Source organism: Peromyscus californicus, unplaced genomic scaffold, assembly GCF_007827085.1.
Source record: "Peromyscus californicus insignis strain IS unplaced genomic scaffold, ASM782708v3 Scaffold_20__1_contigs__length_68692818, whole genome shotgun sequence".
NCBI classification, from domain to species: domain Eukaryota; kingdom Metazoa; phylum Chordata; class Mammalia; order Rodentia; family Cricetidae; genus Peromyscus; species Peromyscus californicus.
Genome location: NW_026294503.1, coordinates 43,251,158 through 43,389,319, shown reverse-complemented (window position 1 = coordinate 43,389,319; position 138,162 = coordinate 43,251,158). Strand labels below are relative to the sequence as shown.

Below are 138,162 nucleotides of genomic sequence, written 5' to 3'. Positions count from 1 at the left end.
GAAACTGTGAACCAGCCCCAATGAAATATTTTCCTTTATAGGAGTTGCCATGATCATGGTGTCTCTTCACAGCAATAGAAACCCTAACTAAACCAGGCGGTGGTGGCGCTCGCCTTTAATCCCAGCACTTGGGAGGCAGAGCCAGGTGGATCTCTGTGAGTTGGAGGCTAGCCTGGTCTACAGAGTGAGATCCAGGACAGGCACCAAAACTACACAAAGAAACCCTGTCTCGAAAAAACAAAACAAACAAACAAACAAAAAAGAAATCCTAACTAAGACACTAACGCTGCAACCCTTTAATACAGTTCCTCATGTTGTGGTGATCCCCCCCAAACATAAACTTATTTCCTTACTACTTCATAACTGTAATTTCGCTACTGTAATGAATCATAATGCAAACATCTGTGTTTCCTGACGGTCTTAGGTGACCCCCGTGAAAGGGTGGTTTGATCCTGTCACGACCCACAGGTTGAGAAGCGCTGCCCTAGATGATTCCTATCCAGTCAGGCTGACAGTAAAGCAGGACCGCCACAACACATGGACTCTGGCCTCACCTGCAGGCTCTGCAGATGCCTCCAGAACCCCGGTGGCGGCGGCAAGCTTTCCTTTCTCACAAAGCTCCTTGCCGGGGCAGCTGTCTTTCCACCCTGGGATCTCAGCCCAAGCTGTTCCTCCTTATGCAGAACTTGGGAAGCTCCTGCCCCCAACACCTCTGAGCTCCAGTCTCCTGCCTCCCCCTGCCTCAGTCATTATGGCTGCTTGGAGCTCAGCATTTATGAAGAAGGCTTTGCCCGGGGCGGCGGGGGCGGCGGGGGCGGCAGGGGAGGGGGGTCTCCTTGACTGGAAGGGACCAGGCTGTCTTGCTCTATGTTTAACACTAAGGCCCTAGCTAGTGCTGGGCACCTAGACACACTGAATGGTGTGATTTATGCACATGAGGGAATGGATAAAAGATTATACTTAAATGAGAGAGAGAAAGAGAGAGAGGACCAGTCATGCCCATAACCTGCTGAAGCAGCCTTCCCACTGCCCACAAAGGGGCAGCCATGCATGTGAGCTATCTTGTCTGTGCCAGCCGAGACCCTTCCTCCCCGCCCCCAACTGTCCCATCTCCTAGCATGTGAAAGGGAAGAGCTGCCTGGGTGAGTCCTGAAACGGTGAGGCATGTTGGAGTAGCATGTTGGCCTCTGTATGCACCTGGGTCTAGAGAGCCCTAGCTAACTGCTTTTTTGATCTCCGCCTCCCCACCCCCATCTGGCTCTACCCAGGCTTCATGGGGTGTCAGGAGAGGGCCTAGTGGGCCCTGTGGAGGGAGAGGCAGAGCTGGGAGATGTCCTGTAAAGACCCTGAGGAAGACAAAAGGGGCCACTAGGCATAGAGTAATACTGACTTTTATTCACTTCCTGTGTCCCCCCAAACCTGGCTATGCTAAGCCTGGACGCACAGAGAAGGCTGAGGGCCAGCCCTTGATCACCAGGGGCTGGGAGGTCAGAGAGAGAGAGACAGACACGTGACTACCCCTGTCCTTGTGGTTTGATCCATACCTCGGAGTCTTCTGTACAGAAATGAAGAGCTCTGGTCTGAGGGTGGGTACAACATGGGTTGGTACATATACCCTTAAGTCCATATAACCTGACCTTGTGGAAAGACAGCCATAAATCAGGGGCAGAAGAAAGAGAAACAAAAACATGTTTTCAGAGAAACTGGGAGACACCCATCACCCCAAACACTGGTGGGCAAGCCTCAGGAGGATTGCGAAGGGCAGGCCTCAGGGCCTGGTTGCAGATAAAAATGATGCGAAGCAACCCACCTCCCGGGACAGCAGGGAGACGACTACTGGATCAAACACTGTAGGCTGTATCAGTGACTGTGGTGCTGTGGGACTGAAAAAATGGGTGGCTGAGGAGCCTGAGGAAGAAGCAGTTGGTCTTCTGAGTCCTCACCCTGTGCCTTGCAGCCACCCACCCTTGACCTTGGCAGAGAAAATTCCACCAGGGAGCTCTGGCCCCAAGGAGGGCCTGCTGCAGGCAAGCCAGGGTGAGGGCCCACAATGGGTTTGGGAGGTGTGGGTTTGATTTTACTTAGCAAAAAAAAAAAAAAAAAAAAAAGATACCAGAGATACACAATTGAAAGATTCATTTTGGCTCCTGGTTTCAAAGGCTTCGGTTGGTAGTTGAGCGACTTCTCCCTTTTAGGCCCACAGCGAGGCTGGAGCATCATGGAGGAGGGACTTGGTAGAGGGCACCTTGCTCATCTCAGCAGTCAGCAAGCGAAGAGAGAAACAGTAAGGGGCCAGGACCGAGAAAGATGCACCCCTCTGAAACACGGTCTCAGAGACACACTTCCTCCAATGAGGCCCCACCTTCCACAATACCACTCCCCAATAGTCCCTCTGAAAGTAGATTAATCCATCTCAGTGGATTAAACCAGTGGTGAAGTCAGGGCCTCCATCATCTAGCCGTTTCCAGAAATGGCCACAGACACCCAGGGTGTTCTTTACTAATTTCCCAGGTGCCTCTCGAGTCAATCACGTCGACAACCAAGATGAACCTCTTCAATCCCATCTCCTGTCAGTTTGACGCCCTGACACACTTCCTTAGACCACATGTAATCGCCAAATGAAGACAGTTGCGACCCGATCATTCGACGCCACACAGCTGCGCTGCGCATACCCGGCACCGCGCTGAGACTAGCTCCAAAAGCCTCAACAGCTTCGGCATTGATCAAAAGCTCAAACTGAAGCAGAGAGCCAAGAAAGGTTTACAAAATTAAACAACAACAACAAAACCCAACTGAAAGGGCCAAGCAGATGCCACAACAGGCTGCTCAGTCTTCTTTCAGAGCTCAGGCCTCAATTTCAGTGTCCTGAGACCTGAGCAAGCAGTTTCTGGGACGGCCATGAACAAAAGACATAGTCCTTGCAGTAGCTCCCTTTCTGCACGTACCCTGACTGCTCAAGGTTCAGCCAGTTGTTTACTGTCTGGGACCCCTCACCAACTTAGAGCTATGTTCATGGGTCAGTGTAAACGTGCAAGGCCAGCCAGCCCCCATGGCAGCTCAAGGACAGAGCCTGGGCCACTGAGTCAGCCCCCACAGTCAGTATGTGCAAGGCCAGCCAGGCCCCATGACAGCTCAAGGACAAAGCCTGGGACTTGTCCAGGCCTGCCCCAAAATGATAACTGTTACCCCCAACCAGTAAATTCAAAGGTTACACACTCTCACCCAATCATATGATGCAAGGGCTTGTACCACCCTGCTTTCGGTTTTTCCTTTAAAAACCCCTCACCCTGAGAGCTCAGGACCATCCTCCTCCACCCACTATGTCCAGTGTTAGACGTGGACCAAGCCCGGGCTTGTTTGTTATCAATAAACCCCTGTGTGTTTTGCATCAGATATTGGCTCTGTGGTGGTCTTGCTCTGGGGTCTCATGACATGGGTACAACACAACCAACCAAACAAACAAACAATCAAAACAAAACAACAACCACAAAACCCCCCAAAACAAAACAAAAAAGCCCGTCACACAGTAAGCACAACCATTCTTTCAGAACGAACAGGAGAATAGAAAGGAGAGGGGAAGGCCAAGGACCCAACAGGAAGGACTTCAAATCCTGTAGATCCATGTTTTGCATCCATGGCACATGATGCCATGGTGTGAACCTCCTGGTGTGTACCCCCACCACTCTGGCTTTGATGGCTGCAGTGCACATGGTCTCCTTCCTGGGTTGGCTCTGCTCACTGCCCGTGGTTTTCCTTGACAGCTGCTCCGTGTCTCTGGCATCTCCAGCTCGCCATGATCTCTACTGCATCTTCGGTGTTCTCCTCGGTTTCACACATTGCCCTTTGGAGGACTGACCCCGCCACACCCCACCTGGCCTCTAGGGCTTTCCTGTGAAATCTGGGTGGCTGCCTCCACGATCTTACAGCTCTTCCACTCTACACGCCTGCAAACCCAGGGTCAGATGAACGGCACAAGGTCTGCGATCATCTCAAGCAATAGCTGGTCCTCTACGGACCTCGGCTGTGGCAGCCTCTGAGGGCCTGGGCAGATGAACCTGGTGAAATGAATCCTGGGAAAGTCTTTTAATGAGTTCTTTAACAGCCTGGACTCTGCCAGTGGGTGAGGTTCCGACCAACTCTTGTGATGGTCTCAAGGCATTTTCCCTACTGTTCGGATACAAGGTATTGGCTTCCTTTCTGGTGTGGTCATTCTTGGTTTTTGTTTGGTTGGGTGGTTTTGGTTTTTTGAGGCAGGTTCTCCCTGTGTGGACCTGGTTGGCCTGGAACTCTCCTTGTAGACTAGGTTGGCCTTGAACTCACAGAGATCCCCTGCCTGTGCCTCTAGTTCCTTTTTTTTTTAATGGTGTGAACCTCTTTAGCAATCTATTCCTCACTTAGATCCAACTTTACCCACTCCTTTACTGAGCAAGCTGCACGTTTTTCAAATCCTTTCTCTCCCACTCCTTGCCACCAACATGGCTGAAAGCAGCTGGCAATAACCATGCTGTAGTCTAAATGCTGAAATTCCTTAAAATCTCCTCTGTCAGATTAATTAGTCCATTACCTTTAAGCTCAGCCTCACAAAGTCTCAGGGCATGGGAGAAGCAGGGGCAACTCCTCTGACCTAAGGAAGCATGAGTGATGTGTGGTTCAGTTCACAGTACTGCTCATGTTTCCATCTGAAATTTAACGGGCACTGGCTCTGTCTGCATCTGTCTTAGTCAGGGTTTCTATTGTTGTGATGAAACACCATGACCAAAACAACTTGGGGAGGAAAGGGTTTATTCTCTCACAACTCCATATAACATCCTTATTGCATTCTGGTTTTCTGAGGTTCAACCAGAATGGCCCACCGAGCTCTTGCTCATAGCATTTCGGGTCTCCACCAGCCCACGTCTCCAAGTTTTTTTCAAATTCCTCCCACAAACTAGTTCCGAAGCCTTCCAGACCATATGGGCAAGAATTGTCACAGAAATTATCTCTCTTCTCAGCACCAACCTTTCTGTGGGACCTTTTGTGGTAGCAATGAGATGTCTGAAGTCAATAGCCCAGGGTCTGAATGGTGTATTTTGACTTGCGGTTCCAGGGGTTTCAACCCGTAATCAGCTGCCTCCATTGCTTTTAGACCCGTGGGCACGGAGAAAAGGGCACAGTGGAGGAAAGCTGCTCACCTCCTAATAGCCAGAGAGGAAGAGGAACTAAGGGGAAAGGCCACACAAAAAACATATATGTACTGTGCACTGGGAATGGGTGCAGTGCAGGAACCAGGGACCACGGAGAGGTGGTGTCCATGAGCCAAGCCAAAGCAATGGTCAGCCTCCAATGCAACACCCACCCCTGCAGTCCGTGAATGTAAGGCATGAACTGTTCCCGGCATGCACACCTTCCAGAGCTACACTCCTCCTAAGTGAGAGAATGAATCGCCAGAGAGAAAGCCAGGGACGCCAGAATGCAGACAGAACCCGGGGAAAAGCTGCCGCAACCCAATCTCTGATGAAGACATGGTCCCAGGGTGTCAGCCCAGGGGACAGCTATCACCGAGGAGAGCATCTCGGTGGTCTCTAAGAAAATTCTCACTGGAGCTGGACACTGTGGGTTCCGATGCAGGGCTTTTGGGGCATGGTAGGGTCATGTGGAAATGCTGAGCCCCAGAATAACAAGGTTTTTGTTTTGGAGTAAGCGAGTGAAAGCGCGAAGAACGCTGAGAGGGTGGGAAGAATGAGAACAGGAAATCAAGATTTCTGCTGCACAGGGGCCTGGAGAGATGGCTCAGTGGTTAAGAGCAATGGCTGCTCTACCAGAGGACTGGGGTTTGGTTCCCAACACACACACATACACACACACACACACACACACACACACACACACACACACACACACACGGTGGCTAACAACCATCTGGTGCTCTCTTCTGACCCCCTTTGGTATCAGTCATGCACAGTCACATTCAGGCACAAACTCATATGCAAAAAGTACACTAAAAAAAAAAAATCTCTGTTGTGTGGGGTGACCCACACTTAGGAGCCCCAAACTTGGAAGGTTGGGGCAGGAGGATGCAACATTAATTTGGGCTCCATAGTAAGACCCTATCTCAAAACCACAACGTGTGTGTTGGTGGGGAGGGGTTGGAGAGAGAGAGATCGATGCTTCAGGAGTGTGGTATTTAAACACAACTAAAGGTCAGTGCTGCCTCTGAGACGTCCTGGGGAGGGGAAAAGGGCCACTGGAGGATGGCTGTATTTTATCATTTAAAACCTTTTAGCACAACAGGACTCAGAAACATGTTTGCAAATAACGCTTGAAGAACACAAGAGCAAATCAGAAATGAAAAATAATTGCATTATAGACGAAAAGGAGGCCCAGGGGAGGAAGCGTGCCTCAGAGCAGGCAATGTCTGAGCCTGCTGGAAGGGAAGGGAAGGGAAGGGGAGACAGGGGAGCAGCCTGGGCAAAGGGCCCAGGGCCCTCCTGAGGTTCAGGCGGCACTGATGGTGTGCTGGTAAGAAGAGGAGGGGTAAAGTGGAAGTGTAGGTCGGTAGAGGCAGGTTAACACTAAACACGGTCGCAGGGGCTTGTTCAGTGAGTGACAGGTGGCCCCGAGAGTCTTGAGGAGTCAGACTGTGACTCAGCATTTTAATAGATTCCCGGTTCCTCTTGAGCAGGTTGATTCCGCTCAGCTGTCTAAGGGTCTTTGGGCACGCCAAGAATGAAATGGACACAGGACAGATTCATGGGAGAAAGGCATGTGAGTGGTATTAATAGGCACGGTATGGGAGCGCCCCCCATCTCACTTCCCTCACGGGCAACGGAGTACAAGTGCTCACGGGCTGGGTAGAGAGCGTGGCAGCTGTCTCGTGGGAAGGTGAGGGTTAAATAGAAGGCGTGCTCTGCAGACCCTCCCCTCCCCAGCCCTGCCTGGTAACCAGCTGGTTCCCATCCTCCTGGTGCTGGGAGGCGCCTCTCGTGGCCTTCAGCCCCTGCTTTCAAAGGGAGAAGGGAAGAAGGTCACGGTGTCCTTGATTCTCAAGTACCTTTAGTTAGGAGTCAACGTGAAAAAGCAACACCGGGGTGGGGGGTGGGGGGGAGCTGGTGAGGAGGATGCCGAAGAGTCAGCCAGGTGTGAGAGAGAGAGACAGACAGACAGACAGACAGACAGGAGAGAGAAAAGAGGAGAGGAGGAGGTGAGAAGAGAGGAGAGAGAGGAGATATGCAGAGAGAGACAGAAAGAGAGACAGAGAGAGAAGGAAGAGAGAGATAGAGAGGGGGAGAGACAAAGAGAGGAGAGAAAGAGACAGAAAGAGACAGAGGAGAGAGAGACAGAGAGAGAGGAGAAAGAGAAGAAGAGAGAGAGGAAAGAGAGAGGGGGAGAGAGAAAGAGGAGGAGAGGAGAGGAGAGGAAGAGAGAGAGAGAAGGAGGAGAGAAAGCTCAAAGCTGAAGAGATGAAGCTAGTGCGAGGCTATCCCATGAGCCTCTCCTCCGTTTCCGGCCAGCCAGGGTCAGATCCCCTGCAGCCAGGAGGTGAGGTGGCCTCCACTGCTGCAGAACACTGATGTTCCAAGAGGGGTTTTGCAGTCATGTGGCTGGGGACAGAGCTGGGACTGGAACCCCTCTGTCCAGTGTCCTCAGGTCCCCCCTCCATGCAGGAACTCAGAAGTCAGAAGTGAGTGATGCCCAGGAACTGCCACAGGCTTGGGGGGCGGGGAGTGGCTCAGCCTGTTACCTGCATAACCCCGGGACACGGGAGCTGAAGATGAATCTCAGGGGTGGTTGGTCACATATTTGAGGTCACACAGCCAGTACATAGGCAAAGCTGAGGAGGAGCCAGCAGGGGGTGTCAAACCCAAAGACACCCTTGATGGGGACATTAGTGAGAAAGTTCCAGAGAAGGGGCCAGGAAGGCATCTCGTCTTTTAGAAGACTGGCCTGTTTCAGTAGCTAGGTAACTCCTTGGGTCCATGGCCAGCTCCTGTCTAGGCACCTGTTGGGGAGGAGAGGGGAGGATTTTCTCTGACACCCAGGGAGGGGAGGAGCCTGGATCTGGGCTCTTGCCTGATGGCGGAGGCACTGTTGCTGGCCATGGAGCCCTCTAGTGTGAGGGGGGAGACACCACCACGGTTTTTGCCAAGGCCAAGAGCACGTGGGTGTCCGGCACTGTCGTCTCTATGGGAAAGCCGGCCAGGTACCTAGACAGCCTGACAACCCTGGGTGTCAGGTCCAGCCTGGGATCAGGGATTTGGGATTTGAGCCACCGGCTTCTAGAACCTCAACCCTATAGAGCAAGACTATCCCTCTGGAGTCCCTCTGGGGTCCCTGTGGGGTCCCAGTGTTCCCTGCTCCCAGAACTCTAGGCATGGACTTGTACTTTCCTCTCTCTCCTAGCTCATCAGCGAAAGGGCTCAACAGAAGCCCCAGGTCACTTTTACTGGCAGACGTCTCCTAGAGAAGAGTTGACCCCAGTCTTCTATGTAGGACACCTTTTACCCCCTCTCTTGCTTCCAATGTACCCTCAGGAAACAGGTACCCCTTCTTATCTTTCTGCTACACACTATCCATTCATCTCCCCATCCACCCACCCATGAACTCTGTGAGTGCATCCATCCATCCATCCATCCAACCATCTAACCATCCATCCACCCATCCATCCATCCACCCATCCACCCATCCATCCATCCATCCATCCATCCATCCATCCATCCATCTATCCATTCTTGTACCCACCCACCATCTATCTATCCATCCATTCTTGTATCCACCCATCATCTATCCATCCACCCATCTATCCTTGTATCCACCTATCATCTATCCATTCATGCCTCCATACATGCATCCATCCATTCATCCACGTGTCCATGAATGCATACATGCATCCATCTTCCATCTTCTTTCACCAGTCATGGGATGAATGCCTACTGTGCACCAGGCTGGTGCCAGTCCAGGGTCACCTTGAAGACATGGCTAGAGTTTGCCCTGGGGGGAACTGACAGCCCAATACAGAAAACATTCATGCCCCATCCCCAGAAGAGTCATCATGAAGTACATCACGGCTGTGAGGACAGACTTTGGAAATCCGAGGAGTGAGATTCCCTGTCCTGGGTGAGAACTGTCAACCTGATGATCATTTGTCCCACACATGGGAATAGGGTAAAACCAGTATTTCAGCTGCTGGTGCAGCCTGTGTGAAGACCCTGAGGTTCCTGACTGGCCTCCTGCTCCCATCCTTGCCCTGGATATGACTCAGTGCAGCAGTGAATGAACTGTGGAAATCTAAATCAAGGCACAGACCCTCTCTTCCATTCTCAGAAGCTCCTGGCTCATCGAGTTTGAGAGGACAGATCCCAAGCTGACCGACCGTAAGTACCCCAAGGTTTGGCTGTGACTGCCCTGCCTAGATCCTTGCTTGGTGAAAAGCCAGCTCCTCACCCACCCTCATCGTTCCTAGTCCCATCTCTGCCCTGTTTCCTTAGTTCCAGCCAAGGTTGGAAAGTTGAACTTAATCTTTAGTGATGGGGTGTGGACTGTCTGCTCAGGGCTAGCCTCATCCCTTTCCTCCTTAGAGACCGGAACAAAACTGGAGGCAACAAGGTCTGAGGATGAATGGACAAGTGAATGAATGAATGAATGAAGTTGATGAGCTCAGTTTAGGGAGCCAAAGGGAAGTTGCAGGTAGCAGGCAGCAGGCGGAGTAGGCTGTGGGTGACTGTACTGAAGAGTCACAGAGGACTGTGAACAGAGAAAGACAACCCTGGACTCTGAGGACACATGCAGAGCTGTTCAGAGCTCGCGTCCACTTTAGACCAGCATTGGCCACAGATAGTCACTGTTTACTACTGGGGTCTGTCCAGCTCACCAGTCAAGAGTGAATGGCTTATGTAGGTGGGCACCTGTGACCAATCTGATGTTGGGGACCACCACTCTTATGCCTCAGCAAAGCCAAGTATTCCCCTCCCAGGGAGCTCGTTAGTTGGTGTGTTATGAACAATGGCCTTCAAGTGTGGTTGTTACATTTCAAATTGTATCAGTTTGAAGAGGGGGAATTTGTTTTCTCACCGTGTATCTTTGACTTTGGGCTCTTGGTTCTCAAAAGCCAAAATACCTACTTCCTATCCCATCTCTGGGCTCCTCTGTCCAGATCCAACTGACCCCCAGATCACAGTCCCTATCTGCCTTCTTCCGGACCTGTCTCCCTGCCCTTGGGATTCTCAACGGGAGAGATGTGGGTTCGGAGCCTACATCTCGGTGCCCATCCTGCCTTCTCCCTCCTCATCCCGCTGCGCAGCCCCCTTCCTCACGGAGAAGTACGTCCTGGGGTTCTGGGGCTATCCTGCCTCTGGCAGCCAGCTCCCCGTCTCCGCTGCTCCCCTCTTTTGTTCAAGTCCCTGCGGGAGCCAAGGCCAGCGTGGGTGGCTGAAATCTCCTCGGTAACGGGATCTGCCTCTCCCTCTCCCGGCCTCCGCCCCTAACCTGCTGCCCCTCAGTCTGGTACCTACTGTCCGGCCCTCAGCCCCTCCTCCTGGCCCCTCCCGCACCCTCCTGCTCCCCCCCTCTGCTGGCTCTCCATGTCACCATCTGTGGCACAATCCTTCTCTGTCACTGTCCCTACCACCCCCTCTTTCTCCTTCCTCCTGCCTCCCTCTGTCCCTGCCTTTCTCTGCATCTCTCCCTGTTCCTCCGTCGGTCCGTTCTCTTCTCTCCTCTCTCCTCCTCTGTCCCTGCTCCTCGCCAGGCATCTCTCCTCACTCCCCCTCATTCTGCCTTTCCACCCACACGCTGTCTCCTCTCCCTCTCCTCTCTCTCCACCTCCGACCCCCCTCCTTTCCTTATTTCCTATTGGCTTCTTATGTCCCCTGCTCTCTTCACATTCCCATCACCTTGGGAAGTGACTCCTGCCACCCCCCACTGGGTGCTGTCTGAAGACCCCATTCTGTGTCCTGCATCCTCCACAGAGTCCTGGAGATGGGGGATGACAGACAAGGTGCAGGTGAGAAGTCAGGCTGGGGACCAGCTGGGAGGGACAATGTGGGCTGACGTGGTCGCCGAGGGCCTAGGAAGGGCCTGAGCCCACGAGCGCTGGAGGTGTGGGCACCGTATGGGACCCCAGCTGGTTGTACTCTAGTGGTGCCTGGCTGCAGGATGTTACCCGGCCTCGTGACTACAAAAGGGAGCTCTTGCCCTGTGGGCAGGCAGGTAAGGAGGCTGGGCTCAAGGAGATCTTGGAGGGTGGGATACCTGAGCGCTTTCTCTGACCAAGTTGAATTTAGGGCTGAGTCTAGGGCTAGCAGAGTAGAGAGATCCAAACAGCAATGAGGGAGGCTTTTTGGTGAGCTCGGTGTGGGTGTAAGGTAGGAAGGGCTATTAATCTCGGCAACTTGTGCCATCATTCCAGAATCTTGGAGCCTCCATACAGCAGAATGTCAGAACCGGACCAAACCAGATGCACGCTGCTGTCTGGGCCTGCTTGGTGGCACTCGTGAGTGCCCCTTCCTGCTGGGAGTGGAGCATCTGCCATGCAGCAACCCTGCGAGGTGGGTATGCATGTCTCCATTGGAGGAGGAGACTAGAACCAGAGAGAAGGGACTTATCCAAGGTCACAGAGTAGTTTGCCATCAGCAGAACCCAAGTCCCCTGCTCAGGGCTTGAGGGGGTGCTCCTGGGAGTTAGGCCCCCAGCCTAGGGCTTCTGTCAGTCACCGTTAACTCACAAAACCCCAGCCTCTTTGGAGGAAGGGCCAGGGGTGCAGAGGACAGGCAGATGGCAGAGCCAGCCAGGGGTCCTCAGCTTGCATTGACTTTTGACAACTCCCAGCCGGAGGACTTTAAGGTCCAGTAGACAGAATCTGTTTTGAATCTGTTTTCTCACTCACCATTTGGGTAACCTTGCAGAAGCCGCTACATCTCTCTGAGGTTCAACTTCTTCCCTCATCCCTCCTTTCTGGGCTCTGCTAGGGTCTCGGGGTGTGAATTTAAAGCCTCGGCCCAGGAACGTCCTTGCACTTTGGAGTTCTACGTTCTAACAGGCTTGTTTCTGTTAGTACTTACTGAGTTCTGGGTGCTAGGCTAGGTGTTGAGCGAAAGCACTTTGGAGGGAGTGGGCGTTGAATGAGAGGGAAATGAGAGCAATGGGGGCGTCTTGCATGCCCGAGGGGCCATCCTTAGTTGCTGTGGGGCTTGGGAGCGGTAACTCACCCTCTCTGTGTGTCTCTCCCCTCCTGAACAGTCCCCTGAGGAGATTCCACCCCCAGCTTTCAGGCAAGCTTGTGCCAAAGATAAACCAGACAGGGAGGCAAAGTCCCTCCCTCCCTTCCAAGGAGGAATTAGATCAGGCACAGGATTCCAGATCCTTAAAGAAAAGACGGCATTGAAATTGCAGGTCTGTCTTCCCCGGGTGAAAAGATGTGATTTCCGTGTTCTGGCACCTGCCTGGCCTGTCAGCTCTGACAGCAAGGAGGGTGTCTTGGAGGGAGGCCAGGGTACCAGGAGGTGATGCTCCACCCCTGAGTCTAAGGAGGGTCTGGCTGGGTAGCTGTGTTCCTGTGTGTGTGTGTGTGTGTGTGTGTGTGTGTGTGTGTGTGTGTGTGTGTGCTCGCGTGTGTGGGGCTGGAGGGGCCATGCTTGGAGCACACCCTGGGCTTCCCCGAGGGCATCCGTGCTGGAAGTCTGGAAATGAGGTCTGCCTGGATCTCAGCAATTCTCTGTGCCTGGCGCTCTCCTTTCTCCTGCAGTCCTGAGTGTCTTTGATTGGCCAGTCTGCGGGAAAGCTAGAAAAAGGCACTGTGTAAAGCAGGTAGGCAGGGTGGCCGGGTGACAGAGAGTGCCCCACCTCCACCCTGGGAGCAAAAGTGTAAGGTCCTAGAACTCACAGTTCCTGGCCTGGGATGGTCGACTCCAGCTGTCTGGAGCTGCGACATTCTCTGATTAAAAGTCACAGGGCCTGAAAACCTGACTCTGGGATCCACGGCTATGTCCCAAGAATTTAAATTGCCATCTCTAGGCTCCTGTGGGTCTGAGGCTTTGGGCCCATGGTCCAGAGTTCAAGAGCACAGACACCAGCCAGGCAAGCTCTGCCTAGGCCAGCAGGATAGTGAGACCAGCACCGTACCGTAGGGGCCTGTGCTAGCCTAGCCTCAGTCTGCCAGCCTGTAAAATAGGGTGACAGGTCACAGGTACTCCTATACATGCTCCTTCCTGGTTGTGGCTCCCCTTAGCTCCTCCTGGCCAGTTGGTGAGGACAGCAGGAACACTTTGTGTTCTGGCACAGTTCTGAGACACCAGCTTTTCCTGAAGTCTTCTGGGGTCTGGGCTCAGCAAGGAACAGCCAGCTCTGTGAAGACATTTCAGGATCCCACAGCTCACTGCCCAGATTCATCAGACCCAGCTCAAGAGAGCTGAGGATGTAGCAGGTTGAGAACCAGTTGGGGGCTCCCTCCCAGCCAGGAGCTTGGAGGCTGCGGAAAGCCTAGCCAATCGGGAGTGTGGCAGAGAAGAGCCTTGGCACTCTGCCAGGGATCCTTTGCCATCCTTGGCATCACCATCCTGGCACTTGGTGCTGTTGTATGCTCCCTACTCAGGAGCATGCTGGGAGATGGGGGCTTCCCCTTCCCAGGAGCCTGCTACTTCCAGAGCCTCATCGGGATACCCGAAGCACTCTCAGTTTCTAGAGGAGGGGTCCAGACCAGGGGAGGTGGCAACACAGATCTGAGAAGGATAGCTTCTTAGCTTAGAGACTTCCCCTTCACTCCGCTCTGCAGGGTAGAGTTGGAAGCACTCAGGATCCAGGATCCAAGGGAACTGGTAGGGGCAGGCAGAAAGGTCCATGGGCTGGAAAAAGATGGGGCAGAGGGTCAGGCTCATGGGAGGGGCTGCCCTTAGCCTCTTACCCGGGAGTTCCAGAAGCAACAACCTGCTGAGCAGGCCTGAGGGGTTCCCTTCCTCCAGTCCCCACTCTGCAGCCCACTCCTTCACAAGGCTGCCCACTCTGGGCTCCTCTGACTCATCTGATGCCTCACTCATTGGTGCAGGATGTGATGGAGTGAAGGGAGAGCTGGGGGGACAGTGGAAAACGGTCCAGGGTTGCATGAATCTCAGTGATGCAGGAGAGCTGAGTCCAGCAGGGGAGCCCAGCAGAGTCCTCAAAGCCCAGGCACAGAGTCGGGATAAAAGGACCTCACCAAGTGCCAGGGAATGTCTGTTCCTGCCAGCTGGTGCCCCCTCCTGCTCAGCCCAGGACCCATAGCCCTGCAGCTGGGGGAATGTAGCTTCCAGATGCCTTGGAGACTTCTCATCACCTGTTTGTCTGGACGGAGAAGGGGTCCAGGCACCCATTCTTACATTTACAGTCATCCCTCCAGGCAGGGCTTTAGGTAGAGGACCCCATGTGATGGCCGGGGTTAGAGAGGTGCTGACGACTTCCAGGAGAGGAGACACCATCAGCTCATTGCCATCCTGTTTGGAATTAGAGATCTGAGGAAAGCTTTGGGCTCTGCTAGAAACGACACACCTATTTATTTTATCTGGAGTTGGGAGGACTTGAAGTCTCGTCTGAGAAATAGGAATAGCATCCCTCACCTTACTGGTCTGTGCAGAGCACAAGATGCTCCTCCAGCTCTGAGCTGTCACATAGTAGGTCTCCAAATTCAAGGTAGCAGTGGTCGAGTGGCACAGAGGAAGGATTCTCTGACACAACTAAGCTGTGTTCTCCCTCCCCCCTCCCGTAGGCCAGGAGTAATTGATTGCTGACCGGCCTCTCATTGGCCATGGCCACGGCTGCCTATTCTTCATCAGTGCCCACAACCTTGGACCCTGGGAACACATCCTCAGCCTGGCCCCTGGACGCTACCCTGGGGAACGCATCTGCCGGTGAGAGTCTGGCAGGCCTGGCTGTCAGCGGCATCTTGATCTCTCTGGTGTACCTGGTGGTGTGCGTGGTGGGTCTGCTGGGCAACTCGCTGGTGATCTACGTGGTCCTGCGGCACACAACCAGTCCATCAGTGACCAGTGTCTATATCCTCAACCTGGCCCTGGCTGATGAGCTCTTCATGCTAGGGCTGCCCTTCCTGGCTGCGCAGAATGCACTGTCCTACTGGCCCTTTGGCTCGCTCATGTGCCGTCTGGTCATGGCCGTGGATGGCATCAACCAGTTCACCAGCATCTTCTGCCTCACCGTCATGAGCGTGGACCGCTACCTGGCCGTGGTGCACCCCACACGCTCGGCCCGCTGGCGCACGGCACCCGTGGCCCGCACAGTCAGTGCGGCCGTCTGGGTGGCCTCGGCTGTGGTGGTGCTGCCTGTGGTCGTCTTCTCAGGAGTGCCCCGGGGCATGAGCACATGCCACATGCAATGGCCAGAGCCAGCGGCTGCTTGGCGAGCAGCCTTCATCATCTACACGGCTGCACTGGGCTTCTTTGGGCCCCTGCTGGTCATCTGCCTATGTTACCTGCTCATTGTGGTGAAGGTGCGGTCGACCACGCGGCGCGTGCGCGCGCCATCTTGCCAGTGGGTGCAGGCACCTTCTTGCCAGCGGCGGCGGCGTTCTGAGCGCCGGGTCACGCGCATGGTGGTGGCTGTGGTGGCGCTCTTCGTCCTCTGCTGGATGCCCTTCTATTTGCTCAACATCATCAACGTGGTGTGCCCGCTGCCCGAGGAGCCCGCCTTCTTCGGCCTCTACTTCCTGGTGGTGGCACTGCCCTACGCCAACAGCTGTGCCAACCCCATCCTCTACGGCTTCCTCTCCTACCGCTTCAAGCAGGGCTTCCGCAGGGTCCTGCTGAGACCGTCCCGTCGTGTACGGAGCCAGGAGCCAGGGTCCGGCCCTCCAGAGAAGACTGAGGAGGAGGAGGAGGAGGAAGAAGAGGAAGAGGAGAGACGAGAGGAGGAGGAGAGGAGGGCTCAGAGAAGGAAGGAGATGAACGGAAGGGTCAGTCAGATCGCACAGCCTGGCACCAGTGGACAGGAGCCCAGCACAGGATCTGCCAAGGAGCAGCAGCTTCTACCCCAGGAGGCGGCAGCTGGGGACAAGCCTAGCACCCTGAGCCACCTGTAAGGACTTCAAAGGACCAGCAATGGCCCAGAGAAAGGCAGAGGCTGTGCCCGGCCTAGGGACCTGAGTACCAGCTACATGCAGTGATCTGAGCAAGCAGCAGCTTACGCGACTTCATTGACACCACTGTCCTGGCCATCCTTGGGCCACCGAGGTTCAGGATCCAATGACAGAATGTTCAGGGGCCTAGGTTCTGCCCCTCTGTGCTGGGGCCTGCTGTGTGCCCGTTGGCAGGTCCTCTGCCCTCTCTGGGCCTTGCTTTCTTCTTTTGACTCAGGGATGGGTACAATGAGGCCCCAATGGGCCCTGTCATAAGAGGGGTCTGGAGGGTGTCGTTACTGGGGGGACTCTCCCGAGCCCAAGTTAAGGTGATGTGGGCAGGCTGACCAAGAAACAAGGTATCTTGGGTGTCGGTCTGTATCTTGGCCCTCAGGGAGATACAGCAGGGCTTGGAGAATCAGGGACGCAGGTGAGCCGGGGGCTTGGCTGAAGCCCAGAGGAAGTGTAAGACGGTAGGGTGGGATGCCACTGCTTAGGACCCAGCTCAGCCCTTGCCATGCTGCTGTGTGGCCTCGGCCACTCTGTTCCTGCCTAGGCTTCCTACCTCTCCTGCTGGACAGCCCAATGTCCTGTAGGCCCTCATCCCAGTGTCTCAGTGCTGGGTCTCCTGTGCTCCTGGACATGAGGGGAGGATGTTTTCAGAAGGCAGACGAAGCCAAGCTTCAGGGGTTCTCACTATTTGGACCCCTCTGGGGCCTACATCTGACGTATGCTTCTAATTTTGTATTCCTTTTCTCGGGGAGGGACCACATGCCACACAGGCTCAGGCCACCCACAGCCTGACTCACCCTATTTAGGTCAGGTACCTTGTCCCCAGGGCAGAGTCTGTGGCAGCCTGAGGGGATGAGAGAGAGGAGGAGGATGGCCAAGATGAAGGAGAGGGAACAGAGGCAGTAAGAAGGGGAGGGGAGAGGAGGGAGGAGGGAACAGAACTGTGCTGTGGTCTTGAACCAACCTTCGCCCCTTGGGCTAAGCTCAGTCGCAGCATTTGATGGTCTGCGGAGCTGAGGAGAGGGGCCACAGTAGAGATCCTGGGAGTGGGCCTGGCTCCTCAGGACACTAGGGAGGGGTGGTAAGCCCTTGGTGGGGGTCAGAGCTCCCCATCCTCTGTGTTCCCAGGGCTCCAGACAATATAAAGAGGCTAACAGGCTGTCATGGGCAGTAAGTAGCAACTGCCCCAGGCTGAGCCAGGGCTCTACCCTGCCCCCCTCCCAGAGATGGCCCTTTTGGTCCCAACAAAGCTGGCCTTGGAGAGGTTGGAGCTTCTGCCTCAACCCCCACCCTACTCTGCAAAGGTAGGGTCCTCAGGGAACCCACAAATCCAGAAGCTGGGAAACCTGCATCTTCTATTCACCTCAAGCCGCTTGGCCAGGCCCTCCCCCGCTGGGTCTCAGTATCCTCACCATGGTGTGGATGTGGTTCCCTAGCTTGCCAGGAATCCAGGAGGAAACTGAGTCATGCTGGCTAAGTCACTGCTCACCACGATGGAGCTACTTACGGGATACAAAGTGGAGGTACCCCCAACTCAGGCTCAGCCCACATCCTGCCTGTGAGTGATCTCTGTGGCAGCTACTGGGGTGAAGGTATTCGTGAGAAACGGGATGCAGGAGGTCAGAGGCCAAGGGTCAGAGAGCATGCAGGCCACCCTGTGAGGAGGAAGTTTACAAACTCAGGCATGTGGGGAGCATGAGGCCCAGCCCTGAGGTTCCTCTGAGGAGGAGCTTGGGCAGAAGTGAGCAGTCTAACCTTCCTGGGTGGGGCAGGGGAGCTGTGCCTTGCAAAAGGAGTTGGGTGGCCAACTGGGAAATCTTTGCTGCTTCTGACCCTAGCTCCTGTCAATAAAGATAGTGACTGGGCCATTTCCTCTGTACGTCCTGATGGGTGAGTGTGCAGATCGTGTGGCTTCTTTTCATTTGGCTTCATAGTCCTTCCAGGGTCATATAGATGCCCTTAAGAGTTTGAGCCTTGAAGAGCAGCACCGGAAACAACAGACACTTATTATTATCCAAACAGCAAATCTCAAAGCAGAAAGGTGATTGACTACAACTAAGTCACATGACGGTCTCCTGGGCCAATCCACAAAGACAAGGCTGTGGGGGTGATGACTGGTCAATGTCTACCTTTCCAGCCAGACAGAAGTGAGGCAGTGTGATGGACAATATAATCTGGCCAGTGGGGTAGTGGGAGGGGCAGGGTGGTGAGGGGAAGGGCCAGACAGCAGCATAGGCTGAGTGTGCATAGGCTTTCTGTGGCTACTATGTCTAGGTACAATAACACAGGAGTGTGTGTGTGTGTGTAGCTTTGTTCAGCGCATGGCTTTGTTCAGTGTATGGCCATAAACATGTGTCCAAAGTGTTCTCAGGCAGGTATGTGCAGGTACAAGCAATGGGCCAGCCAGTGCCTGGGCGTTACCTGGAAGTGTCCATATGGGCCGGGGTTTCTCTGCTGCTCCCATGACTCTGAACTTAGCGACATTGGGAGCCACTGCTGGGGCATGCTGAAGTCCATGTGCATGTGTCTATATGCATCTGAAAACAGGGCCGGCGTGATGCAGCTGTATCTCCAGGGCCTGCCTGGCAGGGCAGCTATGGCCCTTCCCATGAGTCTCTGGAATGAAGACGTGAACAGGGCCACTGGGGCCACAGTCACACAGGAGGAGCCTGCTTTGGAGCTGTGATTGGGAATAAATAAGGGTGTGAGGGGCAGGCAAGGGAAACCGAAGGAGCTTGCTTTGGGGTTTGGGGACTGGAATCTATGATTTAGTCCTGAGCAGAGAAAGAAAGGCAGTGACCATCAAGCCTGCCTCTGTCCTCCTCTTCGGCAATGGAAGTTACTGACTTACCTTGATCTTGTCGCTCAGAAGTGGTTGCCAGGCAACAGCCCATGGCCACCAGCTTCTGGATGGGGACTTTGTGCATCAGCAACAGCATGATGGGAGAAGAGCTTGGAGTCTGCAGAGCCTGAGGCTGGGGAGGACAAGGCTACCGATTGTTGGGACCCCCTCTTTACCCGCAGATGATGTAGGCCACTGCCCCAAAGGGAGATGACAACTGGGCTCCATAGATCCTCAGGAGTAGAAAAGTCTTGAGTAGAGGGACCCCAGGCTGTGTTGCAAGGGAACTCTTAGAGGTGAGCAAAGTGTGGTCTTGACAAAGTCTCAGGGCTCTTCCTGCTACTGGTAACCCTCAGGCTCTCGTGGAGTCCATTATAAAGCTGTGGGGAGAATGTATGACCTAAAAGTCATGAGAGGGTCTGGAGAGGTGGAGAGAGGTTAAAAAGAGTGCATGCTTCTTTTCCAGAGGACTGGAACCCACTACTGGGCTGTCATGGAGAGAAGGAGGCTAGGGTACATGGGCATGGCTCCTGCATCTGGATGTTCCCAGGTGGCCACTTGTGAATCGCTACCCTTTGGGTACCGTGAGGAAGGAGAGTATATGTGTGTGCTGGGAGAGCATAGTGGGTATGCACAGAGGGAGGTGTTGGAGGCTGAGTGTGCCAGACAGAGGGGCTGGTGTGTGTTGAGGCTCCACAGTTAGGCATTGCAGCCAGCAAAATCATGGGAGGAAAGAGTAGGGGTGAAGTCCCATGATGAGGCAGAGGCTGTAAAGGCATGGTGTCCTGGAGAGTTAGCTCCTGGGAGACGGGGGTGGGGGTGGGGTGGTGGGGTGGGGTGGGTGGGAGGGGGTGGGTGGGACTGGAGTATGCCCTTCCCAGTCCCTGTATGGAAATCTTAACCTGTTTCTTTTGGAAAGAAGGTCGTTATAGACGGAAGTGGGGAGGGAAGTCGTGCTCAATACAATGTGTGTCCCCAGGAAAAGAGCTTTGAACGCACACATCCACAAGAACAGCTCAGAAGTAAAGGTCAGGGTGATAGGGTGGGGTGGCACACACCTGTGACCCCAGCATTTGGGAAGCTGAGCATTACCCTGAGTTCAAGGCCAGGTTGTACCACATAGGGAGCCCCTGTCTTAAAAACCCAGCCTCCCACAAAGACCAGAGGGATACTTCTCCAAGCCCAGGGATATTGAAAGTGCCACCAAACTCCCCAAAGCCAGGAGGAGGCTTGGAACAGACTCATATTCCTCCGAAGAGATACCAGGCTGATGACTTGGTCCTGGGTCATAATAAACTTGTATGTGTGCATCTCCGTGTGTGTGTGCACGCGCATGTGCATGAGTGCACACATGTGTGTAGGCCAAAGGCTATGTTGGGTGTCTTCCCAATCTCTCCAAGTTTATCTTTTGAGACAGGATCTCTCCCTGTCCAGTGTTAGGGCTACAGGGATGTGTGACCATGAGCTGCTTTTTAACCAGGGATCCGAACTCAGGTCCTCACCGTGGTGAAGGGGGCTCTTTACCAGCTAAGCCATCTCTTTAGCCCTCGTTTTCTCTTTTTCAAGGTGAAGCCTCCCTTTGTAGCGCAGGCTGGCCTGGACCGCGTGGCCATCCTGCCTCAGTCTCCCAAGAGCCGGGATAACAGGCAGGCACTGCCACCTCTGCCAACACAATAACCTTTTGTTCCTGTCGCCCCCAGCTGTGGCACTTGCTAAGACCACTGCCCATTTGCCATATGGTGTTAGTGGCCTCTCCCCTCCCGGGGGCCCAACAAGATCTGCCAAGCCAACCTGCTCATCCTTCATGCAACACGTGGTGAGCGGGCACTGTTAACTGCCAAAGACTCAGCCCAGAGGCCAGATGGTTTGTCTAGGAGCCAAGGCGGAGACAGCAGAGTGCCAGTGTGTAGACACTGTGGACTCAGACTGCCTGTGCTTAAGGCCCAGCTCATCCGTTCACTCGCCATCTGACCTGGAGCCAGTGAATGAGCCTCTCCCGGCCTCAGTTTCTTCTCCACTGGGCGAAGGAGTTGCTTAGGTCGTTGAACGAGTTAAAGTTCGCAGAGCTTAGGCCAGTGCCTGGCGCCCACAGGTACTGCACAAGCGTTTTCAGAAGTATTTCCGTCCACAGGACAGATGGGCAAGACCTTCTGGTGAGGTCCGGGATGTTACAGTTGTTGCCCAATATCATGACCAGGAAGAAGACCAAGAACAGGGCCATTCTCCTGCCTCAGCCTCCCCAGTGCTAAGTGGATAAAGTGATGCTAGGGGTTGGGGTGCTCTGAGACTACCTTGTGCCAGCTTCCTGGTAGCACACCATACCCCTGGGAAGTATATATATCGCAAAGGAGATACCCAGGCCACACAGGCCCAGCACCCCAAACCCTGCAGCATTGGGCAGGCACTCCAGAGTGCTGTGGTGTGGGGGGTGAATCGGGGATGCACATGTGTACAGTTTTTCTTTCTCACTGGCTCCAGAGAGCGCCTCATTCTCCCTAGGGATCCAGGTACCTGGGATCCTGGCCACATCCTCTGCTACTGTCTTGTTGCAGGTGGGGAAACTGAGGCCTGGGGTGGGGGGGCAGGCTGTTTCAAAGCTTTGCAGAGAAGGGACAGAATGTCCTCTTTCAGTCCGGCTGCATTAATGGCCAGGAAATGTGTCAATATTTGCTCAAGAGAACTGCCGCCTCACCGCCCTTGGTCAACACCTCGGGAGCTGGCTTGGTTTCTCCATCTGTGAGACTATGGTTGGGTCTGAGCTCTGCTAGCCCTCCACCAGGGAGGTCTCTGTAGGCTCTGGCTGCAATAAATGGGCAAACACAACGATTTACATGTGGCTTGTAAGTGGCAGGGGTGTTCTTGGCCACACACAATCAAGGGAACTCCAGATCCTAGCTCAGAGTGCCTCGGGCCTGGGCGGAGCCTCAGTTCCCTCATTCCTGAAGTGCACCCCACAATCCCATCTTACAGGACTGTCACAGGACTGCAAGGTGACCCGATGACTCCCGCTCAGGTCAGCCCAGTGCTCCCTGTGTCCGCCAGGGGGCGCCGCTGGACCTCAGAGCACCGCTCCTCCTCTTCGCTCAGATTCGGCTTTATTCGGCCACTGTCGGATTCCACCCGGCTGTACCCGACTCTGTTCGTTTTGGTTCGGTAATAATCGACTCTGTTCGGCTCTACTCGGCCGTACTCGGCTGGATTCAGCTTTGCTAGGCTTTGTTCGGTAGGACGGGGCTCTGTTCGGCTCTTTTCGGACATGTTCGGCTCCTCTCCGGTCTAGGCTTCCGCGTTGTGGGCCTTGAACTCTTCCTGTCTCTCTTGGCTGGGCCTGGAGGGTCTAGCCTGGGTCGCTCAATAGAGCGGGACTCAGTAAAGCCAATTTGGAGCTGTCCTCACGGGACTGTAGGTCAGAGGGACCCTGCCCACTTTCTGGGGTGCTGAGGTTTGGAAGAATAAACGCGGCTCTCCAGCCAGGCTGGACTGGCGGGGTGCTGGGTGCCGAGCCGCAGGCTGGCTCTCTCCAGGAGGTGGCGCCCTCCTCTCCATTAGTTCAGACGTTAACTTGGCAGTGACCTTGAACTACAACTATGAATTAGCATTCACGATTCACGCAGCTGACTTCTGGCGTCACCAAGTCACTGCCCTGGCTCCTGGAAGTCAGAAAGGGCGGGAGTGAGCGGAGAAACAGACTCATACCGTGGGACTCCGGCCTTGGTGACATAGTTCGGGCTTTCTGTGTCTGGGTACATATTTGCTGATAGAGGTTTATGAAACAGTATGGAGGGCATCATGGGCCCTGGGGGTACCTACTGGCAGGTGTGCTGACAAAAATGAGTGCACGCCGCAGCATACGGGGCTTAACCGAAGTAGCCAGGAGGAAGCACCCTTTGGCTGCCTGTTCCCAGACACTCATACAGTCCCGGAGTCAAGACAGTCTTGACTCAGAGACAGCGCCAGGCAGTGGTGGCACACGCCTTTAATCTCAGCCCTCGGGAGGCAGAGTCAGGCGGAGTGAGTTCGAGGCCAGCCTGGGCTACACGGTGAAACCCCCGTCTGGAAAAACAAAACACTCAGAGAAGTAAGGACACTTACCCAGGGTCACACAGTTGGAAGAAGAACATGCAACAGAGCCATAATCCAAGTCTGTCTGTCTGTCTACGCCAGGACTGGAGCTCTGTCTCAAATCTGCCTGACCTGGCCTGGGACATCCTCATGGCTGAGGTCAGTGGCTTGGAGCCTCTTGGACTGTTAAGGTGGAGTGAGCAGCCTGGGCCTGCAAGTGGGGTGCCGAGCGTAGTGGGGTGCACAGTACTAGGCACACAGCTGGCCTCCAAACACAACCGTGCCTGTCACCTTTTTCCTGCTTCTCCCTATTCCATCCATCTTTTCTTTCATCCGTTTTTTTTTTTTTTTTTTTTCTTCCAGCTTTCTGCACCAGAGACCGGAGACTGCCTGGTGCTGTCCCCACCCCCAGGGCTGCTGACTCAGCCCTTTGCTCTGGTGGCTGCAGCTTGAAGCTGGTAGCCTCTTTGTAGGCCTGGCTCAGTGCCCCAGGAATGCTGCTCAGGCAGGCAGGGCCACACAGAGGCCATGCCAGTGTGGGCCTGGTGGTGGTCCCTATATGGCCATCGTCCCTCTGCCTGCTTTCTGCTGCGCCCCACTGGTACTCCTGACTGGACCTGAGGACTTCAAGTCATTTTGGGAGGCAGCACCGGACCAGAAGAGTCTGGCGTCCTCCCAACTTGGACTCCACTCTGCTATGTGACTTTGTACCGAAGTCTTGATCTGCCTGGACCACAACGTCCCTGATTAAGGGGTGGGATTAGATCATCTCTGAGGCTCTTTCCAGGACTGATATGCTGTTGGATTGTCTGCTTCAACACACAGAGACAGCCCTGTCAAGGACCCAAAACATGAGGGCTGATGTATGTACTCTTAGCTGTTAGTGGGGCCCGGAAGTCCCAGTCCTAAATCTGCCCCATAAGTGGTGGGCTAGAGAGTAATGTCTCTGCCAAGACCCTCTAGCTGCTAACTTGCTTCCTCTCCCTGGGCTGGAAAGAGGCTTGGGAGAAACAGTGGGTCTAAATACTTCGAGAGAGTGAAGCCTAGCTCAATCAGGAGATACTCAGTAAAACTAAAATGGGAAGGTAGCCAAGGGTGAGGGACATTTGACATCAGATCCACAGGGTCTCTGGTCCCAGGAAGCCAGGGCTAGGAGCCATGTCTGTGGCCCTTGCTAAAAAATATCCCCTAGCCTGCCGCGGAGGAAACTGAGGCAAGACCCGGGGCACACAGGCTGCTCCCCCATGAACTTCTTGGAGGTTACCTCTTTGAGGGAGCTAGCTGGCTTTAGGAGACAAGAGATTGAATTAATAAAGGCAGGATTCCAGGTGGAGGAGCGGGGGATGAGCCACGCTTGGTCTAGCACTTATGTGCTTGGAGGCAGGATCCCAGACCACCTAGGGTAGGAGGGGCAGTGCTTGGCCATGTTGTTGGCTACTGGGTGTTAGGACAACCAGGGTTTATGCCTATGGAGGATGGGTACCAGTGCCCTCACGCCACCCTGTCTCTGTAGCTCTTGGCAGATGGCTCTTGGGCTCCGACTAGACCCGGGCTGTGGGAGTTCCCAGCGCTGCCTCCCTTTTCCTGAGCAATGGAGAGCCCTGCCCCTCCACCCCCCCCCCCCCCCACCCCGCTCTCGCTGCCTCTGATTTCCACACCAAGTATTTCTAAGTCCTTGACCCTCTTCCGTCCCTCTAAACTCTCAGGGCCTTTGACTCAAACAGGGTACCATGGCTGGGGCTGGGCCACAGATGCCCAAGGAAGTTTAAAGATCCAAACGTCTCCCAGCATCTCTGAGGGGCAGAGCCCCAGGCTGGAGGGGCGGGAGCAGGAGGTAGGGAATGGGAAGCCAGCTCAGCGTGCTCCCTCCTCCCTCCCTCCGTCCCTCCGCCCTCCCAGCTCAGTCGTAGGCCTTGGGGGTCGGGCCAGCAACAAGCTATTATCACAGACATGGGCCAAGGAGCCAGAGGCCGCCCGGGGTCTGTGAGTTGAGCTTGAGGCTGCAGGACCAGGGTGAGTGGCTGGAGGCCTCTCTGCTTCTGTCTGGGCTGGGGGCTGGAGTCAGAGTCTGGGGTTCCTGTGTTCCCCTCTTTCTGGCGGGCACATAGCTCTTTCCCTCTGGCCTAGCCAGCTCCTTGAGGATCTCTTCGTCTCTTCCACCCTACACTTCTGGCTACTCTGCACCGCTCCTGGCTTTTATCTGCCCGCTACAGTGACTCCCCCTCCCCTAGCCACTTAGCCCAGCCTGCCCACCTGGATGATGACAGTGATCGGGTCTCCACCACCCCCAAGAGTCTCTGGCTTTTTAGCAGAGGTGGTGGGGGACCCTCAAGACTACTCTAGGGTTGGTGTGATCCCCCCACACTTAGTCCTACCTGCCCCCTCCCAGGAGCCAGCCAGGGATCCTAGCTGTGGTTAGGGCCGCTTCCAGCCTCTTCCAGGGAGACAGCCCTGCTTCCTGCTTCCTGTCCTTAAGCCTCCCCCCTCCCCCTTTTCTGTGTCTGAGCCTTTGACTCCCCAGGGGCCAGACCAATAGGAAACAGAAATGTCTCCAAACCATGCTGACCCTCTGGGGAGACGTACTGTGCCTTGTCAAGCCATAGACACCAGGATGAGGTCTCTACCAGGCGGAGGAAGGACTCTTTGAAGTACATGACAAGCTAGGCAGCTTCACTGCCTGTTAAATCATCCGTGTAACCTGGCAAGGAAGACATGTTGGCATCTTGTGTGAACGGGGGTGGGGGGTGGGGGGGTGGGGGTGGTGGAAGCAGGAAGACCAGAAGGGCTAAGCCACAAGCCTAGGTCACACCGGTTTGTGTTATTCAGATGGCCCCACAGGGTGGGACACATCTCTGGCCAGAATAAAGCGGGGGTGGGGGTGGGGGGTCGCTGCAACCTGGAGCTGAGGAAACAGGGGTGACTGGTCTCTGACGGGTTTGTCTGCCTGGTGGAGCAGAACCAGCAAGACCCAGCAGTGTGGACAGGATCATTCCAGACCCGGGATGTCTCTGGAGATGCCTCCTGTCATCACCCTGGCCCCTGGGGAGATGACCCAAGAGCGCTGCCCCTTTAACACTTAGCCCCTCTTCGTAGCCTTTCTAGAAGTAATCATTTTACCTTCTCAGCCCGTATTAACCACAGAAAAATATTTTTAAATTGTACTGCATGTTAAGGAGGCACAAAAAGGAAATAAACAAAGAGACGCCAGAGGTGTAAAAACCAGTCTGGTTTCAATAGCTGTTTCTGATCTGTGATAATCGGGTGGCGCCAGGCCCCGAGCATGTCACCACCTCAAAGGCCCGCTGCGGGCTTCCTGCCCACCCGTCCAGGTTCCTTCTCTAGTGTCCGGCCTACTTCCGGCTCCACTCTGAAAACTCTGGACCCCTTCATGTTCCAGGCCCAAGATGGAACCTCACTAATTCTGATCCCTCTGAACTGCCAGGGCTTTTGGCCCTCCCCTCCCCCAATTTCAATTTACCACCTTAGTGGCCGATTGGTAGGCCTGTCATGATTGACACGACCATCTCCCAATGGGTAAAGGGGGGTTGTTGAGGATACAAAGATACCAGGAGGGTGAGCCCTGTTAAGCTGCGTATCCTCAACCTTGTGTCATTCCAAAGGGGACATCTGGTTTCCTGACTTGTTCTTCAAGAGGGGGACCTCCCGCTTCTGCACAGAAGAGGCCTGTGGGGTCCAATACCTTGGTCCTCAGGGACCCCAGTTCCTGCCTATGGAGCCTGTAGGTGGTGGTGGGAGCCATGGCCTTTAGAGATGAGGGAGCCAAAGAAACACTCTCCATCTCCTTGGTTAGCCCCGTGGACATCTGGCATCTTCTTGGGTGGCTCAGGAAAGATCTGGGAGCCTGGTGTGTGCCATCTGAGGGTCTCCACAGGGGTTTCATTCCCAGGCCATGTGGCAGTGGCCACAATAGACAGGAGGCTCAGTGGCTGGTCTAGTGCCCTCAGACTCGCTTCCCAGGTGGCCCCAGACTTGCCTGGTACAGGGGTCCTACCCGCTCCCCTTAGTAACACTGGGTCTGCCCTGGCTACCGGAGATAGTGTTGTCCCTGAGTGTTGACATGCCAGATATGCTGAGTCGAATGTGTCTCTCCGTCCAGGTCATCATGGGAACAGACAGCCTGGGTTCCCTCTGGGCGGTACTCCTGCTTCCTCTGGTGTTTGGAGTCCTCACAGAGGAGCCCACCTTTCAGGAATCTGTGGCCCCCCATCTCACCAAAGGCTGTCAACGATGCTGTGACCCCGAGGAACCACTGTCCTCTGCTGACACTGTCCGTGCCCCTGTTTCCCCCTCCTTCCGCTATGTCTTGCCCGAGGTCAGGCCCTACATCAATATTACCATCCTGAAGGGTGAGTTATCACACTGGGCAGGTCGTGGGCAGAATTGGTATGGGATAGGGAGGGAGGGAAAGAGGGAGGGACAGAAGAAAGCAGGACAGGCCTTGCCTAGGCCCTGCCTGCCTTCGGTCTACATACACATAGCACCTGGAATGTGCAAGGACCGTTCTGAGTTCAGGGTGAATGAAGAGGTGGTGGGCAGATGCTGTGCAATGAACAGACTCCCCAAGCTGATGAAGCAGGTAGTGAGAAAGGCCCTGGGGTCCAAAATGTGGGCAGAGGGTGTTGAAGTGTGGGGCACAGGCAGCAGAGCGGGCATGGCAGGTCCACTGGGCTCCTGGGAAGGGGAAGGGCAAGCCTACGCTCACAGGGCAAGGGGCTTCTCAGTAGGGGTGTGAAAGGAGATGGCATGGAAAGATGTGGGCCCAGGGGTCACCAGCCACCACCAGGATATAAGTTTCTCTCCACGGGAAAAGGGGGGTTGAGCAGAGAGAGGACCGGGCCGCCATAAGTGTCATGTGGGGCACATGGCAGGGACAGAAGTGGAAGTTCAAAGTCCTGGGGGAGCTCTATGGCTGGAGGTGGGGGTACTGGAGGTGGGGTGCTGGAGGTGGGGGTGCTCTATGGCTGGAGGTGGGGTGCTGGAGGTGGGGTGCTGGAGGTGGGGTGCTGGAGGTGGGGTGCTGGAGGTGGGGTGCTGGAGGTGGGGTGCTTGAGGTGGGGTTCTGGAGGTGGGGTGCTGGAGGTGGGGGTGGCAGCTCCCTAATATATAGCCTCAGATGTAAGGGACTTAGTTCCACCACAGTGATGGGACCCATGACTGCCATGGCCACACCACTGATGTCCACCATTGCTCACCATGCCCCCACCCAATGTGAGGAGATGATTGTGGGTCATTCCTCCCACCGTGTAGATAGGGAAGTTTAGTGTCCAACAGGGACTCTCCTGGAGTCACTTCGATATCAGGGACAGAGCAGGGCACTCCCCTCTGACTCCTGCTCATTTTAATTGCCTGGGGGAGGTCACTTCCTGGGCTCCCTGCCTCATAGCCACACTCGGTTCAACTTCAGGCAGCTTAGCCTCTGGAGGTGGAGGAGCCCCGGGCCCGGTGACCCTTTGCTGTGGCTGCCCATCTGAAGCCCTGTGTTGCCCTTGGGCAGGCTTCCAGAAGTGGACAGTTCTGTGTAGCACCAGGCTGCCTGGGTAGCATCTGAAGCCCTATGTCTAAGCCTTGTGGGTCAGGCTGGCCTCTTTCTAGACTTCTTGCTGGCTTATGTGTTGAAGGAAAACAGTCCCTCCTCAGAGCCACCTTGGCCTCACGCTGGGTAGAGCAGGTGCTCAAATGCTCTGTACTCAGTGAGGTGCTTTTGCTGGGAGGTGGCATCTGTGGAGCCAGCCCACAGCCGCGAACACCCCCCACTCCATGTTCCTTTGGTCTGCCTTCAAGGACCTGTGCCTTTCTTTCCCTCTCTACCCTCGACTGATTTCACCACCACCCTGGTCAAGGGGCCTCACCAGGAAAATATGCAGTCAGGTCTCTTCAGTACACGCCAGGCGTTTTGGGGTGGGGGTGGGGTGTCTTGTCTATGCTCAGATTCAGCCTGGAGCCAGGGCTGGAAAAAAGAGACTGGGTCACCATTGCCCGGGAGGGTGGAGATGGTCTGGGCCATGCTGAGTGGATGTCCCGCCCTCTCTCTGCCGAGTGAGGACTCATGTGCACCTGCGAAGTGGGTATTGCCCTTTTAAGGTGCACCCCAGACACCCAAGACCCCCAAATCTGCAGGCCACGGCAAAGGCAGTTTTCTTCTCTAACTGGAGGTGTAAAGCGTGTCTTACCTTGCCCGACCTCCCCCCTGGCCTCAGCAGAGCAGCCTCCTGGAAACCTGTCATGTCTCCCTTGCCAGGAGGGGACCCAGGCTGAGCTGGACAGAACACAGTCTGGGTCTTAGGAGACGTTTGCGGTGATAAATGCTGGGCGTGTAGTAGGCGCCCAGGAAACACCAGCTTCATTTCTGGACCCAGGCTAAAGCAGCGGCTTCCAAAAATGAGTGCTTAGCATAGGCCAGGATGCCTGCCCTAACCTCTCCCCTTCATGTCCTCACAGGTGACAAAGGGGACAGAGGTCCTTCCGGAGCACCAGGGAAGCCAGGCAAGGATGGTCCCCGAGGGGACCGCGGCTCTCAGGGCGTCAAAGGTGACAAGGGGCAGGCAGGCAGCCCTGGCAGCCCCTGCCAGATGCACTACTCGGCCTTCTCTGTGGGTCGCAAGACAGCCTTACACAGCAGTGAGGACTTCCTCCCTCTGCGGTTCGACAGGGTCTTCGTGAACACAGACGGCCACTTCGACATGACCACCGGCCGCTTCGCGGCCCCCCGGCGCGGCCTCTACTTCTTCAGCCTCAACGTGCACAGCTGGAACTACAAGGAGACCTACGTGCACATCGTCCACAACGAGCAGGCGGCCGTGATCCTCTACGCGCAGCCCAGCGAGCGCAGCATCATGCAGAGCCAGAGTGTGATGTTGCCGCTGGAGCCTGGCGACCACGTGTGGGTGCGGCTCTTCAAGCGGGAGCGGGAGAACGCCATCTACAGCGATGACGTGGACACCTACATCACCTTCAGCGGCCACCTGATCAAGGCAGAGGACTGAGCTTCCCTGGCTGGTTTCGCAGCTGGGCAGCTTGGGCGAGGGCTGGTGGCTAGGGCGGGTCCTGTAGGTAGGTTCCCCGGGACTGGATCTGCCGCTCTTCATGGCTTAGGATTGTCACTTGCAGTCTGTCTCCATCCCCTCCCCGCTTGGCTTCATTTTCAGAGACTTTTGGGCTTACGTATTCCAGAACGTCCTCAGCCTCTAGGGAGGCTTTCCTCACACATCACTGTGCTGTTCACCCCTGGGGGACTTTGTTGTATGGTAGATTCTGGCTTGGCATTTGGGGGTGTGCCCAGGAGTCTGCATTTCTAGCAATTTCCTCAGTAATGCTAATGCTATTGGTCTATGGACCACACTTGAGGAGTTGGGCTCTCTAGAATGTTCCCAGAATTCTAGGGGTTTCCTAAACATTCTGGAATTGCCCCCCCCAAACTCCAGTATTCTTCCTGTATCCTCAGGTTTTCTCCTCACCCTGGGCCTACCCCCATACTGCTCTTTCCACCCCTCCCCCACGCGCCTTTCTAGCCACTGCTCACTTACGCATCATTCATCAAATGCTGAACGCTCACTTGGTCCCAGGGCTGAGGAAAACCTAGACTAATCAGACCTAGGTCCTGTCTCTCCCCTGGTGAATGCCCAGTAGCCTGGACAGGGGTTGGAGTATGCCCAAGTGGGTCCAAAGTCTTGAGCGCACGTACTGGGTGCTCCTCTAGACTAGGTGCTCCTCTAGACTGGGTGCTTAGGCACTGTGGGCCATTCTTCACTGCTCCGTGGTGGCACAGGGTGCTGGAGGTGGGCGTGATGTTCCTTTCCCATTCTCTACCTTCTTGCCCGGTGCCCAGCATTAAAGCAAACCGTAGGTATAGCCTTGGCTGGGAAGAGACCCAGGGATTTGGAGGCACCTGGGGTAAAAGGCTCCTGGAAGTGAATTGGAGCCCATTCTCCCTGACCTTTGAAGACTCCTCCTACCTTCTTTTTCTCATTCCCCAGGACATTAGCCAAGGTCAGGCCACGCACTAGGTGCTCTCTGACCCTCCTGGACCCTCAAAAGCCCAGTGTCACACAGGGCTTACGAAGGTGCTAAGGACACCCGGGAGGTGGCTCCCATTTCACGGCTTCACCTGCCTGGATTACCCTTGCAGACATCACGGCGGTGAGCCAGGCAGGACAGAGGTGGCAGGTTTCAGCCCAAAGCAGGTCTAGGGACTGAAGCCGGTGACATTCAGGTTATCTGGGGGCCCTTTCTGAGCCACGCTGCCAAGACAGGCCCTGGGGAAGGTCATGGAGAAGCAGGGACACCGAGAGCCCCATGCCTTTCCCAGCGTGCACGGCCCGGTGGCCCTCCAACCTTCCCTCTTCCACTGCAAGGCTGCCCAAGCTTCTCAGGGGAAGGTGGCCTCCGTCCATTGGTGCTTCTGCAGACCCAGGGCAGGGCTGGCCCTGGGCGGGCATCTCTGGTGCTTACAGCCAAGGGAGCCATGGCAGGGTGACAGAGGCAAGGCCTGCCATGTGCTGTGAAGGCTGATTCCACAAAACCACCCTCAGCCCGACTGTCCTTGCCGGCTTGGCCAGTGTGAATAAAAATACTGGATTCTCTTGGCAAGTCAGCCTGGTGCTTTTTGCTCTCTGCCCTTCTTCTGCCTTGGGAGGTAGCCAGTCTGGCCCTGGTGGGGGCAGATATAGGGTTCCACAGAAACAAAGCCTTGCCTGTGTGTTCTCTGCCTGCAAAGAAATCAGCTCTAGCCAGTTGCTCACACAGCCGGGGTCCTGGAGTTGGAACCCGCTGAGAATCAGCTGGGATCCCGGTAAGTCCCCACATCTCTGAGCCTCAACATCACTGCCTGCAAAGTGGAGGTAACAATGGCTTACCTCACAGGTGGCTTCAGGATTAGAGGGCATGTTGCCTGGCAGGTGCCATGTTCCTTCTCGGACAACGTCTGTTGGTCATCTGCAGTGTGGCTCCCTGTAGCAGAAGCACAATGATTATTTCCTTAGAGACCATCCCCGAAACTCATGTTCCAGCCGGGAACTCCCAAGGGCCACACCAATTTATTAGCTACTGTCTTGTTACGGGGACAAAAGCAACCCAGGAAGGAAGGGTTCATTGTGGCTTGAGGGTACAGTCTACCGTGGCATGGATGACATGACAGCCAGAGTGTGAGGCAGCTGGTCCCATTGCAACTGCAGTCAGGAAGCAGAGAGAGACAGGGCCTGGTGCTCAGCTTGCACTCTTCCTTATAGTCAGTCCCGGTCCCCAACCACAGAATAATGCCACCCACAGGTAAGGGACATCACCCCACCTTAACTGGCCTAGTCTAGAAACAACTTCAGAGGCATGCCCAGACTTAGGTGTTTCGAGATCCTGTTGTGTCGATAATATTCACCACATGCCAACCACAGTTCCTCACTTGTGTGAGGGACCTCCGAGTCCCGCACCTCTGTCTCATGCTTATGAAGAAAACCGCTGGAAAAACTCATCCTGCCTCGTGGAGGATATTCTGTTGGGGGCGGTCATATTGACTAGCACGGTCCCTTGCCTATACTGTTAAAGTGACCCTGGCCTCCCCTCTCCTTGCCTGTTGCTGCGGGTGGAATTTGTGCCCTGCTCTGTGTAACCATCACTGTTTGGTGACTCAGTGTACCTTGTGGAAGATTCATATTGCAAAGAACAAACCATATGCACCTGCTTGGGATCCAAGCCCACTCGGTGGCAGAGTGGACTCTGTGTCCTTGGGGCCCGTGAGGCTCTGAAGGGAGGCCTCCCGTTATACCTGCCTGCTTCCCAGTGATCTGCAAAGAGCTGACCTCACAGTGTGCTCTGGCCAAGCTCTAGTCTGCTTAATATGCTCTAACACGAAGAAGACCCGGATCTGCTGCCTTGTGTGTCGGCAGGATTTGTGATCTGCTGACCAAAGCCCTGGAAACTTGGTGCCAGGCACCTGCAGAATTTGCACACTGAAGCCAAAGCCACAGACATTCCCAGCTGGTGCTAGACCAGCACCCCACCTCACCCGCCTGTCCCACTAGCATACACACTTCCAGCCTCGGTTCAGAGGTAGCCATGAGACTGTCTTGGACAGCGTTAGCATTCTGTGGCATAGTCCCAGGAGGCCCTAGACCTTGGTAATAGAGAATCTCTCAACCGGGTAGGCCTGGTGGGGTTTAGGCAGGGACTCCACAAAATTGGAGGCTGCCCAAGCCAGGGCTGCGGGAGAGATCTGTGTAAATAAAGGCAGAGAGATCTGGGTGTGGTGGTGCATGCCTTTAACCCCAGCACTTGGCAGAGGTATCTGTGGTTGGAAGCCAGCCTGGTCTATATAGATAGAGTGTTTCAGGCTAGCCAGGGCTACATAGGCACTGTCACAATGAAGCAAAATAAAAACAGAGAGAGACAGAGAATCGGACGGGATTGACACAAGAGAAGTGCCGAGTGTGAAGCTTGGCCTGGAGTTGACCTTGGTGCTGGGCCTTTAGGAGGCAGCCCACTGGGGCCAGGTGGTACAGAGAGATCCCCACCAGAGGGAGGAGGCCTGCACTGTGGTCCAGGATGGATGTGAGCCCCAGAAATTGGGAGAATGCTAAATGCCATGAGGAGAGCAAGTTCCCACAGCACTTTGAAGGAAGTGGGAAGTTTGGAAGCAGAGAGCAGGAACAGTCAGGTACCCAGCCCAGACAAAGCCCCCTGTCCACCAGGCTCCCCAATTCCTAAAGACTTTTGTCTAAGAGACCTGGTGGCTTTCTGCCTTGGCTTTGAGCAGGGCAGTCTTTTGTTGGGGTGAAGGGATGGAGGATGCTGGGTAATTTGTTTAACCTTTTTAGACCCCACATTGTCTAACATCTGGTCCCAAATCTTCTTGCCCTACTGAGGTCTTTGACTAATCAAGGTACACATGGGAATGGCAGCAGAAACCCACTTCAGAACTTATGAGGGTATACGATGGGGAAACCATGAAGTGAGGGCTTATTGTTCCAGAAAATACAAAGCACCTGTGAATAGCTTCCAGGAAGTGGTGGGCATGGGGTACCAGCTCCTGTGGGCTCTGGATCCAGGCCAGGGGCTCTAAGGCGCCTGCTTCCCCTTTAGATCCACCCTGTCAGAGCACATCACCTCAGTGTTCCCTGTCATGAGGCCTGGGCTGGTTCTCTCCCCGCTCTGACTGAAGAGCATCTGCCTGTTGGATGAATGACTTTGTTGGGTCTGCTCCTCCTGACCGGCCCGCAGGCCCCTCACTGTGAGTCCCATGCTGCCACGTATACAGCTGCCGGGCAGGGAGAGCCAAAAACCCTCACCAGGAACGGAAGCAGATGGGGAGGACATTAAGGGTGGGGCACTCGGAGGCAGCCAGAGAGGAAAGAGGGATTCCAGGACACTAGTCAAGAGTTCACAGGGTTGGGCAGGCTGGCCTCTGAGCCCAGGAGGACCGGAGACTGGAGAGGCCCCAGGGCGGCAGGAAGGCCTTAGGTGAAGACCACAGCCACATTGAGGAAGCAGTTGACCCTCAGGCGGGTCAGAGGCAGGATGAGGTGGGGACAGATGTAGGTCCCTGTGTTCCCGCAGGTGGCTGACTTCTTCCCAGGGACGGCTTGTCAGTCCAAGGGAAGAGCTGACACCTTGGATCCTGACATCGATGTAACAGGGTTTGTGTTCTCGGAAGGGCAGACACCTTGAATCCTGACATCGATGGAACAGGGTTTGCATTCTCGGAAGGGCTAACCTCCATTTTTAGGACAGCTTTCATCGCTGAAATTGAAGAAGGGCGATGTCGTCCGTGTTGACCTCCTGGCTTCCCACCGCCTCTCCCTGGCCCCTCAAGAAGCAGCTGTAGGGTCCCATTGCCACCCACTAGATCTGTCCACGCATTGCTCAGTGTCCAGCTGATAATAGCTCCAGGCTGCAGTCACCTCCTTTCCCTACCATACAGCCGGTTTCTGGTCGTCATCTCTCAAGAGACACCTAGGTCTTGTTTGTACCACACCGTATCCTTGGAGGGCAGTCTGAACCAGGCCTTCCCAGCCTGGTCCACTGTGCTGCCATTATTTTCCTAGGTTTCCAGTCACCTCCTTGGGGGCTTGTTCAAGAGCGATATTGCCTCTTAATCTCAGAAGTCAGGTGTGTGTGTGTGTGTGTGTGTGTGTGTGTGTGTGTGTGTGTGTGCGCACGCGTGCTCCATGACCCCCCACCAGGCTCAGCCTGGCCAGAGAGGACAAAATCACTTGCGCAGAAGCCCCCACTGACGTGCCCTGCTTCCCCTCTGCCCCACCTCAGGGCATTGAGACTCACTGGAGTGTGTGTTTTGTGTGTGGGGGGCACTGTAAGGGTGATCACTGTGTCTTCCCCCAAGCCTTGGGCTCTGCTTGGGTTAAAATCTGAGCATGCACAAAGACCTCCCTTTCCCCTCTGTTTTTTGCTGCATACCCCTGCATTTGTTGGGGGTGCAAGGAAGGCACAAAGCAGAGAAAACAAAAATAACTTTGAGTTAAGGGACAGGGTGGCTGGCTCCATGGCCACTCTGAGGGCCAAGGACCATCTCCCGTGTGCCTGGCATGACAACTTTTGGCGTCTCATCCAGGCATGACAAGGGCCAGCGCAAGAGGTGCCGGGTCGGCAGCAGCTCCTCGCTTGCCATTGGCTAGAAATGGTCACATGACTTAATCCAACCACAAGGAAAGAGACTAGGATTATAGAGGCACAATTTACCCCTGAGCCCCAAGGGGCTAGGCTGGACATCCCCAACAAAATCAGAGACTCACCAAGGGGTGGAGACCTGAGAGAAGCCACCAGAGTCTAGCTTCAGCAGTAGCGCGGTTCCAGCCTCAGAGCTCCTGACCCTTCCCAGCAATGAATGCTAAGCGGGGATGGAATTAGCCCACCCACCCCCAACACACACACCTCTGGTTAAGATGAAGTTACCGAGGCTCTGCCAGGGTTTAAATCTGAGCACTTGGTAGCATCTCCTTAGCTCTCTGTGCCTCAGTTTCCCCATCTGCACAACAGGCTCTACCCAAGAAACTGTCGCAGTGTGGCAGCACGGAGCCTGGGGAGGCCCTCTGTGGAGCCTTATTCTGAGTCAGATGCGTCATTGTGGCCATTTTACAGAGGAAGCCACTGTGAAGCCACAGACTGGTCCGTGCCCTCCTCCAGAAACATGCTGTCCCCTGAGTTTGCAGTCACGTCTACCCATGTCAGAGGGTCCCACCGTGATGTCACAGGGGCTGGCAGTGTGCAAAACCCAATGCATTTCCTTTGGTGGCCTGTGGTCTGCAGCAGGGGGATACTATGTGGGTCCTCACAACATCCTTCGTGGGTAAACAAGGGGTAAGAGTAGAAGCCAGTGTGGAGGGCAGGCTAGCAGGAGCAAGGAGCTCACAGAGCTCAAGGCAGGCAAGGGAAACAGCAGATTACTTCCAGGGCATTCAGGGTCAAGACAGGAGGGGAGGAGTTGTAAGGACCCTGTGGGGGGAAGAAGTATGGTTGGCACTGTTAGGGTTTGAATCTGAACTGCCCCCCACCACAGGTTTAAGTTTTATAAGCATGTTCCCCAGAACGTGATGCTGTTCTTTGAGGCTGTGGGGCCCCTAGGATGGGCAGAAGTGGGTCATTGAGGGTGGGCTTTTGAAGGCGATGTAAGACCTGTGTTTCTGATCATGTTCTCTGCTTTCCTGGTCTTCTGCCAGCACCCCTGCCGCTATGACCTGAGGCCCTTCCCCCCGGCCGGCTTCCCCTCCATGACCTGAGCCCCTATACCATGGCTTTCCACCATGATGGAACAAAGCCCTCTGCAACCATCACCTAAAAGAAGCCCCCCCTTTCTTTAAATTGCATCAACGGTGCCCACACACAGCAGCACCCGGGCACACACCTTCCGCTGGGCAGTGTCAGAGGAATTATGGGTCGCTGGGAAGAGGCACAGGGCTGGGCTTCTCCCTGGGGCTCTCAGCCAAGCATCCAGGATCTGAGCTGTCTTTCCTCAGAGGACAGCTGGATGATGTGACTAGCAGGGAGCAGGGTAAGGCTGGTGGTTCTAACGGAGACCTCGAGGCTAACAGGACCAGCTGGATCCTGCTCCTGGCACCTAGCAGTCTGAGTGCAAGGACTGATGGAGCTGTGGACAGGAAGCTGTGGACATGCAAAGGCCCTGGGGCTGCCTCGTAGGCCCCCATTTGCAACAACTTTTTTTTTCCTCCTCTTGAGCTAATGGGAGTTGACTGCTGTCACTCACAGCTGAAATAACCTTAATAATACACTGTAGTCCCTGTCACCCCTCTCCCCCAGTGGTTAGCCACATACCCTACATGAGGCATTAAAGGGACAATAGGTCATTTCAGTTCTGCTGCCATTAGCCAGGAATCTCCCAGAAGAGACTTTGAGCATCCCAAAATACCTGGGACAGGTCAGACCCTATTGAGAGCTTCAGGTCCAGAGGAAGGTGCTGGGACTGTGAAATAAGTTTGCGTGACGTACGAGGGTAGGTCGTTAAAGGTGGGAGCAACCAACCGTCCCCTGTGTATTTGGGTCTTGAGGATGAGCAGGAATTTTCCGGAAGGAAAGGTAGGAAGCAGGTTCCAGTAGCATTCCGTTCTGTATGATTAGTCTAAAAAGTCCTGTCAGTGCGTTTGAGGGCCCCTTTTGTGGGACTCAAAGACTAGTGTGGGCGGCAGGGTGGGCTAGGACACAGGAGGCCCACACAGAGAGCTAGAAATGGGTTTGTGCATTCAGGAGGCACCCGACACCTTCATCCTTTCTCCTGTCCTGCCGGGGCCCCTCCTGCCCTCCCACATCCCCCTCACTGTTCCACTAAGTCACCCGTGTTCTCTGTTTCCCCACGGCGTAGATCTTCTCGGCCTCCCTTAAAAAATCCATCTGGGGGGCTGGAGAGATGGCTCAGAGGTTAAGAGCACTGCTTGCTCTTCCAAAGGTCCTGAGTTCAATTCCCAGCAACCACATGGTGGCTCACAACCACCTGTCATGAGATCTGGTGCCCTCTTCTGGCCTGCAGGGATATGTGCAGATGGAAAACTATACATAATAAATAAATAAATCTTAAAAAAAAAAAATCCATCTGGTGTCTGCCTTCCTTCCTCATCGCTACCAGACCATATGCCCTGCAAAGGCAGGCGCTTGTTTGGCCCATGGTCCCCTCCTTCCTTCCCCTTTCTTCCTCTTTTTCCTTTCATGGGCCCGGGGATCGAACTCAGGACCTCAGGCACGCTAGTTTTAACCATCAACTTGTCAACAGCCTAGAATGACCTGAGAAATAGCCTCAGTGGAGGAATTGTCTAGATCAGGTTGGCCCATGGGCATGTCTCTGGGGGGGGGACCATCTTGACAGTTGAGGTGGGAAGAGCCACCCTGAGTGTGGGCAGCACCATTGCATGGGCTGTGCCCTGAAGCATGTAAGGGTGAAGGAACTGAGCTGAGCATAAGCAGTGGCAGGCAAACAGGTAGCGTGTGCCGTCAGACATTTCTCTCTGCTCTTGGCCGTGGCTGTGACGTGACGGCAGCTTCGAGTTCTGCCTTGGTGTTCCTGGACGATGGACTGTAACCCGGAACTGTGAGCCAAATAAACAACCCTTTTCTCTTCCAAGTTGCTATTGTTGTTGGGGTGTCTCATCACAGCAACAGAAATGAAATTAGACCCCGAGGCAAGCACTCTACCACTGAGCTACGACCCAGCCTTGTTCGCTCTGTAGCTTTAGCCTGCCTTAGTAGCCATTTATCAGCCACCTTTGTGTCTAACCTAATGCCCTTGTAACTATCAGGCAAAGCTTAGAATGTATTAGCTTTAAAAGACCACTGGCTTCCACCAACCCCAAAGCTAAGAATGCCATCTGATGGCATTTAAAGCCTCTAATACAGCGGCCACCCCGACCCCCTTTGCTGTAACCTGCCGTCCTGATGGCCCCAATCGGGACACGTTCTGAGTGCCTTGATTGATGACTTTCCTTTATTCTGTGGCTATAAAAGTTCATGTACCCAAATGGAACATGTAATTTGGGACAAAATGACTCAATGTCCTGGGGCTCTGTCCATTCATACTTGGTTCAGAATATACTCTCTTTTCTTCCCTTTGAGGTGGGAACTGTTTTTGCTTAACATTAGTAAAAAATACTTGCTGAACGACCCAGGAGGAGTCCTAGGATTGGGGAGGGAAAGAGAAGGAAGTGCACATAATCCATCCCAGCTGCAGAAAGCCCCTGAGGTCATATACATACAAGTAACATTATATGGACTAAGCAGGTTGTATTTATGTATTTCGGAGTGTGTGTGTGTGTGTGTGTGTGTGTGTGTGTGTGTGTGTGTGTGCATGTGTGTGTGTGTGTGTGTGTGTAAAACAATAAAGAAAACCCGGCAATAGCCATCCAGCCCACATGCTTGGCTTCTGACCCACAGGAAGGAGTTTCTAGAACTCTTCAGGACTTCCTTGGATGTGGCATGTCCCTGTGATTACTTCCTCTTTAAGGAGACCAGCAGTGAAGCCTGAAAAGCCACAGGCATCTACGCAGAGGATCAGGGGGTGTGGTCCAGCCTGCAGTGGGGGGTGGGAAGCGTCACATCAGCAGTGACCCCTTGAATGAGAAGACTGTTGTTTGTTTTTGCTCTTTTGGGGGGCCTACCACCCAGCTCCCAAGTAAATCACACATAATTAAGAGTAAGGCTTATTCTTAATTAAGAATGCCTGGCTTTAGTTTGTCTTGTTTCTTGCCAGCCTCCCTTAACTTTAACTCATCTGTTTTTTTGCCTTTGGGCTTTTACCTTTCTCTAATTTTGTATACCTTTCTTTCTTACTCCGTTGCTGGTTGTGTAGCTGGGTGACTGGCCTCCTTATTTTGCTCCTAGAGCTCTCCTCTCCCAGATTTCTCCTTCCATTTACTACCTCTGCCGGCCAGCCCCACCTATCCTTTCTCCTGTCTCGGTATTGACTGTTCAGCTCTTTATTAGACCATCAGGTGTTTTAGACAGGCACAGTAACACAGCTTCACAGAGTTAAACAAATGCAGCATAAACAAAAGTAACACACCTTAAAATAATATTCCCCAACAGAAGACCACCCTCAGAGTGAACCAGACGTGACCCTCAGAGTAGCTACACCCATGAAGTCTCATCAACTTGGCTGCTTAAACGTGACTTGAACAAAGACACACCAGTGGACATGCTGACATGAAAAGGGAAAGGCTGGTGGGGCCTCAACCCTGGACAAAGAACTATGGGCACCTAGGCAATGCTGAGAGAGAGAGAGAAATGGTCTTCTCCAGTTGTTTATCCAACACCAGGTGGTCAGCCTGCAGAGCCTGTACATATAGGTTACATTATATGGACTAAGCAGATTGTGTTTAGGAGTGTGTGTGTGTGTGTGTGTGTGTGTGTGTGTGTGTGTGTAACAACAATTAAAAAGAGACCATGAATTTGAGAAGGAGCAAGGTGGGGGTCCATGGAAGGGTGTGGAGGGGGGAAAGGGAAGGCGAGAAATCAATGCAATTATAATTTCAAAAAATAGATTATTGTTTTAAAAACCCCAAACTTGTTTTCTTTTTAATGGCTCTGATCTTCTTAACCAGCACCCCTTCCTTCTCTGAACTTTAAATGCCTCCTTTTCTGACCAGATGGTTTGTTTTTTTTTTTAAATCTTTCCACTCTGCTCTTTGCCCCCAGGTTGCTGACATTAAAGCTGGCTAAAACGAGCCATCAATATCTGCACCACAGTCCAAATGTGCTGCAAGCCACAGGAAAATGTAATGGAATCCAGCTACTATCACAAAAGCTACTACTTGACTTTTCCAAAGGTCAAGCCATGGCTTAAGAAGTCTTGGTGAGATATATATATATATATATATTAGCTGGTTCCTACAATGATTTTCTTGTATGCTGTGTACTTCCAAGAACTCCTAACAGTGTGTTTATCTAAAATACCTATCAAGCATCCAAGGCCAAAGGATCTCCTAAACTAAGGTAACATCCTTATGGAAACAATACCTGTCTCCTAGGTCAGGCAGGTAGCTTTATTTCTTGGGCAAGCTGAGACCCCCCTTCCTTATACAGCCTTACTAACATTATAGACTCCTAACTTATTGCCTAATCACTTCTAGGAATGTAGACTGAGCACATAAATCCCCTTCTTGGTATACTAACCGATATTAGCACTCAGCTGACCTCCTCCTTTAACCACTCCCTTTTCGGGTTGTAAAAGAAAGCCTGACGGTCACTGCCTGAGGAAAATCCTTACCTGCCTTTATGATCCTGTAGGAATTCAAGTCTGGTGACCTGGCTGGAGGGGGAGAATTGCTATTGCTTGGGTTTATAACTAAATACCCTAGAGAACTTGAGGACAGAGAACTGAGAGGGATAAGGAGGATTTTGACTAGAGAACTTGAGGATGAGATGGAAGATGAGGAAGAGTCAGATGGGGAAGAATGAGATGATAAGAACCTAAATGAGGCAGAATTAAGATGAGAGAATTAAGATAGAACTTAGAGGGGACAGTAGATAAATATAGAGAGAAATCAGGCCAGAAAGGAGCTAGGCACGAGAACAGAACTGAAGCTGTGTAGATAGGATTTTACCCCAGAGGAATAAAGTAGATGGACTAAGAGCTCGGTGTCCTTAGGTTCATGTCCCGAAAATAATTCTTGCCGTTCATAGCTTCTCTTCTGGGCCCCTGGGAAGAATATTATTAAGGCTGGTCCTTTAATAATATTCAAGACCAGGCGCCCAATGTGGGGCTTGAACCCATGACCCTGAGATTAAGAATCTCACGCTCTACCGACTGAGCTAGCCTGGCATTCAAGTTTTCCTAGTGGTAGCTTCTGTGATAGCAGCTGGATTCCACTACATTTTCCTGTGGCTTGCAGCATGAATGCCCACCACCTTGAATGCCCTCCACCAAATTAACCAACCCGTTAGTTGCTTTTCAGTTCAGCTCCACTTTGGGAATCAGGACACGGTGAACATGTGGACGAGAATTCTTTCTCGCTGTGACATGAATAGCTGCAGTCCATTTCCCAACAGAGCTCACATCACGGACAGTCAGCACTGTCCATGCTCCTGCCTGCGTTCTGAGCTCCCATCGGGACTCCCCACGACACTCTTCTTACAATGGCTCCAGACTTTACAGTTCACTTCTCCAGACTCTTCCCATCTCTTCCTGCAAACCAGTCAGTCCCAGAGGCTCAAGAACCACACAGTCAAGTCTGGTCACAGCATCAGCGCTTTCTGGTGTCAACCTTCTGTGTTAGTTCCTTGTTCGTTTCTGTAACAGAACATACCTGACCGGACAACTTAAAGGAAAGAAATGATTTATTTTAGCTCATGAGGGTTTTTTTTTGGGGGGGGGAGAAGGTGGGTAGAGGAGGGGCTATGGGGGGGGGTGGGAATCAATGCTGGTTGCTTGGCTCCATGTCCTTAAGCAAGACATCATGGCAGCAGGCGGATATGTCTAAGCTTCTTTACCTCTGATGGAGATGGGGAGAGGGGTAAGAGTGAGAGAGACAGAGGAGAGAGGAGAGAAGGGAAAGACAGAGACAGACAGGAGGGCCTGGGACTCCAAGGACCCTAACCCACCCACCCCACCCACCTACTTCCTCCAGCTAGGCCCCGCCTCCTACAGTTTCCAGATCCCCAGCCAGAGGACAGAGCAGCCAACACATGGGGACGTTTCCTACTGTGCTTCACCTTATCCTAAAAGGTTAAGAGGTGACAGGGTCACAGAGATGTCTCCCGTTTACTGACGGGCCTTCTGTGGCTGGCCTTTGTGTGCAGGCTGCTCCATCCCTGTACAAAAGGCCCGTGAGGCAGGGATCATCCCCAGGTTTCAGATACGGAAACGGAGTCTCAGCGAGGCAACAGAGTTTACCAAAGCTCACGCAGCTAGGAGACGGCCAAGTTGGGGTTGGAGTCCACGTCAGCCGTCTTTGCCTGTCGCACTGAATCAAGGAACCGGGGTCACCGGGGTCATGGGGTCACTGGGGTCACCAGGGTCACTTCCAGAAGCCTGGCCTGTTTGCTCCAGCTCAGCTGGGCTCCGGTATATTTTTTCCGTCTTTGCATACATTTCAAACCAGGCATGCTCCAGGTTATGGCGACCACATTTTTCTAAGGACCAAACTGTATATTTGGCCTAAAAAAAAAGATTTTTTTTTCCTGTTAGTTTAGCTTATTTAAAGTCTTGAGAGGTTTAGAGTGAAGTCATATGGACTTAATACTTCTTGCTACTAGGACTGTCACAAAAATCTAGGCCAAGGGATGTCGCATTGACGATGCACTCATTATAATCTCCGTATGTGTTCTTCCCCCGTCGCTAAGAGAACTCCTTGGTTAGGCAGAATGCACATCTGTCATACTCTGGCCCTTCCACAGCACTCAGCATGGAGCAGCCAGAGGGACCGGCAGGTTCAACCTGGGATGAGGGCGGGATGAAGAGGTAGATGCCTCTTCAGCTTACACGGAGGGCGTCCGTTCATCTGTCCACTCACCGACCCGTCTGTCCATCCATCCGTCAGTCCATCCTTCTATCCACCTAGGTATCTGTCCATCCACCCACCTACCTACTCATCCACCTACCCACATACTCATCTGTCCATCTGTCCCCCTGCCCGTCTTTCTGTCTGTCCGTCTATCCCTCTTTCTTTTTATCTTCCTTCCTTCCTCCTGCCCATCCATTCTTTCAGCTGGGACAGTCTGAGCACCTGCGTAGAGCCACACCTGGTTTTCAGTACTTGAAAGCTGTGTGATCCATAGAGCTTATGGACTTGAGACACCACAGTCAAGAAGACAGGGCAGACCTGCCCACCAGTACCCCATCAACTAGGTGCTGGAGTAGACAGCGTGTGAAACCAATCGGGGAGCTGCTGGTGTTAATAGGGTTGGGAGATCTCAGGGCTGGGGTGGGGGTGGCTGCAGGAGTAGACAGGGAGGTTTGACGGGCAGGGTATTTGGAAGGTCAGAGGTCGCACCTTGCTCTACTGGGTCAACTAAAAATGATGGCTGCCCTTTCTGGGCCCAGGCCTCTTATGATCTAGCCCATGACATTTCCCACAGACTTGCTGGTCTTTGTGTTCTGGTCACTTTCCTCTTGTAAATTGGTGCTGCTTGGAAACCAGGGTGGAGCCCACACTGCCCTCTGGTGGCAACTACTGGTACCACCCTGTCTGTGCTTCATACTAGGTTTCTCTTGAAGGAGTTATTGAGTGTCTTTAGTGTCCAAAGTCCTCAGGCAGAAGTGTCACAGGTGTGCATTTGGGGTGGGAAGGGATAGCAGAATTAGAGGCCGTGTGTTAGCCTCACCGCCCAGGCGGGAAGCACAGGCTCTGTGTATAACACACAAGCCCACGGCGTGTGCCTGGGACACACGGCTGTGAATGGGTGTGTAAACCACAGCCTTCCTCCCAGCTGGAGCAGTCAGGAATCAAGAGACACTTTCCAGTTCAGAATAGAGGAGGGTCGGGTGCTGGAGAGATGGCTCAGTGGTTAGAGCACTTACTGCTCTTCCAGAGGTCCTGAGTTCAATTCCCAGCACCCACATGGTGGCTCACAACCATCTGTAGTGAGATTCTGGCCTGCAGGCATACATGCAGACAGAGCACTGTATACATAATAAATCTTAAAAAAAAAAAAAAGAATAGAGGAGGGTCCTTCAGCGGCAGTGGAAGCATTCCAAGAATCCAGGACTCCAAGAATCTGAGAGTGTGGGGGCCGTCTGCCATCCACAGCAGTCCTCAGAAGGTTGGGTATATGTAGGTGACCCATTTGTGCGAAAGAGGCCCTCATCCTTCTGTACACAAAGAACACACACACACACACACACACACACACACACACACACACACACACACACACACGGTGTCATGACCTCCCCACCACTGGGGGAAGTGTGGTGTTGGATCAGGGCTGGACTTGGAAAGCAAGGGAACTCTAAGCATCAGGGTTAGCCAGACTGGCTTGCCTGCTGTACCACTCTGCCTCTCCCCTGCAGGCTGGTCTCCCGCCTGCTGTACCACTCTGCCTCTCCCCTGCAGGCTGGTCTCCCGCCTGCTGTACCACTCTGCCTCTCCCCTGCAGGCTGGTCTCCCGCCTGCTGTACCACTCTGCCTCTTCCCTGCAGGCTGGTCTCCCTGACTCTCCATCATCCAGGCCCCCTCCTAGGGGGACATGCAAACTCCCAAGTATGGTCATCAGTTGAGGTGTCTGTTGTCTGTCCCCACAAGTGGACTCAGGACTCCTAGATGGCGTGGTGGACTGGTATTTCTGTGACCACCTATACTAACAGTCCAAGAGCTTAATGAATGGTTCCTCACTGACTTGAGGTAGGCTTTCCTTTAGTGCTCAGGAAAAATATAATTCAGTATGGCAATTCAATATTAGGACAATATCTCTTACACACCAAGAGGCGGGAAATCTTGCCGGACCTCACAACTAGCGGTGACAATACATCTTACAGTCACTTAAGATGCTAGACCTGTTGTTAAACCTGTCTCTAAGAGGACTAAGTAACAGCCAACCTTCACTGCCTCGGATTTCTTGTGGAATCAACTTTTAGAACCTAAGCTAATGCATAGCTGTGACCTGAAGTTATGTACTCGTCCCAGAACAATGCATGGGTATCATTTGCTGACAGCAGTAAGTACAGAGATCGAAAGCAACCTTCTACAATCCACCATCAAGGCTGAAAGCCTCCGTTTATGGATCTTGGTTGGCAAACAGTGGTGTTTGCTGTAGTGTTTTGTTGTCTGTGTCCGTTGGAGCCCGTGACTTAAGGCCTTGCTGTAAAACTGTCAAAGATTTCTGTCAAGTGTCCCATTCCTTCCCCACATGGTGTTTTCTGTGCAGTTCAGTAAATCCAGAGCAAAGCCCTTTGTGGGGGACATACACACACACAGAGACACACACAGACAGAACACATGGAAGACACAGTCACACATGACAGACACACAGACACAGGCACAGGAACAAACAGATTCACGAGACAGCCTTCAGGCAGGCACAGGTTCAGACTCAGACAACAGACAGACAGGATGGAAGACACAGGAAGCATGCAGCAGAGAGTTCAATCTGGACTCGCTCTTGGTTCATCGACTGCAAGGCCAGGTGCATTTCTTTCTCTTTAATGTGATGCGTTCTTTGGTAACGCAGAGTTAATCACTAATGCCTGTGATCTGTGCAATCAGACTCTCACTTGGTAAGCAGGGGCCAGAGAAATAGTGGGAAGGCCACAGCGAGGCTTGCAAGGCCAGGGCTGCACAGCCTGGCCAGACCCAGCAGGGCCAGTGGTACCTCAAACATCCATTGGCTTTCTCCTTCCAAAGGTGTAGTGGCCAAGCAGAGAAGAATGCGTGTCCCAACGCCAGACAGCCCTAGTTCTAATCCCAGCCCTGACACTTCCCACCTATGGGGCTTTAGGCTAGTCATTTAACATCTCTGTGCCTCAATTCCCTCATCCAAGGAGCAGCATGAGAAGCCCTATCTGTGAGGGTGTTGTCAGTACTAAATGGCTGTATTTCTGTGTACATATGGATCTCACTAAATAATAGATTCTGACCCAGTAGGTCTGGGTGGGGTCTGAGATTCTGACACACTCTAGGCATGAACACTTGCCACAGCAAGGAATAAATGTCAAGGGTAGAGGAAGCATTAGTTGCTTTTACCCAGGGAGGCTATGGCTTCTAGAATGTTCTGCCTGGGGACATTCTGCCTTCTATCCCAGTGCTCTGCTTGGTTCAGCAATACTGCTGTCTCTTGTGTCTTGGGGTGACTGCTATGAGACCCTGGGTTAGTCTATGCTCTAGGCCTGAGGAGGGGCAGGCACTGGGCAGGAGAGCTGAAAGAGACCCAGGAAGAGGGCCTGATGGTGTGGACCCACAAAACACCTCCTCAAGTGACCATGCTAGCTTGGTGAGCCTTCACAGCCCAAACCACAGATCTCCCAGCCTCTCCACCCCCGCCCACTCCCCTGCCCCTTGCACCTGCCGCCCCCTGCTTCCTGCAAGAAAGGTGCAGGTGGCTTCAGCCAGGCTGCCAGGCTGAAACCACAGGCCCGAAGCCTCGGCCACATCCTCCCCAACAGAGCGGCCACGGCCAGTTTACTCTGTCCCCTCTTCTGGCCTCTGAGCACGGGCCAGACCCAGCTTAGTCTCTGACCGCTGACTTTTATAAGATAGAGGAGCTGCAGGTGCCGAAAGAGCACCCTATACTGGAGCGTGGGGGGGGGGGGGCTCTGTGCATTTCAGCTCTATGCATGGGAGCTACATCTCCTTCCACACACAGCCTTGTCTACAACATGGCCGATAATCCCGGGTTGTTGCCGGTATCCCTGGGAGAAAAACCCGAGGCTGGGGGTCCAGGGCTCCTGGCTCATACTGCTTCACGGCAATTGAGCTCAGTGGGAGTCATTTCTCCAGGATCACCCCCAGCACCGTGAATGAGCTGGTTGCAGCAATCTTGATGAACAAGAACGAGAATGACAAGTAGCCTGGGGCCTAGCTGGCCCTCTTTGCTCTGGCAGGTCCTGGAGGTCAGTCAAGGTCATGGGTTCCTGGGGTTAAGCCCCACATACCAGTGGAGGGTGAGCTTCTATACAGCCCTGATGCTTGGCTTTTCCCTAAGTCAGGGTTCAGGGAGTGGGGTGCGAAGCACACGGAGTCCCTCCCAGTGTCTGAGAAGAGCCCCAGCTCCCTTGAGGGTTGTACGAAGCCTAGGGTGGACTTGCCAATCAGAGGGCGCCTTTCCCGGAGAAGGATTCAGGATAAGCCAACCTGAACTGGCCTCCTCTAAGGGCTCATGGCGCTCTGGCCTCTGCCAGTGGCCATTTCTCTTTGGGAATCCTTCCTGCATTTTGGGATCCGTGGGGGAGCTGGTTGAGGAAGTTCTCCTGCCCCACCCGGGAGGTGACAAGGGATTAAGTCACACTTAGCCAGTGTGACTCTGGGATGTAGGCCAGGAAACAGGTTTTGGTGTGTGTGGCTCTCCCAGGGTTTCTTCAGCTCTGCTGAGTCTGTCTTCTGAGGTCTGGATCGCTTGTCCTCCTGGGTACCACTCTGCATCCTGCTGCTTTGTTCTGTTTCACTCATATCAGCCACAACCGTCCTCGGGGTCTGCAGCTTCTCAACGTGATTGTTCTGGGGAAGGGACGGGAGCTTAGTGAGAGGAGGGACCTGGGCCTAGTGGGAGGAGGGACCTGAGGGACATAGGCCTAGTGGGATGAGGGTCCTGGGCCTAGTGGGATGAGGGACATGGGCCTAGTGGGATGAGGGACATGGGCCTAGTGGGATGAGGGACATGGGCCTAGTGGGATGAGGGACCTGGGCCTAGTGGGATGAGGGACATGGGCCTAGTGGGATGAGGGACCTGAGGGACCTGGGCCTAGTGGGATGAGGGACATGGGCCTAGTGGGATGAGGAACCTGGGCCTAGTGGGATGAGGGGCCTGGGCCTAGTGGGATGAGGAACCTGGGCCTAGTGGGATGAGGGACATGGGCCTAGTGGGATGAGGAACCTGGGCCTAGTGGGATGAGGGACCTGGGCCTAGTGGGATGAGGGACCTGGGCCTAGTAGGATGAGGGACCTGGGCCTAGTGGGATGAGGGACATGGGCCTAGTGGGATGAGCGACCTGGGCCTAGTGGGATGAGGGACATGGGCCTAGTGGGATGAGGGACCTGGGCCTAGTGGGATGAGGGACATGGGCCTAGTGGGATGAGGGACCTGGGCCTAGTGGGATGAGGGACATGGACCTAGTGGGATGAGGGACATGGGCCTAGTGGGATGAGGGACATGGGCCTAGTGGGATGAGGAACCTGGGCCTAGTGAGATGAGACCCTGAGGGACCTGGGCCTAGTGGGATGAGGGACCTAGGCCTAGTCAGTTGGTGGCCCGGCTGGGACCCAGCTCTGACCTGTACCAGTGGTGGGGCCAAAGAAGCAGGGAGGATACTGGGAGGGGGCTCTCTTATCTAGCCTGCCTGCGTTGGGTCGGAAGTGTTGGTGGTTCCGCCTCTGGGCAGAGTGAGGAGAAAATGGGATATGTAGAGATGTGGAGTCAGCCAGTGAGACGGTTCTGACCCTCATGGTCCCCAGCACCCCTCAGCACGCTGACTTGTGGCATAGTCTAGAGTAGACGCATTGTATGGAGGTGAGGAATGTGCCCCGTACCCCCAGGAAGGAGGGTTGAGTCAACAGTCTGTGAGAGAACAGCCTTGTCCTTCCGTGTACTACGTGCCTCTCAGGATGCCTTTCAGTCACTCTGAAAGCGAAACCAGCCACCCACCAGACACAGGCCCTGCTCCCTCTGAGAGCTCTGTGGCCTGTCTCTATTAGCCAGTTGCCCAGGACTGGGAGGACTAACCCCCTAGGTGTGCAGGGGACTCACAGGTGGTCTGACAGGAAGACCCTAGCCAGGAGCATAGGGGCCCCTTCTTTTGTCACCGGCCCTGCTGGGGAGCCAAGCAGAATGGAGTTGGTACCTTAGGCACCTTTGGGCGGGTACCGGGGCATGCCACATGATGATGCCAACCTGACTCTAAGACCCTGGGAGAGAGAAAGCTGGAGGTGGGCATGCTCCTGGCTGCCCCTTCATGGGACACCGACCTTACCTTCACCACAACCCTTCAATCTGTGCTCAGTGGGTGCTCCCTCAGCTTGGCAGAGGTACCTACCCCAGTCAAGAACTCCAGGTGCACAGCATAGAAGTCCACTCAGCTTCTGCCAGCAGCAAAAGAGAGACCAGAGGTCTCTGGGATTGGGGCTCAAAGGCTCAGAGAAGCAGCATGTGAGGAGGACCTGCTGCAAACACCCTCACCAGCCAGCCTTTGGGCTTCCCTTCCCTTCCCCACATCGCTTCCAAACAGAGATCTGTGATTGGAGAAGTTTGGTCACAGGTCACCCCCGCCCCCCAAGTCAGGCTTAGAACTGAACTTTCTGGAACACTTACTCCCTTTTAATGAAAGTGTTGCCTGGTTCTAGAATCAAAGATGAGGCTAAAGCCGGGTGTGGTGGTGTATGCAGTTAATCCCAGCACTCAGGAGGCAGAGGCAGGTGGGTCTCTGTGAGTTCGAGGCCAGCCTGGTCTACAAAGCGAATGCTATCCAGGACAGCTGAGGCTACAAAGAGAAACCCTTTCTCAAAAAAAAAAAAAAAAAAAAAGAAAAAGAAAAAAGAGGCTAATACAGATTCTTAAACTAAATTGTTGTGACGTCTTGGATCCATTAATCATAGTCATAAACAAGCTTGTGAGGTAAACATCAGCCAGGGGTTAGGAGTCTGGCTTGATAAGCTGTCCTGGTGGCACACACATCCCAGCACTCAGGAGGCAGAACCAGGTGGATCTCTGTGAGTTCAAGGCCAGCCCGGTTTACACAGTGAGATACTGTCGGGGGCGGGGGGGGGGGGGGGGGGAGGAGAGGAGGAGGGGAGGGGAGGGGAGGAGAGAGTCTGGCTTGGGCTGCCACGATGGCTCAATGGGTAGGAGGGCTTGCCACCAAACTGGACAAGCTGAATTTATCTCAGAGACCTGTGCGGTGGAAGGCGAGAAATGACTCTCACAAGTTGTCCTCTGACCTCTACACGTGTGCTGTGACACCCCCATGCTCGCCTCTCAGAATAAATAAATAAATGCACATAGACACACACACAAAGAGTCTGAGCTCTTCCATGACATGACCGAGTTCGAATCTCAGCTTTAACACTTTGGAATTGTGATTGGGGCAAGTGTTTCTAGGCCCAGTTTCCTCTCAGGCAAGATTAGGATAATTGTCCCTAAGTACTGGGGTGCTGAGAGGATTAAATGATACCACACGCACTAAGCCCTTAGATTAGGGCTGTGGACAATAGTCAGTGCCGATGGCTGGCTGAGGAAATCGTTTTAATTCCTTAGCAGTCATCTTGAAGGGTGCCTCGTGTGAGCCACCAGGGATGGTAGAGGGGGCTGGAGGCAGGCAGGCAGCTGACAAGAGAAAGCTGTGTCCTGGGCTGTGTCGCCGACTCTCCTTGCTGCGGCAGTTGGGATAGCTGTCAGCTCTGATCTCCTTTAGGATCTGCTCTGAAAAGTCCCTAGTTCCATACCCCTTGTCCCCTGAAGGCCCTGAAGCGCTGACCTGGGATTGATACACTCTATTAGCCGGCCATTTGTTACTGTAACAAATACCAACACAGTCAAGTTATAGAGAGGAAAGGTTCCTTTTGGCTCACGGTTTTGAAGGTTCCAGTCCATGAAGGCTTCTGGGTTGGGTTTAGATGAGTCTGCCTGAGGAGGCAGAAGGAAGCATTTAAGGAAAGCTATAAGAAGAAGCTGTGAACCCTTGTGCAAGCTGGTGTGACCGTCCTATGGCCTCTTCTCCCTGCCATACTCTCCCTGCCTGAGAACGCCAGGGGCTAACAGGCCATGGACGGGTCACATGTCTTACACTTAGGGTGTGAGCTCTTCCGGATGAAGACGAAGGTGAAAAGGCATGATGGCCATTCTTTATTAAGAGGAACAAGCAGTGCCGGGTGTGACAGCCCACACCTGTGATCCTAGTCCTGGGAGATCAGGTTTAAGGCCAGCCTGGGATACAGGAGGTTTTTGTCTCCCTCATCCCCTGCCCACTATCCCTCCCCCTAATAAAAAAACAAGAAAAAAAAGGGGGGGGGAGTGACTGGGGATGTTGCTCAGTTGGGAAAGTGCATGCCTAGATGCACAAAATCCTGGGTTCTGTTCCTATCGCTGCGTAAGTCGAGTGTGGGGGTGCATGCCTGCGATCCCAGCACTCGAGAGGTAGAGACAAAGAGTATCTGGAGTTCAAGACCATTCTCTGTGGCGTGGCAAGTTCAACCTCAGCTCGAATGAAAGGAAGATTACAGATACCCAGGGGAGAGGGTGTTATAGGGAGGGAGAGCTGGGGTATTTAGCAAGCCACAAGGAAACTGGAAGTTCTGCAGGGCTCACACTTAGTAACTGTCCCCGCTAAGACTGGTGTGGGGAGGAAGCTGTACAGCAGCTCTTAGATGTCATTACTGAGTGCCAACTACCCAACAGGTGAGGTGTTAATTCCTTGGGAGAGGAACCTCAGGTGTTTTGTCTCTAGAGAGGGCAGGGATGGAATGTTCTCTGATTGGCAAGCCTGGTTACCTAGCTGCAAGAGAGGCTGGAAAATGAAACTGTGGCTTCTGGGTGGGGGGGGTCTGCTCTGGTTTGCTTTCTGTTGTTATAACATTCTGACCAAAAGCAAGTTGGGGAGGAAGTTGCTTTATTTGGCTTATATTTCCAGGTCACAATCCATCATTGAGAAAAGTCAGGGAAAGAACCCAGAGCCTACACCACAGAAGAGGACTGCTTTCTGGCTCACCACCAAGCTTATGATGAGATAGCTTTCTTGTACAGCTTAGACCCAGGAGAGTAGGGATGGTGCCATCCACAGTGGGCTGGGACTTCCTATATGATCATCAGTCAAGATAATTCCTCTCAGATATGGCCACAGGCAATTTGATCTGGGCAGTTGAGGCTCACTCTTCCAGGGTCCATCAAATTGACACTAAGATCTCACCAGCATAGGGCCTAAGACTCCTAAAGAAGGAGACACCCCCAACCCAGGAGATACCCCAACCCAGGAGACACCCCAACCCAGGGAAGGTTTACAAAGTTGTCAAGTGAAGTATGATGACGCCAGATAAAAGCTGGGGGACAGCAGCTGAGAAGAAAGATCCTCACTAGAGGGTCCCATGCCATCTCCTCCTTCCCTTAGAGTGCACCCACCTTACACAGCAGTGGCACCCAGAAGTGAATTCTCTGTGGTGGGTGAGCTGACAGTGGTTGATGGCGCATTTAAGTTAGAACCAAAGGCTAATCTTTTTTTTGGGGGGGGGATTTCAAACTCTTAAATCCCAATTTCCAAGCTGGGGTGGCGGCTCAACCTGCGGTCCCATCACATGGGAGGCTGAGACAGCAGGGTTGCTCCAAATTCGAGATGAGCCTCGGCTACAGAGTGGGACCTTGCTTCAAGCACTCCCCGGTTAAATATATAAAAAGACCTCACTTTCAGCTGTTCCTGCAAATTCCGAGTTTGCTGGCGGTATTGACCCAGTATTCCCACCAGCATGCCACATTCCTCACCCACCCCCACCTCCGTCCGAAGGAGCTTCAGTCCTACCCCCTCCAACTACAGCTGGGGACCCTGTCTAGGCCCGCCAGGAGAGAAGTCAGGTTGCTTCCCTCTCATGGGGCCCAAGGCTTTGCTTGTCCCTCAACGTCACCTCCACTGTGTCCCCTACACCTGCTCAGAGCAAGAATCTTCCATCTTGACTGGGACGCCTCAGTCCTGAAGCTGTCACTCCTCTGTTTCCCTCAGGCAACCCCTGTCATTGCGACCATCCAGGAACTAGGGCACCTGGACTCATAGCCCTACTGTCAGCCGGTAAGGGAGTCACCCTTTTTCTGTCTGTGAACCCGGAGAGTCCTTGATATTGGGAGGCCCAGAGGCTGGGGTCACATTTTAGCTAATTGCTGTTTGTCCCACAAGTGCCGCTAGGTTTATCAGGTGCTTACACTGAAGCTGGGTGGCCCTTGGTGTGTCCCCACATACCTGCAAGAGCCCCCTGTCTGGTTACTACGTGGGCCCCGTGAGGAAACACTGCTTGGGAGCTTAGCCAGGGCAGGCGGTCCCACACCCCACACTTTCTGTGAACCCTCATCAGCGGCTCAGTGCCTTCTGGGGACTTTGTACCAGTCCAGAGTTTCTGCCCCGTCTCCCCATAGGCCCAGCTTATCCCTGTGAGTCTGGGGAGTTTATCTGGATACCTCGTTGATATCTGATACTCTGTTGATATCTGGATACCCCAATAATATCTGGTACCTCATTGATATCCGCTACCCCCTTGATATCTGGATGCCCTGTTGATTTCTGGTCCTCCGTTGTGCATATGGCCAGAGCTGGAGAGACACTGCCTCTCTCCTCTCAGTCTGCTATTTAGTTTCTTGAAGTAGTGCTGAGGTAGATTTGACTGGGTAGCAGAGGCAGGGCCAGTGGAGGATTACCCTGCTCTCTGTATATGTTGTAGGGCCAGGTCCAGCCTTGTTTTTGCCCACTGCCCCACATAGCATCTTTGCTGCTGAGGGCACAAAGGGTCCCTTGTTCTTTGGAGTCTCTAGACACCAGCTCCTGGAGCCACACCTCACAGGGTTGTGGGAGGGGGGCGCATCCTTCCAAGGTTGATTTCTAACCTTGATGTGTGCTTCTCCTAAGCAGACATGTGGGCTGCCGTGGAGACAGCTAAGCAAAGCCTTCTCAAACGAACATTTAAATGTTCAGTTCGTTAATAAAAACACTAAGACAACCCCAAACAAAACAGCAGGGAAGCAGGGCTTCTAGGAAGAGTTTCTCACAGGTGCTCTGCGAACATCACACATCCTTTCCTTGAGGTGACACCTAGCTTGTCTTCTGAGAAAGATCAGAGATCTTGGCGAAATCTGTTTTCAAAAAGAGCAAACAGAATATTTGAGAAAAGAGCAAACAGAGACTCTTGCCCTACGTGTTTCCCATGGGGGAAAGGGCAGGGAGTGGGCATGGCACAGTCTTCCTGGCTGTCCCTAAGGGGACATTCTGGCAAGGCAGTCAGGAGACCCAGCTAGGTCACCTTGCCACTGACCACACTGTAATTATGGACAAAATGCTTTGTTCCTGGGCTCTGAGCACAGTGGGAAAGATGGCCAGGGCTCCTCTGGGGCCACATGACTTGTGGTATGCTCAAGGTTGTGGGACAAGGTTAGAGAGATCGTGGTGGATGGGAGGCCACACAAAGGGGACCTCACTTTAAGTTGGGGTTTTAGTTCTAGTTTATTTTCAGAAGGAGATACTGAGTTCCAACGAGACAGGGCTCCTAGCTGCCCTCCCTGGAAGCGATGGTGGATATGATAGTTCAAACCTATCCTAGACACCGACTAGCTTACCCACTTGGAGCTGCCCAGTGCCAGCACCCACTAGCTCACAGCGTGTACGCGCATGCATGTGCACATGCACACATGCATCGTGCGCACGCACACACATACACACACGTGTGTGTGTCTTGGGATTGTCCCAGGTCAGGGAATAGGGGCGCCTTCCTATTCTTTCCAGCCACGCTTCTTTCTTTTTTCCGTGTTACCAGTCTCCCGTGGATGCCCATTTCACTACCTCTGGTCTCGTGGTGTCACGACCACACTGCCAAGCTTCACACGTGTCCCGTGTGGATCCCTGTTGGAGGCATGTTCGGCATGATTTCTGGGCCACATCTGGAGATGGCAACACACGTCAGATTGCCTGCCGGAGAGGTGGGGCTACTTGAAGCACACCACACACACACACAAGGATGTGACTTACGCTTAGAACCACCTTGGGCAGCAAACTTCTTGAGACTTCAAGTCTGGATGGTTCCCAGCATCATCTGTGTTTTGCCTCCCTCTCAGGGGCCGCTTAAGGTGGGGGACCCCTTCATTCTGAGACATGCGTGTTGAGTCTCTCACTGTGCTGTCACCATAGAAGGGTACTTAAACCGTGGTCAGCTGGCCACGGCACCTTGTGCAATCTGTGTGGCATAGGCGGTCTACCATCAATGGAAAGGCCATCACAACTGTATCTGAAATTGCCAGGGGTTTTAGAAATTCCAAACCGTCTGTCCTTCTCTTCTCCTTCCTCCTCCCTTCCCTAGAAACGCTCTTGCGAAGGTCAGGTCGTTTTCAGGCTTTACCAGTCTGGATGAATCCCACAGCCCACACAGCAGAGTTGTGATCTGGGATACTGGCCCTAGCATCTATCTGAAATCCGGACTGGCTTCAGCCCCGGAGCTGAGTTGGTCTAAGAAGGAGTGGGATGGGGACGAGGTGGTCAGCTCTGTCCCTGTCTTAGCCCTGGGCCTGGTAACCCTCTCAGGTCCAAGATGGTCGCAGAGAGAATCTAGATGTGACCTGTGTGGAACTGTGTCGGATGCTGTTGATGCTGTCAGAGGTGATGCTGGGATGGCCGGGGAAGCATGTGGCTCCCAGAGCATCACGGGAGAATGCACATCTGTAGATAAGGGGACCAGGGAGGAGATGAGGACTATGGCAATGTGGACATGATGAGGGGATGAGAAAGGAGCCATAGAGGATGGCACCTCCCAGCTCTAGCACTGGCAGATGGGGTGTCCCTAGTGAAGAGTAGGTGTTGGTCGAGCGCCCCAGTCACTAGCCACTAGACTGTTCCCTGTCCTTACCTTAGTTGGGTCCCTCTGAGGTTCCTTTCATCAGTTGGGAGGAACAGCCCTCAGTCCTGTAGAGGCGGTACTTGGAGTCAATACCTGGTAAGCTCTTGGCCAGTGACAAGACTGATGCCATGGGGGTGGGGCTTTCTCTTCAGCTCCCTAACTGAATAGCAGTTCTTAGCATTAGGGAGGGAGTGGTCTCTAGGTGGGTCAGAGTGTCCAGGTTGAGCAGGGAGAAGTGAGGCCGGGGGTGGGGTGGGGTGGGGTGGGGTGGTGATGACTCAGTAGTAGATGCTGGGATCTTCACAGTGGTAGAGGATGGATTGTGGCAGAGTTAGAAATGGCGCCCCGAGTCTACTGTCCCAGCCCTCTGTTTAGAGCTGTGAACTTCCCCAATTGCTGCTGGGCTGTCGTGGGACCTAGAGATGGCCAGTGGGATGCTAACAGTAGCCAGGACAGACTGGGCAGAGCGCTTGCTGTGCAAGCCTGAGGACCTGGGTTCGATCCCAGATCTGGGAGGCAAAGACAGAAGGATCTCAGGGACTCACTGGTGAGCCCCTGTAGTAAACTGGTGAGCTCCAGGTTCAGGGAGACTCTTCCGTCAAAGCAAGATAGAGGGCTGGGAGGTGTCTAAATGAGTAAGATCACTTACTGCACACACAGGAAGGGCTGAGTTCTAACCCCCAGAAACCACATAAAAAGTTGGACCTGGCTTGCACACACGATTGCAATCCCTGGTAGGGAGATCACTGGGGCTCGCTGGATGCCGACTTGGCTCCAGGTCCAATGAGAGACTCTGTCTTAAGGGGAGAAATCAGAGAGTAATAAGTAGGGAACCTGACATTTTTTTCTCTGCATGCTTGCACAGTGTACCCCCAAACCTGTGCATGCGCACACGCATACCCTACACATGTGCACACACCGAATGAAAAAAGAAATAGCCAGACGATTTTAGGGAGGGGTCCTAAAAGGCTAGAGACATGCAATTTGCTTCTTTCTCTGCCTTCTAGCTGCAGGAATGAGGGTGTGATGGGTGGCACCCCAACAGCTCTTTTGGTCTGTGAGGAGGCAGCAGGGTGGTTGTTGAGGATGTCGTAGGAAGAAGACCCTCTTGGCTCTGGATCCTTAGCGTACCAAGCCACCTGCCGGCCTGGACTGCCACCTCTGGCCCTCGTTTCACAATTGTGAGAGAAATAAGTCCTGTCTTCTTTTAAGCTGGCATTTTCGTCTTTCCTGTTGACGCAGGCAGCTGAACTGGGACACTGCTGCCGGCGGGAAGGGGTGGGAGGCGGCCTGCAAGGCCTGGCTTGGAACAGGTCAGTGATGATGAGATGGAGGAGCGAGAGTGGTACTGATGCAGGGGGAGGGGCAGGGGCTCGTGAGGAGGAGCTGGTACAGAAGCCCGGGGGCTGGAGCACAGACCCTGGTGGCGCCCAAAAGCTTGAATGATGAGGAATGTCGGAGCCTGTCTTAGCCAGGGTTTCTCTTGCTCTGGTGGAACCCCAGGACCAGGAGCTGATGGAGAGGCCAGGGAGGGGGGCTGCTTACTGGCTTGCTCCCCATGGCTTGCTCAGCCTGCTTTCTTGTAGAACCCAGGACCACCAGCCCGGGGATGGGACCACCCACAGTGGACTGGGTCCTTCCCAGTCCTTTCCCATCAGTACTAATTAAGAAAATGCTTTACAGGCTTGCCTACAGCCCGATCTTACGGAGGTGTTTTCTCAGCTGAGGCTCCCTCCTCTCAGATGACTTTGGCTTGTGTCGAGTTGACATAAAACTATCCACGACAGAGTCACAAACCGAGATTCCGGGGTTCAGAGGAGAGGGGCAGCTGAGGGAGGTACCGTCTGGCTTGGTCCCCAACAGGGGCAATGCTATGGTGATAAAGGAGAAAGTTACAGCTGAGAAGGGACACCGGGGCCAGGAAACCCAAACGCAGACACCTCGCAGCCCCTGTGGAAATGGGGTCCTTGGGTGGGGCTGGCTGCAGTAGCAGGTGAGCTATGAGCTCTCTGTGGAAGAAGATGCAGGGAAGTTTTTTTTTTTTTTCAGTGGAACCCCACGAGGTTGCGGAAGGAAACAGGAGTCTAAAGGGTCTAGGAGCAGCACCAGTGGGGACCAGGGCGTGGATGCTGGGAGGAAAGATAGCCTAGGGAGGGGGCTTGTCCAAACACAGTAATTCCCAGCAAGAGCTCTAGGTGACTAGGTGGTTACTGTCAGACCTCTGACATCTGAGAAATTTCTGGATTCTTCCTCACAACACCCTGGGGGGAAATGCTGGTGTCTCCAAGACAACAGGCCAGGGCCCTAAGGGGACTCGACTATCTTCTGCTAGGACGGTCTGTGAACACTGGAGTCTTGCCTGTGACATGGTGTGTGTCTGAGCTCTGAACTTGAAAGTCACAAAGCCTGAACAGGACGGCCAGCTGATACCCAGAAGGAGCGCCCGAGCTGGAGGACGCTGGGCTGGGAGGTTCCTTGAGACCCGAAGGCCTGGTGACTCCTGTGGACTTTCAGGCTAAGCTTCCAAGCTTGGACTGTGTGACAGGTAGTCTGGAAACTCTGGGGAGAGAGGGGTGAAATGACCTGATGAGGGCTGAAGAAAGATCATCATGGCTGCCCATTCTGGTCACTGAAAAGGAAACGGAGGCCGGGCAGGAAGCTCTTGTGGCCCCAGGGATGGGAGGGGAGCCGGTACAGTCCCCGGCACCTGGATGGTGCCTAGGCCTTTGGATCCTGCTAGGTCTGGTGCCCTGAGCGGCTGCGCAGAGGAGGGTGAAGGTGGAGTTGGTGCCTCACTTGCCTTACAGACCAGAAACGCCAGCAAGGAAGAGGGAGTTGGGAGATGGGGAGGGAGAGAGAGAGAGAGAGAGACTGAGAAAAGAGAGATTGGGGAGAGAGACAGGACGTTGAGAAAGGGTGGATAGAAAAACAGACACAGATGGATTAAAAGTAGGGTTTTTAGGGCCTAGTTGTAGACAAAACCATTCATCTCCCACCCCACTGGCCACACTGGGTCCTAGGCTCCACTTCCTCACAAGGGTGTCTGGGAAATGGAGTCTATCGCATGGAGGAGACCCCACAGGGTCCCGGCGAGCGTGAGCCCACCTTTCCCCTCATCCCTCTGCATGTCCCTCCTGTGTCTCATAGACCAGAGGCTCTGAGTAGAGGGTGAGTTTGTGGTTACGTCAGCCCTGGTCTGGATTGACAGGGCCTTTGAGGCATTTTGGATGCTTAGGGTTTGCTGACTGAAGGGAGGGGTGAGGGAAAGGTGGAGGAGAAGAGGCCTGTGCGAGGCGTTTACCCACCAACCCCACAGTTCCCCCAGAGTTTTCTTGAGTGCAAGCAGCAGGAAATATTAGATAGAAGGATTTAGAGTGTGGAGATAAACATAGAAAATACAGGATAGCCTCGAGAAGGCCTGGAATCTATTCCAATGTGCCCCGACTGTCTCTGCCCTAAGATATTTATAGAAATGCCAAGGGGTGGAGCAAAGAGCTCCCCCCAGCACAGCCAAGTGCAGACCGTCTCAGACACCTGCACTCTGGCTTGTGGTCCTGATCATCCTCACTATGCGGACCTGCTGGGTAAAGCCACGAGGAACCTGAAAATGGGCTCCCACAGGCCTGGACAGAGCCAGCTAGGCCAGTCATTACCACAGACAGAGCTATGATGACATTGGGTCATTTAAAACTGGGTCTGTGGTTTCTGATTTTTTGCCCAGGGATAGTTATTTCTTTAAATTTTCTTAACTGATTCTGTTTATCTGGAGGGAGGAGCCAAGTCCAAGGTTTGTGAGCAAAGGAAGCACCCTTCCTCTCCCGTCTCTGCTAGGAGAGTCAGTCATCATGGCATCCTAAGAAGCTTCTAGAAGTATTCTCTGCTTAGGAAACCTGGCCTGTCATTTTCCCTGTCACTGGGGTTATGTTTCTTACTCTCTTCTGCGCAGAACTTTTGGGGAGGAGGGAAGTGGGATGAGAGAGAATCCTCAGCCATTTTCTGTGGCTATAATTATGACAGAGAACTGAAGCTTGCTGGGCTCACAGCTGTGGGTGTTCCAGACAGTGGCAGTGGGTAAGGCCTCCCGGCTGCATCTGGGCACATGGAAGGCATCACATGACTGGACAGAGCGGCGCACTGGCTCTTGTCTCTCTTCCACAGCACGTCACTCTGGCCATCATGTGGAACCACCTTCATGACCCCACCCCACCCTAAAGGCCTCCGAAGTTTCTGTCTCCACAGACAATCAATTGTATGAATTTGGGGGGGGGTGTTGAATGTCTAATTTATGAGCATTTGGGGTGCATTCACACCCCACCAGGGAGAACTGGCTTTTACTTCACGCCTTCATGTAGTTCCTGAATGTATTCCCGTGTGCCACTCCTCACCACACGCCCAGGCAGAAACCGATAAAGCTCTATTATAGTTTGGATATGAGATGCACCCAGAAAGCTCTTGTGCGGAAAGTCTGGTACCCTGATGTTGCTATTAGAAAGGTATGGGATCCTGAGGATGCAATCTTTGGGCTATTCCATGGATGAGTTTACAGTTGGATGGGCTGTTAGGAGGTGGGAAGCAGTTGGAGGAAGCAGGTCCCTGGGAACATGCCTTGGGCAGATGTGTCTTGTCCTCGGAGGCCCATTTCCCTTCTTTCCCTTCTTCCTGGTTGACAAGTTGGAGCAGCTTCCTCCACCCTTCCAGAAAGGTGTTTCACTTGTGACAGCTTCTAAAACCCCGGCAGCCAGCCGACCAGGGACTGAACCCGAGAGCCAAAAGCAATCTTTCCTCCATTAAGTTGACTTTGCCCAGGGATTTTTGTTATCTCGGTGGAACTAAAATAGCATCTCATTTCACAGATGTGGGAACTGAAGCTCAGAGAAGCCAGATCACACCGCCAGGGCAACTCTCCCCAACAATGCCACCCCATGTATCTCTTTCTCTGGATCAGTTCTGGGCTCCGCAGGAGGGTCTTGTACTCGATTCTCTTTTCAGGGTCTTTGATTTCACTTTTTGGCATCTGTGGAGGGAGCCATCTGCCAGGCTGTCCTTCCAAATTTTCCTATCCACTCCCGCCGCATGAATGTTTCCTGGGAAAGATGCAAATAAAAATCTGCTCCCCACACCCTGACAGGGCACCAATGACAGACCAGAGGAACAGCCACACCCAAGTCCAGCTTAGTGAACTAATGTTTGTTAGGCGTATTTATGGAGCATGGGTGATCTGAAAGCAACTGTATCACTGGGAGGTCTCAACCTAGCGTGGACGATAACATCCCTGTAGCTGCTAGATGGAGTCCCTTCTTCCATTAACCCTTTACGCTTTATAGCATGTAGCACCCCTGAGTCCAATTATATATTGTATATATGTAGTGATATATATATATATATATATATATAGCCGGCAGGGGAGGAGGCTGGCCCTCAGGTGAGGGTCTGAGGACACTCTCTTTCCCTTCTGTGAGGGGATGAATGTCAGCAGCTCTGACCTTGAAGTAGTCACAGCTGCACTGATGAACTTGACAATGTCTGTTCAGAGAACAGAATTCTGCAACGCTTCCCTTCTTTTGACAAGCAGCAGCAACTTGTGTGATTTCCCCAAGCAGGGCATTAAAGCAGGATGAAAGGAGAAAGAAACGGAATGCAGCCTGGGGGGGGGGGGGCAGTGTCCCTGGGCAATGGACTCCTCCAGTCCATGGTCCCATGATATTACATGTAAATAGTCATTCATTTAAGGAGAAATTAATGACTTCTCATCATTAAAAATAAAAGCTGCCAGGCGGTGGTGGCGCACGCCTTTAATCCCAGCACTCGGAAGGCAGAGGTAGGCGGATCTCTGTGAGTTCGAGGCCAGCCTGGTCTACAGAGCGAGGTCCGGGACAGGCTCCAAAGCTACACAGAGAAACCCTGTCTCGAAAATAAATAAATAAATAAATAAATAAATAAATAAATAAATAAATAAGCCATGAAATGAATCCCACCCCACCCCCATCTCACCAAGAGAGGAAGAATTAGAACCTATGATTTTGAAGAGAAGGTTCTAGAAGGTCCAATCAGTGGCCCATCAAATTGCTTGTCAAGCCCCACAAACCAGTCACCCCTGAATGCTAGCCTGAGTAAAGGGCATCTCAGAAGGCTGAGATAAAGGGGGGGTGTGTGTGTCAATGGGATAGGTATGTAGTGGGAGCCAGGATGGGAATCGGCTAAGGGGACACCTTAGAGGGATGTGTTTGTGGGTGGCTTGGGTGTTAGGGCGTGTGTATGTGTGAGTGTGTGTGTGACTAGAAGACAACAAGGCTTGGGTGGCACGTGTGAGAAGCAGTGGGGGTAGTGTGGGCAAAGGAGGGCCTGCCCCCTCAGGTCCTGCGTGTCGCTGGGTCCCTGTGCCATGACTACTGTGTGTGAGTGTGCCACCACATGCGGTGGCTGCTCCTGGGCGTAGGAGGAGATCTTATCAGCGCTAGGTGTGTGTGGAGTTTCAGGCTACCTCATCACCCCCCATCTCTCCACCTCCCATCGGGCCTTGCCCCTCATCCTCTGTACAGGAAGTGGGCTCGCCCTGGGTTTCAGTCTGTTGCTGGCCTAGCTGCTGTCTGCTACCTAAGCTGCTGAGCAGGAGATGGCCGAGGACCCAGTCTCCAGTAGACCTGCAGGGAGCATACCACCGCAACTCCATGTCGCAGCGAGGTGATGTCCCTGTGTTGTCCCTTGGGAGCTCAGGGTACCCCCACCACCTCTTGCTGGTCATCCCAAGGGACAGGGGGGGCTGGGAAGACAATCATCTCTGACTCAGTTCCCCCCTGGAGTTTCTATGTGGGCTTTGGATCCCCTGGGGATAGGGTAGCTTGGCTGTTATGGTTTCTCCTTTAAGAATAAGCTCCTTCCAATGTCAAGCCACAGTGGCTTCTTCCCAGTTCATACTATGGGGGGCTGTGAGCCACCTTGCCATGAAGGCCTTCTCTGGGCTCTGGGCCCTGCGTGGTGATGTCTTAGCCCAGAGGGCTAGAGGAGGAGGTGGAAAGCTAGACTCAGAGGCAACGTAGTGTGTATGGGACATGGCTGCTTCCTGTGCAGTGGGTCTCTGCCTGAGGAGTACTCCTTAGGCGGTGAAGGAAGGAGAGAGGGGAGGGGATCTTCTCCGGGACCTGGCTGTGAGCCGGCAATGCTGACTGACAGGTATCTGAGGGCCCTAGGCTGGAGGCCAGAGGTAGAGCTCTAGCTTAGATGTGTCTCTCCGTTTACGGAGTGGCTGAGAGGTGTCAGGAGTGTGTCTGGGCACTGGGTTCCGTCTCGGAGGCTGCCTGAGGTAGGAGCTTCCCACGGGAAGCTGTACTTCAGGGCCAAGGTGGGTGGCTGAGGGAGGCCGAGCTACCTTTGAAGGTTCCCTTGCTTCCACACACTCTTCCAGGAGATGCCCTCAGTTGAGCAGCAAAAGGTGAGTGGCGTGTGTGTGTGTGTGTGTGTGTGTGTGTGTGTGTGTATGTCTTTGGGGAGGTGGGCAGAGAAAGGACATCTGAGGTCAAAGGTCAGCAGGTCAGATAGACAGCCCCCTGCTTGTCATCCTCCCTCAGCTGACCCTGGACCCCACAGACCCGTGGAGCCTCAGACTGCCTCAGGCTGAGACTCGCTCCTTCTGTCCTGGGAAACAGGATGGTTTATGCCCACGTAGAAAGAGCCATCGCAGAACCTGCTCTTGTGCCGTGAGACCACGCCGTGACATGTGGGGGTCAGTCCAGGGCAGGAAGCATGACGGTCAGTCACCACTGACCCTGCTCCGCTGTCGTCACTGCACTGGAAATCAGGTGACCCAGTTAGAACAGCCTGGGTCTGTGGGATGACAGGCCCTGTTGAGGCCTCAGTGGAGACATATGAGTCAGGGGTGGGAACGTCTGGTAGTTGTGAAGGGCATGCGTGGGTGTGCCTCAAGGGGACAGTGCCTGGGACGCTGAGGTCTTGAGCTGCGCTTGCGCCGCCCGAGGCTGGCCTCACGGTGTGTGGTTTTGAGTGGCTTCCTTAGTCTCCCAGAGACTAACATTGTCCATGATGGGGGGATGCTCCTGCGCCCCTTCAGTCGGGGCTGGGAAGCAGGCTTGAGAGCTTTATCCAAGGCCTGCTGTGCTTTGGGCTGGCGCTTGTGGTCTGGCCCCGACCTTCCTATGGTTTTGCCTCTTGCATCCCCTTATCCTCTCCCCCGGGGTTATGTCCCAGGTCTCTCGCAGCTTGAGGCTGCTCCGAGATGCTGGGCCTAACCTGGGTGACTCCCTCATCAAAGCCTATAAGTACTTCAGCTCATGCTGGGCCCCTGAGGGGCTGTGGGGGGGCCCCTCACTTAGATTCTTCAGGGACCTGTAAGGGCTCCCTCCTGACCCAAGCACCTGCAGGGACCTGATTCTTCAGGACAGGGAGGTCCTGGGTGGAACCCCAGCTCTGCAGACTTGACCCTGGGAGCCTTGGTCTCCCGGTCTGTGTAGCAAGGACACAGAACAGCTGCTGAGCTGTTGGGCAGAAGAGAGTGGCCAGAAGCCTGACGGCCCTGGTACACAGCCTGAGCAGAGCTCACTGAATATCGCTGGCAAGCACTGTCACCAGCCCACTCAGCATCACTCACTGTCCTGCAGACCCCCGAACGCACGGGATTCCTTCAGTGCATGGCATTTATTGAACACCTCCCGTGTAACAAGCTCAGCGGTGTGGAGTGGGCACTCTGCCTTGCCAGTCGGGCAACTGTCACGCCGGAGGGGCGGACAGCAATCCAAGGCAGGACATCCTTCCTTCACGGGGGACCCAGGGTGAGCGTGCCACAGAACTAGGAGAGAGGGGAATTTGAAATGGACCTTAAAGGATGGCAGGAGCCTCGGGGGCAGCGGGGGAGGGGGGGGGGGAAGGCGACTCCAGAGAGGCTCTTAGAGGACCAGACCAGAGCCACCAGCTTGTGTGGACTGCAAGAGCCACCCTAGGGCAGGGCTCAACCTTGCTTTGCAGGCTCTCCAGGGCTGAAGTGGTGGCTCTTGGTGACCCTGTGGAGTCTCCTCTTCTGAGCCTACACTTCAGCTTTTACCCCATCATTTCAGTTCACTCCAGGAAAGGCGAGGGTAGAGCATCCTGGGTACCGCTGGAAGCCCATGGCTGGCCAGCAGCTGTCCGCTATGTGATAGGTACTGTACTGGTAATCAAAGACTCAGGAATGAATGAAATCCAGATGTGCCTTGTCCTCATGGACTCTCTGTGACTCATGTGCACGGGTATGCAAGTGTGTGTGTGTGTGTGTGTGTGTGTGTGTGTGTGTGTGTGTGTGAGTGTGTGTGTATGTGTGAGTGTGTGCATGTGTGCATGTGTGTGTGTATGTGTGAGTGTGTGCATGTGTGTGAGTGTGTGTGTATGTGTGAGTGTGTATGTGTGTGAGTGTGTGCATGTGTGTAAGTATGAAAACAAATGGATAAACATGGTATTCCCCTTGTTTTCTACTTCAGTTTTTACAGTTTTAGTTATCTCCATCAACCACGGTTGGAAAATATTAAACAGAAAATTCCAGAACTAAGCAACTCAGGCATTTTAAATTGAACGCCGTTTTAAGTCATGTGCTAAAGCCTTGAGCTATCCTTCTCGATCCTGCATGGGGCTTGAAGCGAGTCCTTTGCCCAGAGTATCCATGATGTAGATGCTTCCCACCCACCAGTCAGCGAGCGGATTCGATTGTCCAATCACCCGTGCAGAGCTCACGGTGCTCTGATGAGTGCCCTGTCACCTCACCTGGTTATGCAGAGTGGGCACCTGTCGGAAGATACTTGGAGTGGGAGAGACCTAATTCACACCATGCTCAGGAGTGCTGGTGGCTGTCTCTTGGAATCTTCTTGTATTGCTAGTACTGTCTTCATGTCTCATGATGGTTTTTTGTTGTTGTTGTTGTTGTTGTTGTTTTTTGTTTTTCAAGACAGGGTTTCTCTGTGTAGCTTTGCGCCTTTCCTGGAACTCACTTTGTAGACCAGGCTAACCTCGAACTCACAGAGATCCGCCTGCCTCTGCCTCCCAAGTGCTGGGATTAAAGGCGTGCGCCACCACCGCCCGGCTGGGCTTTTAATTTATAGGAAAAACATAGTATGTGTAAGGACTGGTTTGGTCGCATGTCTTAGGCATGGAGGTCTTAGGACATAGTCTCTAGGGGACACATTTACTGACCGCTGTACAAAAACAAACAGACGGTGCTGATGCAAAATGGAGTGAAGTATGGTAAGGAGGTGACACCTGATTAGGATCCGGAAGGAAGGGAGTGAGCTCCTGTGGGACAGAGGGCCTGGGGCTGGGCTGCACTGGCTCCGGCTGGGGGGAGAGCCGAGCAGGGTGGGGCTCCTGACTTGTTCTCACTTGGCTCTCTGCTCTCCTCCACTTAGGGCTTGTGTCTTCAGCTCTGCCGCTTGGATATGATGGCTGCCGCAGCTCTGTCCTGGTGTCTGGGCCTCTCCGTCATCCTCCTGTGCCCGGCTACACCTTGGGCGTCTGCAGAGGTGAAGGGTGAGGACCCAGCATTTTGATGATGTCTGTGCTCTCCCTGGTGGGAGGCCGCATCCCAGCCTCCTGCTGCAGAGAGGAGAGTCATCCACGGCAGGGGTCGTGGGAAGAGAGATGAGGTGATGGGACCAGAGGGCAGATGCTCACCTCCCTGTGGCCTGCACAGGCTTCTCCCAGGGACAAGTAGGGGCTGCCGATTGCCCCTGCTTGGCCATGGACAGGCTGGGGTCCCTTCTAATTCTGAAGCTCAGTTTCCTTCCTTTGAAAGGGGTCTGAGTTGGGGCGGGGGTGACAGGTGGCTCAGTGAGTGAATGCCCATCATGCAAGCATGAGAACTTGGGTCCACGTTCCCAATACTCACATAAAAACTATTCAGGAATGGGCTGGCAAGGTTGCTCAGTGGTCAGCATGCATGCCCCACACACCTGACAATCTGAGTTCAGTCCCCCAGATCCCATGGTGGAAGGAGACAGTCAATTCCCAAAAGTTGTCCTCTGGCCTCTATACATATGCCATGGCATCTGTGCTATGTGCACCTGCATGCATGTACCCCCCCCCCCTCAACACACACGAAAAAATCAGGCACTTGCAATCCCAGTGATGGATGAGGTAGAGACAGGAGGATCCCTGGGTCTTGCTCACCAGCCAGTCTAGCTGAATTGTCAAGCCAAGGTCTCAGTGAAAGAGCCTATCAAAACTCCAAGGTGGATAGTGCCTGAGGTTGTTCTCTGGCTTACACACACACACACACACACACACACACACACACACACACACACACACACACACACACGACAATGAAATGAACTTGAATCCTTTTTCTGCCTATCTGAGTCACCTACCCCCTCCTCTGGCAGGCACAGGGTGCCAGGAGCAGGGTAGTGAACATGCCCAGAGGCCATGTGTGTGTCCTGCAGGCAGTCACTCAGTCACTCACACCCTACTTTGCCCACAGACTGTCCCCATCTTAAATGCTTCTACAACTCAAGAGCCAATGTCTCCTGCGTGTGGAGCCGGGAAGAGGCCCTTCAGGTCACCTCCTGCCACATCCAAGCCAAGTCGAGCTTCCGGTGAGTGTGGCCTGGTCACAGAGCAGAACCTCAAGTCTGCGGGAACTCTAATCGGAATCCTGAACCTGAGATTCACAACAGTTGGCTCCAGGCTCAGCCACTCAGTCATTGGGGCTCCTGAAAGTGGGTGGGATCCAGGCTCTAGCTGAGAGTTTCAGAGGTCCTGGGCTGGGTAGTTTGGGGACAGTCATTGTGAGCCTCTGATGCCAAGGCTGTCAGAGGCAAGCAGGGTGGGTACTTGGTGCTTCCTACATTTTTTGAGCAATCTGGTGTTTTGGGAGCGCCCTCAGGCAGCTGTGGGGTCAGGGACCATTGCCTGGGATGCTGTCCTGTGGGGACAGGAAACATCTGGGGGCCACAGGCTTCTTTAAGCTTAATTTAGCTGCATGGAGCTTGGGGGGCTCTTGGAGTGGGGGTGAGGGCTGAGTTGATTTGTGTTCCTTGGTCACCTTGGCTGCTGGGAGGCCAGGCTGGGGGCTGGGATGGTGAGGGCCTAAAAAGGTATTCTAGAGGGGAAGGACCCTGGGAGCATGGGAGGCAGCCGGCTCCTCGCCCACTGTCCTGCTGTCCCTAGCACGGGGGGTTGGGGAAGTGAGAAGGGTCTCTGGGTAGTTCTGTAGTCCTGCCTTGCTTTCTAAGGTGTCCTTTTCTGTTCTGCAAGGTCCTGGAATAAAACCTGTGAGCTATTTCCTGTGGGGCAGGGATCCTGGGCCTGCAACCTGATCCTTGGGAACCTAGATGTGAGTAGCATGGGTGTTGGTGTGTGTGTGTGTGTGTGTGTGTGTGTGTGTGTGTGTGTGTGTGTGTGTGTATACACGTGTGTAGTCAAGTCCTTCCAGCTGTGGGCTGGGGCCTCAGGGTGGTTCTGGACCTCTGCAAGCATCAGCCTGGTGATGTAGAGCAGGTGATGTAGATGCTTGGGCTGAGAGTGAAGGACAGAAGGTGGGATGTTGGCCTGCACCCTTGCTGCCCCTGCCCAGACTCTTGGCCTCTCACTGTCTGCTGTGAGTCGTGACACCCTTTTGCATCCCAGTACAATGACAACCATACCAGACTCTGGCTGAGGTCTCAGCATCGAGGCTGTAGGGGGAGAGTGGCATGCTAGAGTTGGGCATCCCTGCCCTGGTACTGCCTCACGACAGCTCAGTGACTCTGCAGCCTCAGTGTCTCAGTTTCCCCTCCTGTAAAATAGAAAAGAAAATGGAAGCTCCCTCGAAGGGCCATTGTGGCACAGAGCAGATACTGAGAGTCGTAAATAGACCCCCATGACTTTTGTCTCCTTACCAAGGTAGAATCTAAGGCTGAGAGATGCGGTGTCTGCTGGAGGTCACCCAGCCACAAGCAGCCGAGCTGGGATTGACCCCAGGCCTGTGGGCTCCTGGTGGCTTTTCGATATCGCCCATCTGCCTCTTGTAGGACCCGAGTCCAGACCATGCGGATGTAACTTAAAAGTTTCCTCAGACCCTCTGAGGAAAGGGCCAAGGCAGGGGTAGGGGTTTGCCCTGGGAAGCCCGGGCTGTGTTGTCCAGCCTTTGGCAGGTTCCACACGTTCTCAAAGAACGGGAAAGGGAGGATGGCACACAGCACAGCTGGTGAATCTCCAGCTGTGCCAACATGGGGGCTCTGCAGGGACCGCCTTCCATCCTTTATTTCCTAACTGTGTGACCTTAGGCCAGTCCCCAGTCCTCTCGGTAGTTCAGTCTCCTGGACTAATGAATGGGAATGGGGATAGTATGTGTCTGTCTTAGAGAGTGGTAAGAGAATTCAACGAGGTAATTTATGCGAAGAAGAGGGGGCAGAAGTCCCCAGCAGCTTGGTACTGGCAATTTCTTCAGGACAACCACAGAAATAGTAACCAAGTCGTGCTATTATTAAGTGGGTAAGCCGGAACTGGTAGCAGCTGTGAGAGATGAAGGCAGTGTCCTCGGTGAAGTGGGAGGAAGCAAATACTTAGTTGGTTGGTCAGGGAACTCTGATGGACAAGTTCAAAGTCTGTGCAGGTCGGAGGGGTTAGGCCTCAGGGCTTGGACTGCAAACCACCACCCAGTCCCAGAGCACAGGTCCTGCCATGGCCTGCCTCTGAATCTCCTCCTGCAGCCTACTGTCTACACAGGAGCCTGTGGCCCAGCCTACTTGGGGGACCATGTCACCCATCCTCTGTGTTCTGGTCATTCTGGGAAGCTGTGGCTGTAATGGCCTCATGTGAACCCACTTCCTGCTGTCGAGCTGAGTGGTCTGAGCATCCCTAACCACAGGCTTCTAGAGTAGCACAGGGAGGGACCACTGTGTTCATCAACAAGGTGTGAGTAGGGACTGCTTAGCCATTTCCTTCCAGAATAGCCGGGGGTAAGGCTATTCAGTAGGTCCAGTTCTGCCTTCTCTGTGGATGACTTTTTGGGGGGCTTAGCTCTTTGCATACATCTTGTGATGAGAAACTTCCTCTCAACCCTGGTGGCCTACTTCAGTTTATATCAGGGATTACTGAATGACTATGCTCCCTGTGCCAATCCCAGCTGCAGTCTGTGTTTGTAAATAAAGTTTTATTGGGATGTGGCCCTGATATCAGTTCATTTGCTGTCTGTAGTTCTACTAAGACAATAGCAGAGTTGAGTTGTGACAGAGGCTATGTGGTCTGTGCAGCTGAAAGTGTTCGCAATCTGGCTGGCTACAGACAATGTTTGCTGCCCCCTGCCTTAGATGGCTGGTAGAGGCAAAGCTTGTCCTTGCCTTGATAGGTTAATGGCCCTTTCATCTCAATGGCTTCTGGTAGCTACACCTCTGCCTTTCCTCTCTTGTAGTCCCAATCACTGACTGCTGCAGATTCTCTCAACATAAGTGTGGTGTGCTGGGAAGGGAAGGGCTGGCGCAGGGTGAAGACCTGTAACTTCCGTCCCTTTGAGAACCGTGAGTATGGAGTCTAGATTTGTGGGTCCCACCTCTCCTGGTAGCCATCAGCCTCTGAACCCTTCTCAAGCCTGTCCCAGCACCTACCTGGAAAGCTACCCCACCCCTGCCTGGAAGATTCCCACTCAGCCTTCAGCTCTTACCTAGCTGTGGGTCTATCTCCCTTGTTGGGCTGGGAACTCCCGGAGGGCAGAGTCTCTGCCAGTCCTGCAGCTCCTCGCTGAACACTGAACTCCAGGCCTGAATAGGCAGAGCTTGGGGAAGCCTTGTTGAATGACTAGGTGACCTTGGAGGCTGCCTCTAAAGAAGAGAAGGGGTAGAAGGGAGATCCAGGCAGAATTCAAATCGTAGTCTAGCCTTGACTTGGTCTGGCTAGCAGGTCATTGAACATGTTGGGGCCTTAATTTTCTTTTCTGTAAAGTGGGGAGAATTGAGGGCCTCATGACGGGAAGGAATGAGAGCTAGGATGCATAAACTCCTCAGCATCTAGGCACAGTAAAAAAACTTGTGTTTTGTGGGTGGACAGAATCTCAGGGTTACAGACTTAGAGCAGTTTAGTTCAGGGAAAATGAAGTACATATTACACTTAAAATCCACACAGGCTGGGCATGTGGCTAGAACACTTGCCAAGCTTGTACCAACACACTCTCACAAATATTAACAGACAAATATATTGAATACATATAGTGTAATTGAGAAGTGAATCATAGACATGTTTATGGTTTATATTTACATTTAATAAGTATATTTGTGGAACACACAGATGTAAATTTATATTAAATGCTATGTAATTATTGTTATATGCTTATAATTATTTAAATTATGTTTTATACTGTATAAATGTATTCATATGATTACAAATTCATCAATAATAAAGATACCTGGATAAAATAAAGTATATGAGCTAATCCCTGTACAGCTCTCAGATCAGTATTCAAGCAGGGCATGGCTGCTTGCCAATCACTCAACAGCTGGAGAGTGTCCCAGGTACCAAAGGCTCAGCAGACATCTCAGTCCCTGACTCAGACATCCCAGGAGGGGGTGGGCAGAGGACGAGGATCCCAAGTAGATTCGCTCTGTGAGGTGTGGGCAGAGTAACAAGAGTAGGGGTGTAGGATGAAGAGGAGCCGGTGCAGAGGAGGAGGAGCAGGTGCAGAGGAGGAGGAGGAGCAGGTGCAGAGGAGGAGGAGGAGCAGGTGCAGAGGAGGAGGAGGAGCAGGTGCAGAGGAGGAGGAGGAGCAGGTGCAGAGGAGGAGGAGGAGCAGGTGCAGAGGAGGAGGAAGAGCAGGTGCAGAGGAGGAGGAGGAGCAGGTGCAGAGGAGGAGGAGGAGCAGGTGCAGAGGAGGAGGAGCAGGTGTAGAGGAGGAGGAGGAACAGGTGCAGAGGAGGAGGGACAGGTGCAGAGGAGGAGGAAGAGCAGGTGCAGAGGAGGAGGAGGAGCAGGTGCAGAGGAGGAGGAGCAGGTGTAGAGGAGGAGGAGGAACAGGTGCAGAGGAGGAGGGACAGGTGTAGAGGAGGAGGAGGAGCAGGTGCAGAGGAGGAGGAGGAGCAGGCGCAGAGGAGGAGGAGCAGGTGTAGAGGAGGAGGAGGAACAGGTGCAGAGGAGGAGGGACAGGTGCAGAGGAGGAGGAGGAGCAGGCGCAGAGGAGGAGGAACAGGTGCAGAGGAGGAGGGACAGGTGCAGAGGAGGAGGAAGAGCAGGTGCAGAGGAGGAGGAGCAGGCGCAGAGGAGGAGGAGGAGCAGGTGCAGAGGAGGAGGAGGAGCAGGTGCAGAGGAGGAGGAAGAGCAGGTGTAGAGGAGGAGGAGGAGCAGGTGCAGAGGAGGAGGAGGAGCAGGTGCAGAGGAGGAGGAGGAGCAGGTGCAGAGGAGGAGGAGGAGCAGGTGTAGAGGAGGAGGAAGAGCAGGTGCAGAGGAGGAGGAGGAGCAGGTGCAGAGGAGGAGGAGGAGCAGGTGCAGAGGAGGAGGAGGAGCAGGTGCAGAGGAGGAGGAGGAGGAGCAGGTGCAGAGGAGGAGGAGGAGCAGGTGCAGAGGAGGAGGAGGAGCAGGTGTAGAGGAGGAGGAGGAGCAGGTGCAGAGGAGGAGGAGGAGCAGGTGCAGAGGAGGAGGAGGAGCAGGTGCAGAGGAGGAGGAGGAGCAGGTGCAGAGGAGGAGGAAGAGCAGGTGTAGAGGAGGAGGAGGAGCAGGTGCAGAGGAGGAGGAGGAGCAGGTGCAGAGGAGGAGGAGGAGCAGGTGCAGAGGAGGAGGAGGAGCAGGTGCAGAGGAGGAGGAAGAGCAGGTGCAGAGGAGGAGGAGCAGGTGCAGAGGAGGAGGAGGAGCAGGTGTAGAGGAGGAGGAGGAGCAGGTGCAGAGGAGGAGGAAGAGCAGGTGCAGAGGAGGAGGAGCAGGTGCAGAGGAGGAGGAGGAGCAGGTGCAGAGGAGGAGGAGGAGCAGGTGCAGAGGAGGAGGAAGAGCAGGTGCAGAGGAGGAGGAGCAGGTGCAGAGGAGGAGGAGGAGCAGGTGTAGAGGAGGAGGAGGAGCAGGTGCAGAGGAGGAGGAAGAGCAGGTGCAGAGGAGGAGGAGCAGGTGCAGAGGAGGAGGAGGAGCAGGTGCAGAGGAGGAGGAGCAGGTGTAGAGGAGGAGGAAGAGCAGGTGCAGAGGAGGAGGAGGAGCAGGTGCAGAGGAGGAGGAGCAGGTGCAGAGGAGGAGGAAGAGCAGGTGCAGAGGAGGAGGAGCAGGTGCAGAGGAGGAGGAGGAGCAGGTGCAGAGGAGGAGGAAGAGCAGGTGCAGAGGAGGAGGAGGAGCAGGTGTAGAGGAGGAGGAAGAGCAGGTGCAGAGGAGGAGGAGGAGCAGGTGTAGAGGAGGAGGAAGAGCAGGTGCAGAGGAGGAGGAGGAGCAGGTGTAGAGGAGGAGGAAGAGCAGGTGCAGAGGAGGAGGAGGAGCAGGTGTAGAGGAGGAGGAAGAGCAGGTGCAGAGGAGGAGGAGGAGCAGGTGCAGAGGAGGAGGAAGAGCAGGTGCAGAGGAGGAGGAGCCGGTGCAGAGGAGGAGGAGCCGGTGCAGAGGAGGAGGAGCAGGTGCAGAGGAGGAGGAGCAGGTGCAGAGGAGGAGGAAGAGCAGGTGTAGAGGAGGAGGAGGAGCAGGTGCAGAGGAGGAGGAGGAGCAGGTGCAGAGGAGGAGGAGGAGCAGGTGCAGAGGAGGAGGAGGAGCAGGTGTAGAGGAGGAGGAAGAGCAGGTGCAGAGGAGGAGGAGCAGGTGCAGAGGAGGAGGAGGAGCAGGTGTAGAGGAGGAGGAGGAGCAGGTGCAGAGGAGGAGGAAGAGCAGGTGCAGAGGAGGAGGAGGAGCAGGTGTAGAGGAGGAGGAGCAGGTGCAGAGGAGGAGGAAGAGCAGGTGCAGAGGAGGAGGAGGAGCAGGTGCAGAGGAGGAGGAGCCGGTGCAGAGGAGGAGGAGGAGCAGGTGCAGAGGAGGAGGAGGAGCAGGTGTAGAGGAGGAGGAAGAGCAGGTGCAGAGGAGGAGGAGCCGGTGCAGAGGAGGAGGAGCCGGTGCAGAGGAGGAGGAGCAGGTGCAGAGGAGGAGGAGCAGGTGCAGAGGAGGAGGAAGAGCAGGTGTAGAGGAGGAGGTTGAGGAGCAGGTGCAGAGGAGGAGGAGGAGCAGGTGCAGAGGAGGAGGAGCAGGTGCAGAGGAGGAGGAGGAGCAGGTGCAGAGGAGGAGGAGCAGGTGCAGAGGAGGAGGAGGAGCAGGTGTAGAGGAGGAGGAGGAGCAGGTGTAGAGGAGGAGGAAGAGCAGGTGTAGAGGAGGAGGAGGGACAGGTGTAGAGGAGGGAAGAACAGGTACAGAGGAGGAGGGACAGCAGGTGCAGGGGAGGAGTCAGGACAGTTGCTGAGGAGGAGTTGGTGCTGGGGATGCTGTGTGGTGGAAACGGGGCTGAATGTTCTTGGTATCTTACTGGTTGATCCGTGATACCTGTTCCCTCCTCTCTGTCTGCAGTCCGCCTGATGGCCCCTCATTCACTCCAAGTTCTGCACATTGAAACCCAGAGCTGCAACATAAGCTGGGAGGTCTCTCAGGTCTCTCACTACATTAATAGACACTTGGAATTTGAGGCCCGCACACGTTCCCTGGGCCAACGCTGGGAGGTGAGGACATAGCCAATCCCCTGCCTCTGCTGCACCTTCCTGTTCTGATGCGTGCCCTTGTCCATTTCTACAGACTGATGTGCAGCTGTTTCATCCTGGTCCTCCTATATTGCTTAGCACTGCCTGCTCCTCCCATGCTCTAATAGCCAGAGGATGCAGCTATGTAGACCCCATGGCGAGATGGTATATGAGGCTCAGCAGCTGCCTTTCCACATTCTAAATCCAGACATTCCCTGGCTTCAGGGCTTCAGGGGGTGGTGGGTTGAGACTCATCATCCACACACTCATTCTGATACTTACCTGGGGACCCCGGTATTCAGGGCCCCAGCAGCTGGGGGAGCAGGGAGCTTTTGAGAGGGCCAGGGAGAGGCTGCTTGCTTAGCCCCTTGATCTGGCTATGGGAGGTGAGGTGGACAGTGGAGACCTTGCTGAGCGGCACCCATCTCTGCTCAGGATGCACCCCTGCTAAGCCTTACACAGAGACAGCAGTGGATCAACCTGGAGACGCTTACCCCTGACACCTCATACGAGCTCCAGGTGCGGGTCAGGGCCAAACGAGGTGACCGCAGGACCTGGAGCCCCTGGAGCCAGCCCCTGGCCTTTCGGACAAGACCAGCAGGTACAATGGGCAGCGTGGAGGGAGCTGGGCAGGGGCCAGGGTGCTCTAGGAGCTACAGGGGTGGATCTGCACCTCCCATAGACTCACTTGCCAGAGACAGGGCTACTGAGGGGATCAGCCATGGCCCATGTGTGGTAGGGAGTCTTGTGTCCACTCTCCGGGCCAAGGGCTCCCTTTCCCCAGCTTTACGTGTAGGCCAGGTGCTGTGAGGTGAGGTAGCTCTGACAGAAACAGGCATAGCCTCTTAGCCTGGATACTGTGGGGCTGCCACGCTGGTGGGGGACTCTTGAAGGCACATCCCTCGTCATGTCACCTGCTGAGTTCAAGGGACACAGAAGCTCTAGGTGTGATACTCAGGGGCAGCCTCAGTAACAGGTAGGGGTCAGTCAGTACAGCCATCGGCTCTGCTGGGAATGCCACAGGGCCATTTTTTTTTTTTAAGCACAGTCTGCCTTTCAGGACAGGTGGGTGGGCTTAAGTAGGATCGAGGATCAAGTCCCCAGTAAAAGAAAGCCTGGCTAGACACTGATACCTGGCAGGGTGTGACATGGGAGTGGGGTGGGGGTGGGGTGGATCTGGGGTTCAGGTAACCTGCTGAGGGGCCACCTCTCACCTTCTACCTTCTCTTGCACCCTGAACAGATTCCAGGAAGGAGACCCTGGCCCTACCATGGCTCAGACACCTTTTACTGAGCCTTGGGTGTGTTTTTGGCTTCTTGAGCTGTGTCTACGTTTTAGTCAAGTGCCAGTACCTCGGCCCGTGGTAAGGATGTTCCTGACCAGTATTCCTTTCCCACCCCATCTCTATCATGTGCGTCTTTCCAGGTTGGGCTGGGCTGAACCCTGCTCCCTCACACCTGGCCTCCCTCTGTTCCCTCCCCCAACAGCTAACTTGTCCCTGGGCCCCATCCCCCAAGGTGGAAGCTGGTATGGGAAGGGGAGATTGATTGCAGCAGGAAGAGTCCCCTGGGGCTTCCCTGAAGGTCACAGGAGCCTCTGAGTGTCTGTCTTGTTGCCCTTGGTCCCTTCCTATCCATTCCAACCACGTCACACTCTTGTTTAACCCTCCTTAGAGATCCCCCGCCACACTAGTAATACACCCTCTCGGTTGGAGATGGTGAGCCGCTCAGGAAGCGGCTCCCCTTTCTCCAGCTGGATATGTTCAGGTTCTGAGCAGCTTTAGCAAGCAGAACCTGAGGTAGAATTCAATTTCCGTTCACTGTCTCCCTGAGGCCAGCTGTCACGCAGCGCATGGCGGGCGCCTCCGTCCATGAGAGCGCTCCCTAGGAGGCCTTGCTCCTGCCTCCCTCTCTAGCCTGACCCTGGAGGGCCTCCACTGGAAATGGTGCCATGAACCATAGTCTCTCCCACTCAAGAGACATCTTTGGACTAGCGCTCAGTTCTGGGTCCACAAAAGGAGCAACCCTGTTACACGTTTCGTTTCGGTCTGTCTTGTCAGTGTGTCAGCTTCTGGGGAGCCGAGGCCTTCTCTGCTGTCCACTCTTGGGTCCCCAGTACCCCATGTAGTGTTCTCCCTTAGTGAGTGTTCAGTCAGCATTGTTGAATAAACGAGTGGACGTGGGATGGGCCCACCCCCTAGTCTCAGAACCGGGAAGCTGGGGATAGGACATCATACCACCCCCTCCCCGGCCTCCCCCTTCACCCCTCCCCTTCTTCCCTGGCCAGGCTGAAGACAGCTCTCAAATGCCACGTCCCAGACCCCTCTGAGTTCTTCTCCCAGCTGAGCTCCCAGCACGGAGGAGACCTTCAGGTAGGAGCCAGGGGTAGAAGACAGAGGGGGTGGTTGGTGGATGGGCACCCCAAACACAGGCTGCAGGGCAGAGGTATGATCAGGGGACAAGGGCTTTGCCCTAGTAAGAGGGTCCAGGGTGCTGAAGTGAGCAGCCTCTTTCGTGGGCCCAGCTCTGTCCGTGCTCTGGCATGGTTCTAAGTCCCACGGCCTTGACTCTGGCTCTGGCTCTGCCACTGCCTAGCTGTGTAAGCAGAGGCAAGTTATAGAATCTTACGGGGAGAGGTGAGTTGAGGACCTGCCAGTTCTTTATCGCTGTGGGCAGGGCTTGTGTCCTTCTGCACCGGCTGCCTGTGACTTGAGCAGGATGGGCCCTCAGGGACACTGACCGGCTGGTTAACTCCATACAAGCCGGTGGGGATTCTGGCCCTTCTGTGTCCTCACACCTAGTTTAGTCCAGGTACACAGCAGGGGCTCGGTAGCCAGCCACACTGGCTCCTAGCCAACATCCCCTGGACATCTGTGAAGCAGTACTGTGGCTGTGTTCATCTAGCATGTGGCCTAGGCTGATAAGTCCAGAAAGTCCATCAAGATATCAAGGCTACAGGATGATTTTAGGTCGGGGGTGGGGGCTGCTGCTGGAGGACCCGGAGAAAGAAGAGGAGGAGGAGGAGGAGGAGGACGAGGAAGACGAGGAGGAGGAGGAGGAGGAGGAGGAGGAGGAGGAGGAGGAGGAGGAGGAGGAGTTGAGTTCAGTGGTGGGCTGGGAGGTAGAGCGGTCCACTCACTCTCCTCACTTTCTCTGGCAGAAATGGCTCTCCTCGCCCTTCCCCTCATCCTCCTTCAGCCCTGCCGGCCCTGCCCCTGAGATCTCTCCACTAGAGGTGCTGGAGGGAGACACCAAGGCCAAGCAGCTGCTCCTGCTACAGCAGGACACAGCCCCCTCACCCTCGCCCAGCGGCCACTCCCAGACCAGCTGCTTCACCAACCAAGGCTACTTCTTCTTCCACCTGCCCAACGCCTTAGAGATCGAGTCCTGCCAAGTGTACTTCACTTACGACCCCTGCATGGAAGAAGACGTGGAGGAGGATGGGCCAGGGCGGCCCGAGGGATCGTCCCTCCCTTCTCTGCTCCCTCTGGCTGGGGAAGAGGATGACTACTGTGACTTCCCACCCAGAGATGACCTGCTGCTCTTCTCCCCCAGCCTGAGCTCCCCCAACACTGCCTTTGGGGGAGTAGTAGCCCCGGAAGAGAAGCCTCCCCTCTCCCTGCAGGAAGGACTTCCCTCTCTCCCATCTCCTGACCTGATGGGCTTGCAGTGCCCTCCGGAGTTGGTGCAGGGAGGTGATGGAGAGGAGCTGTCTGATGGAAGCTCAGGGGAGCAAGCCAGTGTCCCTGAAGGTAGCCCTTGTGAGCAAGGTCAGGACACGGCCCTGGCCTCTGTGCTGCCTCCAAACACTGATGCCTATCTGTCTCTTCAAGAACTACAGGCCCAGGATCCAGCCCACCTGGTGTAGACTAGGTTAGGTCAGGTTTGAAGGGGACCGGTTGAGGAATGTTCCTGGTTATCCGCACCCCAACACTTAGTCATCCTCTTCTGAGCTCTACTTGCTGCTCTCTGGTCCAAGCAGGATCTGGGGTGGGGAGGGGTGGTCAGCTCCCCCTCCCTCTCTAGTCATGAGGTCACTAGCTTCCTGTACCTGCCTTACTCCTGCTCACCTTCACAGAGCAGCCAGAACCTGCTTCCCCAAACACAAATGTGCCCCATGCTCCTCTTCTGTCCTTGAGCTTGCCGTGGCTCCCTACCCCTCCGCACCCTTCCCTGTCCCAACTCTTGCCTCACCAGCACTGCTGGGGGGCAGCTGTCCTCGGGGTGTGGCGTGGCTGCTGCTGTCTTAATCAGCTGCGTCTACCCAAACTAAGAGAGCCTGATAAGACTGGTTGCAGCCTGTTGACTGTTGACATTCTCTCATAGAAGGAGGGGATGGGAAGGGTCACCAAACTGTCACCAGAGATTCCAGCCACTCTCCTGCCCGCCATCTCCAGCTATGTGTAATTCCGCCCCTGGTGCATGTGTTCTTGGAAGATGCTGGCATATGCCTGGGGATGGCGGGTAGAGGATTGATTGAAGTGAGGACTCCATCTATGTAGCTGTAGTGACATCATCACCTGCTCTGGGGTGGGAGTTTCTGTGATGGAGTCCCCTAGGCTCCTGCAAGTAAGCCTCTAAGACTCAAAGGTTCACCAAGCTGGGCTTGTGGATTCCTGCCTTTGAAACCATATATGGGAGAAGTAGATATCCGTTCATGTATCCCCCTCAATTCTCCCCCAAAAAAGCATACTCAACAAGCATTGTGTCAGCATTGTGTCCTTTGTGTAAACCTCACAAGGATCCCACGGGGTCCCCTGGAGTCCCCCTCTTGAGTGACACCCATTCAGGCACTATTTGTTATGCCTCACCTAGGTGACAAATGTCCCTCATCTTCACCTGGAAGTCCTGTGCGGCTTCCCTAACGCATTCACACTTCCCTGGTCCACACTAGAAGGAGCTGATGGGGATAGCGCCTGACCCATCTTCCTTCTTTGGAGCTATCTCTTGACCTCCCAATGACAGGCTCAGCGTGAACACAGATACCTACACAGCAGTGGCTGCTGTACCTTTCCACGCCCACCCCATCAATTCATGAGGGAGCCTGCTGAGTCCCAGCAGCCCAGGCAGAGATGGCATGCCTAGGTGTACCATCTCACCCTCAGAGGAGAGCATTGCTCTCTAAGGCAGCTCCTCCAGCACAGGTCTCAGTGTCTGTCAATGTTCCAGGGTTGGTGGCACCATGGTGATCAGATCCTATCTCCTAAGGGAAGCAGAAACCTAGACCTAGCTAATGGATGCCCTACCACAGTGCCTGCCTCATGGTTCCTGCTCATACTCATTGGCTGTCTGGCCAGACCACAGGCCTACAAGCTGACTGGCAGCCTGAGCATAGAAGGTCTGTCACAGAGGCTGGGCCTGATCTAACCAAGCAAATTATCTCTCAGTCAGATGTCCTGGGAGCTGGTGCTTGACACAAGGCCCCAAAGCTTAGCAAGAAGAGATGAGCCAATGCAGAGGGTGTTTGGGTCCCATGCAAGAGTTTTCCTGCCTACCAGGGGTCAGAAGTCCTGCTTCCTTCTGTATGAAATCCCACACATTCCCTCCTGCCACAGGATGCTGTCTGTGGCCATCCTCCTCTGTCTCAATAATGGATTAGACCCAAACACCGCATCCATACTCTTGACTGTGTATCCTGGGCAAATGTAAAAAAAAAGGAATTCTTTTGCCTTAGCTCCCAAACAGAAATAGAACTTATTTCCACTGTTTGAAGAGATCTGAGGAGGATTTGGTTCTCTCTCTTTTAATGATCTGTGCATGCTGTCTTTGTAATTATTCCCTGAGAAGTTTAAAACTCTTTCATTTTTTTTGTTTGTTTAAATACATGTATTTAAAGACTTTTCGTCATATTGTTTCTGTGGCTGGAAAACTCAATCTTTCTATAAATAAAAGGCGATTATAAAAAGCAGGTACAATAAAACTACGTAAGGTGTGACTCTGATCTGGGGGTGGAGCCTAGTGCCAGAGCTCTGCCTAGCTGGTTCCATCCCTGGGATTGCAAGGAGAGTAGAGGGATAATGTTTATTTCATCGCTGTTGGAAGCCTGTCATTTCAGTCTAGAAGGATGATACTGCTGGAAACTGAGGGAAACTTCCTCCGTGAACAAAGCGTCGATGCTGAGAACATCTTGGTCATTTATAGGAATCAGGTTTCTGTGCACAGATACGCTCCAACTTCTCCTATCTCCACATCCAGGCTTGGGCAAGTGTTCCAATGGATCATAGACCATGAATCGATCTATCATTCATTTATCTCTCTGCCCCCGTTCCCCCGACCCCATGTAGTTATCTTAATGATCACTTTTCAACTATTGGGATTTTTGCAGTGTCTTGAGAAACAATAGTCAGCAATCTCTACCATTCATGAAGCTGCTCATGTGGCAGACATTGCTAGTTGATTACACTTAATGCATGGCAGACACTCGTAATCAATTGTATCTATACATGGCAGACATTGCTAATCAATTGTATCTATACATGGCAGACACTGCTAACCAATTACCCCTGTGCAGGGCAGATCTTAATATTTAATCAGTCTTCCTTCCACCAGAGCCTGGATGCAGCTTTTAGATTCTGCAGTACTGTTTCTGGGGCAGCCCCAACTGCTGAGAACTGGCACTTAGCAACATGTCTGGGTTAGGCTGCCTCTCTGTTTCCTTCTACAAAATGAGCTCTTCGCTTTCCCGGGCTGAGTCTCCGGGCAGGGAGAGCAGATGCTGAGATGGGGCAGACTGGAAAGCTGAGAGGGCAATGAGCAAGGGGCCCAGAAGTCCAGCTGTTCCCCATGTCTGGTGGGAGACCTGAGCTGGCGCAGGGTGTAGAAAGGGGCCACCGTATGCCAGGTGGAGATGGAACCGTGAACCAGTGCCACGCATGTCCTGTGGATATCTTGGGAGAGGGGCCAGGAGGGAGCAGCTGGCAGGGTAGTGCAGGGAAGGGGGTGCCAGGATCCCCAGGGTCAGATTTCAGGGGAAAGGTACCAGCTGGAGAGTAGGCATAGCCCAGGCTCTGGAGAGCCTCAGGTACAGAGTGGGGAGCAGGAAGCAGCTGGGAGCACCAGGGGGTGCAAGGAAGAGGGGGCGGGCGGAGGGGAGGAGCTTCAGGCCTCTCCTGTGTCCTTGTTAGCCTGGCCTGTACCTTCTTCATTTCCCAGGTCGTGTCTCTGCTCTAAGCAACTTCCAGAGCCCAAGTTTTCGGGTGAATTATGGTAGAAATATTTTGTTCAAGTCGAAGGCCAAAATCCAGCCTTGCCTTACCCGGTGTGATGGCACTGTGATGGTCAACAGAGGAAGTCTCAGGAAAGCGAAAGTAAAACCAAAACACCAGAGCATGTTGACACTGTGGCTCAATCTGAACCCCAGCATGGTTGGGGGCGGTGTCTAAGGCTGGGGGATCTCAGGTTTGAAAGTAGCCTGGTTCACATAGTGAGTTCCAGGTCAGTCTGGACTACATGGCAAGCCCCTGTTCCAAAAGAAACAAATTTAAATAAATAACCACAAACCAGTCAACTCCCTCTGCCCCACCAAAAAGGTATATCTATCACCTCTCACGGCCTTGAGAGGCAGGCGTTTGCTTCCCACTTTGCAGATGAGGAAGTCGAGGCCGGGGTAGTTGAGAAGTCTAGCTGCTAGTGGGTAGAGACATAGATTCTGTACTCCAGGCTCCTCAGTCCCTAGACTTCTCTGAGTGCAAATGTGCCAGGATACACTCCTACAAAACTGGGAAGCTCTGTCTTAGCCTCCTGGTTGCCAACCTCGAAGAAAGAAAATGCTGCAATACCCACCACACTGTGGGAGGAAGAAAGGCCCTCTCACAGATCCACTGCCCAGGACACGGGGCTGAGGATGTGGCTGACAGTCAGGTGAGGTGGCCTTGGACTCCACTCTCCTCCTCATGACTGGGGCCTCCCTCTGTGCACTGCCTCCCATCGGACACTCCAGCATCCCACGGGCCAGGCACCAGCCCCTGCTGCCTCCTCCCTTGCTCAGCCTCCTCCCTGCTCAGCCTCCTCCCCGCTCAGCCTCCTCCCCGCTCAGCCTCCTCCCTAGCCCACCTGTCTCCATGACCCATCTGCCAGGCATGTCCATTTTGACTTTGCAGCATGATGTCATCTATAAAATCCACACGTGAGCACCACACAATTAAGGTAAAAAAGAAAAATCACATACTTTTTTTTGTTTTGTTTTGTTTTTTACTTAAAACAGTTCTGGGTTGGGCGACACTCATGGCTGCCCTGCATGTAGCTGCAGGGTGCAAGTTGGGAACAAAACCTTCCACCATGGGCCCTCCCAAGATAATCTCACTAAGGACCACAGGTGGCCATACCACATCCTGGTTTGACTCCGGAGACACGCTATGGTCATCAGGATAAGACTGGGTTCTTCGATGTCACTGTCCTTGACCTGGTGACCCTGGGGAGCTCCCCTCGCCTCCATGCCCCATGCCTGTCAGTGCACCGGGTATTTAGACTAGAGTGCTTTTAGGTCTTTCCTCAGTGCTCAGTCTGCAGCTCTAGGTACCACTTGGAAGGTGGCATGAGCCTGGGACCGCGTGTGTCACTCTCAGAGCTGGAGGCTGGGGTTGGGGGTGGCCGCAAACAGAAACTAGAAATAACTGATTTCCATTGTCATGTGCTGACCTCCGAGGGTGAGAAACAGCTCTATACTCAAGCAATCCACTCACAGACTCCTAAAGATCCCTCAGAACCCCATTCAAGAAGTCCTGTTTCTGGGAGGCCCTCTGAGTCCCTCCTCTTGAGTCGAGGCAATTCTGGAGACTCTCTGCTCTAAGCATCCTGTCATTAATGTGCTCCAGCCTTACATATGTGCCCTGTGGTGGTGGTTTTTTTTTTTTTTTTAATCCCATTTTACAGATGAGTTTTGAACTCAGAGTGATTTGATGGCTCACTCCGGGTCACACAGCTAGATCACTGCAGAGAAAGGATGTGAACCTGGGTGATCTGTGACGCTGCCACCGGCCCAGGTTGTCAACGCTCTTTAAAGCGTGTGCCAACAAGTATCTCAGAGCATCTGAGCCCTGAGAGGATGCTGCCACACACCCTGCCACAGGGGTTTAGTGCAGAGGGGAGGGGTGTTGATGAAACCTAAGCTCACTAGAAGCTCTGAGCCTGACCCCCATGTCAGCCCTGGGACAGCCCCTCTGCTGACATTTTCCGACACCAGGGATGCGACACACCCACTGAGGACCTTGAGAAAGCAAAGCAGGAAGCCGGCCCGCTTGAGACCTGGGGCGCAGGATGCCAGGAGGCACCCTTGATTCCAGGAAACCAGGGTGTTGAGGGGAGAGAGCAGCTGGTGGAGAGGCCAGCTTCTCTGCCCCTCTGGGCACCTGGGCCCGTGTGGGCATGCACACAGGCACACAGGTGTAGGTATGCGATAGGTGCTGGCCCTGGGGCTGGAGTGTCTGCAGAGGCCTCAGCCTCATGGGGAAGGAGTGACCGTGGAGGGTGCAGACAAGTAGTCAGCACTTACAAGACTGTCCCCATACCTGACTCAAGACCTCATCCATCAGGGAAGCAAACTGCTCAGCCAGGAGGGAAGATGCTGGAGGGGCCTTCGAGGGTGCTCAGCTCGAGTTCAATGAGACTTAGGAGCACTTGATGGAGAGAAATAACAAATACATTCATTTGTTCATTCAGCACTCCTTTTTGAAGGGTGGTGATGTTCAAGGCGGACGCAGGATGACCAAGGACAGGAAGGCCACTGCCGTCCACCCCTGCCGCCCTTAATGGCTGGGGCAGGGAGAGACAGTGGTCCCAGCCTTCTGGCGCTGGCTGGGCAGCCTGTGTGATGTTCTGGCTCTGCTGCTTGCCAGCTGTGACCTCAGATGAATGCCAAAGCTGCTCTGTGCCTTGGTGTCCTTACGGTGGCAACACCTGGACCGTCATGAGTATAAAATAATTAAGTGCATGTGATATACTTAAAAGGGTGCCAGTGGTAAAGGGGCCATGGGTGGGGACAGAACTGTGACCAGGTGGCCCGGGAATGGTGGCTGTGGAAGCCCCCAACTCCTTGCTTCCTGCTGGTGTTCTTGTCTGCCTTGCAGCCCTTAGGGACCCCGTGGGCTCTGGCGCCCCTTTTTGCCTTTTGAGGCTCTTACTCCTTTGTACGTCTGCCCCAAGTATCTTGACCATGGGGTTCTTTCTTGGAGGAATGACATGCACTGAAGCTAGGGGCCTTCTCCTCCTCCTCCTTTTAGCTGCTACCAGCCTTACTCAGGGTCATTGTGTCCCTGCCAGGTCTGTCCCACTGGGCCTCTTAAAGTCTCAGTTTTCTTGTCTATGATGGAGAGCGAGGGAGCAAAAAGGAGATTCTATCTATCTTCTATATTTCTGGTGGCCCAGAAGGCTGGCCTACAGCCTGGGAAGGAGGCGGAGGCCCCTCCTTCATAAGAACCCTCCCTCATTTTCTAAAGGAATCCTCCCCCACTTCTCCCTTCTCCACCTTCAATGTCCAAGGGAATTAGAGACAACAGCTGTGTTTGGGAGCCCACGTGAGGTCAACTTGTCACGCCGTTATTTGTCAGTGGGATTACTGAGCTCCTGCCGTGAGCATTTGACCTTCAGATGATGACATTTGGAGGAGCTGGGACACCACGAGACACTCGTGGTGGTGGTCAACTCCAGCCATGGGGTGGGTGTCTCTGCCTGATGGATCCTGACACCGACTCCGGCATGGGACAGAGCGAGCCCCCAGGAGCAGAGCCGGCTGGCTGGCAAGAACATTCTCTCACCTCAATAATGATGCTTGTGCAGCTGGGATCTCACATGTGGATGTTGACGGAGACTGGGGAGAGAGGACACCACCACCAGGGCTCAGAATGATGACAGTGATGTGCAACAGTCACTTAGAAGGCAGCTGGCACTGTTCTGAGGTCCTCCCACCACCAATGGGCTTTGGGTTACTGTGCTCTTCTATGGAAGAAACAGTTGCAGGAATAGAAAAGAGAGCATGTGGCTAATAGAAGGTGGAGCTTCCTTGGAGAATATGAGTGTTGATGACCTTGGCCAGACTACCTAGAGGAAGGAGCCAAGCCTGGGGCTGAACTGTCTCTAGCACGGCTCTGGCTGCAGAGTTTATTTATTTACTTTTTTGGTTCTTTTTGAGACAGGGTGTCTCTGTGTAGCCCCGGCCATCCTAGATCTCACTGTGTAGACCAGACCTGGCCTTGAACTCAGAGATCCTGCCTGCCTCTGCCTCTCGAGTGCTGGGATTAAAGGGGCGGGCGCCACCACCTGGCCTTGGCTGCAGCTTTTGAAGATCAACGAAAAGACAATGTTGACCTTTGAACCCTGATCCCTTGGACATTCTGAACTCTCTGCCTGAGGCCTGTGTGCCAAGCTCTGCCAGCAGCCACCAGAGCCAGGAGGAGGAAGGAGGGATACACCCCCACCCTGGGCCTGCAATGACCGGACTGGGGACTTCTGGCCTTTAGAACAGAGATGGAACGAATTGCTGTTATCCTAAGTCATTCTTTGCAGCCCTGTGTCTCTCCTCCACCCTCCCAGACACATATCTAGACGGCGTCTGGCCAGGGCCCTGGATCCCTCTCCTACCTTCACCACAGAGGGTTCTACAAAGCCTCAGCTCACTGGGGAGACTTCTCCCTGTCCACTTCAGAGTATGGGGGTGTCTGGCAGCCCAAAGGATGGAGATGTATGCCAGCAGAGTGTGCCTCTGCAGAACCTGTGAATAAAGCCATATTAGGAAAGGTGGGTGCATGTCAGTGAAGATGTCACCCACCATCTGGCTGTCCTTCCTTTGCTCTACCCAGAGAGGAATCATGGGTAGGTAGGAAGATCTTCCAATGCTGGCTGTTCTGGTCCCTGGAACGCTCAAGAGTTACAGACCAGACTGACAAACCTAGAGGCTTACAGTTGTTGGTCTTGGGTGCGAGGGATCTATGGTTCTAGGAGTCTAGGAACTCGACGCTCAGGTTCCAGGCTTATTGCTCTGGCCTTTAACCACCCTGGCACTTGGTAGCTGTTGTAACCCTTAGCCTTCAGCAGCACTGAACCGCAGCAGTACATAGCAACAGAAAGCAGCCAGCGTGGTACCACCTTCTTTTTTTTTTTTTTTTTTTTTGGTTTTTCAAGACAGGGTTTCTCTGTGTAGCTTTGCGCCTTTCCTGGGACTCACGTGGTAGCCCAGGCTGGCCTCGAACTCACAGAGATCCGCCTGGCTCTGCCTCCCGAGTGCTGGGATTAAAGGCGTGCGCCACCACCGCCCGGCGGTACCACCTTCTTTAAGGCTCTCCTACAGGCCTCGGGCGCTGGGACCCTCCCCGCTGCCGTAATGACGTTATAGGCCCGAAGTGTGAGGCTTCTCCACCATGACAATTGGCCTACAGTGAGGAAGTATATGTTCCATGTACTGGGCAGCTCCCTTGAACTTGCCTAGTGACCAGGACTTGCAGTTTCTCCTCTTCAGCTCTTTACATCCTGCATGGCCTCTGTCACCTTGTCCCCTGTCATTTCTGCTCCAGCCATTCTCCAGAGCTCCTCGGCTCTCCGCCGGCTGCTCTTCCTGTGGCTGTCACCTGCTGCTGCTGTGACCCAGCTGCTGCCTTTGTAGCTGCTGTTGTCCCACTGTCCTCTTCGTGTTCCCAGCCGATTCTATTAATGATAAGGATCCACAATAGACTACCCCCAAAAAAGCTTCTGAAGGGGCTTCATGTTACAAAACCAGGGGCCACGCAGGAAGGTGTCCCCAGGCAGGCTGGGAAAGGGAGCTGAACACCCCCTCCCCACTGACATAGACAATAAGGGGGTGTGGGACTGATTTTTACACCAATCGTGGCAAACCTTTTTTTTTTTAAAAAAAATAATTTATTTAACTTTATTTTGTGTGCATTAGTGTAAAGGTGTCAGATGCCCTGGAACCGGAGTCACAGACAGTTGTGAGCTGACACGTGGGTGCTGGGAATTGAACTCAGGTCCTTTGGAAGAGCAGCCAGTGCTCTTAAGCGCTGAGCCATTTCTCCAGCCCCATGGCAAACCTTTCTGCACACAAAGGACGGTCTTTGTCCTGATCACACAGACTTGCTGCTGCACCGAATGTCACCCCTCTGGTCTGGGTGCAAATGACTGCAGGGTCATCTGGAGTTCACCAAGTCCTGCACAAACTGTTCGAAACAGTCACAGCTGAAACAGTGCCTTCGGGAGCTGGCGTTCTTGGTTAGCAAGCAGCTGTGATTGCCAGGAAGCTTCCCCAAGGTGTCCAGGAGTGTTGGAGTTGCTGGCATAAGGACAGTCCAGCTGGCTGCTTAACTGGCCAGGGCATCATAGAAGCATCCAATACCTGTCAATTTGGGAATTAAATTACCTTGTCTCCCAAATCTTAGCTTACTTAAAGGGGAAAAAAAAAAACATTACAAAGGATGCTTACCGTAGAGTCTTATCATCAAAAGTGTCTTAACAGGAATTCAGTGTTCTCCCTCCTCCGCAGTGCCCTAGGGAAATGTGGGCCCCACTCATCTGTCTCAACAAGACCAACTCTCCTACTTCCTGCGATGTCCTTGAGGGACAGTCCCAGCTTACATCATCCCATCGCAGGAAGGCTCCTGACTTTAAAAAAAAAAAAAAAAGGCTATCTCAACTCTTCATCCCTTTTATGGATAGTAATTACAACCTGCTACATATGTGCTTTGTGTGGCCCCTGGGAGGGGGCATTCTGATACATTCAGACCTGGGAGGAGAACCCCTATTGTATGTGGAGGGAGAACCCAACAGCATATGGGCCCCTGGAGGGGACATCCTACTCCACATTGGCCATAGGAGGAGGCACCCTGCTGCACGTGGGACTGGGAAGAGGAGCCCTGCTGCATGTATGCACTGGGAAGGGGCTGGACACCTGTTTGTCCAGTGCATAGCGTATGCCCAGCCCTGGTTGGTTAAGTCTGGGTGAGGCTGGTGAGGCTGCTGAGACAGAATGGGTTCTTGGCATTGGGAAAGCGTGCCTTGCAAGTGTTTCAGGCTGCAAGCCAGTGGGTTGCTGTCTCCTGGAGCTGGAGGAGAATCTATTCTAGGCCTTTCCCCAGAATCCAGTGGTTGTCGACCCGTGATGTCCTTGCCTGTAGAGACAGCATCTGACCTTGTCTCTGCCTTCACCCGCATTGTGTGTGTGTGTGTGTGTGTGTGTGTGTGTGTGTGTGTGTGTGTCTGTCTGTCTGTCTGTCTCCAAGCCCTCTTATAAGGACACGAGTCATATTGCATTAGGGGCCACCTCACATCTTTTTGCCCTCAACAACTCAGCTCTGTCAAGCCTGAGATGGCAGTCTGGGGAGGTGACATGTCTTGACAAGAGCAGGTAGGAGAACTCGGATTTTAACCAGCCTGACTTCCCAACCTCTGGATTGAGTCTTGTCACCTGATTATGTTGGGCATTTCAGGGAGGGCCTATATCCGCCCTCCTACGTACCCTTAGCTTTTGAGCCATAGAAGCCAGGCCTCTCCGATTCCAGGAGCCCAAGAGTCTGAGGGCCAGTAGTGCCGTGACATACAGATTCCCAGGAGCAGTAAGACCTTCATGGGATGTATGTGGAAGTATGTCCCTGTTTTCTCTGCTGTGAGGACAAGCAGAGAGAAGCAGAGGACAAGGGGCAGACACCTCAGCCATGGATCCAGGCTCTGAGATCTCGGGGATCCTAGGCCCTTGCCCTCCTGGGGTCAGCCCCTCCCCTTGGCTGAGTGGATCAATCAATGGCTGTGGTTACCAAGTGCTGAGGCCACCAATTGTGTAAGATCTTCCTTAGGTCTCCCAGCTGCCGTCCTGCCTGGGCCAGGGCCCAGGCCGCTTGGCATTCCAGAGGACAGGATATGGCACAGAAAAGGGGCTCAGGGTGGCTGTGTCCTAGCGGTATGTGGACTCTGTCCCCATCCCAAGTTCTTGTCCCTGGAAGGTTTGCAAGGCAGAAGCTGGAGCCTGGAGTGAGAGGAAGGAGAATGAGCTGGGCTGGGAAGGAGTGGCTAGGCAAGAACAGAGTCTTCCCCCATAGGGTCAAGGGTCAGACCCGTAAGTGGGGGCAAGGACCCAGATAGAGCCGAGGATCAGGAGACAGTAAGGAGAGCTACCCTCTCTCTGAATACGCCTCTCCACCCCTACAACGCCAGGCTTTCATTGCCAGCCATTTTTCTGTTGGCCCAGGAAGGGCTAATGGCTGCAATTAATCACATAGGGATCGTAACTCAGGGCCAGGGACCTGCCCTGGTTCCTCCATCACAAAAGGGACTATGTCCACTGAACCTGCAGCTGGTGTCACAGAGTAGGTGTGTGTTCACACTCTTCACACTCATTTTACGCTCCACAGCTTCCCACACAGCACCCTCCCACCCCACAGCCTTGCCTGCCGTACACCTCCCAGCCCACGTACATCTTATTCCCCACGTGCCTCACAGCTCCACACATACCTTATGCCTCACAAGCTATGTCCGTCACACTGTGAACATGCACTTACCCACTTACACTCACACACAGACACCCCGCCCCCCATGCTTTACACATATCCAGTCTACCCTACAGGCATGTCTTCATGCATATATTTTTCACATGCCCCCATATACATTCCCAACTAGACATACATCATCTACCCATACACCCATTCCACACTGCACATATATTTCCTGCATGCCTGGTACACACACACTCACACCCACACACACACACCTCTACACGCATACCCTGAGAACTACATGTCCACAGCACACTGGACCTCAGATGCACACACAACTCTCTGCAGGAAAGCCTGGCTCGGATCACGTGATCCGAGGAACGCTTGGGTGAGACACACCCCCTCTGCGGCAGCACTGTTGTATAGAATTCTAATGCGAGCCTCCCTTGCAGCTTCGCTTTCCTGGATGGCGCATCAAAATGCAAAGAAGTGGGTGGGATTCACTTTTGTGCATTTCCTCTGACCCAAGACAGCAGCCAAACTCACGTTTCAATCTACAACCATTATCCAAATGATCAATGAGACAACTGACATTATTATTATTATTATTATTTTGCTCACTTAGGATCTGGGAAATCTGGGGTATATATTACTTATGAGCCCATCTTCACTCATACTATTTCACATCCAAGAGCACACATGGCTAGTGGGCACTGTTCTGGGCAACAGGGCTTTTTAGAATGTGGATAATTCCTAGATCGATGTAAGAGGGTGTCAACCCCCATTCCGCGCCCCCCCCCCCCCCGCCCCCACGTCTCTCCTGTCTCCAGAAGGCATGAACCCAGGCTTTTCTGGCTATTGTAGGATGTGTGAGCCCCTGTTCTCACCCGAGTGGGCCTCTGCAACCCCCCAGCAGAATCTGTTCCCACTCACGCTCTTGGGGGACCAGGGGCTGTAACAAGGCAGGAATGTCACCAAGCAACAGGCCCCGGGGGAGAGCTCAGGTCTCCTGCTCCTGCCTGCCTGCCCCCTGGGTACCCATGGGGCAGGGCGGGGCTGGGTAGGCGGGCATTGCTTACCTCCTGCCTCCTGACTGTTTACCTGTGTTCAGTTACACTGTCACCCTGGACCTGACAGGAGGCCCATGGAGCTTGGGGCCACAGGCCATAGGGGACAAGGGCCAGACACCACAGCCATGGCTCCAGGCCATTGATCCAGCCTAGGCTGGTCAGTTGGGGGTGGAGAGACCTTGGCCTGGATAAACAGAGGCTTCCAGGCCTGTGTGCAGGCCCTGCACCTACCTTTCACTCTTGAAGGTAAGCGGCGGCGGGCCTCTGGGACAGGGGATCAGGATCTATGAATGGCCTGGTGAAACATTGCCTCTCAGAGTCAGGCCTGGCTCCCTGGAGCTCTGAGGGGCCTGCATTGCTCTGAGTTGGGCCTACAGGGCCTCTTTGGCCAGAGTGTCCGGGAGCAGAGGCCACGGGGTGTACCAAGCTGCAATTGGGGAATTGTAGGTGGAATGAACCTAGCTGGGCGTAAGGTATGGGGTGCCGGAGGGCTTCCAGGGACTGGGTGACCTGGGATTCAGGTGTCCTGAGACAGGAGAGTCCTAGTTTATGGGACCAGTTGCCTTATTTCTCATTCTACATACAGCTTCACACCCTGGGCTTTCCGGAGAGCAAGACAGACCCAGAGCCCCATTCTGCACCCATGTGTGATTTATACACAGGACCCTTGACTTTTAGGCTGGAGCTGGTTTGTGTGTGTGTGTGTGTGTGTGTGTGTGTGTGTGTGTGTGTACATGGGAGGTCAGGGTGTATGCCTAGGGGTCTGTGTAATGAACAGGTGGGTATGCACTCTTCAATGTATCTCATTCTCTACCCATGTGGGGGAAGGTGTTCATGGGTTTATGAGTGTGGCAGGAGCTCCCAACAGTCCCCTCCCCATGGCCCACACACAAGCCCCTAGCTTCAGCCATTCACAGCAGGGCTCCTCCAGGTGCCCACATGTACCTCCCATGTCCCAGGGTCAGAGTCCTAGCTGGGCCCTTCTGCCCAGTCCTAGGGAGTTCATCTCCTGGTACGTCTAATTCTACAGCCACTAAACAGAGACCACAAAGCAAACAGCCGAGGCTGCTGGAGATGGCATGGGGCCTGTGTGTCACCATCCAGCCTGTGGCTGGAGCAGACCTCTCACACTGGGGTTGAATTCAGATCTACGCTGTGCTGCCTAGCGGCCCTGGCCCGGTGAACTCAGTCCTCAGAGGGTGGGTTAGGATGCTCCACTGTCAGGAGGGTGGGAGTGGGTGTAGAGCAGGTGCTGGGTCTTTTAGATGCTCCACCAGGGAGAAAGACTGCCCCCTTTCAGGGGCTCCACGTCATGGGTCAGACAGAGAGCACACCCACCTGCTCCATTGCACTGACGGGGCCGCCACCCCTCCACGGGCACTCCGAGAAAGCTTCGAGGAGGAGGTTGCTGTCTCCACTGAGTGTAGAGAGGTTACTTCAGAGCTTGTGGGTCAGGAGGGAGCTCAGGGAAGAGGACCATTAGGGAAGGGGACACTTGCTTGTCAGTGAACGAGAACTCACAGGGGCTTATAATCCGACCAACACCATGCCCCAGGATGGTGACTGGCACTTGATCCACAAAGTTTACTACTGTCCTTGTTGTTCAAGTTTATAATCAAGAGAAGACCCATGTCAAGAAGCAAGAGAGAAAGTGATGAAGAGGGGGGAGGTGGGTCAGCCACTTGGGAGCGTGGCCCCTTTAGACTAGGTGGGAAGGACCTGGAATCTTACGCTCATTCATTGGATAGCAAGTGAAGGCCTACTCCACACCAGGCTCTGCATGGGAGCAGGACACACAGTGGTGATGGAGAAAGCCTTGTGTTGGTGCAGCCACAGGGCAGACAGAAGACTCGTAGGTATATCATGGGAGTAGGGCTCCAGAAACGCCATAAAGAAAATGTCAGCAGGGAAAGGAGCAAGAAAGGCTCAAAGAAGATATATGGGTCATGAAGGAGATATATGGGCCATGAAGGAGATATATGGGTCATGAAGGAGATATATGGGCCATGAAGGAGATATATGGGCCATGAGGCAAACCAAAGGAGAATCGTTCCTGGCAGGGGAGGCGGCAAGTGCAAAGGCCCTGAGGTGGGTGTAATCGGACCAGATAACAGTGAGTGTGCCTTTAGTCAAAGGAGGAAGAGCAGAGGAAGACACATGGGGCCCTTTGGGGACTGTGCTCTAGGTGTGGAGCAATGTGTGGCTTGCCAGCTGGGCACATGGCGATGACATCATCTTGGCAGTCGTGTGGGAATTCGCTGATGGAGGTGGTCCTGACTAGCCATTATGGTGACAGTGGGTCTGGTAGAGGCAGATGAAGTGGCCTGGATGATGGCAGAATGGAGACAGGGGCTTGGGTGAGCCAAGGAGATGCCAGGAAAGGATGGGGAGAGCTGGATGGAGACCACACCCTGAAATCCCAGCACTCAGGAGGCGAGGTGGGGGAACTTTAAGTTCAAGGCTAGCCTGGGCTACACAGCAAGGCTGTGAGTTCTTAGTGTAGCGGGAAGGTAGAGCCACATATTTTTATGATGGGCTGGAGCTTAGAACAATGAGAGTGCCATTGTCTAATAGTAAAGGCAGTGGTGTGGCCATCCTCATAGTGGGTACAGGAGATGGAGCCAGGGGCTCTGCATTCACCGTGAACCCCATGCCTGTGCTCAGCAGAGATTTTGGCTCTAAGTGAGAGCTCTAACAAAATGGGGTGACTCCACCGGTCACCTAATCGAGGGGTTTGAGGCAGACTCGGCATCCTTTTGGGATCTAAGCCACCCAGGCCCCGCTTCCCACAGGCGATGAGATGAGGAGGGGACACTCTGCCTGGAGACATGACCGCCCCATTCCCCCCTCCCCGCCCTAGCATCCATTATTCGTCTGAGGGAAAAACCCTGAGCTGGGCTCCCAGAGGCGCCCCAGAGGTGAACAGGGCAAAGGCTGCCTGTTTTTGCTTGCTGGCTAGCTGGCTTGTTTAGGACAAGCAAGCCCAGAGTGGTCTGGAACAGGTGATCCTCCTGCCTCAGACTCAGATTCCTGAGGCCTAGAAATGTGAATGTGCCCTACCAAGCATTCCTCATGGCTCTGCTTTTTTTCTTTTAAGTGTGTGTGTGTGTGTGTGTGTGTGTGTGTGCGCGCGCGCACGCGCTCGCGCACATTTCTTTGTGTGTGAGTTAAGTGCATGCATGCTAGAACATACGTGTGACAGTTAAAGGAAAAATTCTCACCTCCTACCTTGTTTGGGACAGGGTCTTGTTTGTGTTATCTGGCTCGCAAGCTTCTGAGGGTTCACCTGTCTCCACATCCCATCTTGCCGTAGGAGCACTGTGACTACAGATGCCTACTCTTGCATCCAGTTTTTATGAAGGTTCACCTGTCTCCACGTCCCATCTTGCCATAGGAGAGCTGCGAACAGATGCCCAATATTGCATCCAGTTTTTATGTGGGTTCTGGGGATCCGAACTCGGGGTCCTCACACTTGCCCAGCAAGCATTTTACTCAGTGAGTCATTTCCCCAGCCCCAGCTCTTATTTTAAAAGGGGAGATGGAGAGAAACAAGACCCAAAGCCAGGCATGTTGATTTTAACCAAGGTGGCCCAGGGTGAAAGGAGATGAGCGACTTAACTAACCAGGGACCCTGAACACTTGAACCCATTGCCAGACAGTGCATAGGAAGGGTCCCCACACTCCATCCAATCCCAGTGTGGCCACACTGGGTAAGGTCGCATGGGCTTGAATGAAGGGTGATGTGTATGACACGAGAGAGTGAGCAGGCTTGGATGCCCTGGCACAGTAGTTGGGAGCCATGGAAAGATTCACAGCAGGTGGATGAGAGCAGGGGCAGGAGACCTTTCTGGTGACAATGTGGAGGATGGGACAGAAGAGGGGACAGGAAGCAGGCTGCTCAGCTAGGAAGATGTTCTAAGAGTCCAGGTGAATCCTCTTACCAACACATGTTTAGGGGGTGCACTTTGGGGGTCACAGCAACATCTATAGGTGTCACACGGAGAGAAAGTGATATCCCAGTGAACTGGAATCCTTGCTGCGGCGTGTGTGTGTGTGGGGGGGGTAGGTGTCCTTTTGTGTCCAAAGATTGCTTGAGGGTATCTAAGGTAGACGACAGAAGGAACTAGGAAGGGTGACCTCCCATTGTCATTTAACTATGACTTGGTAATTATAGGAGACAGCCAGAGTAGGGGGACAAAATCGGAGACACTCAGCTGCTGCTGTATGATCTTACCAGGGGGCTTAGCCTCTCTGAGCCTCATTTTGTTTTCATTTGTGTAAATTCTGGGCATTCAAACACACCAGAAAATAAGGGTAGGCAAATCCTGCAGGGCCCGAGCCATGCCCAGGACACTCAGGGTCTCACTTTCTTCATCTGCCCAATGGGTGCGAAGTCTCAAGAGGCTTACACTGAGTACTCACACAGAGAGGACTGGGGAAGAACACATGGGGACAATTGTACACATCCTGGGCAACCTGTGGATTAAATAAAGTTTTATGTAAAATGTCTCCCAAAGGGAGGGATGAAATGATCATGATCTTTCATGGCCTTCCTCAGTTCCAGGAGATTTTGGGAAGCAAGGAGAGCAAAGGCCAGTGAAACTTGCAGGGCAAGGATCTGGGTCCAGGACAGGGATGGCTCAGGGTGTCTGGGGACTGGGCTGCATACACTGACTATGTTGGACACCCCAAGGAAGGAAAAGCGTGCCCCACATGGAAGGGAAGCCACTGGGAGAGCAGCAGAAGTCTGTGTTCATGGATTCCATCTGTTTGTGGGCACTGCCTCAGGACCCACAGGGAGTCAAACCATCTAGCTCTGCAGCCTGTCCTCTGGGATGTCCCCCTCTGGATGCCACCTCTGCTCCCTGTGAGCTGTTCAGCAGCCAACCTCAGTCATCACTTGCCAGGTCCCTGCCCTTCCATGCAAAGGGCAGGGGTCCTGCCTTGCTTCTGGGCACCACTGGGTCTCAGCAAAAGCTCCCTTGCAGATGCCAAAATGTTTCTAGCTCCCCTGTTCTACCAGGATGCCCACCGCTGAGATCCCTCAAGCAGCTGATGGGCAGGGCGATGGAGGTGATGGAGAGGAAGCTGCTGATCCAGAGGGGATGTTCAAGACCCCCAAAAACACCAAGAGAAAAGGCCGGGACTATGTCCGCTTCTCGCCCATATTGCTGGCCTTGGCTGCTTTGGCCTCAGCAGGAGTCATGCTCTGGTACTTCCTAGGTAATGGATAATAAGGGCCCAGTTGGAGTGGCACCCTGGGAGGGTTCAGGGTGGATGTAGGGAGGACTGTCATGGCTGTGGGGGCGGAGGTACAGTAGGATGGACCAGGATTCTAGGTTCTTCGCTGCTTTTCTACTCCGCTGTGTTCTACCTCTTGAGTCACCCTCCCTCATGTCCCTCAAGGTGGCATACTGCTGGGCCTTTGCTAAGTCCCATGGTGTGGTCTGGTCCCTGCTTCCTTCAGCTGGGGAGGGAGGACTCTTGAGCACCCAATTCTTGGATCTGGACAAGCCAGGGTGTGTGCACATGCCATCCTTTGCCTACAGCCCTCCTGAGTTATCCCTTGGGCTCAAAGCCAACATGCTCTGCTGCAGGAGGCCCAGAAGTGCCCACGGGACCTGGTACCAATTAGTGCCTCTGCTCATTTGAGCCCCAGGTGCTCCTATGGGGAGAGGACAACTGCTTCATCACCTCTGTCTCTCCAGGGCTAAGCATGGAGAATCAAGGGGACCACTAGACAGCAGCCAAGCTTGGAACCTCTACCTCATATCTGACTTTGCCCCTTTGGCCCTGATATCATGGCCCTCAAGCAATCCATGGAGTCTCAGGAGCAGTTGGCCATACTCTGGGTCCATCCAAACCCTTCCATCCACACATTCATGTTCCTGAGTGTTATATGGGGGTGGGAGATAGCTCACCTTCAGCTCTTGGTCATGGAAGGAAGTAGAATAATAAAATTAGTCCGTGCCTGTGAAAATGGATCCCATATGATGTAGAAGACTTATTTATCTGTCCGTTCATCTGTCCAAGCATCATCCACCTATCCATCCATCCAACATCTGTTCATTAATTTATCCATCCATCGATCTATTATCTATCCATCTATCCCTCCACCATCCATTTCATCCAACAATCCATCTATCATCATCCATCCATCCATTGATCATCCGCTCATGCATTTATCTATCCAATCATCCATCCATCTACTCAACCTTTGTCCATCCAACCATTTATCTGCCTTCCATTCATCAACCATCCATCTATCCACCATCCACTCAATCATTTATCCATCAATCCATCACCTACCTGTCCATCTATCCATCAGCAACTCAACCATCTAACCATTCAATCATTCATCCATAAGTCCATTCATCATCCATAATCTAAAAATTCATCCATATATCCATCCACCATCCACCCATCTATCTATTATCCATCCATCCATTCATCCATCCATCCAATGCCAGGCACAGGGCTTCATGCCATCTGGTGATGGCTTCTGTCCTTATGATTCCACTATGGTGTCAAATACAATTATAACATACCTGTCACGACCTTGGAGGCTAAGGGCGTTGAGAAACCCCAAAAGGGACAGTTCAGCTTACTTACATGATCAGAGGCTTTCTATTAAACATTTGGATAGAATTCTTTTTGGACATATCCACCAGTAAAATTTCAGGTCTATCGACAGGACCTGGATAACTATACTCACTTGGAGCTATGCTAGGGAGATAGATCCACCTAGTCTAGCTAGCTAAGAGAGAGATGCCATGTTGAAGATCCCTGTCTTAGGGTTTCTATTGCTGTGACAAAACACCATGACCAAAAGCAACTTGGGGAGGAAAGGGTTTATTTCACCTTACACTTCCAGGTAACTGTCCATCACTGGGAATGTCAGGATAGGAACCTGGAAGCAGGAACTGAAGCAGGAGCCATGGAGGAACATTGCTTACTGGCTTGCTCTCCATGGCTTGATCAGCCTGCTTTCTTATAGCACCCGGACCACCTCCCATAGTAAGCTGAGTCCTTCCACATCAATCGTCAATTAGGAAAATGTCCCATAGGCTTGCCCACAGGCCAATCTGGTGAGAACAATTTCTCTTTCTTTCTTTCTCTCTTTCTTTCTCTCTCTCTCTCTCTCTCTCTCTCTCTCTCTCTCTCTCTCTCTCTCTCTCTCTCTCTCTTTCTCTCTTTCTTCTTACTTACTTTCTTTTGAAAGAGTTTCTCTATGTAGCCCTGGCTGTCCTGGAACTCGCTCTGTAGACCAGGCTGTAGACCAGACTGGCTTCAAACTCACAGAGATCTGCCTGCCTCTGCCTCACAGGTGCTGGGATGAAAGGCATGTGCCACCACTGCCAGACCAAGAACATTTTCTCAGTTGAGGTTCCCTCTTCCTAAATGACTCTGGCTCGTGCCAAGTTGACATAAAACTACCATCACAGTCCCCATGTCAAGCAGGGACTGTCTTATGATGACTCATGGGTTCTTCTCAGAGCTGAGCAATACAGGCAAAGAGCAGCCTTTCACCGCCAGCAGGAAGCCAGCACCCCAAATGTTGCAGGCTGGAAGGCAGTCTCATTAAGCTACTGGGTAATTAGTCTTCAGGGCTGAAAAGATAGGCTCACCCAGCAAGCATCTTTCTAACCTTTCCTCCTGTGCCCCAGTGGGGTTCTACCCGGGGCTGAAGACCCAGGGCACAGGGCCAGTGCTCTAGAACCTACCAGAAAACACCACTCTCTAAAAGGGTTCAGGGTGGAAAAAGCCCCTGGGGGAGCTGTTAGGATGACTTCTCCTACCCAGGCCAGCACTGAGTGAGGAGACAGGTGGGAGGTACACTCCATCCATCTTGGAGGGATGACGGGCCAGCCCCAAAGTGGGGCAGATAACTAGACAAGGAGTATGAATCTATCTGGGAGGCGTGCCTGGCTTCCTTGCTGCTCTGTGGGGTCTAATAGACAGACTCAGGTCTGTCTCTCTGTCTCTGTCTCTGTCTCTGTCTCTGTCTCTGTCTCTCTCTCTCTCTCAGTCTTCCTAGACCTCATCCCCTCTTGCTCTCAGAAAAGAGGTCTCAAGAGGCTGGACACCAGCCCTCCCATGAGCTCTGCCTCCCACCCTCTCTCAGAGCTGTCTAAAGCCAGATGCCAATCCCACCCACCTTCCTCACACAGTGAGGAAGCTCCTTCCTGGTCTTTTCGTCTCATCCTCCATGTCTACTTCGGGCCTCTTTTCTCACCGCAGCATTCCTAGAAGGTGTTACGTAGCTCGGAGACCCTCCGGTGAACATCTACCCTCATATACCCCGTGGAGCCAGGCTCTGCTCCACCCTCAGCCCCAGCCCTTTTAGCCTCTATCATGGTCATCACTGAATCCTGGATCCAGGTGTCCTTGGCTGCATTGGGCCAGGAGCACACAGTCTTCCCTGCCGTGACCCTGACCTTGACTTCCACCTCGGCTCTCACTTCCCCAGCATCCTCTGCCAAGGAAGATTCTCCTTTTGTCTCCACCCACTTTTCTTTGGCATCCTTAGTGGTCAAATGTCCTTTATCCCCGGTGGCTTCCACATTCGCTTGTCCGGTTCAGGTCTGTCGTCAGGCTGTCCGCCATCACTGTTGGTGTCTCTTCACCTGGATGTCCAAGGATCCCCTCAAATCCCAACTGTGCAGAACACAGCTCTCCCCAGCCACTACAGCCCCCGCTTCCCCGTGTTCATGTGCTTGCAGGCATCCATTTTGGCCATGCAGCCGCTTCCTCTACTTACCCTGCTTCCAGACTGCCCAACACAGTGGATGCTTAGCATGCACTTTGGGAATTCCCGTATAACCTGGTGGATGGGGATACGGAGTAGTAGTGCTTGGAGACACAAGACCCTGGGAATATGCTGAGGGATGAGGGATGGAGTGACAGGTAGAGAGGCAAGAGACCTTTGGACATGCTCCCTTGGTAACCCATTCCTTTCTGACCAGGGTACAAGGCAGAAGTGACCATCAGCCAGGTGTACTCTGGCAGCTTCCGGGTGCTCAACCGCCATTTCTCCCAGGACCTGGCCCGACGGGAGTCCAGTGTTTTCCGCAGTGAAACCGCCAAGGCCCAGAAGATGGTAGGGGGGGATAGGAAGGCAGGAGGGGGAAATGCGGGAGGGTGAGAGGGCAAGGGCGGGTGTGGGGGAGTCTGATGGGTTTGTCCATCATTTTGCAGGGAGTGCTTACTGGGATAGATGCTGTCCTGGGTACCATGGGAAGGGGCGGTGCTGGAGGCAGCAGGGGCATGCGCAGGATCCAACTGTCTAGAAGGAAATCTTGGTTTTGCCTCTTGCCAGGAGTGCAGCAGGGAACTTGGAACTGTGCAGCTCACATTGTCTGGGCTCTGCCCCTCACACAGTGCAATGGCTCTTGCACTAGGGACGGTGGGCTGCTACCACCCCCTTCCACTCTCAGCCAGGCACAAGACTGTTATTCCTGGGACAGGTAGAAATGCCAGAGGCACCCCTCAGCCTTGAGAGAGAGAGAGAGAGAGAGAGAGAGAGAGAGAGAGAGAGAGAGAGAGAGAGAGGACAGTTGCAGGGCTCTTCATACCCTGTCCCAGGTGTTCCCTGTTAATAGCACCTCCATTGCCCTTCAGCTGTTCCCTGCTCATGAACAGCAAGCCAGCTGAACTCCCAGAGTGGGTTGGCTATACCAGGGGTCACTGGGAGAAGGAGAGGGGGACCCAAAGTGGAGTAGGGCTTTGCAGGACATGGATGAGACTGTGGCAAGGGGAGGTGGTAGAGTGGGGTGGGGTGGGGGACGAGGTGTGAGGGTTGTGTCTGGCTTAACCTTGTGCGTGTGATCGTGGCAAGCCCTCATCCAGGGTTCCGATGCCAGGCTGGACAGAGTAAAAGACCAGGAAGGAGCTTGGGAAGCCAGCACCCATGCCACCATGAAGGGTAACCAGGGCCTTGTCTCCCTTCTCACAGCTCAAAGAGCTGATTGCCAGCACCCGCCTGGGTGCTTACTACAACTCCAGTTCCATCTACTCCTTTGGGTGAGTTGTCGCAGCTCAAATGGGCCCCGGTGAGAGCCTCCACTCTAAGGGCAGGAAGGGCTGGGTCCTATAGGCTTCTGACACAATGCCCTAATCATACTTTTCCTCAAAACTCCAAAATAAAGAAAACAAAGAACACGGGGGAACCGAGGCACAGAGCAGGGACTCAGCCTCCTGCGTGTGAACTTGGGTCTTGTCATCCAAAGATGGTGGTGTGGTGTGACAGGGTTCACACCACACCACAACTGGGGATGCCTGATGTAGGTGGGTCCAGGTCGGGGGTAGGCTTGAAAGCACGTGAACCAGGACCCAGTTCAGGACTTGGCTTGCCTGGTCATATCTGGTTCTGCCACTTACCAAATGGTCTATGACCTCCTGTGACTCGGTCTCTCCTCCTATGGGTGAGAATGGGGAGAAAGCCTAGTAGGGGGCTGCAGGTCCCTTTCACTTCTGTCTGCACAGGGAGGGATCCCTCACGTGCTTCTTCTGGTTTATCCTTGACATCCCTGAGTACCAGCGGCTGACATTGAGCCCCGAGGTGGTGCACGAGCTCCTGGTGGGTGAGCTGCTGTCCAATAGCTCGACCCTGGCTTCCTATAGGACCGAATATGAGATGGACCCCGGAGGCCTGGTGGTCCTAGGTCAGTACTGGGAGGGGAATCCTGGTATGGTTAGATCAGCAGGGCTGGGGGAGGCTACCCCCCCCCCCAGGGATGGGTGGGATGCTCAGGTGACCCCCTGTGAGCCTGGAGCCAGGACAGAGGGTGGGGGCAGGTGGCATGGGGGGCTGGCCTCGGATGCTCCTGGCTCGGCTCCTCTTGCCTGTTTTTATTTTCGGAGTTCTATTTATTTGGCTTTGCCCTTGTTTATTTGTTTGTTCATTTCCTTTTGACAGAAGCCAGCGTGAACGACATAGTCGTACTGAATTCCACGCTGGGTACGCTGCTGGGTCCTTGCTTTGGTCTCTTTCCTTTTGAATCCGAGCCTTCTTGTCTGGTCCATTGCTGGGGTGCCGAGGCTTCCACTGTGGGGGCAGGGAGCCCTGATCTAGGGACACTGGGGGATGTCACAGGGGGGCCTGGGTGAGGGCTCTGAGTAAGGCTGAGGGGTGGCGGTGGGGTCCAGGTAGGGGTGTGCTTGCATGCCTGTGTCTTGGATGTGAGTGTGAGGGGAGCTGTAGATTAGTTATGTGGAAACCTACCCCAGCTGCCTGTCACTCAACTCAACCTGCCCGCCCACCCTTTTTCCTACTGAAAGTAGAAACACTCTTACCAACCACGCTTGGTCCCTCGGTCACTCAGTGTTTAAACTGGTCTGTTGGAAGGGATGGTTCCAGCCTATTCAAGAACTCTCTCTTTACCCTTCCTGCCTCAGCTGGGCTAACCTGCCCTCCTCTCTCTGCCCAATACCACACTGTTTGATTGCTTTTCTCTCAGAGGCCCCACTGACTTCCTGCTGAACCCTGAGAAGCCGGGTGCTAGCTGGAACACCCTGTTGTGCAAGGCTAGGTGTACTGTACATGCTGTAGTCTAGGGACTATGGTGAGTTCTGGAGTTGTGCAGTGTGCTATCTAAGATAGTGTGCCCTATGACTCTGAACACAAGCCCTCAAGACTCCTCCTAAACTAGCTAGAGCATTGGTTCTCAACCTGTGGGTTGCAACCCCTTTGGGTCACATGCAATTGCAAATCAGATATCCTGCATATTAGATATTTACATTACCATTCATAACGGCAGTAAAATTATAGTTATGAAGTGGCAACAAAGAAAATTTCATGGTTGGGGGTCCTCACAACATGAGGAACTTGTACTAAAGGGTTGCAGCATTAGGAACGTTGAGAACCAGTTTCCACCTAGAGCTGAGGTAGGGGTGAGCGCCTTGATTCCTCTCAGGGAGGAAGATGGTTTAAAGTCCCAGTTACTCCTGTTCTGACCCCCTTTCCTCCTGCCCTGCTGGCCAGACATTTACTTCATTGGTAGATGGAAGCGCTAGCCTCGAAGTACAATTTCAAAAGTTAATGCCATGATTCTCATGGAGTTATGCTGAGTGGGGTCAACTATACCTTGATGAGGGATGTTGTGGAGGGTAAGAACACAGATCCTCTTTCCATCATCTGTCTATCTATGTATCTATCTATGTATCTATGTATCTATGTATCTATCTATGTATCTATCTATGTATCTATCTATCATCTGCCTATGTGCCTATCATCTAGCTATCATCCCATTTATCACCTACCTTTATCTATGTATTTATCGTCTCTGTGAATCTATCATCTATGTGTATATCTATCTTCCATCTATGCATCATCTATCCATCCATCTATCTGTCATCTGTGGCAAGTCAATCCGAAATGACACTGCACAGAGTTAGATACAAACCGGCTGCTGTCTTACCAGGCGGTGACGCTCTGACCTTGGGGTGACTTTTCCAGCGAGCCAAGATCACTCGTGGCTTAGCAGTCTCTTCATTAACACGCAGCCCTCGAGAGTCTGTGCCCAGAAGTCACAATGAATCTGGGCCAGCCCTCCCTCCTGCTCCTGCTAGCTCGATGTGGCTTGGGGCCAGGTGAGTGAGCTGCAGTTGCCGCCTGCACTGGAGGGTCTGTGAGCTAACCGTGATTTCACACTTTTAAACGACAGGAAAATGTCTATGCAAATGTGTTTTCTTTCTTGTTCTAGAAACTCCCCCAGAGCAGCCCCACTTTTGCCTCTTAACTTGAAAAGCCTTTGGCATTTCTATCTAGACTTTTCCTGTCCGACCTAGGGCAATGCCCCTCAGGCCTCCTTGATCCCTCAGGAGTTGCTGAGCACCTTAAAGAGCTCATTTCCATGAGCTGTAGGCACATTTACCAATTGAAACCAAAACATCGAGAAGTTATCCATCGATCCATTCAACAGTAAAACTTTTTAGATTTTGTTTTTGTTTGTTTGTTTGTTTGTTGAGACAAAGTCTCTCTACAGAGTTCTGGATATCCTGGAACTCGCTCTGTAGACCAGGCTATCCTTGAACTCACAGAGATCCACCTGCCTTTGCCTCCTGAATACTGGGATTAAAGGCGTGCGCCATTGCCCAGGCTTAAATTTTATTTTTAAGAAAAGGATTCCCTAGGTAGCCCAGGCAGGCTCCAAATTCTCAATCCTCCTGTCCTAGTCTTCTGGGTACTGGGATTTCAGGTGTGGGCCATGACACTGGACTTTACTTTTAAAATAACAAGCCCATTCATATCAACAAAATATTTTTATAAGAAATGAAAGTTTTTTGGTTTTTTCTTTTTTTTTTTTTGAGACAGGGTTTCTCTGTGTAGCTTTGCACCTTTCCTGGAACTCACTTTGTAGACCAGGCTGGCCTCGAACTCACAGAGATCCGCCTGGCTCTGCCTCCCGAGTGCTGGGATTAAAGGCGTGCGCCACCACCGCCCGGCTGAAATGAAAGTTTTACCTAAAACCAATTTGCTTTGAAGAATGATATTGTGACACCCGTTCATTGGTGTCAGTAATGGCTGCTCCTGTGGGTGTCTGTATTTAGTCTGCTGTGACATCACAGGTCACAGGGCTAAGGACACTCTGCTATGCTCTCCAGGAGACAAAAGCAAAAGGGTCTTAGTGTGACTATGAAAAGAGTCTGACCTTGACCCTCAGGACCACATTGAGAACTCTGTGTGGTCGGAAAGGGCTCTTGGCATAACCCTCTTTCTGCTTTATTTCCACCTTTGACGGTTTCATTTTTTTTTGTCACAGGAGATGGCTTTTGTAACATCACACAGCTGAGTGTGGTGGCACATGTGTTGACCCCAGAACTCGGGATGCTGAGGCAGGATCATAGGACTCTGAGATTAGCCTGAGCTGCAAGAGTGAGACCCTGTCAAAATGAAAATAACACCCCAAATAAGTCACCACCCTCCTCTTATCAGCTTTATGGTCATGGTCAGCAAGGTGTCAATGTCAGCTTGGTCACCCTGGGTGCCCCAGGTTACACAGTGCTGGGCCTCAGCAGCAACTACTAGCCATAACCAGCCTCCTGAGGGCAATCATTCACATTCAGGCCATGGTCTATGCCATGTCTGCTCTGATGTAAACCCTTTCATTTCTGGTCGTGGGGCTGTGCTTTCCACTTGTGTGGGTGCCCAGCAGAACCCCTGCCTTCCAGGGCACAGAAGCCAAAAGGTGGATGAGAACTTGAACCCTCTCCTTTTCAGTGCTGGGATTGAACCCAGTGATCTTGCAGGCCAGTTATGTGGTCAGAACCATATCCAGCCTGCTGGAACCCTTCAAGTAGACTGAGTCCCCCATGCCAGGCCCCTGCTTGCACTGTGACCACCTGGGCAACTGATCCCCCCAATACACACTTGGTGAGGAGCTCTGATCCCCACAGGGAGACAGACACAGAGTGTCACAGACCGGGTGCCAGCACCAGAACAGACAGACTATGAGAACTTGGTTCTGTGCAGGGGATGGAGGTGGACTGGGCTGCAAGGCAGAGGAAGGAGCCAAGTGAGGGAATCCAGGAAAGGAGGAGAAAACAGCTCTTGACTCAGTATCCAAAGCCTTCCTATAGGCCTGGCTTCAGGCACAGGCCAGGTTATCAGGTGTGAGCCCTGGGGAGCTGGGAGTTCCTTGGGTCTAGAGGGGAAGAACATCTTGGCCAGAGGAGACATGGCTTCTCAAACCATGAGCATACATCTACGAAAAGCCAGAAAGCAGAGAGGTCTCTCCCTTTCCTAGGCAAATGCCTGAGCAGCCCCTGTACCCAGGAGATCTGCATCTCACTGGAGTCTGGGTGGCCAGGGTAGGAGAGGGAGCCGAGGGACAGGCTGTAGACTCAGACCATCCCTGGACCTTGGTAGGCCAGGGATTATGGCTATTCCTGTTTGCCAGAACTCAAGAGTCACACAGTTGAGGCTTGTTGGCGCCAAGGTGACACTTCAGGGACACCCAGCTGCCTGCCCCCATCTCAGGTTCAGTCCTAGACTCCCTGAGCCTGCTGGCAGAGCACCTGGCCTCCTTGCTTCATGAAACTTCCAGGCCAGGCTTACTGGGTACTCTGGAGACAACAGCTTTGCTAGCTCTGGCGCGGCATCTGAGCTCGAGGATTAAATGAGCTTTAAGTAAATTAGATTTTTTCTAAGTGCATTTCATTTATTATACTTAATAAGGAGACGGAACGTATTCAATTAGGTTGAACGTAACAGGGAGGATATCCTGGGGTGTGGGGTCTGTGGGGTGAGATGTAAGAGGAGGTGTGAAGTCAGGGTGGCTGTGAGGTTGGCCGGGGCTGAGCCTCCAAGGAGGACAGCTGCGGGGTGACAAGCCACAGAGCTTTCTCCTCTACCTTTCTCTCCTCACGGCCACAAGGACAGTCATTGTTTTTACTCACTGCTTATGGCATTTCTGGCTCCGTGCCGAGTGCTGTCCTCAGCCTGTGGCAGCCCTGGGAGTGTGGGCCACTGTCCTCAGTGTACAGCCTGCTCACTGTCACTCCAGGGGGAGTCCATGCCAGACTGTATGGCCTAGCCCTGCTTAACCCTCTACGGCTCCCTACAGCCACAGGACCTAGAGCAGTGCTGGTCCTGATATGATCCTGGCCTGCCTCTCTCTCTACCTTGTTCTGTTGCAACGCCTGCCACCTGTGGCCAGATCTTGCAAAGCTCCCTTCAGGTCTCTCTGCTCCTGTTGTGACTCTCCTTGCCATCCATGCACCTTGGGCTGAGTCCAAGGCCTTCATCGCCTACGCTGTTTGTATCGGCGTTCATCACGGCACACAGGGCTCAGTGAGTTTGTTGAGTGAAGGAGCGAGTGCACGAGTCAGGGGCTGGACAGGGAAGCTACAGGGGAAAGAAAGGTGGGTGCCCAAGCCCGGCCCAGCCCAGCCCCTCTCCTCCCAGTCCTCCACCATGGCTGGATAAGACTCTGTGGCCATTCCCAGTCTCTCTTCCTGGCTAAGGGCTCTATCCCTCTCCACCTCAGGCTGTTACCGCTACAGCTACGTGAAGCCAGGCCAGGTCCTCCGGTTGAGGGGGCCCGACCAGCTGGCCTCTAGCTGCCTGTGGCACCTGCAGGGGCCCGAGGAGCTCATGCTCAAACTGAGGCTCGAGTGGACCCAGGTGGATTGCAGAGACCGCGTGGCCATGTACGACGCGGCTGGGCCCCTGGAGAAGAGACTCATCACTTCGTGAGTCCCTGGAGGGCTGAGGGAGACCCAGGCAGGGTCCAAGGTCACACTCCATATGCTGGGACCAGGTGCTGCAGCCTCAGGCCCGTACGGCTGCTGTGGATGGCAGTGGAGGAGGAGGCTAGAGGGTTGTTACGACAAGCGGCAGCCCCCATTCCCTTCTCAGAGCCTCAGTTTCCCTATCTGGATGTAACTAACCAGGTGTGGTAGGTGATCCCTAAGGTCCACTCTGGGAAGGCACATGGCTTATTAGAACATTCTAGAATCTGGCAGCAGCCTGTTATTCCAACCATCACTCTACTGCACCCTAGCTGTGTACCGTAAGACGGGGGTGGGGGGAGGGGTGGGGTTGCCCTTTTGAGCCTCAGTTTTTCTCATCTGTAAATGGGTATATACTCTTGCTCACCATTTGGCGAGATTGTGAGACTCCACATCTCACCCTTATATACTAGATAGAGAATATCCAAGAAATGCGGCTATTGTGCCCCTCTCTTCCAGGGTGGGCAGAAGGACCTGCAAGGCTCTTCAGGAAGAGGGACAGGTGGTGCTGAGTTGTGTCACTGTTTGCTGAGGACGTACTTTGTGCTGGGGGGACATGGTGGCGTCATCTCTGCGTCTCCTGGGTCATGCCATCTTGCGCTCTTCTCTGCTCTCCCAGGGTCTACGGGTGCAGCCGCCAGGAACCCGTGATGGAGGTGCTGGCGTCGGGCTCCGTCATGGCAGTGGTGTGGAAGAAGGGCCTGCACAGTTACTATGACCCCTTCGTGCTCTCAGTGAAGTCTGTGGCCTTCCAGGGTGAGGGTTCCCAAGGATGGAGGGGACATGGGCACCAGCCCTGGTCTCCGGTGGCGTGCCCTATGCCTTCCCTGTTGGCGATGGGATGGGTCTGGAAGCCTTCACGGTTCAGCAGTCCCCCCTCCCTTTCCTATCTCACTCCCCCTCTCTCTCCTTCACCCTCCTCCTAAGGCCAACCCATTTTTAGCAAGCTTGAGAATGTAGGGACTTGACCCTGGCAGCCCCCAGCAAAGGTGTCCTGGCAGGGCTCCCCAGGCAGGAGGTCTCCCTTGGCTCTTCCATAGCCCCACCCACCCTTCCCTGCCTCTCTCTTCCCATCCCACACCACCCTGCCGCCTGGCTGCCCTCTGGGTTAGCAGAACTAAGCCTGAGGACCCTGCCTAAGCTAGAACTCGGGGCCTCTTTAGGGTCCTCGCTGTCTATACTGCATTTCCCTGTCATGTCTGACTGCTTCTTTTCACTCTCCTGGATCAAGCCTGGCCTCTCCCACAGTGACCCGTACAGCTGGCCCTGCAGGGTGTGACAACTGGTGTTCTCTTGGGTTCTCAGGCACTATCGTGTACAGGAAAACCAAGGGTTTGGGGCTTTTAGCCCCAGGGGAAGGTGACCAGAGAACCTAAGGTCACTCCTGCTTCCACCCTCTGAGCCCCTGGCCTCTATCTGCATGACTGGGCCAACCCTCCCTCCTCTTGTCTAAATGTTATCAGTGTGTGTGTGTGTGTGTGTGTGTGTGTGTGTGTGTGTGTGTGTGTGTTGTATGTGAGTATGTATGTGGTGTGTGTATGTGTGTGTGTATGTGGTGTGTGCGTGTGTGTATGTGGGGTGTGTGTGTATGTATGTGGTGTGTGTATGTGTGTGTGTATGTGGTGTGTGTATGTGGGGTGTGTGTGTATGTATGTGGAATGTGTGTGTGTGTGAGTGTGTGTGTGTATGTGGTGTGTGTGTGTATGTGAGTGTGTCTGTGTGTATGATGCTGGGATGGACCCCAGGGCTTTGACGCATGTTAAGCAAATGCTCTAGCATGGAGTCATGCCCTCACCCTTCCTAACCTCTTTGCAGAGGGAGCAGCCTTCCCTCCACAGCTGCACTGTGAGGCCTGCTGTGAACATGTCTGGCATACTGTTAAGTGCAGTGTTCAGGTCACACAGCAAGGTCTACCTGGCCAGCAGATGGCATGCTCTATGTCCACGGCATCTGCTCACCACCGGGTGAGCACTCTTCTCCCCATTCTGTAGATGAGGAACTGAGGCACATTTACATAGTCATGTTCGGCTCCAAGTTTTGATGTTCAAGGTAGTGGAGTGCAATGAGGCGCTGTGGGAGGGACAAGGGACCCAGCCTGATAGTTGTTCTTGGATCCAGACTGCCAAGTGAACCTGACATTGGAGGGCCGACTGGATCTACAGGGCTTCCTGAGCACACCCTACTACCCCAGCTACTACTCACCCAGCACCCACTGCTCCTGGCATCTCACGGTGAGTTCCACCCCACCTGCAGCCTGCCCCCTGCCCAGAGCAATCCATGGGGCTTCGGCACCTGGGGTGGGAGGTGGTTACATCCTGTCCTGTCCAAGTGCTCACAGGCTAAGTACAAAGCCTGATGGGAGGGTGGTGGCTGTAGCTTGTTTATCTGAGGGGGTAGGTGCCCCAGCTTGGCCATACCCTATGAGACCCGTGACTAACTGCCTTCCTTTCCCAGGTACCCTCCCTGGACTACGGCTTGGCACTCTGGTTTGATGCCTATGCGCTGAGGAGGCAGAAGTACAACCTGTTATGTACTCAAGGCCAGTGGATGATCCAGAACAGGAGGTAGCCTTCTCCCCTCCCCCTCTCTCCCAGGGACCTCAAGCCCCCCCACCCCACTCCTGCCTGGCCTGGGAGATAGCAGAGGAGAGTGAGCTGAGGCTGAAGCTGACAAAGCCCACTGTGCTGACTGTCCCCACTGTCCTGACCACGCCCACTCTAGCCCAGCTTCTCCAGATGTTATCCTGAGATCCCAGTTAGAGTAAATGGTGGAGCTGCCTTGGCTTCTGTAACCATGTATCTGGCACCCTAACACGGAGCCACCAACAGGGGGAAAGGGCGCAGGGCACTTGAGAGCACACAGAGGCTCTGCTAGCCTTTCTTCCGCTCCCTGGAGGACACCATTGTCTTTGGCACTGTTGGCTTCCACAGGGACAGCGGTCCTCTGGGTGGCCCCAGGCACTTGTGTTCCCTGTGGCGTCCACCCTGTTTCCGCTCCTATCCTTGGCCTCCTTGCAAGGAAGCTTCAAGCTAAGAACATCCTCTGGGGACTTTTCAAGGGGACAGAGGGAGCTGTGATGTGAGGCATGGGAGTCGGCCAGGAGGATGAGGATGGACATTCCCCCTGGGGCCAGCAACTGAGGACCCTGCTAGGCTCCATTTGCCTGTTGGTTGGTCCCCTCCTAGATAGAGGGTGGCAGGGAGTAGTGATGCTTGCTTTTCCAATTTATCAGGACAGCGACAAGAAGGACAATAAAATGTCCACACTACAATGTGGGCCCGTGCTGTTGGGGTGACAGGCTCACTGTGACATCTAGGGAACAGAAGTATCTCCAATCACATGGAGGAGGGTGCTGTCATGGCTGCCCTTCTCCTTCACAGAGCTCCCTTAGCCACCTGCCCATGCTGAGAGTAGCTGGTCTCTCGCTTCCTCATCAGAGCCCATGGAACCCTGGCACTGGAGTTCCATGAATGAAGACGCTGTGTTTTCAGTCATGACCCCTCCCTGAGTGGAGTCTCTATCTCTGAGAGGCCAGGAGGAGAGGGGACAACCTAGGGCTTGGCACCCTCTTGCATCCTGTGCCCATGGCCATCCCATTATCTAGGCTGGCCCTGTGCCAAGTGCTGTGAGACCCAGAGCTCAGTGCTCAACATAAGCACCACCTTCACCGGGGGAACCCAGATGGGTCACCGTAAGGTTCCTCCCAATGGTCACCAGCTATAGGCAGGAAGACTGGGACTCAGAACCTGGCTCCCCGGCTTTCTTCTTGGGCAAGACTTACCTCTCCCAATCTCAGGAACTTGTCTCAGTATCCTGAGGCTTGGATGGGCTCTGAGGATGGAAAGCTGACCTAGCGTACAGCAGTCCCAGGCTCCACCCTAGTAATCCCCAATAACAATCATAAAAAGCAAAGGGCATGGGCCTGCAAGATGGCTGAGTGGGTGAAGGCACTTGCTGCCAAGCTTGAGGACCCAGGTTCAATCCCTAGAACCAACATGGTGGAAGGAAAGAGCTGACTCCCAAAAGACGTGCTTTGGCCTCCACAGACGTGCTTTGGCAAACAGGAGCGCCTTTCTACCACCACACAGAAACAAACAAAACAAAGAGCATGAAACAGACCCCTTCTGCTGAAGCCTAAATAAGATGGCGGGTGGAGAAAGTACCATGATTGCTAACTGGTGGCCCTTACTCTGCGCCAGGCAGGCATGGAAAGGGATTATGTGCATCCCACAATCTAGCAAGGAAATTATACTCAGATTATGTCTCCACCTGTCTTCTGTGGCTATAACAAAATCCTCAAGGCAGGGTAGTTTATAAAGAACAGAGGTTTGCTTGGCTCATGCTTAGGAAGGCTGAAGTCTAAGAACATGGCGTCAGAATCTGTTTGGCTTTCTGCTGAGTCATCATAACACGGCAGAGGGTCACGTGATGAGGCAGGGTCAAACTGGCTTGCACGACAGCACCACTCTTGAGACCACCCATCAGTACTTCTTATTCCTTTACCTGTTGATTTATGATGAGATTAATGCATTCGCCAAGTGCAGCCCTTGACCCGATCACGTCCCCAAATGTCCTCCCTCCAAACCGGGTTTCCAACTGTAAATTTCAGGGACTTGCCCAGAGCCTGACAGCAAAGAGGAGCCTGAGGCCCAGAGGATGAGTCATTTGCCAAAAGCCCCCGTGGCTTGTGACATCATCACTGAACTCAGGCAGCTGTCTCTCAGGGGAGCCATTCCCAGCCAGGACACCCGCCTGCTGGTGGGAGGGGATGCCATCTCTATGGCTCTAACTGGTTCCTCTGAGAGCAGCTGGGAAAGTCCCACCTCACCTCAGCCCCTCACTGGGGATGAGGGGTCCTCCCAGTGGAGAATGATCTCCTTGTCCCATGCCATGCCTGGTGGAAGGCAAGGCATGATGGGAACAACACAGCAGAGCCTGGGGCCCAGTCTCTGGTTCCTGTGGGCTGATAAAGACATGTCAATGCTGGGAAATCCTCTGAACAGTGTGTCTTGGAAAATCTACTGTGTGGGTGGCAGAGGCCTGAGAGGCGGAGGAGGGGAGAGGGAGACCAGGTCCTTTGGCCCAGCCATTGAGGGGTACAGTTGAGAGGGTGGCTGAACCCCTGTCCCCAGGTGCCAGTCTAGTGACAGGGGGCCCTCCCACTGGCTGGGCACCCTTGGCCCCCACCCCATCCACTGCTTTCTCCCAGTTCTTCCGGATGCCCTTATGCCCTGACAGGATCCTCCAGTGGCCTGCAGGTGGTGGGGAATCTGGTCCTTGTAAGATCCGGGCTGCCGGCTGCTGGATTTCGCAGAACCTCCTCACTGGGTGCTACCGCGGTGACGACTTCCCCCTTTCCAGGAACCTACCCTCACTTCCTCTCCTGTGATGTCACTCTCCTGTGACCTGCCTGACCCTTTCCGCTAGCTAGCTTCCAGCCAAGAGATAAGGCAGAACCCGCTCCAGAGGCCCATGGCAGCCCCCTGTGGCTTGGCCTGGCTCTAGGTGTCTAGGTGTCCCTTCTGCATTCCCGTGGCCCTGTGGCCAGGGCCACGTGCTATCTGTCACTTTGTGTCAGGTGCCACTCCTCCCCAAAACCATTTTTCCAGGTCCTCTCAGAAATGTCTGCAAGGAGGTGGGGGCGGGGGGATGGCTGTCATTTGACGACAGTGCCTGTCATTTGACGACAGTGCCGCCACCGCACACACTGAGGCCTGTTTGCTTCCCCCAGTTACACAGCTTCTCGGGGACAAAGTTAAGTTGACCTCAGCTGTGCAGTGCTAGTCAAACGCCCCGGCCACCCCAGAGCAGGCCACTGTCCCTTCCTCAATGCCGTCCCTCCACCCTCCTTCCTTCAGCTTGGCCTTAGTAGAGGGCGTGTGCGAGGTGAGGCCTGGCCCCGCCTCCCCCCTTTCCTCTTGGCCATGTTTCTGCCCATCCACCCAGCATCTCTCCAGCTCCTCTGTGGGGAGCTGCTGATGTGTCAGATTGACAGGGTACTCACTGAGCATCCTGAGGGAACGGTGCTCCCCGAACTCAGAGGAATGAGACGGCAAGGCAGGCCACACAGGCCCCAGCACCTTCTGACTCGGCACATGAGGAATGAAGGGCCAGAAACTCAGAGGGCCATGCACTGAATCTTAAATTTGTTCAGGGATGCTCCTAGCTCCCCTGCTCACTTCCTGGAGCCCTTCCTAAGGACGGCAGTCCGTAATAACTATGCTATCATGAGTGTAACACAAGTTTATATATATATATAATATATATAACCCCCCTCTCCAAGACACAATGGGGTTTCCCTTCGCTTGGAAGGGGCTGGGCTTGCTCCAGGACGCCCCCTGGTGGTACTCATCTCTGTTAAGAGATACTGGGCTCTGGCCCTCCCCTCTCTGGAGACCTCTTTACTTCTTGACGACGCAGGCCAGCATCCTTGCTTATTTATGCAGGTTAAATGCCTGTGTCAGGAGTTAAACCTGAGAAGTTCAGAAATGTGTTCTTCACCAGCTCCCCCTCAGTTACTCACAGTAACCTGTGATCGGAAAATGCTTCAGTGGAAAATTCTAGAAGCGAATCTGTTTCATTAGCTACTGCTCTCTTTCGGAGCCTGATTGACAAAGAGAGACTTAATTTCGGCGCGTGTAATCGGCAGAGCATAGTACAGGTAGTATTTGGCACTGCCTGGCATTTCTGGTGTCCATGGGTCTGACCGTGTGGCCCAGGCTGGTCTTGAACTTGCCATTTTCTCACCTGGGCCTGGTCAATGCTGGGCTGACAGGTGTGTGCCTCCCAGCTCAGGAGCAGGTACAGCTTACAAGGCAGGAGGAGTCTGAATTTTGTGAGGGGGCTGTCCTCTGAGGATCACAATCTAGGATTCTATCTCTTTGTCCATAAGAACCGATGTTTCCTTGAAGAAAAGGGGGGCGGGGGCAGGGGAGGAGGGAACGCACAAAGGGCTAGGCTGGCTAGGAGCACCCCCTGGTGGTGATCTTTTCTATGAAAAGCAGCTGTGTTCTGGTACTCTCAAAATGCTCCTTTTCAGGACTCCGTAATTTGCTTTGAAATGATGGGGCACCCCAACATTTAGTGACATGAATGTAGGACCTCCAAATTTTTTGAAAATTTAATAACTGGTTTAATAGTCTGGGACTGGCACCCTCACCTCCCTATCTGCCGTCAGTTATGGGGTAAATCACCTTTCTTGAAAACTCTGCTGTGGTGGTGTGAGGAGAATGAGGGAGGAAGGGTCCATTAGAGAGATGCTATAAAGGTGACTTTTAGGCTCCCAGGGGTCTCTGGACTGCACTGAGAACTATAGTGGGTGTGAGGTCACAGATACACCGGAAGCCGGAGTCTGGCCAGGAGCCTGGTGGTGACGGTCAGAGGTTTGGGCGCTCGGTCTCCGGACCTCCTCCCGCAGTGAGCTGGGTTGGAGGGGCCTGGATTCTCGGTCCACCTTGTACTGCTCCTCAGTCATCTCTATCCATGGGCTGAGTAGGCCTGCCTGCCTGGTCTGTCGGCTGGCCGACTGTCCGTAAACAAGAAGGCCACACCCCTGTGTTTGGTGGTGGGGTATGGACAATGGGCCGGCTGAGGTCCTCTGCCTCGGCAGACACATGGAAGCCTTTTGTAGATCCGAGGTTGGCAGGAATGCTTGTTTTCCTTATGGAACAAGGAAGGAAAGTGAGACCTGGAGGAGGCCACCAACTTGCTGGATTTTCAGAGCTATGGGTGACTGGGGCGAGAATCTGGGCTGAATTTTATCCCACAGGCAATGGGGAGCCATTGCAGGTTTTTGAGCAGGGAAGTGACATAAACAAGCTCCTTTCTAGAAGATGACTCTAGGGCTGAGCAGCCACCCACCCAGAGGAAAATCAAGATAGAGGGGGTGTGGGTGGGGCCCATTGCTTCTGGCTGCCTGGTCCTTATCCTGTCTGTGCATAGGGACCTAGGCTGTTCCTTCTCTTGGCTGGGAAACCAGTCCATGTGTCTGAGTCATTCCTGGTCGCTCCTAGGCTGTGTGGCTTCCGCACCCTGCAGCCATATGCGGAGAGGATTCCCATGGTGGCCTCGGCTGGTGTCACCATCAACTTCACCTCCCAGATCTCCCTTACGGGCCCTGGTGTGCAAGTGTATTACAGCTTGTACAACCAGTCAGACCGTGAGTACAATGGAGGCAGGGGACGGGGAGGGGGAGTGACAGACTGAGGGGGCTGCCACGCTCCTTTGCTGTCCCTAGATGTGCACAAATATTTATGAGGCTAGACCACAGTGAGGGTGCTGTGTGTATGTGTGTGCACACATGCATGTGCATGCACCGGGTAGGCAGTTCCACGTATCCCTTTGTGTGTGTTGCCTGGGTGTGGTTTTGCATGGGCCATGGACACAGGCACTGGAGCAGGTGTATGGATAGCTGATCACGTGTGTGTAAGGATATAGATTCATGTATTTCATGTCATGTGCCCTAATGGTGCCCTTCTGCTTCCATGGCCTCCTGTGGGTCCCCAGCCTGCCCTGGAGAGTTCCTCTGCTCTGTGAATGGACTGTGTGTCCCTGCCTGTGACGGGGTCAAGGACTGCCCCAATGGCCTGGATGAGAGGAACTGCGGTGAGCGGTCTGTCACTATCCCTCCTCTCTCCTCACTTCCTGCATCGATCTTAGTTTACCCCAGGACTAGGCCCCCTGACGAGTACCCAAGAAGCCAGGGTTCTTGTACTATGTCAGGATGGCAAGATGGAGGCAGCGTGGGAAACCAGCCTCCCCAGAGCCAACTCCCAAGGTAGTGTCTGGGACAAGCTGTGCCCCTCAGCTCAGATTTCTCCCTTCATCACAGGCAAATACACTAGTTACCTGCCCTAGCTGGTCTTCTGAAACAAAACAAAACAAAACAAAACAAAACCAAGAGGGGGATGTCAGAACCAGGTAGGGATGGTCGGTGGGCTGGGACTGTCGGGGAACAGGATCCAGGGTAGGAATCCTGTATCTCTCTCCTTGAACAGGGCCCTCATTCCTCCTGCCTCAGGCAGGAACTGGTAATCCCCAGACTAGGGCTTTCGGGCATAGTTCTGAGCAAATGCCAGCTTCTGGCCCCTAGACCCATCATCCAGGCATCGGAGCACTAAAGCATCTGGGCAGTGATGCTCCACACTTACCTTGTCAGTTCTTAATCTGCGAGGAGAGACCCTGAATGTCTGGGAACCTCGGACACATCCTTCCTGTCTCTTCCCACCATTGAGATGGGGCTTGCCAGGATTGCTATGAGGATTTGTGATGGTGGACACGTGACACAGGGAGCCTCTGCTGCCACTGTAGAGCCCCAGCCGGGCCCTCCTGGCCCCACAGCCACTGTCCTCTCTACCCACAGTCTGCAGAGCCATGTTCCAGTGCCAAGAGGACAGCACGTGCATCTCACTGCCTCGAGTCTGCGACCGGAAGCCCGACTGTCTCAATGGCAGTGATGAAGAGCAGTGCCAAGAAGGTAGGGGGACCCTGCCCCGGGGTCTCCAAGGAGATCAAAGGGGGTCCCAGCCACACCTTCTACTACAAAGGTCTCTGTCTTCTTGTTCAAATACCGGCAACCCACTGTGCCAACGTCCGCATGTTCAGCTGTCGACTCAGAGGTCTATCCATCCATTCATTCATTCACCCAACCATCTGACATCCAGCCAGCCATCCACCCACCCATTTCTCACTCGTCAGCCTCCCTTCCATCTCTGCTTCTGAACCGCCCTTTCTGTCCACTGTTTCACACAAGCGCATGTTCATCCGTCGATCCACTGACGACGGTGATCCATCTCTCTGTATACACAACTACCTGTCTAGGAGTCCATTGTTCCCTCCATCCGGCCAGCCAGGCTGCTAGCCAGCTAGTCAGCCATCCACCCACCCATCCAACCGACAAACCAGCTGACCCTGACCGGCAGGCTGTCAAGTGATGGGCAGTGGGGGGGTAGAAATAAGATGACAACGATGTGCCCTTCGAGGGGTTACCTCTTAGTAAGAGGACATGTGACAGGCGACCCAAAGCCTTTGGGACACCATGTGCAGTATATTGTGGGAAGGCTGGGGGCCTGGGAAGCTTTTTAGGTATATGCTTTTAGTTGGGTCTTGCAGAGAGCTGGAATTTAACCAGGCTGGAGGGAAGGAAGCAAGGACAGGTGCAGAGGTGGCACTGGGGTGTCCGTTACAACAAAGAGCAGGTGGCGATCTTCACTGTTGGGGAAACATGGCCCTGCTCTTGGGTCTCTAGTCTGATGGGAGAAGCACGGTTTTGCCTTCAGGGGCCTCATGGGACTGTGAGGCCAAGCAGCTCTAGTCTGAGAGAGGAGGGAACAATGGGGCCAGGCTGAATGTGGGTGGGAGGAGATCCCAGAGGAGATTGGGGGAAGCTTTCCTTGTGATGGAGACTCCCCCCTAGTCTCCTGGCCTCTCCTGGTGCCATTTTTTTTTCCGGGTCTCACTTTGGAAGACTCCCTTGGGGCTCAGAGACCCACCTTTGGTGGCCTGCCTGGTCCCCTCCATCCCAGGAGTGCCCTGTGGGACATTCACCTTCCAGTGTGAGGACCGGAGCTGTGTGAAGAAGCCCAACCCAGAGTGTGACGGGCACTTGGACTGTAGTGATGGTTCTGACGAGCACCATTGCGGTGAGCCTGCCAGCTACAGCTGTGTGTGAAGACCTGGGGTGTGGGGGCAGGAATCCCCTGGGGGACACAGGAGGGGAGTGTCGCCGTGTCCTGTCTGTGCCTCTCTGTCTCTATCACCTTTTCCTGGGCCTGTCTCTCCGTTCCCCTCCATGTCTCTCCATCACTTTCCTTTGTTTTCTGTCTCCATTTCTCACTACCCTTTCTTCCTCCCCTCCTCCTCCTTCTCTGTCTGCCCCCTGGCCCTCTCCCACCCCCAGACTGTGGCCTCCAGGGCCCCTCCAGCCGCATTGTGGGCGGGTCCGTGTCCTCCGAGGGTGAGTGGCCATGGCAGGCCAGCCTCCAGATTCGGGGTCGACACATCTGTGGGGGGGCTCTCATCGCTGACCGCTGGGTCATAACAGCCGCCCACTGCTTCCAGGAAGACAGGTGAGGGGGCGACAGAGGGCCTGGAGGGGGGCATAGGGAAGGCCACGGGGGGTACAGTGTGTGCAAACTGGACTCAGAGGAGAGGGTAGAGAAGAGCCCCAGACTGGCTGCCATGACATGTGGGATCTGGTCTTCTGGCACTCCCACCCCACAACCCCCAAACATGCTGTGTGTTGCTAGGCTTCTTGTTCAGCCTTTCTGAGCTCCACTGGCGTTCACTCTTTCCAACAACTGCTCCTCCTCCATGCCAGGGGCTGGGCTGGACATCAGGGAGAGAGTGGAGGACACAACTGCCCGAGCTGCTCACAGCCATAACCCTACCGTAATTTGAACTGTGACAGACAGGGGGTGGTGGGTGGGACCAGGGAAGCTCTCAGGGAACATCTCACTGGCCCCCAAACCTCTTTCCCTGGTGAGCCAAACCCCTTCCAGTCCTAACCAGATCTGAGCCCCAAACCCCTCAGGCCCCTCCCGCAGAAGCCAACTGTCCTGTGTCTTCTGTTGGCTTCTGGGGACCTGTTTGTCTTCCCCAGGCACACTCTGCCCTGCCCACCTGCTCTTCTTACCTCTCTGCCAATTTCTTCACCAAGTCGTGTTACCCCTCCCCCCCCCAACACCCTCATCCCAGAGTCTACAAAGTGGGCACAAACAGAGAAACGCTGCCCCAGGCCTGGCACCGGGCTCCTCTTATGCGTCTCATAGTCTCCTAAGAACATAGAAGCAGAGAATGTTCCCATTTCACAGATGGTAGGGCTGAGGCCTAGAGAAGGTCAGGCTCCGCTAGGAGGGATGAGGCTGGGGGTGGAGCTCAGTCAGCAGCACTGTACATCAGCCAGGGGTTTGAGAGATGAAATGAGAGACCGTGTAGAGGGAGACAGGGTCCCCTGCCCCAGTGGGAAAGCTGGCTGTTGCCGACTGGGTCTCTGGATAGGAGACTAAGCAGCTGGGCTATGATGCCTTCCCCTGCCTCCCACCCAGCATGGCCTCCCCGAGGCTGTGGACTGTGTTCCTGGGCAAGGTGCGGCAGAACTCACGCTGGCCAGGCGAGGTGTCCTTCAAGGTGAGCCGCCTGTTCCTACACCCGTATCACGAGGAGGACAGCCACGACTATGACGTAGCCCTGCTGCAGCTGGACCACCCTGTGGTATACTCGGCCACCGTGCGCCCCGTCTGCCTGCCTGCACGCTCTCATTTCTTCGAGTCGGGCCAGCAGTGCTGGATCACAGGCTGGGGAGCCCTGCGAGAGGGTGGTAAGCAGGGGCAGGCAGCGGGATCTGGGATATCAGGTGCGGGCTTGGAGGAGGGCCCTCCAGCTTTGGGATCAGTGGAACTGAACTTCATAAGATAAAATCTGTAAGAGGGCCTGTGGCTCCTGCTCCTGCCCTCCTTTGCTTTGGAAGGCATTGAAGAACTTAAGTAGGGGGCATAGGGGATAGGCAGGAATGTCCCAGCTTGGCTGTATGAACCTTGGGGGAAGGGTGGGGGTTGGATGGGCCTCTTCATTATTGCAGACTAGATTGAGGGGAAAATGTCAGGTAAGCCACTCAGCCTTAGGGGTGGGCACTATGGCCCCCTTTTGTTGATGAGAAAGCTGAGGCTGAGTCCCTTAGTTACTGAAAGCCACCCAGTCAAGAGATCTTGGTAGGGACTTGGATCTAGGACTGCCCTCTCTCTAGGGCCCCGAGTTTACCTGCTTCTGCTGCTAGAGAGGGTATTCTCCCCTCCTGGCCTTAACTGACAGGAGCTGCCATCTCTAGAGGCGGCCCCTCGGTTCTGCAAACTCTGGCTTGGCTGGCTTAACCGCAGACTAGACTGCCACCTTGGCACGCGGGGATTTACCACCCGGAAGTAGGGGCCGGTGTGGTGTGGTGCTGGGCATTGAACAAGGGCCTCGCGTGTGCCAAGACAGCTGCTCCACCACCCAGCCACACCCCGACCTCTGCAGGGATAGCTTAAAGATGGGCACACTGAGGCTCAGAAAGGTGACTTGGCGGGGATGGCAGAGACAAAGCAAGGGTTCCTCACTTGGCCGCTCGCTCAGCTACACACATGTGAGCACCTACTATGTGTCAAGCATGGAAGCAGACAAGGGGGAATGAAGATGAGCACACTCTTACGGTATGAGCTACCACAGACAGGAACAGGAAACGGCCTGGGAAAGCACCTGCCCGGCCTGGCCAGGAAAGCACCAGAGGACGGGTCTCCACTGAGGCTCGGGTGACCATGAGTTATTCCTGGGAACAGATGTTTATGGTGAAGGCACAGGCGTCAGGTAGAAAGGCCTGAGAATATCAGCAGCTACCAGCTAGAGGGGAGTCAGGGCAGGCGTGTCAAGGGGAGGGCCTTAGAACTGGTGGGCCTTGAAGGCCACCCCAGGACTCATGGGTGAGGAGTCCTCCCCACCTACATCTTAGAACCAAAGGGGCTTCAAAACCCCAATGTGTGGTCCAGCACCAGATTGGTGGATTACTATCCCGTAGTTCTCCGGACAAGATCTGGGCTGGGCAGCGAGGGCCACTAAGGAGTTAGGAGTACAGTGAGGGGCATCACGTGTATTCGACAGCATCCCCTTGGGGCTACCATAGAGGGGGTCCGCCTGAGCCTGGAAGCCCTTCAGAGGAAGGGGGTAGGGGATATGCTCTAACAGGCCTTTCCAGGGGTAGAGATGAGGCCTCTGTCATCACGAGCCATGCAGAGGAGTCAGCAGTAAGAGGGCGGAGCGGGAAAGACTCCTGGGAGGTGAGGATGACCCCAGGAGGAGCAGACTCCTAGCCCCTTCTCTTTGCTGCTGCCCTCCCTGCAGGTCCCAGCAGCAGCACCCTGCAGAAGGTGGACGTGCAGCTGGTCCCTCAAGACCTGTGCAATGAGGCCTACCGCTACCAGGTGACCCCGCGCATGCTCTGTGCTGGCTACCGCAAGGGCAAGAAGGACGCCTGCCAGGTAACTACCTGTGGGGGTGTGGGCTCTGTAAGGGAAGATGACTGCCCCCACTTTACAGACGAGGAGCCCTGAGGCCTTCAGAGGCGGAGGGGCTGCTGGTGGCGGATGACGCACATAGCAGACCTTGGTTGGGGTGGGAGGTCTTTGGCTCTGCTCCTTGCTATCCTGAGACCTTGGTCCTGGGAGTCATCTAGAGGAGCACTGAAGGGAAGCCCTCTCCCTAAAGCAGTCATGTCTCCCCACTCCTCTTTTAGGGTGACTCTGGAGGTCCCCTGGTTTGCAGGGAGCCCAGCGGCCGCTGGTTCCTGGCAGGGTTGGTTAGCTGGGGCCTGGGCTGTGGCCGACCCAACTTCTTCGGAGTCTACACTCGTGTTACGCGTGTGATCCACTGGATCCAGCAGGTGCTGACCTGAGCGGCTGTTCTGCAGAGCTGGAACGGCCTCCGGCCCAGGTTCAGGGCACCCACCCAGCCAGGGCACAAGTATTCTGGGGCGAGTGGCCCGAGAAGGGATGTCAGCTGGTGGTCGGTCCCCGTCTGTCTCCTGAGGTTCAGGAGTCAGCCCCAGTTCGGCTTTACCTAGCCCTTCTCACCCCAGTTCTTTCCTCTCTCTCCTCCCTCGACCACTGTTTTGGGGGTGGGGTCTGGTGGCAATTATGCTGGCTCCCAGTCTCTGCAGGGAAGTGAGATTCCTTCCCCACGCAGAAGCCACTTGGAGGGAACCGGCTAGAGAGCAGATTCCAGCCTCGGAGCCCCACTTCTGCCCCCCTGCCCCGGGTACCTTGGATGGGTGGGAAGAAGGTGCCTCTACCCAGGGGAACCCTCAGAGCCTGGGAGACTGCCAAGTGGGCCACACTGTAAGCCAAACCACAGGGCAGCGCCAGCTGCAGGTGCCTCCTGCAGTTCTGCCTGCTCCAGGGCCCTCCCTGCCATTCACTGGAGGCCCACTGTCTGTTCTGAAAATAAAGTACTTGACCAAGCCCTGCTGCTTGCTGTCTGAGTGGCCCCACACCTCGTCACCTGTCACTGAACAACAGATCGGCCGCAGAGGCCACCGTGGAGAGCCACGGGAGCTGGGACTCAAAGGCAGGTGAGGGCTTTCTGGAGGAAAGGAAAGGGCAAAGGGCATATTGTCACAGATAGCCGGGCACACAAGGAACCAGCAAGCTGGGTACAGCAAGAACAGAGCAGGGGCAGAGAGAGAGAGAGAGAGAGAGAGAGAGAGAGAGAGAGAGAGAGAGAGAGAGAGAGAGAGAGAGAGAGAGAGAGAGAGAGAGAGAGAGAGAGAAGCACTTCAGGGGGATGCAGGGAGGTGAGACCCAAGAATGAGCAGCGGATTTGACCCCGGGGGCTATGGGAGCCACGGCAGGCTGGAGAGCAGAGTCGCTTCGCGTTTTACAGCCAGCACCCACATCATGTTGGGGGAGCTGGAGGCAGGTGAAGGGAGATGAAGTCCAGGGAGGAGAAGACAGAGATGGTTGGAGCAAGCGACGGGGGATGGGGATGAGCTGGAAGATTCAGGACGCAGGGGCGCCCCCTGGAGGCAGCAGTGGTAAGTGTCCCGTGCACAGAGCTCTGGAACTGACTAGTAGGAGGAGTGAAGGGGCCAAGGCTGACCATGAAGCAGTAGGAGACACTGGATCCTGCTAGGAAGGGATGGGGCCAGGCAGTTAGCGAGGCACCTGTGGATAAGGCACGAAAGGGTCATATGGCAGATGCCCCCCCCCCGAACTCCTAGCCCTAGGGGGCTCTGCTAAAATAGGGGGTCCCTAGTCTCTATTAACCTTAAAACAGGTGGGGAAGGAGACCACATCTTCTAACAAGCCTCCCGCTGGCTCCTGAAAAGCTGGCTGGAAAAGCGAGCTCACCTTTAGCAAGTGCACGTCCTCAGGGCTGTGGTGATGTTTTCCAAGCTGGGAGCGGGCATGAGGATACCCTGGCTCCTGACCTTAGTGCATCATGGACACTCAGGTATAGGGACACTCAGAAGCTGGCGGCCCAGCTTCACAAAGATGGGAAGAATGCGTGGGGGGGGGGGCAAGAGGGTGAGTGGCCAGGTGTCGCAGCAGAAGCGGAGGGGTGGCCCGGGGCTTAGGCTACAGCAGGGCTGCTGGCAGAATAGGTAGCCTCAACTCTGACTCCTGGGTACAGGACTTAGTGACACACCCAGGACAGGGACAGTGGCAGGGGGCGCCAGGAAAAGTGGGTCTGCCTCACCTGAGTTTAAGCCCTGTCCCCAAAAGTGGCCCAGAGAAAGAGGGAGGCAGCCAGGCCGGCCTGTTCATTCAGGTTTATTTCATGGCGGGTGGGACACCACGGACAGATGTGTGCCCATCCCAGGTGGTGGAGACACGGGAGGGGCAGCTCAGCCCCTATCACACCCGACCCCTTCCTTCCCCATCACAAGTCCCCGGGGCAGCCTCGCGACTTGCCAGGGCACTCTGCCGCCAAACACATCGTGGCACAGGGGAGGGGCCGCCAAGGTGATGCCAAGTCTGTACCTCCCTTCCTGCTTGGCTAAGTCCTCACATGGTCCCCTACCCGTATCTGAAGCCATCATGTCCCACTCGGGGGCCAGGCTAGAGTCCCTCCCCCTAGAAGGTAACGGGCTGCAGACCCAGACACTTAGGGCTTCCAGGATCCCCCTTCCTCCCTGGTCCTCACAACACCCCTGTGAGGTAGGTGGGAGGAGGGGGTGCCATGGAGACAGAGGCTCAAGGAGGGTGCTATGACAGGCCGGGAGGGAGTGTATCTGCCATGCAGCAAAGGGACCCAGGCGAGGGGACAAAAGGGCCTGGGAGACAGGAGTGGGCAGTGCCACACTTTGGCCATGGGCAGGTGACTCTGCCTGGAGAGCCCAGGACCCACCTCAGGCCTTCCAAGGTCCCCGAGGGCCCCAGGCCTGGGCCTGGAGGCAGGATTGAGTCCCCGCCCGGCAGAGGCAGGCAGCAGTGACAAGGGACAGGGCAAGTCTTCCTCCTCGGGCCGGGGGCCCACCCCGTGGTACAAAAATAAAGGATTTCAGATCGGAACCCCAAGTCCCTGGAGGTGATCTGGGGGCTCACATCCGGGTGCCTCTGGCTTGTAATAGCTAGAAAATAAGAGAGGGGAGGGACAGAGGAAGAGGAGAGGGGGGTCAGAAAACCAGGGTGGAGGGTGAGGACAGGGGGATGCCGGGACAGGAAAGTTGGGGAGAGTAAGGGGAGGAAGGGAGAGAGGGAGAGAGGGAGAGAGAAAGGCAAGTGAGTCCCAGGCTGGCTCTGGAGGAGGGGTGGGGCTGAGGCCCAAAGGAGGTGGAGTCAGGACCGAGGAGGGGAGAAACTGCCAGTCCTGGGCTGGTGGTGGCGGCGGCAGCCCGGTGGGGGAGGGGGCGGGATAGGAGGGGCCGATCACTGCTTTCCCAGGCAAAAAGGGGCCACCGGAAGCAGCTGTTCGCCCCATCTTAGAATCCAACCGTGGCCCAGAGAGAGGCAGTGACCTGCCCACGGTCACTCAGGGAGATCGGGCTGACTGGGGGCTACTGTCACCCAGGCAGAGATCAGGCCTTTTCCTGCCACGCTCCAATCCTTGGCAGGCTCTTGCCAACTCATCAGCCAGGGGACATCACATGTGGCCTGGCCACCCACTCCACAGAACTAGGGGGGACACAGTACCCACATGCAGTGCTGCACGAGCTTCTAGACATGCGTGGTGGGGCAGAGGCACACGGCTAGTCCTCCCCTCCCCCCACGCCTGGCTCCCATGCCGACTGACTACAGGCAGGCAGGCAGGTACAAGAGTCTCCACCTCTGGGCTTTGTCAGTTCTCGGGGCCTCACCCCAAGGCCCAGATAAGTTGAGAGAGTTAGGTGGGTGGAGAGAATCAGCCAAAAGCTCGGCTCAAGTCCAAAGACAAGATTAGGAGCACCCTCCTCGCTTCCGCCCCTCCCTCCAGCTCTGCCAGGCTACAAACCAGGGGCGGCAGCTCTGGGGGCGGGCGCGGGGCCGAGGAGCTCTCACAGCAAGCTCAGGCTTGGGTCTGGGAGGGTGCGGACAGGGACCTGCAAGGAGGAAACATGAGGAGGGCAAGCGGGAAGAGGGGGGCCTGTGGCCAAGGCCCACCTCAGAGGGGTCCTGCTGGGTTGGAGGACAGAGAGCAGATGCGGCCACGCCCCTCCTCCCCAGGCCAGGAGGCAGAAGGGGCCGGAAGGGGCGCAGGAGGCGGCAGGCAGGAGGATGCTTGGGGATGCAGGGCCAGGGGGCCCGGGGAGAGGGCACGGGAGACCGGGACTAGGGCAGCCCCAGGGTGGAGACGGGAGCAGGCGGAGAGGAAACCTGGGCAGGGGCAGAGAGGGAAGAGGCAGGGTGCAGATGAGATCCAGGAGGAAGAGGAGGTAGATGAAGATGAAGCAGGACCTCCAGCAGGAAGCGGAGGAGGAGGAGGCGGTGGTGGGAGGGAGAAAAGGTTAGCGGGATCCTGAGATGACAGGGCTGCAAGAGAAAGTGAGAGAGGGATGGTTATGGGCGAGGCGCCAGGCGCTGAGCTAACCCTGGTGGCCCGCCCCCACGGTTCCCGGCGGCAGCTGCTCCAGCAGGGAGAGGGCGGGAGGCCCGGGCTGTCATTAGCAATCGTCCTCTTGGGGGCGGGCTGCACCTTTCTCCTGGGCATCCGCCTCCACCTGCACCTGGGCCACCTCCACCTCCTCCACCTCCTGCCGCCGCCGCTCCTCCAGCTGCTCGTCCGTGCTCTGCGCACCCGCCGCCGACCAGGGAAGAGAGAGTGGAGACACTGACGAGGGGGCGGGGCTGCGGGCTGCTGTCCGCAGGGACCCCCGACCTCGGGACAGAGGGGCAGGCGGGAGGAAAGGGGCCTCTGAGGGAGGGAGGGCTGCAGCCAAAGCAGCTGGTGCGTCTTCTCTAGCCCAAGAGGGATGCTCCAAGACCAGCCAGGCTGCTGTTACAGAGCCCGGCTATGCAGGGAGGGCTGGAGGAGCCAGTGGGCTCCTGGGAAGAAGGCCTTACTTTGGCAAGATGGATCCAGAGCAGGAAAGCCAGGGTTGCCCCAGGGCCGTCACCAGCCAGATCTAGATGCCAGCAACAAGTGACTGGCGGCCTGGGCCAGGTTGGTGACCCAGGGAGGCAGAGCAGCAGGGCACCCTGAACTCTTGCAGGGAGCAGCCAGCCACTGGCATGGCCGGACAGTGGCAAGGGGATCACAGCAGGGCTGAGTGGGGACACACAGGAAGCCAGAGTTCCTAAGACTCCTGCACATGGGCACAGCTTCCACCTTCCCAAGCTGGATCGGGCCTATTGTGTGGGCCCCACTGCAGGCCCAAGGGTACTGGACCTTACTCAGTTCTTCCCCACAGGCTGGCTGCCAACTGAGCCCTTGGGAGCTTGCTGCCAATGCCAGAGCCCATAGGGCTCCTGACACCATTCCGGGAGGCTCTCCAAAAGTCCCGGGGAAGGGTAGGACTATGGGATTTCCCCATCCTGACCTAGGCTGACGTTAGGCAGTCACTAGTCCCTGGGAAATAAACCAGCAGATGAGAACCCAGGAGTTCCAGCCTGGAATCTCCAGAGCGCTCACCTCTCCTTTCAGAGAGAATACAGCAAAGACGTGAGAAGAGAGACTTGCCCAAGGTCATACAGGGCAGCATGCCACACCTGGGCCACTAGTTCAGCGTGCCATGCCTCGTGCTTCAACACCTGTCCATGTGGCCTCAGGAATAAGAGGCATCAAGCCCACCCTGTCTGTGCCCTTGCCATGGTCCTGCCTAACTGCTCCCCAGCCTGGGCCAAAGGTGTGAGCTGACTGGACTGTAGTGGCATGGGATGGATGGCGTTGGCTGTGACCATGACCATGAGCGTTATGTGGGTGCAGCAGGAGAGAGGACGTAGCAGCAGAATGGGGGAGAGGTGCTGTCTTCACACAGGGCAGGGACTCACCTTGGTCTTACGGCTAGACTCTGAGCTTAGGCCGTGTGGGGAGCTGTGGAGTTCCTTAGACACCACACACAGGAACTCGGCTTGGTCCTCACTGCCATAGTTGTAAGAGGAGCCGATGTTCACGAGCTGGGGGAAGGGTAGGACTCATCACCCTCTCTGCCAGTGGAGGGCAAGAGAGACAGTAGTCTACTGGAGGACCCGCAGGCCAGGGACCAAGCCCAGGAGCCCTCCACATCCTCCCCAGGGTCCTACAGATTTGCTCACACCATTTCTAGGTTTTCCGAGACAGGGCCTCGAACTCACTATGCAGTTGAGGGGGACCCTGACTTCCTGCCTCTACCTCCAGTGTAGATGCGGCTCTCCTAATAGTGGGTATGACACTAGTGCCGATGTGTGGGGTCCTACCCCAAACTAGAACCTTTCCTGATGGCTCTTCTCAGTTTCACAAAGGCCTTGTGAAGGAGGTGCCGCGACCTCACATCCCAGAATGCAGAGGCTGGGAGAGGAGCTGGCTTGCTCCAGTAGGAGAGTGACAGAGGGCAGGGCTGGAAGAGAGGGTGCCCTCTTGTCCTAGCTGGCTGCTTGGTCTTCCTCACAATGACTATCCTGGAACCCCAGCCTTCTCCTCCAGCTTCCTGTGGGAAGAAGCTGGTGGGGTACATGCATAGGGAAGTAGCTCAGCTCTTCTCTTGTTCTCAGGGCAGATTGGACCTTGGGTTCATTTTGGGGGGGCTCTACGCCTCTACAAACCCAAGAGGCAGAGCGTAACCCTGCGTAGCCCTGCGGCTGATAACAGGAGTCTCCCGTGGTGAACCGCATATGGCCTGGAGACAGAGCTGGTCACACTTGTACCTTGCGAAGCCATCACCTGGGGCTTCCAGGAAAGGGGGATGCTTATCACCTCACCGTGCATGTCTGTCATGAGACCCTGGAGGTCAGGCCCAGGGTGTGGCAAGGATTCCACTCAACTCTGTGCTTCTGGTCTCCTATACCTGAGCTGTCCCTGAGGACCAGGGACTGGCTGCTGTGCAGAGCCCCAGAGACTAGGATGCCCAGGGGCAGGTGTTCCCCGCCCGCGTCTCAGTCCACCTCTGCCCGGCAGGCCCTGTTCTAGTCTTGCTTAGTTCCATTCCAGAAGACGCTGAGCTTGGGGCTCGGGGGAGGGACTGGAGGCTGAGGCTGCAGAAAGGACAAGCTTAGGGTGTCCCTTGTACCCAGCCCACCTGCTCGAAGCGCCAGCCATCAGACATGGTGGAGACCATCTGTGTGAGCTCTTCCTCCTGACACTGCAGTACACGGTACACATGCTTGGGTGGCACCTGTGGGTAGAAGGGTCACATGGAGAACACCTCGAAGGGCACCAGACACCCAGCTGCAGGGAGGAGGGAGCCATGCTCTGCATACCTACTACGTGCCGGATGCTTCCTTCCGAGACCCTCGTGCATTACAGAATTTTTTTTTTTTTTTTTTTTGGTTTTTCGAGACAGGGTTTCTCTGTGTAGCTTTGCGCCTTTCCTGGAACTCACTTGGTAGCCCAGGCTGGCCTCGAACTCACAGAGATCCGCCTGGCTCTGCCTCCCGAGTGCTGGGATTAAAGGCGTGCGGCAGAATTTTTTATACTGAGGCTCTCAGAGAGGTTCAGTCGCTTGCCCAGGGTCACCAGGTGAGTCAGGGCCTCACCTCTTTAGCTCCTGTGGCTGGGAGGTGATGTCTCACCCTGTCCCCTAGAAGCCTGGGGTTCGAGCTCTGAAATGCCAGCCCCAACAGCTCTTGTGTACCTACTAGGGGACTGCCTGACTCCATGAAGTAGACATTTACTCATCCTGCATGGCGCTGGGTGGGGGCGGGTGGGTGATTGTACTGCTGTTGGCATCCTCGGTGAGCAAGGGTAGCTAGGCAACTTGGAGCATCTCTACTTTCCATGGAGGAAAACAAAGAAGGGCATGATAACCCTTGGTCACACACAGCAGGAGCTCAGTCAGGGGCAGAACCCTAGCAGTATATATCCAGGCTGGGACTGTGCTGAGCAGCCTGGGAGGCCTCCCCCTCTCCCCTTACCTTCCCCCCACCCCTTCCCTCCACTGGTCCTGCTTCCTCTCTCCAAACCTGGGTCACTGTGTAGTCTTTCTCCTCCATCCTGTCTTTGATGATTCGGATCAGGGGGCCAATGTTGTAGAACTCGGCTTCCTCCAGGACCCCTGGGACACAGAGCAGCCTGGTCACCTCTACTGTCTCCATGCCCCACTCTCCCCCAGACCCACTTCCTGCTCTGGTCACATTCCTAGACAGGGTCTGTGAGTTCAGGGGCCAAGGAAGAGGGAGCATTTCAGGTCTAGGGATCTGCTCAGTTGGTAGAGTGACAGACTAGCATGGCCAAAGCCCTGGGTTTGATCCCCAGCACTGCACAAACCATGAGTGGCGATAAACACTTGTAATCCTGGCACTTGGGAGGTAGAGGCAGGAGGATCAGAAGTTCAAGGACATCCTTGGCTACATAACAAGTTTGAGCCAGCCTAGGCTAGATGAGACCTGGTCCAATCCAAACAAAAGGGAACATTTTTTTCCCTTGGTCCCCACATGAGAGGCTGAGATGCCACTCTTCAGCCAGCCCTGTCTTCCTGTGCCATGATGAGCATGTGACTCAGGACTACCTGGTGAACCTGGGGCTGTTTTGGGCATCAAGAGAGAAGGCTCATTGGGACTGTGCCCTAGAATACTACAGAGAGGGCCTAGGCCACCCACTGTGTGACCTCATTCATCAAACTCATGCTAAGTACCAGGCCTGTGCTGGGAACATCACATTCCTCATGGCACTTGTCAGAACTAGAAGTGAGTACTTTCATTATGTCCACTGAACAACCCGGGGAAACGGAGGCTGAGAGAGAAACAGCTTGTCCAAGGTCACGTGGCCTGTAAGCCGCAGAGCCAAGGCAAGCTCCATCTTCAGAGCCCTGGACCCCTCACTAGAAGTCAATAAGCTTTTGGGCACCCCCAGCTACCACTCATAACTGTTGGTAAAGCTCTTAGGGGTCCATCAATGGTCCCAGGGCACAAGGGAAGCAGATGTCACCGTCTGTGTGTTATAGACGGATCTGAGAGATGAAGTCAGTCATCCCTCCTCCAATCGGTAAAGTGCAAAGAACTCTGAGGAGTCTGGACTACAGGAAGTCCCTGCAGGGCAGGGGGATGCTGGGCTCTCTGGGGACAGGGACCACCACAGACTGTTATATCCTCTCAAAACTGAACCTTTGAAACCTAACCGCCACGTGATAGAGGGACTCTGGCCAGCAGAAGGGGAAGAGCCACGAGATGGAAACCCAAGGAAGTGAGAACTCTGAAAGAAGAGCCGGACAGCCAATGAATCCCCCTGCCTGCGTGCAGCACACAGGTGAGCAGTTGGCAGCCAGGAGAAGGGTCAGGCCAGAAGCCTCGAGGCTAACACACTGACCCTGAATCCCAGCCTGCAGAGTAGAAGGGGTCAGTGGCTGTTGTTGTAGTCCCTGGCCTCTGGTACTTCCTTACAGCAGCTGGAACTGGGTCAGGGGTCACTGTGATCTCTATTGGTGCTCAACTAATACGTGCCGGAAGGGAGAGTCAGCAAGGACCACGGCCTGAGTGACAGAAACTCTCCAACCCTGAGCTGTGTACCCCAGGCTAGGCAGCTTCGTGCTTCCCACTGCTCAGTGTGGTGGTGACTGTCACTACCCTTCATAGACCAGGAGAGGTTAGCTAACATTTCCACGGCCACACAGTAAGCTTCCTCCTGAAATCCATCTCTCCAGATATTTCCCTACCCCGCCTGAAGATGTGAGAACACCAGAGCTCTGAAGAGCTAGAACCTGTAAACAGGTGTTGGCTGTGATGCAGCTGGAGTGTGAGCCTCCCAGAGGGACCTGCTCCTGAGCCCAGGCCCCACCCACGTGATCTGTTCCCCTTGGACTGCTAGGCAGCTAGCTGTAGGCCGGGTAGAGTGAGCTACCTACAGTGAGCTCTGAGTGTGATCATCTCCCTGTCCTTTGGGGAATCTTCAGATCACTGTACCCCATTGGGGTCAGTCAGAGATGATCACTGCCTAGAGTAAGGGCTGTGTGAAACACCCACAGAGTCACAGGACTCATCTGCAGTCCCAACATACACTCTTCCGAATGTGGGTCATGATGCCCATTTTGTAGGCACTAGCGGAGACCCAGAGAAGACTGACATGTCCAAGCTGGCCTGGCCCGACCCAGAGCTACACTCAAGTGTACAGAGGAGAACTGGTTTGAAGATGGCTGTAGTCCCTGTCCCTGGCCTATTCTCCTGTTTCCATGTCAGCTAGGCCCGGAGGTGAGCCTCCACAGGCCTGGGAAGGGCAGAAGTCCTACCAGGAACAGCACCCCAACTCCCCTGACAAGCCACTGGGCTGCAGAAGCAGCCAGCTTCGGGAACTCCGTCCACTGGCTGATGGCAAGCACCTGCTTGGGAGACACAGAATAAGGCAAAGGCAGCCCCAGCTCTTCTCCCAGCCAGCCTGGAGCATCACAGGCCACACCAGGTCTTCCTGAAGGCTTGGGAGGGAAAGGTCATTCCCAAAGGCGGCAGAAGCCTCAGGGCTTTCCTGCCTCCCTTGATCCTCTTCCTGTTTCCACAATCACTTCCCCAACAGCACTCAGTGACAGCTTGGGTCTGTCAGCCTGGCAGAGACCTGGAGAATGGGACCCCACTCCAGGACAGGCAGAAAATAATGGGGGAAAGTAGACGCCACCCTGGCTGTAAGAATGGTTTTAGGACTCCCCCGAAGGCTCTGGTTGGCTCCAGAGAGCCCCAGACCAGCCCAATGAACCAACTCACCCTCCTCAGCCATATCCTTGTCCAGCACCAGCTTGCCATGCCTGAGGAAGTTCAATATGGGCCCGAAGTAGGTGGGGTCACGGTCAATGAGGTAGGCCCCGGTCTCATCCTGTAGAAATGACCACAGGAAGTGAGAGGTGTGCAAGCTTCCCCCAAGCCCAGCCCCACACATAAGCTCAACTCACCACAGGCTGGAAAAGGACTGCAGGAGAGAGGAAGGGGGGTGAAATGAACAACCAGGCACTGGGTTCCAGCCCTGCCTCTGCCTTTTCCAGACTGTGTGACCTTGAGCCAATCATCTGGCCTCATCTGAAGCATCTCTTCTCTCCCCCACAATCAGAGGATTAAATGTGAGCATGAAGTGTGACCGGACTTCTGAGTGGCCCCTAGCTCAGCACAGGACTCAGTGAAATCTCCCTTTTGGTAAAGTTTCCCTCCTGGAGGCTGTACCCCTGAGCCAACCCCACTATCCACCAGATGTCTGCAAGTTTCCAAAGGAGCTGCCCTCTGATTGGACACTTGCAGCCTGCAGGGAGGCAGGACTGGCATCAGTACGACCCCATTAAGAAGCAGGGGACTCACCCAAGGACACAGTGTGAGAGGGCCACAGAATGGGGGCCAGGGAACTTTGACAAGCCAACTCCAGAGGCCAAAGTCAGAGCAGAGAAGTCCGTCCCACTCCCCACTCCTCCCAGGTCATTCGGGGGAGTTGGCGGGAGAGCAGGATGAGCCCACAAGTGGTATCCACTAGGCCAGGGCTCTTCTCCACATTAAGCTCAGCTCCAAGACACCCAAGCCTCCTCCACCCGGTTCCCTGCACCCCTCAGCTGCCCACACCCCAAGGGCGGGGAGAAGCAGCCGCATCAACTCCTAACGCTGCAGTCAGCCAGGGCAGTACGGCAGGCCGGGCTTGTCGGTCCCTCAGTACCGCCCAACAGCAAGGGAGCGTCCCGGATCCAGGGCAGCGCTCCAAGGCTCCAAATGGCCGCGGCCCGTGCTGTCCCGTTGTCACGGCAATGGGCGCTGAGATCCCTCTCTGCTCCGTTTCCTCCCCCTCCTCCTGCCCGGGCTTCCCGCCTCTGGATCCTACAAAAGCTACGCCGCCCAGGCTGGAGGCCGAGGGACGCGCAGGCCGGACAGCCCCAGAGCGCGGAACCCGGACGCCGCCGTCAGAGGGCTCACCCGATCCGACTGCAGCTCTTCGCCTTGGCACAGGCGGCTGAGGAAGGACTTCTGCTCCCGGCACAGCGTCTGGCGGGTGGTCAGGAACACCGTGCCCCCTACGTTCAGCCGCACCCACTTGCCCCAGCCGCCCCCGGCTCGGCCGCCCGCCCCCACCGGTGGCGCTGCCTCCCCGGCCTCCATCCTCATCGCCAGCCTCGGTGTCTGCATCCTCCCCTCCGCGGGCTGCGGGCGGGTACCAGGCGCGGGGTATGCCGGGAGCTGTAGTCTGGAGCCAGGGCTGGGATGCGCGGCGCCTGTCCTGGTGCATCTCGGACCGCAGGTCCCGCCCCACATTACCTTTACTGGCGGTCAGACACCTGGTCTCTCGCTTTGGCTAGGCCAGACTGCTTGTTTTGCAGAAGGCCAGGGCTGTGGGAAAACAGTGATCCCCAGTCGGCTAATCCCCCCCCCATTTGTTCTTTGTGCGGGGGCCCCAGCTGAGGAATGCCTGACCTGAGAAGAACTTTCTGCCTCCAGAGATTCCTATATTTACCTATACCTACTTTTTAATAGGTGCAGGTGCATGTGCGTGCGCATGTGCATATGTGTGTTGCTGGGGATGGAACCCAGGGTCTCTCGTATGCTAAACCACACCAGCAGTATTTCTTTTTGTCCCGTGTGTGGTGAGGACCACAGGGATGACAGTGAGTCACCTCTACCTCCTCCTAAATTCTTTGAGGACATGCAGTTGGATTTAGGGCTGGCTGAACATTATTTCTGTGTGCCAGAAAGCTGTGTGAACATAGATATTACTCATCTAAGCTTCCAGCAGCTCTGCCAGATCGGTACCACCAAAACCGTGGCACAGATGGGACCACAGAAGTATAGAGACAGTGGTACATTTCCTACTGGTCTGTTTCCTCTGCCCTTCCCAGGGCTGTCAAGGATCAGGCCAGGGCTCCCACATTGAAGCCCAGACCTCCACCCAGCTTCCTGCACCTCTCAGCTACCCACACCCCAAGGGCAAGCAGAAGCAGATACATCAACCCCTTTCCCAGCTGGAGTCAACCTGGACAGCAGGGTTTAGGGGAATGAAGGGGATATGAAGGCAGCCCCGGTTTGTAGGGTTTGTGGGGGCTGATCACAAAGGTCACTGGTCTGCAGGGATGGAGAGAGGGGAGAGGTGGATCAGGTGGGATCAAGAACAGAGCTAAGTCTGGAGGGACAAGAGCCAATCTTAGGCTGGTCTGAAGGAAACAGAGTCTGCTTAAGGAGTGAATATCCGGAAGATGAAGTTCAGGTACCGGCTTCCCGATGCCACCTGCTTCCATAAATATGATAGAACTGAAGCTTGGAGGTAAGGCAGCTGGTAGCCTGCACAGGTCTACTTGCAAGATGTGGGGAGGGAAGTTGTGGAATACCCCTTCCCCAGCTGCCTGGCCCAGTCCTTGAGGAGTGTGAGCTATGCAACTGAGGAGCCACCAGGCTCTCAGCAAAGGAGGAATGACCTTGGGGTGGTTTTGGGGGATGGTCACCTTGGCATTGGTGTTCCAGAGGATTATTGGGATGGGAAAATGGATGGGCAGGGGGAAATGGGGGGAAGCTGTTTTAGGGATGTGGTTCCTGCTGGTCTCTTCCCCCCGTTGCTCAGCGAGCTCCTGAGGACGGTTGTCCCTTTCAGGACATCACAGCAGGTACCAGAAGTACCAAACACTGGACCGGACTCAGGGAATGGTCTACTTTCACTTTCTGTTGCCGTGATATAACATCCGGCCAAAAGCCGACTCAAGGGGAAAATGGTTTATTGGGCTCACAATTCCAGGTCACAGCCCTTTGTTGTAGGCAAGTCAAGCAGGCAGGACTTGACGCAGCTAGTCACATCCACAGTCAAGGGCAGAGAGAGAACGGATGCATGTATGCTCAGCTCACTTTCAATACTCTTAGACAGTCCAGAACCCAAACTGGGGGAGTGGTGCCGCCCAGAGAGGGCTGGGTCTTCCCACATCACTTAATATAATCAAGTGTGGCGATACTTTGTGCTCTAACAAAGCAAACTTGCCTGGAAATCAGAGTACGGAGCTAGCTAGCCGCTAGAGGCCAGGCAGTGGTGGCACACACCTTTAATCCCAGCACTTGGGAGGAGGAAACAGGAAGTGGTATGGCTGGGTGGAGAGAGGAAGTGATAAGGTGGGGTGGAGACAGGAGCTCGGCCCCTTTTGTCTGAGGATTTGGTAGAGGTAAGAAGTCTCTCTTACTGATCTTTCAGGATTTACCCCAATATCTGGCTCTGGGTTTTTATTATTAAGACCAATTAGAATTCACACTATAATCAAGACAGTCTCCTACAGACATTCCCATAGGCTAACCTGATTTAGGCAATTTTTCATTAACTCTCTTAACAAGTGATTCTAGACTGCGTCAAGTTGACAGCTGAAACTCACCCATCGCTGGGGAGGTGAGCGGAGCAAACCTTGTAAGGATGGGAATCAGCTCTTCCTCCTCCAGCCAGGGTCCTGTTATAAGTGCCTGACCACAGACACCAAAAGCTTTCAGCAAGGACAAGTTCATCATTCACTGTGTTCCCAAGACCATGCTCCGGGCGTTCTGTTACGACAGTGGTGTAGACCACAGCCACCAGAGCAGCAGGTAGTGTTCACTGAGGGCTTTTCCTGGTTCAGGTGGTACCCCACTCACGGGCTGTCATCATTCTGGGACATCTAAGACACGGATCTTACTTCTCCTTGCCTATCTTACAGTAGGTAAAATGAGGCTCAGAGGCTGTGGGCTCCTCCCAGTCAGTGTTGGAAGAGGCTGTGGAGTGCAGAGCCAGCCTTAAAGCTTTGTCTCAATGACCCAGAAGCCATCCCACTCTCCTGCCCCCATGGATCCTATGGCAACCCCGCAGTGGCAGTCTAAAGGCCACACCACAGGTGAAGAGACCAGAGTCCATACAGCCGGTCCAAGCAGGCCAACCGGAGCCCAGCACAGGTCTGGGCATTGTCCCATTTTGTCTCCAATTCTGGAGGTGTCCGGTGGAGGCTGGGCCCAGTACCTTGAGGCCCAATAAAGAAGAAGGCTGACCTCCAATTTTCCCTCTTTCAGAGTCCCTATCTCTTTGGACACAGAACCTCCTCAAACAGACACCTAAACTTCTCCCCCTGTGTCAATGTTTCATTACTGTGACACAATAATCGGAGTAAAATAACTTAAAAGAAGAAAGAGTTACTGTTTTGTTCATAGTTTCCACGGTTTACTGACTTTTTAGGGTCATTGGGGGTGCAGTACTAGGGACTGAATGTAGGGTCTGCCCACCTCATGGCAGTAAAGAAGAAAGAGGTAAGGGAGAGAGAGAGAGAGAGAGAGAGAGAGAGAGAGAGAGAGAGAGAGAGAGAGAGAGAGAGAGAGAGAGAGAGAGAGAGAGAGAGAGAGAGAGAGAGAGAGAGAGAGAGAGAGAGAGAGCGCACTATAGAAACCAGGGATAAGATCTACTATTCCGAGGCATGCCCCACAGTGACCCACTTCCTCCAAGTAGGTCCTACCTCTGGAACCCAAGCCCATTCAGCTCGGAACTCATCATCAATGGGTTAATCCATTGATAAAGCTAACGGCTTCCTATGCTTATCACCCCTGATAGTGCCATGAGCTGAGGACTAAGTCTTCACCTATGTACTGGGTGGGGGCACTTCCTATCCAAACCACAAGCCCATCTGAAGTGACACCCTCACCAATGAGGGTCACAGCCAGAGCCGGGTGACAAGATCCAAGGCCCCCGAACAGCCAACAGCTGCCGCTGCCTTCCTTCCTGCGTCTGTCTGGGCTTCAGTCTGGCCCTTTTTGGGTGGGAAAGCAAAGTGTACCAGGAGGATCTTCACCTGACTGTGGAAAGGGCCTTAGGCCCTCTCTCCAAACGACTCTCATGTGTCACTGGGTTTGCTGAGCACCTACTGTGCGCCAAGATGGAAACCTGGAGATGAAGCTGTCAGAGGTGGCCCCTCTCTTCCCAGAGAGCTTGCTTGGTTCAGGGAAGGTGGGTTTGAGAGGGCCAGATAAAACCTAGACTGGAGGCAGCCTAACTGTTAATTGTGCATTGTTATTTGTGGTTTATTTGCTTGGGGCTTTTTGCGTGCTTACCTCAACCTTCCTCAGAAGATAACTGGGAGACACCAAATACTCTTTAGATACTTTCCAGGATGGCGGCTGAGTCTCAAGAGTCAAACCTTAACTGCTAGCTGGTTCCATGGCCCCCTGGCGGGCCCAGCTGATGCTTTTCCACGATTTAGCTGGAAAACAGGTAAGAGCGGAGGCGCAGGGGTGCGGACTCGCAGACAAGGATGCCAACCAGCAGGCCAGCTTTGTGGCTCAGCAGCTGGACGGCCTGGGAAAGGTCACAGACCCTCTCTCCACCACATTCCCTACCTGTGAAATGAGAGCTACAGGGCTTGCTTTGTGCAGTGGCCTGTGAGAAAGCAGTCACCCAGCAGGCAAGGCCTAGAGGTGCGTGCTCACCATGCCGCCTACACAGAGGCCAGAGAGTACCAGCTCTTGTGAAGCCAGCCAGTTATTCCGTCAAGATCGGTGCTTGAGCCAGAGGCTGCCTCACTAGGCATGAATGAACCAGTCTCCCACCCACTCCCTGCTGAGGCCTGAGGGGAAGGCAGGAAGAGAGGCCACCCCTCAATGCCCCAGTGCTAAGCCTCGTGGCCTAAAGTGATCCTCGAGGCGCCCTATGACAGGGACTCAGAACACCCACTGGGGTCTCTTC

The 138,162-nt window shown here is 54.4% G+C and overlaps 5 protein-coding genes and 1 long non-coding RNA gene across 14 annotated transcripts; 5 read left to right on the top strand and 1 right to left on the bottom strand.

Moving 5' to 3' along the window:
* Nucleotides 1–10,304: 10,304 nt before the first annotated feature.
* Nucleotides 10,305–17,963, top strand: Sstr3 (somatostatin receptor 3). Of its 3 annotated transcripts, XM_052748278.1 has the most exons (4): nt 10,305–10,978; nt 11,384–11,522; nt 11,880–12,366; nt 14,711–17,963. In XM_052748278.1, the coding sequence occupies exon 4, from the start codon at nt 14,750–14,752 to the stop codon at nt 16,034–16,036; it is 1,287 nt and encodes a 428-aa protein (XP_052604238.1). In that variant the 5' UTR covers nt 10,305–10,978; nt 11,384–11,522; nt 11,880–12,366; nt 14,711–14,749; the 3' UTR covers nt 16,037–17,963. The 3 variants fall into 3 exon arrangements, with proteins under 3 accessions (XP_052604238.1, XP_052604236.1, XP_052604237.1); XM_052748276.1 differs by lacking the exon at nt 11,880–12,366 and having other exon boundaries at nt 10,309–10,978; XM_052748277.1 differs by lacking the exons at nt 10,305–10,978; nt 11,880–12,366 and adding an exon at nt 11,002–11,184.
* Nucleotides 17,964–24,744: 6,781 nt separating this feature from the next.
* Nucleotides 24,745–31,547, top strand: C1qtnf6 (C1q and TNF related 6). The gene is made up of 3 exons (XM_052747473.1): nt 24,745–25,001; nt 27,106–27,355; nt 29,448–31,547. Exons 2-3 carry the CDS (start codon nt 27,112–27,114, stop codon nt 29,990–29,992), a joined length of 789 nt encoding a protein of 262 aa, XP_052603433.1. The 5' UTR covers nt 24,745–25,001; nt 27,106–27,111; the 3' UTR covers nt 29,993–31,547.
* Nucleotides 31,548–66,554: 35,007 nt separating this feature from the next.
* On the top strand, nt 66,555–80,481 carry Il2rb (interleukin 2 receptor subunit beta). The gene is made up of 9 exons (XM_052747472.1): nt 66,555–66,667; nt 67,620–67,734; nt 68,396–68,474; nt 70,533–70,638; nt 74,600–74,748; nt 75,202–75,367; nt 76,009–76,129; nt 77,053–77,137; nt 77,926–80,481. The coding sequence occupies exons 1-9, from the start codon at nt 66,577–66,579 to the stop codon at nt 78,631–78,633; spliced, it is 1,620 nt and encodes a 539-aa protein (XP_052603432.1). The 5' UTR covers nt 66,555–66,576; the 3' UTR covers nt 78,634–80,481.
* Nucleotides 80,482–96,230: 15,749 nt separating this feature from the next.
* Nucleotides 96,231–122,461, top strand: Tmprss6 (transmembrane serine protease 6). The gene is given in 17 exon segments (XM_052748269.1): nt 96,231–96,465; nt 100,209–100,342; nt 101,198–101,265; nt 101,728–101,906; nt 102,161–102,202; nt 107,232–107,436; nt 108,095–108,231; nt 109,594–109,706; nt 109,930–110,039; nt 115,488–115,633; nt 115,981–116,079; nt 116,837–116,950; nt 117,999–118,115; nt 118,373–118,541; nt 119,520–119,791; nt 121,345–121,481; nt 121,736–122,461. Coding segments are annotated over 17 exon segments (2,436 nt in total). The 3' UTR covers nt 121,895–122,461.
* A 1,293-nt stretch (nt 122,462–123,754) lies between these two features.
* Kctd17 (potassium channel tetramerization domain containing 17) lies at nt 123,755–133,827 on the bottom strand. Of its 7 annotated transcripts, none has more exons than XM_052748270.1 (9): nt 133,419–133,827; nt 132,237–132,345; nt 129,513–129,604; nt 128,630–128,725; nt 127,407–127,532; nt 126,112–126,205; nt 125,793–125,948; nt 125,431–125,518; nt 123,755–124,570 (listed from the first exon to the last, which is right to left on the bottom strand). In XM_052748270.1, the coding sequence occupies exons 1-9, from the start codon at nt 133,752–133,754 to the stop codon at nt 124,501–124,503; spliced, it is 1,167 nt and encodes a 388-aa protein (XP_052604230.1). In that variant the 5' UTR covers nt 133,755–133,827; the 3' UTR covers nt 123,755–124,500. The 7 variants fall into 7 exon arrangements, 6 of the variants coding, with proteins under 6 accessions (XP_052604230.1, XP_052604231.1, XP_052604232.1 ...); XM_052748271.1 differs by having other exon boundaries at nt 125,874–125,948; nt 133,419–133,824; XM_052748272.1 differs by lacking the exon at nt 126,112–126,205 and having other exon boundaries at nt 133,419–133,822.
* Nucleotides 133,828–133,958: 131 nt separating this feature from the next.
* LOC128116720 (uncharacterized) lies at nt 133,959–137,473 on the top strand. Its single transcript, XR_008220572.1, has 2 exons — nt 133,959–136,046; nt 136,157–137,473. It is a non-coding gene; the product is annotated as an uncharacterized LOC128116720 (long non-coding RNA).
* The last annotated feature ends 689 nt before the right edge of the window (nt 137,474–138,162 follow it).

Bases quoted from the DNA above. Each gene is read 5' to 3' on its own strand.
- C1qtnf6 (XM_052747473.1), top strand. From the start codon at position 27,112: ATGGGAACAGACAGCCTGGGTTCCCTCTGGGCGGTACTCCTGCTTCCT. The intron at 27,356-29,447 runs GTGAGTTATCAC...ATGTCCTCACAG, and splicing joins CAATATTACCATCCTGAAGG to GTGACAAAGGGGACAGAGGT.
- Sstr3 (XM_052748278.1), top strand. From the start codon at position 14,750: ATGGCCACGGCTGCCTATTCTTCATCAGTGCCCACAACCTTGGACCCT.
- Il2rb (XM_052747472.1), top strand. From the start codon at position 66,577: ATGATGGCTGCCGCAGCTCTGTCCTGGTGTCTGGGCCTCTCCGTCATC. The intron at 66,668-67,619 runs GTGAGGACCCAG...CTTTGCCCACAG, and splicing joins GGCGTCTGCAGAGGTGAAGG to ACTGTCCCCATCTTAAATGC. The intron at 76,130-77,052 runs GTAAGGATGTTC...TTCCCTGGCCAG, and splicing joins TGCCAGTACCTCGGCCCGTG to GCTGAAGACAGCTCTCAAAT.
- Kctd17 (XM_052748270.1), bottom strand. From the start codon at position 133,754: ATGTGGGGCGGGACCTGCGGTCCGAGATGCACCAGGACAGGCGCCGCG. The intron at 129,605-132,236 runs GTGAGTTGGTTC...TCTGTGTCCCAG, and splicing joins CAAGGATATGGCTGAGGAGG to GGGTCCTGGAGGAAGCCGAG. The intron at 126,206-127,406 runs GTGAGTCCCTGC...GCGGGTGCGCAG, and splicing joins AGTCTAGCCGTAAGACCAAG to AGCACGGACGAGCAGCTGGA.